The sequence below is a fragment of the Canis lupus genome, chromosome 35 (genome assembly GCF_003254725.2).
Source record: "Canis lupus dingo isolate Sandy chromosome 35, ASM325472v2, whole genome shotgun sequence".
NCBI classification, from domain to species: domain Eukaryota; kingdom Metazoa; phylum Chordata; class Mammalia; order Carnivora; family Canidae; genus Canis; species Canis lupus.
Window position 1 is genome coordinate 24,522,192 of NC_064277.1, and position 143,819 is coordinate 24,666,010.

A 143,819-nucleotide genomic window follows, 5' to 3' on the forward strand; every position below is an offset into this window, starting at 1 on the left:
TGAGATCAGATTTCTGTAATTCTCCATCATCATATCCCAGTGTAAACCCTTCTGTTCAGAATCCAATTGAGCCTTGGTGAATTCTATAGCCACATCCTTAAATGTCACTGTTTCCTTAAAAGCCAAACAAATCCAGGGATGCCTGGGTGGCTCAGGGGGTGATCCCAGATTAGGGATCGAGTCCCACATTGAGATCCCTGTGGGGAGCCTGCTTCTCCCTCTGCCTATGTCTGTATTTCTCTGTGTCTCTCATGAGTAAATAAATAAAATATAAAAAACGAACAAACAAACAAATCCAGAATAACCTGAGGGGCTACAAGCCCAGGGATGAATAGAGTGTAGAACAAAACAAAAACAAAGCAAAGCGAGATATAGTTATGACAGAATAAAATATTCTGAGTCAAGACAAGCCAAGTCTATTCATTCTTACTTTGTGTCTAGTACTGTGTTGGAGTCTATGCCAGATACAAAAACAAAGAATATCAGTCCACAAGAGATGGGAAATTTTACATGTGTAATAATTTCAAAATGATATAGCACATAAATTGTGAACTTCTCTCGTGTCAAATAAATAAAGTCTTAAAAAAAAAAAAAAGAAGTAGAGGTGCCTGCGTGGCTCAACTGGTTAAGCATCTGCCTTCAGCTCAGGTCCTGATCTCAGGGTCTCGATTCCTCACTCAATGGGGAGTCTGCTTCTCTCTCTCCCTCTGCTGCTCCCCCTGCTGTGCTCTCACTCTGTGTGTAAAATAAATAAAATCTTCAAAAAAAAAAAGGAGAGTTATTAAAAGAACAAAAAGACAAGCCATAGCCTGGGTGGAAAATTTACCAAAAAATCCACACATGATAAATGGTATCCAAAACAGGCAAAGAACTCTTAAAATCAACAGCAAGAAAATAATTTAAAAATGGGCAAAAGATCTGATTAGACACCTCATCAAAAGAGGTGTACAATGGCAAATAAGCACATGAAAAGATGCCCCACAGCCTATGTCATTAGGGAATTGCGAATTAAAATAACAATGAGATACTATTCCACACGTATTAAAATAGTTAAAATTCAAAACACAATAGCACCATGCTGGTGAGAATATGGCCCAAACGGTTCAACGAGAGCTCACGTCTGTCTCTGGTGGGAATGTACAATGGTACAGCTACTTTGGAAGAATGATGGTTTCTTACAAAGCTGAACATAGTCTTCCCATGCAATCTAGCAATTGGATTCCTTGGTATATACCCAGAGAAGTTGCTATGTCAACACAAAAACCTGCGCACAATGTTTCTTGCAGCTTTATTTGCCAAAACTTGGAGGCCACCGAGATGTCCCTCAACAGGTGAACAGATGAACTGTGGTGCATTTGGACAGTGGAATATTATTCAGCACTGAAACGAAGTGAGCTATCAAGCCATGAAAAGACATGGAAGAATCTTAATGCATAAGGCTATAGACCATAGGATTCCAACCCTATGGAATCTGGAAAGGTAAAACTGTGGAGACTGTAAAAACGTCAGTGGTTGCTAGAGGTTCAGAGTGGGAGGGAGGGATAAAAAGGTGAGGCACCAGGGGGTTTTTAGGGCCAAGTATCCTGTCTAAAGCAGTAATGGTGGACACACATTATCATGCATTCTCAAAACTCAAAGAATGTCCTAATGTAAACTACAGACTTAGGTTAATAATAATGAATTAATATTTGCTTACCAATTGTAATAAATGTGCTACTGATACAAGGTGTTATTTATAACAGGAGGAACTGTGTGCAGAGGGAGACGCAGTACATGAGAACTCTGTATATCTGATTCGGTTTTCTATGAACCTACAAATGCTCTAGACAAATCTTTTAATTTAAATCTATCAAATCAATTAGTCCTATTTTAAAAAAAAAAAAAAAAGAAGGACGTTCCTGATGGGCGTCAAAACAGGATCAAAGAGATGGCTCCTAAGCACTGTCGCCTGTTCTTGCACTCAGGACAGAGCTTTAGTCCTGGAGTGAGGACACAGTGGACACATCTGGAATTCTCCCAAAATGCCTTTTTGCTCTGCAAAGTATGATTCACCCTGACAGTAGCTTTAGTCTATGTTTTCATTCAGTGACACATTTTTACTATTCCCCTCCTGCTGTATAGGGTTATAGAAATCAAGCAGTTAAGTTCCAGAGAGGGACATAATGAGATAAAACATGTTTCCTGTTCTGTTATGTATGCAGAATTCATGTCTCATTTAATACATTTATTGGACTGTTCAGTTTCCTCAGGGATTTAATGGGAACATGACACCTGCCCAATTTCTAGAGCCTAGTTGCAAAATGGAAGCCTAGTAATCAGTATTCAACCACATTCTCGGTGGCACTGATTTATTTTACAGATTAAGAAAACAAAAAACAAAAAAAGGAGGGTTGAGAAGAAAAATGTCCAAGAGCAAAGGGTCTTTTTGCCACCAGATCTGGAGCATATATGGTAATTATTTCCTTCCCCTGGGTTTCTGACCCAGAGGTTTGCTGCACACTAGGGCTAGGAGACAGCTGGAGTTGATGTGATACACAAGATTCACAGACACATAATGAGAATGTTGACTGATTTTTTTTTTAACTAAGCCATCTACCGGATTGGTAAAGTTTGGTAAATATGGAATTGGCTCAAAGCTGCCCATCCTACCCTACACCTCACCCCTTTCCCTCTCCCACAGTTCACACCCTTCCCCTGAGGTCTTTGGAGGCTGTCTTCTCATGGGACATGTGAACCATCACTTCTGCTTTTTTTCCCAAAAGGATGGATCAAAAAAATCCTCTATATCTCCAGAAGCTCTAGGATCTGTTTCTGCTTATACATTTCTGGTTTCTTTCTGAGTCAATACCCACAGGGTTGCTAACTCTGTCCAGGACCGTAGCAGTAGCATCCAACTAACCAGTGGATGCATTCTTTGTGAGAAGTCCCATCAGAATCCACCAGCTGGACTCACAGCCTGTGGAGGGTGGGCAGTGGGGTGGAGTTGGGTCGATGCTGTCAACTCTGGCAAAATTCAAAGTGAAGAAATCACAGAATGCAAGGGATAATGTATTTTCGTGACTGACTGATTTAATTCCACTCATTTTACTGAAGAAGATAGGGACCAAAAACATCTTACTGTCATTGGCTTTGAAGTAGAAAAGCAAATAAGTAGAAGAGCAATAGTAACTGCCTGACTTCCTGAATCGATTTCAGTATTCTTTTCACAATGCACCACGTTTCACAGAGCTGCTCCCTGAGATCAGGCTTCATGGCTATTATGACTGTTGGCTTTTGCGTTTACCCCAACCTCCTATCATAATGTAAACTTAATAAACACATGAACTGTTCACTGATCTTTCTGCAGCATCTAGAAAAATGTCCAGCACTCAGTAAATATTTGTTAAATGAAAGAAGTTCTGTGACTGTGATAGACTACATTGGATCTGGTTAAAGCCCTGCGTGTTCAGGCAGACCCCCCATCAGATGCTTTTAGGCCGGGCCACAGCATGCTCCTGTTTCCAACGGGTGTGGAGTCACTTTAGATGTTACTCTACTCTACTACCAGGTTTTAATGTTCTTTGAAAGAAATCATAGTTCTTCATATATAAGAGTGCTTAACAAATGTCACTTCCTTTCCACCTCGCTTCCCTCTAAGAGAGGCTGCTCTCCCTGTAGCTGTTTCATTTCCTACAGCTAATACTTTAACTCCTAAAGTATCTAGTAAGATAGCAGATGTCCTGTTCAGAAAATCTCCACATGCAAACATCACGAGAGATGTATGCAAGAAACTATCCACTTCAGGCTGTAAGTTCAACCATAGGGAGCAGAGAGGCTGCGGCGCTCTGGCCCTCGGGTGGGAACTCCAACCAGAGGTTCTGAATATGAGATATGGGGCTTCCAGAATGGATTTTCCTAACCAGAAGCTCAGTTGGGTGATGCCTCCCTCCTCTGGGTTCTGCCTGGACAAACTCTGTATCACGATTAAGTTCTTTATTGGTATCTTATTTTAAAAGCATTTCATGTATATGTTTTATCTCCCCAATAAAAGGAAACTGTATACATCTTGAACATTGAGGAAAAATAAGAGAGAAAAAGAGGAGAACTACTGGAGACACAGAGTACCAGAGAATCCTTTCAGGGATGTTTACTGACATAAGAGACCTTTTTGGACACTCTAGGGATGTCAGGCTGGCTCAGCCAGTAGAACATGCTTGGGGTTGTGAGTTTGAGCTCCACAATGCGTGGGGAAATTACACAAAAATAAAATCTAAAAAAAATAAGAAAACTTTAGAAAGGAGAATCTAGTCGTCAGTTTAATTTCATAGGCAGAAACGTAAGAACTTCATTGCATCTGGGCCCTAGAAGCTACAGGAAGAACGGTTTTTAAAGTACATGGATTAAAAGGTGAAAACATCCCAAATTTCCATCCAGCAGAAGAGTAGATAAACAAAATGTGGTATATTCATACAGCAGAATATTATTCATCCTTAGAACACAATTCTGATATATGATGCCCAGGAATAAAGTTTGAAGACATGATGCTGAGTGAACCAAGCCAGACACAAAAGGACATGTATAGGATGATTCCACAATGTGAGGAAGCCACACGAGGCAAACTCATAGAGACAGAGATTAAGGTTTCCAGGGGCTGGGAGAGAGGCAATGAGAAGTGACTGTTGAATGGATTCAGTTTCTGTTTGGGATGAGGAAAAAGTTCTGGAAATTGATAGTGGTGATGGTTGTACAACATTGGGAATGTGCTTAAATGCTATTTGTGCACTTAAAAATGGTTAGAATGGTAAATTTGATGTTCTATTTTACCATCTTTAAAAAAAAAACATTTTCAATTTCAAAAATATGTTCACTATTAGATATTTAAGAAATAAACCTATAAACCAACAGAGATAATTGCTGTTACCATCTTAATGTGTATATTCCCAATGTTTTTCCTATATATGTCTGCATATATTAAAACGGAGTCATATAATACATACCATTGTATGACCTGCTTTTCAGTGCTGACAACATATCATGTAGATCCCTTAGTGCCAGACACGTACATTTTATGAATAACTGTGACAAGCACCCTTGTCTGTGTATTTTATCACAGTTTATTGCTTCCTAGTGGTAAATTTCTTAAAATAATTTAAGATCAAATCCCAAAGGATTTGAGTGTTGAGGAATACTAAAGAAGAAATTCCTTGGACACTGAGGGTAGATATAACTCTAGAATAGAGAAGAAAAATGATGAACAACTAAGACAAGCTGTTGGGTTTTGAATACCACAATCTGCCATGTAAATGTTCCATGGTTTATGGTATAGCTATGCTCTGAGAGTTGCCCAACTCCAGTAAAATAGTTGTATTCTTAATATTCTGCTCAGACTGTTTTCTCTGAATTTTAACATTTAAATAATGAAATGATACAAAATACATAAATTAGAAAATACAAATGTCCTCTATTTGTAACATTCATAAAAATACTATCAATATCCTCCTAGAATATTATTTTTCTTTGCATTTACAAACATACCATTTTTTACAATAATGTACATACTACTTTGCTACTCTTTACACAAATATATTTTGACATTTCATCAAATACATTCACCTTATTTAAATAGTTTATTTAACTCGACGTTTGTTTTTTGCTATATCATTATATCACAAGGTGGCTACAATAACTGTCCATATAGATACAGAGACACAGACTTTTATCAGTATATTTATGGAAACATCCTTAATCATTAAATTACTGAGGTAGTATATACATTACATATGAAAGCTACTGTTTTCTCCTAGTTTCCAATCTTTTCAGGCAAAAGTTTGTTACTCCAATAAGACTATATACAAGTATATCCACATATAAATATGAAATACTAGTAATGTATGAGTGTCAGTCTGTTCATGGAGTGTCAGCTTATAAACAGCAGAAATTTATTTCTTAAAAAAAAAGAAATTTATTTCTTACAATCTGGATTCTGGAAGTCCAAGATCAGGGTGCCAAAATGGTAGAGTTCTGTGAAGGCCCCCTTCCTGGTTCTGTTCAAGATGGCAGTCTTCTTGCTGTGTTTTCACATGGCCGAAGGGGCAAGAAGGCTCTCTAGGGTCTCTTATTCAAGGACACTAATCCCATTCGTGAGGGTTTCACCTTGTTGGCCTAATCACCTCCCAAAGGCCCCACCTCCGAATGCCACCACATTTGGGGATTGGGCTTTAAACCATAAGAGTTTTGGGGAGATGCAAACATTCAATCTATAGCATAGTGTCTATTTTTTCTAACTTCCACCTACATGGCTATTACAGTTTTTTACATCTTTGCTAATAGGAAACATTACCAAAAGAGTTGGATATTCAAAATAGTGGAAGTATTTTATATTACTAAGAATATTAATGTGACTCTCTTTCCAAGTGTATATTGGCCAGCTGTATTCCTTCAGTGAACTCCCTATTCACATCTTTTTCCATTTTCTTTTACTTATTGATTTGTAGATGCTCTTTTATAGCATGAATAGGAGCCCTTGTCTATGACATACAATAAATATACTTTCTTACCTGGCTGATTGTGTAATTAGGTAATATAAGTTTTTAGTTTTTACACCGTCACTTCTGGTAACTCTTGCATAATTTCTGGCACTGATACTATGTGAAGAAAGGCCTTCACAAGAAAGGACTGTTATTTTTTTTTTAATTTACCCTAACTTTATTTTGGTACAACCATGATCTTATATTTTACATTAAGAAAATATTTAATTTTTCCAATTAAACTTCTCCAGACTGTTTTTAGATTTGGTGTGGTAGGAATTTAATGCTATTTTCCCCAACCCTTAACGTCCCAAGAATATTTTAAAATAAACTACCCTTTCTCTATGATTTGAATACCAATTTGAAGATACATTGCTTCCTATAGAAATCACTGATCTGTTTCTGGACTAGTTATTCCACAGACTCTGGAGGAAATATAAGCCTGTAAGTATGGTAATAGAATTTTCTGAGTAGACAGAGAAGCTAGTTAGAAGACCTATGTGGAGCAGCCCCGATGCTTGTTTCTTTAGTTACCTAGGTCTCTTTCAAGACTCACTCTCTTTCTGGGATTTTGCTTCTTTATGTCTTCTCTTTAGTTCCTATAGAACCTGGAGGTTCGTACCTAATGAGGCAAACTCCCTTCAGTTTTCTCTCGAACTCTGAGGCTTATTTGTACACCAAGGAGGGAGACAGACAACAAGTCAAATGAAGGGACCTCTTTCCCCAATACATACACACCACCACCACTGCCACTCAGATCAGTCTTGGTGTGAGCTCTGAAGATTGCAAGACACTCAAACTCTAATATAAACATCAAGTTCCATGTATGCCTCAGATATAAAATGAAACGTGCCAGGATCCAGCCTTGGAGCACAGCACAGAAGGGACTTGCTCTAGTCCTGATTCCATCATAGGAACCTTGAAACTGTCTTTAATAAAGGCTTAGTTTCCTCACCATCTGAGAAATGGGGATAATCATTGTGATCCTGCCTGGGAGCTCTAATTGAGACAATATATCATAAAATAGCTGTAGAAGATGTAATTTACTATACAAATGTAAGGAATCACAATAGGCTTGCATTTATTTATTTATTTATTTATTTATTTATTTATTTATTTATTTACAATAGGCTTTTAAAGCTTGAGATGGCCTTAAATATTATACAGCAGTACAATTCCATAGAAATATAATGCAAGCCTCTGGGACACCTGGGGAGCTCAGTCTGTGGAGCCTCCAACTCTTGTTCTCAGCTTGATCTCAGCCTGATCTCAGGGTTCAGGCCCTGTGTTGGGCTCCATGCTGGGCACTGAACCTACTTAAAAAAAAAGAAAAAAGAAATATACTGCAAGTCTCATGTGCAATTTTAAATTTTTTAGTAGCCACATGAAAAGAAAAATGAGACAGGTGAAATTTGAGTAATAAATTTTATTTAACACAATATATATCAAAAGTACTATTTTAATATGCAATTGATATAAATTATTAAGGAGATATTTTACATTTTTTTGGTACTAAGTCCTCCAAATCCAGTGTGTATCTTACAGGTATATCTCAATTTAGACTAAAATTTTAAGTGTTCAATAGCCAGGAGCGGCTAGCTACCTAATAGTGCAATTATATGGTCCAAATGCTAATTTTATAGAGTGGAAAACTGAGGATCAGGGGTATTAAGGGACTTTTTTCAAGGTCATCTGGTTTTATCTTGGTAGAGTTTGGTTTAAAATTCCAATCTTTTAGCCTACCTGTACTTTATTTTTACGCTTCACGCGGCAGGGATGTACTTTTTTTTTTTCTCCCAAGCTTTTATCTGACTAATCTAACACCATTGAGTGAATCATGCCTTCTGCACTAATTTAAAATGACACTTTTTAAAATATAGTAAATTCCCATATAAAATGCAGCTCTGTGTCTGGACTTTGCATTCTGTCCTCTCTACCGCCTTCACAGGAACAGGAGCTTTTGATCGCTCGGGGTCTGCAGCGAGGACCATCTAGTTTACACCACTCAACAACCACGGCGAAGCAAGCGCAACATTCTACAGTTTCCATGTGGACACGTAACTGTAAAAGCACCTTTCATACTGCGGTTCTTAGTACAGAGCCGCTGCCAGGCCGGATCCGGATGCCCCCCACCCCCGCGGACGCGGGTGCTCCCTCGCACACGGGACTCAGCCCCGGACAGATTCCGGGAGCGGGCACCGAGGGGCCGGGGGAGGGCGAGCGCGAAAAGGAGGACAGAGACAGGGTGAAGACGCTAAGAGACGGCAGCGGAACGGCAAAGTGCACATCTTCTTGCGATTTGGTGCAGAGATCAGTGATCTTTGAGAGCATCTCAGTAGAAAACTGAGAGAAGGCAGAGGGTAGCACGATAGGTAGGAAATGAACTCTTAGAAATGGAAGCAGCATAGATTTTAAGCGGGTATATTCTGGAAGGGGAAAAAAGAAGAGAAAAAACTAGCATCTTAAGGGCAACCTAAACTTTTTTTACACAGGAAACGAAAGGATATCTCTATATATTTGAATACACGAGGAACAATCTCAATGAAGGAAATTAATTTAAAATTCTACAGAAAAAAAAAAGTGGAAGAAGGTTCCAGAGGTGGTTGTACCATGTGCTCAGCTTGTGAAAGGAATCAGGACATTTATTCTTGTGGGAGGAGAAAAGCAGGCTAGATAAAACGATTTGTTTTGCAGTGGTCAGGAAGGCTCTTTTTGGTATAGGTGATCCTGTGGGGGCGCTGAGAGGGAGCTGAAGAATGAGGGGAGTGTGGATTTAGCACATCAGCAGAGGTGACCAGCAGCGACTGTTCCATACAACTCCCTCATCAGTCCACTGCCCAGTCAGGAACTCAGCTGCCCAATGTAAACCACAGGCCCTGCTGCCCCTCAGTGCCTGCCCCAGGTCTCCCAGGACAGCTCTAACTTCCTCCACCTGTAAGGCCAGGCTCCCGTTAGAAGATCTGGATTCAATGAGAAAGGTCCACTTAGAATTTCATACAAAGGGCTTTTCCTAGTTTTCAGATATATTAATGCAACTGTCTGAGCCAGGAACTAAGGCACAGAATTGCAGATTTTGAAAATAGGCACAAAAGGTAATGGGAGCCTCTCCGGGAGTCCTTCCTTTCCCTCAGTGGACTGAGAGCACCAATTATTCCATGTTACCAGACACCACTCACAGTGCAGCCCCTACTGCTGTTTCCTTGGCCAGATAGGAGGAGCATTTCCTCTGCAAGAGTAGCTACCTTCAGCTTCTCTCACTTCCTAAAGGCCAAATCTCTGCTTGGGTAAAGTGACAACACAAGCTAATGTTGGGGTATCAAACAAGGAACTTTCAATTTCATTGCAAGCGTTTTGTTTTGCTCAAGGAGCAATGCAAAGAATGATTTCAAGAAACATCCGTGGCATATGTGTGTGTGTCAGGATGCATCTTTGCTTTTCTACTTCCCCAGAGACACCACTTCTCTTCTGGTTACTTGTAAGAGATGTGGCTGTTTTCCAGGTAATCTCTTACCCCCCCCCCCCCGCCCACCGGAGCGCAGGGCTGGAACAGTACTGTAAGGTGGTGGAGGGGGCACAGGAGCTTGCGGGCCTTGTTCCAGGTATTCCACTCCAGGCATCCCTCTCAAGTTCAGAAGGAAAACAAAAGGACATTGTGCTATGCTCCCTTCCCCTTTTCATCTACCCAGCTGTCATGCTTCCCCCTTATTCTTTTCTCACAATTAAAAAAAAAAAAAAAAAGCCACTTTGAAACCTGAGACCTATTCTAGTTGGCCGAGCAAACATACCAACAGGCAAATTTGCTAATGGGAGGAAAGTGGGCGCCACCGTTCTGACCCCGCCTCCTGAGCTGCACTCCAACCAAGGTGGGAAGACAGCACTGCAGCCCTATGCAGCTTCTAAGGAGGACTGCAAATTCAACATTTTTCTTGATTTTTGACGTTGGAGGTTACTCAAACAATAGATGATTTTGTTGTTACGGTCAGTTTAAGCTTTTACTCTCTCCTGTGCTATTTAGGTAATGCAGTGGGGAGGCTCCAAAAGGATCCAGTACCCACAGCAGAGCACAGACAATATTTCTTCCAGGTTTCCATTCACTGCTCTGCCTTAGCATCAAAAACTGGAACTCTGGAGACAGTTTTAACGACGATCACCCCTACCAGGTGGAAGGGTCACATGAATACCCACTTTATTTTTCTGCTGTTTCACTGAGGTATAGCTGACAAAACTGGAAGGTAAAGTGAACAAGCTAATGGTCTGACATATGTATACACTGTGAAAAGGTTCCTGAATACCTGCTTTATTCTTGTGCAAGTGTAGGGGAAGTGCTTGTTCTTAGTAGAGCAGAGACAAAAATGGAGTTTTTCAGAATAAATGTTTATTTAAGAATTTAAGGGAAAACAAAAACATTAAAGCATAGGAATACATAGACTGAATACAAGTGTCTTGTTTGGTCTGAAGTCTTGAAAAAGTTACTCTAACTACTTACCTGAGGTAGATTTAGGTTGGCACTGTCTCAAGAGAACCTCCATCCATCCCAGAAGTTACCTTCTAGTTCTGGTTACAGGCTCCCAGTGGTCCTCTCCAACCTCAGGTTATGCTTTACAAATAACACCAACCCCTCTCTCAATGGGTAAAAGCCCTCACCCTCAGACCTGTCTCATACCCTGCCTGTTTGCCGTTTGAGGGATGGTCCATCCTTAATTTATTTAAAGACAAGAGACAATTATCAGTAAGATTAGTTGAAAGAAGGGGCAAGTCACTGCCCTGCCAACAATACAAACTCTGTCCCCTTCTCTAAGCTGTAACGATTAACAAGTAGCCATGAGGAATAACTCTCATCACCACCATGCCATACACCCAATACTATTTTAAGCATTACAACCGTCAAACATATACTAGTGACAGGCATGATCTGCACCAAAGAGAAACAAATACATCTTGCGTGTTTAATCACACTGGGCAACTTTTCATGGTATAAGAGCTATTTATGAAAATTACTAAAACACAACAGATCAAAGAAACCCTCCAGTATTTGTTTTCTAAAACAAAACAAAACAAAAACCAAAAAAACCAAAGGAAAAAACAAGAAAACCCCACCCTAGAACCAGATTCCTTATTATTACTATACGCTATATCCACTGACTCTTAGATTATCAAGCTCATTAACCAGTTAATAGGACCAAAGCTTAGAGCCATACACAAGGTAACAGCTGGCCACCACCATGAGTCTGAATGCCAGCACTCTCCGATCATTCAGGGATTTGTTAAAATAAACCAGAGAACCCAGACTAGCAACAAAATATTTACTCACCAGTCTATAGTCCCAAATACTGTAGGAATCTTATTTATAGTAAATGTCTTTTAACTTGAGGGAAGAAAAAAAACCTCTGAATGGTCCATTTATAATCCCTGGATTAAGTACAGTATTTCTAGAGAATGTTAGAGATAATCATTAATTATCCTGTTAAATTGGAGATAAGTGCTTATCCTTAGGTCTCTGATGAATCTGTCAACTACTTTTGCCTCCTAGCATTCAGAATCCTACATTCCAAGCCAAACAGATACCTTATGTTGTGGTGACTGCAATCCTTTCCCTGGGAAAAAAAGTATTCTCTCTTTCCTTGGCAGAACTGAAATAAATGAAAGGCATATCATTATGGGGATTGATTTACTATCAACAGCAGGATGACAGAGTGAAAAACACCAGCTTTGAAGTCAGGATACTCAAAGTTTAGCTCCTTCATTAATAATGTATCATTATGTGTTTTTACTCTGTGTTCAGGCTTAAATCTTTCTTTTGGTTTCCCTTAATCATTTTACAAGGAGCTGAAGAGCATCTTTTCATCAAAAGAGATGTATTAAATAAAGTCACAAAAATACAGATGCTAGCAACATCATGACCATTATACTTAAATTTGCATTTCTGAGTTGAAAATAACTCTCTAAAGCTAAAATTTCAAATACCAGTGATAATCTCAAAGATGTTCGAGGGAAAGGAAACTTTTTGGGGGGATCCCTTAACTCACACAGGAAAAAGCTAAGTATTCTGCCTTTTTATGAGGTTGGCCCTCCAAAGAGGGCACTTTGGGGAGTGTTTTGATCTGGCTACTCCCTAGCTGTTCAGTTCTTTTCACTACCAGCAAAAGGTTCCCAGGCTATTGACAACATACTAGTCCCCATTCTTGCCAAGAATTAAAAAACTGACAGAGGCAAAGTCAGTATAATCTTTTCCCCCTGACAGTAACACATGCCACACCTTCTATCACAAGGTTACAGTCCTTTCCTTTATTGGATTTCCAAATTTTAACAAGTGAAAGTAAAGCAATCATTAAGTGGTTCAGATAAAAGTATCTTTACCTGAGTTACCCATCAGGCCACTTCTGACCTGCCTAGCTCCTCCCAGAACAAGGTTCCAGGCATCTAAGCAACTGTTTACATACTGACTCCATTAAAAATCATCTCTACCATATGGGTCAACTATTACCTAACATATGTACACAGTCCACAATGAGATCTCTCATTGGCGCAAAATTCTGTGCAGAGTACGTTCTTTGGGACCTGATAAGGTAGGAGTTTCTAGCAAGGCTTTTTTCAGACTCAAAGGAGGGTTCTTCCCTTATGGGAGTTCCCTGGTGTACCACAAGAGCTGCTCACTGACAGGAGTCTTTCTTACTCAGAGACTTTGTAAGGTCTTTCCTCAGATTGGGTTTCTTTGGTGCAAACCCAAGAAGGCTCTCAGCTAATGTTTTTGCCACATTCAAGACAAATACACGCATTTTCACCAGTATGGCTTCTCTGAAAAGTAAGAAAGTCATAGTTCTGTTAGAAGCTTTTTACGCACTTGCTGGGTTTCTCCCCACGATGGGCTTTCTGACATCCAATTCGACGTACATGCTGTTTGAAGCTCTATTGACAATGAGGGCATTTAAAAAGTCCTCTGGAGCGAATTCTCTTGGGATGAGGCGGGGTGACTGCTGCTAGAGAGCTCTCTTACACTCACTGCATTTGTAAAGTTTCCCACCTGTAGGAATCCCCTTGCGGGTGATCAGATATGAGCCTGGACTAACGGTTTGTCCAAACTCAAGGCATTTGTATGGTTTCTCATTGGAGTGGCTGATTAAGTGTTCTGTTAGGGTAGTTCTCTGGGCAAACCATTTCTCAACTTCCCACAGTTGCATTCTCTGGTCCCCACTGAAGTCTGAGCTCTGAGGAAAGTGTGAGATTTGCCTAGAGTTCTTTAATGAGTTCTCTCACAGGTAAATACATTTTTTATGGTATTGTAACTTCTTGTCTGATCAAGACATTTGTGAGGCTTCTGACGCATGGGGAGGGCTGAGCTCAAGACCTTTCTCGCCCATATTACAGATGTATGGTTTCTCACCGATATGGATTGTCTGATGTTGAAGAAGAGCTGAGCTCTGGTGGAAGCTTTTATCACATACACTGTATTTATAATGCAGCTCCTCAGTCTGAGTTCTCATTTTCTGTTGGGCAACAAAGTCCATCCCTAGGAGGAAGCCACTCTCGCATGTCGACCACTGATGTGGTTTCTCCTCCATGTGAATTCTCTGATGCACAATAAGGTCTGAGCTACAGCTGAAACTTTTCTCATATTCAAGGCATTTAAAAGTGTGAGTATGAGTTGCCTGATGTCTGATGAGGTTGGCACTCCGGGTAAAACTTCTCATACATTCCAAGCATTTATATGGTTTCTCACCCGTATGAACTCTCTGGTGTACAATGAGGTCTGATTTCTGGCCAAAGCATTTCTCACAGGCACCACACTTATAGGGCTTCTCCCCAGTATGAACTCTCTTATGAACAATGAAGGCTGAACGGTGTCGATAACTTTTCTCACACTTATTACATTTGTAGGGCCTTTCACCAGTATGAGTTCTCTGGTGGCTAATCAGATCTGATTTCCCACTAAAAGCTTTTTCACACTCCAGACACTTAAATGGTTTCTCACCTGTGTGAGTTCTTCGGTGCCTTATAAGGTTTGTACTTCGACTGAAGCATTTATCACACTCACTACACAGATATGGTTTCTCGCCTGTATGGCTTCGCTGGTGGACAAGCAGATCAGAGCTCTGACCGAAATTTTTGCCACAAATATCACATGTATAGAATTTTTTACCTGCATGTGTTCTCTGGTGTCCTGAAAGAGCTAAGTGGTGCCAAAAGCTCTTCTCACATTTGCTACATTTGTAAGGTTTCTCATAATTGTGGATCCTCTGGTGTGAAATAAGATCTGAGCTTTGGATGAAGGTTTTCTCACACATATCACATCTACAAGGTTTCTCCCCAGTATGGGATCTCTCACACATAATAAGAGCTAAGTTTTCACAGAAGTTTTGCTCACGTTCAAGGCACTGGTATATCTGATCATCTATTTGAGTAATCTCATGCACATGAATAAAAATCTTTTTACCCTTCTGAGGGCATACATGATATATTTTACTTTTCTGAGTTCTCTGATTATATCTCTCTTGTGAAGTGAACATTTTCTATGGCTCTCTCCTAGGGAGTCTTCCACTTGTCTTCCTGACCCATCATTTTTTTCATTGTTGTTTTCTTGATATGAACTTGAAAGATACATCTGTTGTAGGCCTTTCAGTCATGAGCAGCTCATCTCTACAAGCTTCCAGCATTATACACACTAATTCCTCACTTGGTATTTCCAACCCTGTGAAACAAAGAAGAAATATGATTTATATTCCTGTAACTAGGAAAAGAATGCACAAGGTTATTACTGCAGAAAAGATGGAACTGTTCCATCAGAGTTCATAAGTGCTCTAGTTTTTATAGGGCTTGCAATCTTTTCCTCTTTTCTAACATACAACTAGTCAGAGACACATATGGGGAAAAGTCCAGGAAGAGTTATTTCTGTCTTGAGCCTGGGTGATCTCAACACTAGGCTTCCTCCTCTTTCCCCTGCTTCAACTGAGTAATCACAACAGGCCTAACAGTTAGTGTGCTTGCTCAAGAGGAGAACAACTCCAAAGGGACTGGGAAGGTCTATGCAGTCCTCTCGGTAGCAAAGTTGGGAAGGAATCGGGAATGATCATTAGAATTGAACACACACGTACGTTAAGTAAGTAAATTAATCACTACGTATCTCACAGTAAGCACTCTGTGTTAGCTCTCACGCTCACTGTTATTAAGATGAAGATTCTGCTTTGCTATGAGCACAAACCCTGCTCAAAAAGAAAAATCCTGACTACAGATGAAAGCTTGGGCTTCAAGCCTGCTTTTTGTACCAGGCTCTTCCTTATACAATGAAGAGATACGGAAGAATTTCTTTCCTCTTTTGAGGGATGTGCAAGTATTAAAACAACTGAGGTTGAGCATCTTGAAGAAATAAGCCCTTATACAAAGAAACATCACAATTACATAACTCTCCTTTGTCACTTCACTGAAAAGGGCCCTCTGCTCAGGCTGCCAATGCTCCACTCTTCCTGGGTAAGGGATGCAGCCACATCTTCAAATGAGTAGGAGATTAAAAAGGAAGGAGAGGAGAGAAATGCGGAGGTCTTTCAACTAAGGACCTATTTTCCATGAAGCTATACTAGTAGATGAGTTAAAGATGCCATGGCCAACAGGAAATAACACAGACTAATGCTGTACACTGGGCTGATTCGAGAGAGAAGCACGGCGGGGGGGGGCGGGGGCGGGGGGCAATGAATTGGTCACTTAATCAACCACTCACAATATACCAAAGAAGAAACACAGGAGAAACAAGAAAGGGGAAAAACCATCACATTCCGTGTCCTTTACACTCTTTTCAGTGATCATTTCCATATTGAATCCTCCCCTCATACATTCTAAACCTTTCTCATCATCTAAGGAGTAAAAGCTGATGACTTTGCTTCCTATTTTTGAGAAAATTTAAGTAAGCCAAAAAAAACCCCACAATATAACACAATATACACTTATGCTCAAAACAAAAACATAAAAAACCACTTCTACATGCTCCCACCACATCAACTAACTTCTTGCCAGCACGGTCATGCGCTCCATCTTTCCTCTGTCCTTACGGATGACAAACTGCCTTTGCTCAGTCTAAGGACAGACAGCCCTTCCACTGGCGTACTGGATTCTATCCCTTTACTCCACAAGGACATCACTCCAGCAATTCAATCCTCCCTATCCTGCACCTGTTCTTTTTGTGTGGATCACACTAACCAGCAAGCTGGCTGTCCTGTTCTCCTAAAACAAAAGCACAACCAACATGAGAACTTCTCTTGACCACCTTGCCCTCAAGCTATCATCCCACTTCTGTTTCTTTTTCCTGCAAATTTCTTCAAAAGAAATCAATCTGTTTATTGCCTCCAAATCTTGTCTTCTAAGGTTTCTGGAACATCCTCCAATCTAACATTCGCCCTTATCGCTCTGCCAGACTGCTCTTGTTAGAAACCAACAAGCCCCTAAGAACTCTGCCTCCTGGTTACCACTCTGACTCTTCTCCTTGCTTTTCTTCTACTGTGCACATGTCACATTGTCTCTCTGCTGCTGTTCAAACTAGCAGGTCACCCCCACTTCAGGATCTGTGCTGTCTCCTCGCTAAAGTGCTATCCCCTCTAGATCTTCAAGGTTCCATCCCCCTCATCACCTTCAAATCTTTGCCTGGCCATCCTACTTTACATTGTAATACACCTGCATCCCAGCTGACCCACACATATAACACTCCTGATATACTGTTGTATTTTCCTCCATAGAATGTCAGCCCCTAAAGGACAGGGATTTTTTTCATTTCAATGCTGTTTCCCTAGTACCTGGCACATAGCAGGTGCTCAAAGCTAGAAAAGAAGTCCTTATCCAGCATCTATGGACTCCTAAATAACCACAAAAACTGTGAAACTGATTGCAAATGTTATTTGGTGTATGTACATACTTCTGGGGACAGGGTCCACCATTCATCAACTGTGACATATAGGACTAGAGCCTGTGTATGTGAGAGGAAACAATATGCAGGCCACCAGAATTCAGAGTAAACAATGAGGCGAAAGGATCCAGAAGATGGGGGACTTTCTGTTTCATCCATTTGCTAATTGGTTTCCCAATTTCCATTCAGCAATTTGCAAACTCTCCATGCGTAAGGCACAGAGATGGTTGTCATAATTAAAAAAAAAAAAGGTTATTTATAAATAGAAAAAGAAATACCAAGGCTTTAGGTGTCAACTCAAAACTGAACAGGGTGGAAGTAGAGCAGTTTCTTGAAGAAGCCAGAGAGAGGTCCACAGAAAGGTAGTGTTCAAACCACTACAGAGGAACAGTATGAGAGAAAACTGATGCATGGCTGAAAAGAGCGGTGATGTCCACAGCTCGGAGAAGGGAAGGAGGTGGGATACACACAAGAGATGGTGTGTTTATGCTAAATACAGTAACTCTACATCCTAGATTTCAAATATTCTATCATGTCACCGTGATCAACAAAACTGTCATAGAAATTACATTTTTTGGTCCAAATTACCTGTTCCAGGTGACCCTCATAGTTATCATACAAGAATTCCTTACACTCCAAGATCATTTCTCTCTGTTCATTCGATAATGGATCCTAGGAAATAAGTGTACACATCTGACCAGTCAAATGAACTCCTGCTACCCAATGAAGTATCTTAAAGATGAGTACATTTCTGTCCTGATGATACAAGAGAGTGAATACTACTCTATGTATTTACCAAGATGCTGAGTCTCTGAGTTCTAAGGGGCTGCAGGCAGCCACAGAACACATACCCTTGATTACTGATGAACCATGGGCCTCTTGAGAAAAAGTTATCTGAAAACTACTAACAAAACAAAACAAAACCCCCAAAGCTAAAACAAAACCAAAAACTACTAATAATAACATATTATTAGTTACTAAGTACCAGAGTGTATGCTGCAGCTTCCACAATCAACCCCCAAAGCCTAAAGTGTCACAAAAAACGTTTTCTGTTAATAGAATTTAGAACTCGATGTCCCGTATCTGATCTTGCCTTACTTAGTCAAAAAGCAGGCCAGCAGAGAAGCTGCACCGAGCTGAAATCCAGACCTACTCCACTACTCCTCCGCCTGATCCCAGTTCAGGGCAAATCTATCCTTTCCTGTCCTCAGGCCCAAACCCTGGAGTCATCCTGTAATCTTCTCTCTCACTCTCTACAATTGAGTCATCAACAAATTCATGGGCTCCATTCTCAAAACTAGAATGCAACCACTTCTCACTGTGTCTGCTGCTGCAACCTTGGTCCAAATCATGCTCATTTCTCATTTGGATGATGGTAAAAACCTCCTAACTGGTTCCTATCAATTAAGGGGTGAAAGGGGTGCTTCCCAGATTTGTATGTTGAAGCTCTAACCAACCCTACACCCCATTACCTTGGAATGTGGCTGTATTTGGAAACAGGATCTTTAGTTTACTTTTTATTTTTTTTTTTAAAGATTTTATTTATTTATTCAATGTACAATGATAGTCACACAGAGAGAGAGAGGGGCAGAGACACAGGCAGAGGGAGAAGCAGGCTCCATGCACCGGGAGCCCGACGTGGGATTCAATCCCGGGTCTCCAGGATCGCGCCCCGGGCCAAAGGCAGGCGCCAAACCGCTGCGCCACCCAGGGATCCCTAGTTTACTTTTTAAAAAGATTTTAAAGTAAACTCTACACCCAATATGAGGTTCACTTACAACCTTGAGATCAAGAGTTACTTGCTTTATGGACTAGGCCAGCCAGAGGCCCTGGAGACAGGACTTTTAAAGGGTAAAGTTAGGGACACCTGGGTAGCTCAGTGGTTAAGCATCTGCCTTTGGCTCAAGGCATGATCCTGGAGTCCTGGGATCGAGTCCCACATCGGGCTTCCTGAATGGAGCTTGCTTCTCCCTCTGTCTATGTCTCTCTCTGTGTGTCTCTCACAAATAAACAAACAAAATCTTAAAAAAAAAGGGGGGGGGTAAATTTAGGTGGGCCCTAATCCATTTTGACTGATGTCTTTATAAGAAAAGATTAGGACACAGAGATATTTGGGATGTGTGGGCAGGGGGAAGATCATATGAGGACCAAGAGAAGGTGGCCGTCTGTAAGCCATGGAGAGATCTCAGAAGAAACCAAACCTGACACTTTGATCTTGGACTTCTAGCCTCCAGACTGTGAGGCAACCAATTTGCTGTTTAAAGCACTCAGTCTGTGGCATTTCATCATGGTAGCCCCAGCAACTCCTGCCATCCTATCACTACCCTCCTTATACCCACAAGCCCTCAACCCTGCAACCAGTGAACTCCTGTTAAAACAACAGAACAGGAGTGCTTGGGGTGGGGCTCAGTCAGTGAAGATCTGCCCTCTGCTTGGGCTCTCTCTTCCTCTGCCCTTACCCCTGCTTTACGCTTGCACTCTGTCAAACAAATAAAAATCCAAACAAAATAAAAATAAAACAACAGAATCCATTCTTCTCTGCTCCCTTCAGAGGCCTCCCCTTTCCCCACCTCTTTCAGTCCCCACAATGGCCCTAGAGGCCTCAAAGGGGCTGCTTTGTGACCTTACCACTGCTTCTCTGACCTGCTCTCTGTTCTCCACATGATGTGCCCACAATGGCTTCCCAGCTGTTCTCACCCCAACTCCCTTTAGAGCCTCAGTCCTTCCCTGCTGGTTTCTCCAGCTTTCTTCCTTGTGGGTATGCACAGCTCTCTTAATTCCCTCAACTACTTCTTCAGCTGTCACTTCTTCAGGAGGCCTCCCGTGACCACCATATTCAGAGCTGTGGGCCATCCCCACGCCCAGTGTTCCCAAGACTGCTTTTCCGATTTTTCCACAACGCTGACCACTTTGGATATGCTACATAATTTGTTTTTTTATGGTCTAAAATATGGCAAGGATGTTTATGTGTCTTGTGTACTGCTCTTTCTTTAGGATACAGAGCAGTGCCAGGCACACAGCTGGTGCTTACTAAGCATCTGCTGAGTACGTGAATAAACCTCATTGTAATTCTTCGTGTCCCTATGGTAAAAGCAAAAGGCCGAGTTCCAGAAGACAGGGGGCCACTCTGACAGAGCACGATCTAGGAGAAGGTACATCCCTGAGGACCAGAGAAACTTAGCTTACCTAGAATCTAACTGGAAAGAAAGCAGCATTTACCTCCTGGTCCTAAGAATTTGATTTCTCAAGGAAGACAGCATTCTGTAAAACACAAGGATGAGAAAAGAATACACCATCATAAATGAGCAAATTTAGCACCAGATCATTTCACTCGAAGAACCTGAAAATGGGTAAACTGATTTCCTTAAAAGAGCAGATGGGTTTTCTTATACAATGCCTTAAATTCAATTCTGAGGTTAATCGGAATCCTACACCATCTCAGAGAACTCTACAGGAAAGGGACAAGGGAGAATCTGAAGACCACCTGCACAATCTACAGCTTCCTTGGGGATTCTAACAGCATCAAAGGAAAGGGCCCCTATCCCTAAATCTCAGTGGAAGACAACACATGCTAAGGCATCATCCTCCCAGCAGGAACTCGGGCTGCAGGAGGGACCTACAGAGCAGTAGGGAACACACACTATACCTGCATTCCCACGAAACCACTCCTTGACTATAGGCATCCTTCCTTCACTGGAGGGCATGACATCATCACACTTCTGGTTATCCAAAATTTACAGTGGCCTAAGGGGACTTGTATTTCAGCCACAAACAATTCGGAAGGTAGCCCATTACGGGCATAAAAGAAGTCAGAGAGCTCAGACTTGTCCACTGATTCCTTCCCTCGCAGCTTTAACCTGCCTATTTCAGGCCATGGAGGTTTCCGTTTCCTCAAGAACCTTTCTGCTCTGGAGGATCAGAAGCATGAAAGGAACTCCTGAGACCCAGACAACAAGTGGGCACATTTAGTTGAGGCTCTCTATGACATGGAGTCCCTACGTAGCTGCCAGTATAAAGATGACAAGTGTCATGATTCTGGTTCCAGGCTAAGATGGAGTAAACACATGCCATTTTTGTTCTCCCTCAGAATGCATTTCTGAAATCTGGACAGAATCCATGGGCTAGGCACTTAAGGCCTCTGAAAAGTAAACAGTGCGCAGGTTAAGGAAGACCAAACTTTCAAGCACAACCCAATGGGCAGTGAGTTGACTCTTCTGAATGCTGTTTCCTTCAGGGTGAACCCAATACAGCCTGAAACAAAGAAGTCAGGGAAACCATAAATTGTAGTTCAACTGGGATTTTTCAGAAAACCTATGAGCTTCTACAACAATGATTTAAAACTGACTTCAGTGGATAGAAAACCGACTTATGTATGGAAAAAGGACAAAATACCTCTGGGAGAACTCTACAGAACACAGTAATAAAGCAAAGTCAGGGTAATGGTGGCTGTAGGAAGCCCAATTTCCCGACACCTCCTTTAGAAGCTAAAGGAGCAAGAAGAAAAACAAACGCACAACACAAGCCCACATCTTCACCAAGTCACAGCTGGCCGGCTCTCAAGTGCAAGTTATGCATGCTGCCCATGAGAGCAAGGGTGGCCTGAGTATGTGGGGTGCAGACGAGGGCTCAGGGTACACAAAATCAACTGAGTTTCCTGCCAGAGAGAGAAAACCCACTCTAAGTACAAAACACATTTTGAAAGTTCTGATCAGAAAAGGGTATCAGAAAGGGACTTAACACCCACACCAGAGTAAAAGAGGCAGTCCTGGCAGGTGCTTCAGGAGAGAGTAAACAGGGAGGGAGAGGAACCAACCCTCTGGGCTGCATAGTGAAGGAGAAAAGAAAGAAAATTTAAGGGTCCTTCAAGATGAAGGGAAGATTTTTTTTTTTAGAAAAAAGGAAAATAAAAGAGACACACTCTATCTCCCCATTATCTTCAAAAAATGCCAACTCATTAAAAAAGACAAAAACCAAAAAAAAAACTTAAAAAAAAAAAGACAAAAACCCCACAAAACCTTACCACAATGACAAAAGTGCCAAAGTGTTACTAAATTAGCAGTCTTGTTAAACACTTTATGTTTCAATAAAACAGACATAATTCAACTAAAAGCTGAGAGAAGAAAAAGAAAGTGGCCTCACTAGTTAGTGCATTAATGGCAGACAGGAGGAAAGGGTTCCTACTAAAAACTGAAAAACCAGATAATTAAAGGCTCAATAAGAAAATGGGACTAACATCACAAAAGATCTATGCCATGATAACAAAAACCAAACATTCTAAAAACATTTTTAATGAAAGAGCAATGAAAACACAACAAGTAGCTGAAAAATTAGGACAAGTATAAACAATATGATCATGCGGAGACCAAATATATCAATCATCAATGCATGCGAAGGAGTTTGGCTCACCTCTTCAAATGTTTTTACCATGGTTCACAAAGCAAGATCCAACTACATGCCAACTACAACAGATGTTTAAAGACTCAAAAAGGCTGAAACTAAAGGGACAGAAAAAGGATCACAGGCAAAAAAAAAAAACAAAAAAACAAAAAAAAACCCACAGGTAAATAGAAAGAATAAAGGAAGGCCCTGAAAAAAAATAAAAATAAAAAAAAAAATAAAGGAAGGCCCTGTATCCAAGATATCAAGAAGAGAAGAACTCAGGCTGAAAAATATTAGACATGATGAATAACTTTTTAATGTTGAAAGCCGTAATTAAAATAGAGCTTGTAAGTTATAATTTTGAACCAAGTTACACAGCAGTCACCCTTACAAAGCAAAAACTACAAGAGATAACAAGAAATACAGATAAAAACATTAATAATAAAACAACATGCCACTATCAGTAAAGACTTACAAAGCAGAACAAAAATAAATAATGATGCAGAAGACCTAGATAATCTAATTATCAAGTAAATCTTAAGAATAGCTATGGAAACTTATGCCCTAATAATACGAAGTAAACTTTTTTCTCAGGCACATGTGACTCAGTCACAGAATCCTGTCATGTATTAGGTCACAGAGACAACATCAGTAAGTTCCATAAAGTGACATGAAACTAAAAATTTATTAAAATGCAAAATTTAAAAAGCCCCTCCTAAGTGGGGAAAATAAGCTATTAAGACAACTCTTCAGCAAATGGGGAGATGAAACGAAATTTCTTTTTTTTTAAATTTTATTTATTGAGAGAGAGCACGATAGGGGATGGGGAGAGAGAGAACCAGACTTCCCACTGAGCAGGGAGCCCCATGAGGAGTTCCATCCCAGAACCCCAAGATCATGACTTGACCCAAAGGCAGAAGGCAGGCACTTAACCAAATGAGCCACAGAGGCACCCCTGAAATAAAATTTCTAAATATTGATAATTAAAACTATTACAGATTATAATCTATAGAGTAAACTTAAAGCAGTGATCCAGGAATGTTCATAGTCTTACTTTTATATCAATAAAAAGATTAAATGAACAAACACTAAATTCTCAGATCAAAGAACTAAGAGAAAGGTAAATCAAAGGAAATTAAGGAAGAAAATAAAAATAAAAATGGAAATCAGTGAACTAAAGAGAAAAGCAACCTAATTATAAATCAAAATCCTACTTATTTGGAAAAACTTAAATGATTTAATGAAGACAAAGAAAATGTACATATTTATTAAAAAAGAAAAGGAATTAATAACAAGTAAAACAAAAAAACCCCACATACACAAAACATCACTTTGCAGACTTCTACACAAATAAATGGGATAACCTATGAAACACTGTTTCCTGGGAAAAACCTAATTTACCAAAGTCACACTTATCAGAGACAGAAAGTTTTAAAACACTAATATGCACAGAATAAACAGAAGATTATTAAGGAATTATCCCACAAAAAAGCACTAGATCGACATCATTTCTAAAGGGTATTCTAACAAACTTACCAAGACCAAATAAACTCAATGCTGCAAAAATGTTTTCCAGAATACCAAAAATTAAGAAATACTGCTAGTCTTTTGTGAAAATAGCTTAATGTTGACAACTAAATCTGATGAAAAGTATAAAAATGTTTATAGCCCAGTATTAGTGTGAAAAATACTAATAAAAATCTAAAACCATATTAAAAGTAACATCACAAGAAAGATGAACTTATTCAAATGTAAGATTTGTTCAAATATTAGGAAATCCATTAATATGATACCATATATTAACTGATCTATGGAGATAAATCATGACTATCATCATAGATGCTGAAGGAACTCACAACAGAAATCAACATCTATTCCTAATGAAAATACTCAAAGTAGGAATTGATGGACTTCCTTTTAAATAATAAATTATACATTCTTTGGTCTAACAGCTAGTATCTAAGTGAGAAAAACTAGTCATTTCCAGTAAGATCAGAACAAGTCAAGAACAATCACTATCTCTTCTGTTACTAAACACTAACTTGGAAGTATTAGCTAATGCAATAAGAAAATAAAAATCAATTAGAAGTATAATAATAGAAAAGAAATAAATTTATATCTGTTTGGAGATATAGGTTATAATTCAAAAACCCTAGAGAGAATCAACATTAAAATTGACTCAAAGGGGAGGGATACCTGGGTGGCTCAGTCAGTTGAGCATCTATCTGCCTTAGGCCTGGGACTTGATCACTGGGTCCTTGGATCTAGCTCCACCTCCAGCTCAGCAGGGAGTCTGCTTCTCACTCACCCTTCGCTCCCCTGCTCCTGCTCTCCTGTGCTCTATCTCAAATGAATACATAAATAAAATCTAAAAAAAAAACTGACTCAAAGGAATTCAGCAAGGCAGCAGGATATAATACACACAGAAATGAACAGCACTTTTTTGTACACAAATAACTAGAGTATACAATGATAGAGAATACTCTTTGTACAACAAAATATGAAATACTTAAAGATAAATTAAACAATAATTATGTAAAATGAAGAAGAGGAAAACTTTCAAACACTACTGAAAGACCCAAGAGTACACTTAAACAAATGGAAAGATATCTTTTTGGATAGATTAATTCAGTATGATGAAGATGTTAGTTCCTCCTAAAAAGACTTATAAACTAATACAATTCCAACAAAAATAATAAACTTCTTCATGGAACGAGACCAAAGGTGGGTAAACTATGGCCACAGGTAACTCTGGCCTGCAGCCTAGCCTTTTTATAAAGTTTTCCTGAAACAAGGTAACACTTATTCATGAATGTATTGCTCATGGCTTCTTTCACACAAGCAGAGTTAATTAGTTGAACAGAGACCATATGGCCCCCAAAGCCTAAAGTATATACTTTCTGAGACTTTACAAAAAAAATCAACAATGCCTGAGCTAGTTATTACTCAGATTCACTTGGAAAAACCAACATGCAAGAGTAGCTAAGAAACGATGAAAAGATTGAGAGGTGATTGATAATCCCAGGAGACATTAAAATATACCATAAAGCCTCTATATTTAAAAAAATGTCATTCTGGTACATAAATACATAAAAAGATAAGTGGAATAGAATAGAAAATCATATACAGAAATTTAGTATATAATAAAGATGATGTCTCAAATCACCAGGAAAATAATGCATTTTTAAATAAATGATTAAACGATTAGATTAAATAATTAGAACATCAGGATAGTCACATGGAAGTTGATACAATTGATCTATACCCCATACCACATACCAAAATCAACTCCACACTGATCAAAGATGTGAATTTACAAACTGAAATCATACACATACTGAACATACAGGTAATTTCAGTGTATAGAAAGGTTTTTGGCTTATGATACAAAATTGGCCATTTGAAAAAAATAAAAACATTTTTGCATGTAAAAAGAATTGCAATAAATGTACCACTCTGGGCTGAGATGTTGATAGCTGGGGAGGCTGGGGTCGGTGGGTGGAGGGTGGCAGAGGACATACAGCAACAATACGTACTCAACTCAATTTTGCTGTGAACCTCAAAGTACTCTAAAAAAAGTCTATTTTTAAAAAATGAAATAATTGAAAAGGGTATGGGAAATGCCCAATCAATTTGACATACACTAAAAAGTATGACAACCCATTTTGTTGTCAAAACCGTGGGGAAATAAGACACTTTCATATGTTGCTAGAGGTAACACCAATTGGTACAACCTCTGGAGGGGAATTTGACAATGTAACTAATAAAACTAAATGCATGTATGCTTCAAAGTATTGGTTATTTTATGATTTCTAATAAAACTAAATATGCATTTCTATCTGACTCAGAATTCCATTACTAGAACTTGACTCTGAAGATACACCTCCAACAATATAAAAATATACAAGCATAAGGTTAGTCACCGTAGCAATGTTTGTAACTTGAATATATTTAAAACAACTTAAATACCCATACGTAAGAAAGTGGTTGAACAAACTCAGTATAGGCACATATAATGGAGTACTATGAAGCTGTAAAAGAATGAAGAAAACCTTTATGAATTGACGTCGAGTGATTTTCAGGATATTCCATAAACTTTAAAAACAATGGTATAAAAAAGCATGCTACATTTTGTATAAGAATGAAGTAAAAATAAAAAAATACACGTGTATGTGTGGGCACCTGGGTAGCTTGCCTCTTGGTTTTGGCTCAGGTTATGATCTCAGGGTTGTGGGACCTAGTCCCCGTTTGGGCTCTGTGATGACCTTGGAGCCTGCTTGGGGGTTCTCTTTCTCCTTCTGCCCTCCCCCTGCTGATGCTCTCTCAAATAAATAAATAAATAAATAAATAAATAAATAAATAAATAAATAAATAAATAAATAAAACAACTATAAATCCTTTCATTTGGCCAAAAATAACTCTTTTTTTAAAGATTATTTATTTATTCATGATAGTCACAGAGAGAGGAGAGAGAGGCAGAGACACAGGCAGAGGGAGAAGCAGGCTCCACGCCGGGAGCCCGACGTGGGACTCGATCCCGTGACTCCGGGATCACGCCCTGGGCCAAAGGCAGGTGGTAAACCGGTGAGCCACCAGGGATCCCAGGCCAAAAGAACTTTGCAAAAGGTTAAAGAAACTAATGCATGTGCTTATCACCACAAGGTAGGTGAAATGGGATTAAAAGGACCAGCAAATGGCATCAGTGTCAATAGGTCAAGGACTATACATTTTTGTAACACACTCAACATTTTTACTTTTAGAACTGTTACATTTCACACATTCAATAAAACAGACAAGAGAGAAATGTTAAAATATAATACAAACAAAAACAAATGAGTCTGCTTTTCAAATGATTAAACACCCAGAAGGGAAAAAAACAACTCAAATAGCACTTTAATACAGTCTTAGGATTATATAAACTCAAGCTAAACATAAAAGAACTATAAACAATTACTAAATTCTCATTAGTGGGGCTTTTTTCTCTCCTGTGGTATAGATATATTACTTAGAGTATACCCTAGAACTGAACAAGTATATACTTTGGGTAAAATGGCACACAGATTCCTCTTTCAGAGAAGGGAATTATAAATATAGAAAAGGCAAAGGCAAGAATGAACTCTGTAGTGATTAAATGGAATTAGAAGTATCAGTATGAGGCCAAGGTTTTATAGTATATATGAAAACAAAGGTGTGTATGTGTCAAAGTATGTGTTTATTTTATTTTTCTAATGACGTCTGCTGAAAGGTTATATAAAGAATGAAATCCTAGTAGTAATGTGCATACTAAACACTCAGGTCTTGGTTTCTAAACACATTCTCCACTTAATGCTATCAGGGCTCCTGGAGTAATGGCTGATTCCCGGGCTTAGAAAGTATAAGATGAACCCAGAACATCTTATTGTGCCAGGTAAGAAGTGCTCAAATAGTGGTGACAATATGCCAAAAGGACCCAGGAGCCAGGCCGAAGGGGCTGCTACTGTACAAATCTGGAACAAACAGAACATCAAAATAAATATTGACTATGATAAGTTTTTTTTTTCCAAGATTTATTTATTTATTTTAGGATAGACATAGAGAGAGAGAGGCAAAGACACAGGAGGAGGGAGAAGCAGGCTCCATGCAGGGAGCCCAATGCGGGACTCAATCCGGGGACTCCAGGATCACGCCCTGGGCCAAAGGCAGGCGCCAAACCGCTGAGCCACCCAGGGATCCCCTGACTGTAATAAGTTAATAACACAATAAGAATCCATACAGATTCAAAAAAAGTGAAAATGGAGAAGGGAGTTTTTCTTATTTTAAAAAAGTCAATAAGTAAATGTAGAAGAAATGATGGAATTTTAAAAACCACCATGTCAAAAAAATAAATAAATAAAAATAAATAAAAATAAAAATAAAAACCACCATGTCCAATCAAAACTAGAGTATTTAATTGTTTCAGGTAGAAATCTAGTGGGTGAAAAGTTTATGAGATCAGGATATTTATACAATCTGAAAGTATCTCCCTACTAGATATTTAATAATTATGAGACAAGAGTACTTCACAGTACCGAAACTTACAGAAACCTGGAAGATACCACCTTAACCAAATGATCAAAGTTACTATTACCAGTAACACGATGTCCAAGTTACCCAACAGAAGGTAAAGAACAGAATAGGACATCACCTCTGTGCTATCTTGCCAAAAATGTATAACCTAAATATGCGGAAACATCAGACAAACCAAATTGAGGGAAATTCTACTAAATACATGACCTAACCTCTTAAAAAAAAAAAGCCAATGGGGCACTTGAGTGGTTCAGTCAGTTAAGCAGCTGCCTTCAGCTCAAGTCACAATCTCAGGGTCCTGGGATAGAACCCTGGGCATGGGGCACCCTGCTCAGTGGAGAGTCTGTTTCTCCCTCTCCCGCTTCCCCTGCTTCTGCTCTCTCTCTCTCCGTCTTGTTCTCAAATAAATAAATAAATAAGATCTTAAAAAAAAAAACAAAAGAAAAAAGTCAAGGTCTGAGGACATATATTCCATGATAAAGAAGACATGACAATTAAATGAAATGGGGAATGATGGACTGATCTTGGGCAACAAAAACTGGTTTCTTCCCTTTCCTGAAAAGGACACTAGTGGAACAATTGACTCAACTTGAATAAGATAATAGTGTTATATGAGTTTTAATTTCCTAGCTTTGATAGCTGTAATGGTAAGGAGAACAGCCTTGTTTTCAGGAAATAAACTGCTGCGTATTTAGGACAGGCATTCTCAACTGGGGTTCTAGGAAAGAATGAAGCTCTATAGGAAACAATTTGAGTATTTTTTCAATTCTCTCAAGAATGGCATGTAACTAGGAGCACTGGACATGCATAGGAGAGAAGTTAATTCACTACATACTTTTAGGGCTTAATTCTCTTAAGACTTTAGGGCTTAGCATGTCATAAGACTTTAGCGCTTAATACTCTCATAGTTTGAGGAGAATCATTATGTCTATAACCTAGTCTTAAAGGGTTCATATAGAGACACATAGAATCATAGAGTGAATACAGTAAAATGTTAACATTCAGGACCATGGACAAAAGGTATATAAGCATTCTTTGTACTACTCTGCAACTTTTTCTTACGTCCGAAATTATTTCAAAATGAGAAGGTATTTTAGTTTGTTTAAAAGAACATGAGAGCTGAGAGTTGATATATTGTACTAGTTAAAACTGAATGTTCAAGTTCTGGAATCAGATTTTGGTTCAAATTCCCACTATGCTTCTCTGTAGCTGCAAGAACTTGGGTAAATTACTTAACTTCCTTCAGCTTCAATTTCCCCTTTGATAAAATAGGAAAGATCCCATTACATGCCTCAAGAAGCTGCCATGAGAACTCAGACATCACCACGAAAGGACTCAGCTCAGTACCTATGTCTCTACAGATACTCAATAAATGACAGGTTCTATTATTTTCTTAATTTCATCTTCACACACACAAAAACCCTCTTTATCCAGTCCATCCTCTGCATCTGCCTCGTGTAAAGCTTTGCTCAGAATCCACTAAAAATTAACTAAATCATAAGTAATAAAATAACTCAGCCAGTTAACAATGAATATGGAGATTCTGCAAAAGCTAGAAAAACAGTAATGGATAAATATTAGGAGAAAAAAGAAAAATTCAGAATCAAAACCAAGTAAAGATATGCAGGCATATGGACAAATAGCTAGTAGAAGACAGTAGAGACTGTGGAAGCTTTGTCTTTTAAAATGTGTATTACTGCTCAGGTCAAAAGTACAGCAGAATGGAAATAAAGGATTCTGAGTTTGGCAATAGCCTGGTAAATGAAATCAGAGTCTTGCCTAAAGTTATCAGCCCAGGATATTGTATTTATCCTAAGTAGCCAATAAACTGTGGGACACCAAAAAGAAAAAAATTAAAAAATTAGGAAAATCATTTTCTCATTCCTATCTAAGTCTTTAGAAGCCAGCACCTAGAAAATAAAACACTCTGGTTTGTCAAAACTTAAAGTAGACCATGACACTTCCCTAGCTCAAGATATTATCATTTCCTATCACACTCAGAATAAAACCCAGTTCTCACTGTTCTACATAATGTGGCACCTCCAACTATCTTTACCCTCACGAACCATCTTGGAACTTCTGCACTTGTTCCCTCTGCCTGGGACATTCTTCCCCCAGGTAGCTTGCTTCTTTCTTTGATCCAAGTCTCTGCCTGAAAATTAATTCCTCAAAAGGAGGCACATCCTGACTACTTTATATAAAATAGCTATGTCCTCTTATTCTCTTTTATTTCTCTTCACAGCACTTTTCATTCTCCAACTTTATGGTACATATTTTATATCTGTTCATTTGTTTCTCTCTCCTAGTAGACTTTCATTAGGGTTAGGACTTAGTATTTCATTCACTGCACTATCCCTATACTCTAGAACACATTTGTTGAATGAATGAAAAATATGAATAAATACCAGAGCAACAAAAAGGACCGACCACCATAATTCTTAGGGCCCCCATAGCAATGCAACAGGCCAGGCTGGCAGTCCTGGCTGGTCCATCTGGCAATCTCAAACATATCCTGTGTGTCCTAGCTTCAGGGTGCCCTCCTCCAAGAGGTTTATCCTACCTCACCCTAGGGGGAGACTGGTTCTCTCTTCCATGGCTAGGGTCAGAGTGTGCACAATAAGCAGGCATGCAATAGAAGTCCAAACAGAGAATCTGAGTATTGAACTTCAAAGCTCAAGGTTATTCTTACAGTTGAAGGATATATGGGACAAGCAAAGTCGATAAGGCATTAATCTAAAAAACAGATAATGCTTATTGTATCAGGCCCGAGGCGATACATTTATCATTTATCTTTCATTGACTGCATGGATTATCTCATTTAATCTTCCCAAGAGCTTGGTAAAATAGGTATTAATACCAATATTTGCACTTAACAGAAAACCTTATGCGTAGGGCAATTAAATAATTACTCAAGAACTCATGGCTATTAGGTAGCATGGCAATGATTGAAATTTCAATCTTCTAACTAAGGAAGCTGCCTAAGCATTGGGCATACTGCCTTTTTTGGGCTGGAAATCAATCAAGAAGCAATTGCTACAAGCCTACTGCGAATACATATGTGGGAAAGAAGTAGAAAATACACTTAAGTTGGCAGAATAGGATCCAGTTTTAACACTATCTCAGGACCTAAGAAAGTATCAATCTCTTTTTCCTGTTATCTTCTTCCAATCCTTCTTGTCCTCCCCCACCTCCTGCTCCCAAATCCATATTTATAGAGAAACATGTAGTCTGGTATGCCACTTACCATTAACAAAGATTGAAGATGGCCTTCCTTTGGCTTCAAAAAGTCTCTAGTCTGTAAGTATTCACAATACTCAATGCTTCCCTCTCCTAGAGAAAAAACCAATAATGTAGAAATTTATAATTTTTTGGTGAAATTTATATATCTTTCTGGAGCTGGACGTCTAAATATTGGTCCCATTTACGCCCCAGTCTGGTCAACATCCTTCAATCACATCTAACTCTTCCCACAATTGCTTACATTCCGTTTCTCCTGCAAGAAATAGCTGCCACTGGTAGCCATCACTTCCTTCCCAAGCAGCCCTAGACAAAACATCAAGAATCCTTCTGGATAATGACTAACTTTCTTAGGAAAACTCTGAGTCTTGTTTTACTTGTCTAAAATATTTTTTTGCTCATTTTTCGTTTGCATTATCTCCACTTCTAAGGTCAAGGACCCATTCATTATTCGACCACAATACATCCCAAGACACACCAGTAAGTGTATATAATACACTTCTCCAAACATAGTTATGAATGGTTAAAAAACGGTATTCTTCTGCATATAGATTTGAGTACAACAGAACTAATCTCCGCCTTAAAAGACGGGGCGGGGGGGGGGGGGCTTCATTCAATGTCCTTGGGTTTTTCCCCAACGGGAGAGATACAGATCGCTCAGAAAAGTGCCCGGTAATGTTTATTGTTATCCTCTCCAGGAAGGACCGGACTGAGCTGCTCTTCTTTCAACTTTTCATTGACCGTCTTTCAGTCCGCTGTCTGGGCGGGGGCGAGGCGGGGGAGGGGATACGGACCCCGCTCGGCAGCCGGCTGCAGGGGCCCAGGGACCGTGGAGGGCGTGGGGTGGTCGGTCTCCGGTCCGGCCGCGACCCCCCCCCGCCCCTGGGCCCCGCGGCCGCGCCCCTCCCAGGCCCCACCGGCCCGGCTTACCCCGGCGGCCGCAGGCACCGCCCCTCCGCCTAGGACCGCACTTCCGGTTAGTCTTCGGACACTCGGGTTTGGGTTTCCCGGCAGCCGCAGGCTTCGCGGCGGCGGACCCCAGGGCCCACCTTCGGGAAGAGAAAGAAAGCAAACCTGGGGAGCCGACGAGAGCCAGAAGCAGCTTCCTTTGCGCGGCTCGGGAGGGGAGCCGAGGCCAGGCCGCCCAAGGAGCGCTTTAAGGGCCGACAAGGCCGGATCCGCGAGCCTTTTCAACCAGGCTGGGAAGCAGCCGGCGTAGCCCCGCCCCCTAGAGTCACATGACCACCCCTGCTCCGGAGGCTGGGGCGCCCCGCCCCCGGCCTCTGGGCCAATGGGAGATGAGCTTCTGTGAGGGGGCGGGGCCTCGGGGCGCCTGCGCTCCGGGCCGCCGGTGGTTCGGGGCGGGGCGGCCAACAGCCCGGGGCCTGCGAGACCCCTGGGGTGCTGGGTTGAGGGCGGGCTCCCTTACCGCTTTGAAGAGAAACGACGTAGTTTCTGTTCCAGTGTCTGCCTTCTGTGCTCTTTCCTGAAAAGCAATTAAAAGAGGACTCGAGCCAGAAGTAGCGTCACGGAGACGAGGGCCACCCTGAGAACACCCGGAAGGATCCGGGAGAGATGGAGGCTCCCGGAGCGCGGCGGAAGCGCTCAGCCACCCGAGATGGGGCTGGCGAAACGGAGGAAGTACTTTACCGGGGGTGCTGGTAGCAGCCGCGCGGAGGATGGGACCGCCCGGGATCACGGGGGTCCCCGGTCCTGCTGCTGGGCTGCAGTCAACGAAGACCAATCACTTTTGTTTGGGTTGGAGCAGAAATAAGATTGCCTGCACAGTGAGAAATCTGTGAAGGTCTGCTTTCCCTGTTCGATTGTTCAGGGAACAAAAGTTTTTAAAAGGCCCTCAGACAGCAAAGAGGGAGGATAAATACTAAGAAAATAAAGGAGGAAAGGCTGGGTGAGGTAGCCAGGGACCTGACCTGGATTGTGAGCTCAGTACTGGGGCTGGGGAGCGGTGAAAACATCAGTGTTTTACCAGTCACGCCTTCAGGAGTAGCCAGTCATGTTTCTAATCCTGGAATTCTCCAGAGGAGCTGCAGTTCATTTTAATTTCATATATATTTTTAAAGATTTATTTAGAGAGCGTACAAGTAGGGGAAGAGACAGAGGGACCGACTCTTGAGCAAACTCCGCACTGACAGGGGAGCCCAACACAGGGCTTGACCTCAGGACCCTGAGATCATGACCTGAGCTGAAATCAAGAGTGGGTCTCTTAACCTAGGAGTCATCCAGGCGCCCCTTTTTAATGAGAACTAAGGCCAAAATATTCTATCTATCCAGAGTCGTCTTAATATTTGAAATAACAACTTTTAAATTGATATATGTGGTGTGTTCCAGACACTGTTCTAAACACTGTATATGTGTTATCATATTAGCTTGTAACACAAATTCTGATATGTATTATTATTTTTATCTTAGAAGGGAACTGGTGCACGCAGAGATTAAGTGACTTGCCCAAGATCACACATTTAGTCACTGGTGAAGCTGAAAGATGAACAGTCTGATACCAGAGCCTGTGCTTGCACCCGCTCTATTTGTATGGCTACCTGGATAGTGGTGAGTGTATTCTGGGAAAGTACTGTAGTAAAAATCAAGCAAATGGTTCTGATCCCTGCACTCCATGTAGGAAGGATTCAGTACATGTTGAACTCTTCAGCCTTTTCTTTCAAGAGACATTGGCCCAATCAAAGTGCTCATCCTATTTATTGTTTCATTCACTCAACAGGTGTTTCTCAAGCACTGCCAATTCATGTGACTATATTGGATTTTAGGAATTTGTTTTTTATTTTTAAAAATATTTTATTTATTTATTCATGAAAGACACACACACACAGAGAGAGAGGGGGGTAGAGACACAGGCAGAGGGAGCAGCAGGCTCCACCTAACCCCGGGACTCCAGGATCATGCCCTGAGCCAAAGGAAGGCGCCAAACCGCTGAGCCACCCCTGGATCCCAGATCTTAGGAATTTAAAGATGAGTGAGACTCAGTCCCATTCCTCTAATGGCTCACATCCTAGCATGGAGACAGCAGGGGCCATAAGTGGTATGACAGAGGTAGAAGTTCCATAATATATTCTGGGAGCATAGATAAGGAGTACCTAAGATTTTTTTTTTAAGTACATAAGAATTTGAGAAAAGTTCAGAAAAGCCTCGGCTGGGGTGGGGGTGGGGGTGGGGGGAGGGACGAAATAGGAGGTGGAGCTTAAAAGAACAGAAGCAATGAGATGAGACTGGAATGAAAGATGGGAAAAAAGAGATACTTGAATGTGATTTCAATTAATGGATTTATCCATTAATTTCCATTAATTTAATGGAAGCTCTTCATGAGATAGCTTAATTATTTTCAAACTTAAAATCTTTAGAAATAATGGTTTTATTTTTATTAGTTATTTAGAAAGATGATTTTACTTTAAAATACAGAAGCAAAACAGGAAGCTGGGAGAAAAGGATAAAGAATAAGGAGTAGCCAGCAAATTATGAGGAAAATGAACAAACAAAAACGGGTCAGGACAACCAAGGGAGGAGAGTTTCAATTAAAAGTTTGACAACAGGGGCTCCTGGGTGGCTCAGTCAGTTATGTGTCGGCTTTCAGCTAGGGTCATGATCCCAGTATATCGGGCTCTTTACTCAGTGGGGAGCCTGCTTCTCCCTTTCTGTCTGCCTACTGCTTCCCCTGCTTGTGTTCTCTGTCAAATAAATAAAATATTTAAAAATAATAATAAAAGAATAAAACGTTGACAACAGTAATGTCATATGTTATAGAGATCAGTTGGGAATTCCTATATTCTAGGCATGTTATAAAGCTCCTTATACCTACTAACTCAATCATCCAAGAACCCTTTGCTGTTTAATCCTCACAAAAACCCCATCCTAGGGATGATGGAAATGGAAGTACGAGGAAGTTCAGTGTTTTGTGCAAAATCATGCTGCTGGTACGTGGCAGAATGGGGATGTAAACCCTGGCAGTCTGGCTTCCTGAGTCTGTGCTGGTTACCATTACCTTATACTCTCTCTCTCTGAAGAGGATCTATGGAATTTAGGATAACCAGGAGTCTTTTGTGTTTAATAGGGGCAGCTTGCGTGCAGTATGGTGGAAAGGGAAGAAGGGGACACAGGTTGTATCATTTCTTTCCAGAATCTTGGTTATAAAAATGAACGATGAAAGGCCATCTCTACTGCAGAACATAGGACTACTAGAGGGAGTAGGGCCTACAGCTTCAGGGTGAAAGAGATTTGAATATGTTGCTAAAGGGAAAATGGCAGTGGAGAGGATGGAGATTCGGGAAAGGAGTATCTGAGGCCACTCAGGAGATAGGAGAAGCTAGGTTCTAAAATATCAGGGGAATCAATCCTTTAACCGAGAAAGAGTCTGAGATCAGAGGAAGGAAAATACATCTGCACTGCTCGGGGCTTGTTCAGAAACACTTTTAGGATTTGGAGGGAGGAATCCTAACTAGCCACAGGTACCTTACTCATCAGGCATCCAATTTGTTATATTAGTCATTCACTAAAACCCTGATTCAGCAGAGTTATAGTCTCACAAAGGTGTCTTCTGTTTGATGTACTCCAAAGTCAACAACCAACAGCACATTTTAAAAAAATCACCATCTTGCTGGTTCAACAATTCCAAGAGGATAGCATCGCTGTCCTTCATGTTTTGATTTCCTAGGGCAGCTCAGATTTTCTCACTGAGGAACACCCAAGCAAGAGGAAAATGAGCAGACACCCCAAAGTGGCTTGTCACAGGTATCAAATTAATTTGAGGATCTCATTTTATCTTTTTGTTGTTAAGCCACAGCAATTGCTTCACTGTTAAAAGTATTTATTTTTAACTAAGTATTTTAGGTCACACAAAAGTTGGGAAGAGAAAGATGGATGTCAACTAGCCCATGTCCAAATCTGAGGACAAAGAGCTGCCTAAAGAAATGAGTAGCTGGAACAAACCACAGAGATCACAATGGCCACTGACCAGTGGAGTCAGCTTCCTGGGTGCACATTCACAAGCACCACTGGGGTGTAGTGAGGGCAGCAAAGCTGCTGGCCCCGGTCATTACAACTTTTTAGGAAAGGAGAAGCATGAGCTCCCTCTTCAGACACGGCCTTGATGCATTTGTGCTCCTTCCTGGCCCTCTCCCAATCCATGGCATTGAATTCCTCAGTGGCCATGCTCCACACACCACTCTCCTCCAGGCGGGCAGCATGTGGCAATTCCAAAACCTCCAGGGTGTGAGCAGGATATGTAAAAGCTCTGAATGCCACAGCTCTCACAGAAGTGTGATGAGAAAAAAAGTCTCGAAAGACCTCATACACAAGGGAAGCCATTTTAAATTTCTTTCTAAGTTAGCATGAGTACCTAAATGTGGTTCAAACCCAAAGCCTAATTTATGGCCCACCACACATGCGTTGTACATCTGCTTTGTAAATGAGTAGCCTGAAGGAAAATCAACTTATCTTTGAGCTGTCAATGTTCCTACCACTGGCATTCCTTTGCTATAAAACTCATTCCTGCCTATGTGCTAATCTATGATCTTCTAAGCTCCTACAAGATGTAAAAAAGTATATAACCCTGTAAAAACTGTTCATTCTCCAGAATATTTTCTAATCTGTGAACAGTGTGTTTCCCTGGCAGCTGGCCTAAGTTGGGCTCAAGTAAAACACTTTCTTACTTTTAGAGATTCTAAAAGGCTTGTTCATTTGGCATGGGCCAGTGTGCTAGGCTTTGTTGTGCTTTGAGTGTATATGTGGTTATGCCCTTAGCTCCCTTCAGGAGCTTGGTGAGAGAAGCCTGAGCAATGAAGTATCTGTTCTGCTGTTTCTTGCAGATACTGCAATTGCAATCAGAAAGGTACATGTCTGGAAGATGGCACCGAAGGCAAAGAAGGAAGCCCCTGCCCCTCCCAAAGCCGAAGCCAAAGCAAACACTTTGAAAGCTAAGAAAGCGGTGCTGAGAGGCGTGCACAGTCACAAAAAAAGAAGATCCATGTCACCTACATTCCAACGACCCAAGACTCTGCATCTCCGAAGGCAGCCCAAATATCTTTGAAAGAGTGCCCCCAGGAGAAACAAGCTTGATCACTATGCCATCATCAAGTTCCCCCTGACTACTGAGTCAGCCATGAAGAAAATAGAAGACAACAACACACTTGTGTTCATTGTGGATGTCAAGGCCAATAAGCACCAGATCAAACAGACTGTGAAGAAGCTCTATGACATTGATGTGGCCAAGGTTAACACCTTGATCAGGCCTGATGGAGAGAAGAAAGCATATGTTCGACTGGCTCCTGACTATGATGCTTTGGATGTTGCCAACAAAATTGGGATCATCTAAACTGAGTCTAGCCGGCTATAAATTTAAATATAAATTTTTTCACCATAAAAAAAAAGAAAGGTACAAGTCTGCTGAGACCCAAATGTTAAAGTGTCCTGCTCTGCATTGGCAGCCTCCTGAGTGTTATCCCAAGGCATCCTGCAGCAGCTCAGTGGCCCACTGGCAGGGTAGTGCCTGACAGCTCCTGGAAAGTCTTCCACTGGTCACCAGGAGAAGAGAGCTGCTGTCCAGGGCCACCTCCTGGGCCCAGTGACCACTATCTCCATTGCTGCTTGTTCTGTGGGTGCCTCACTGGCCACAGCTCCCACTCCCAGCTGGCCTGTGGAGTGCTATTTGTGGCTGGTGTTCAGGCCTTGGAGATCCAGCTGCTTCTGCCCCAGGTGGCTTGGTGGCCCTGCTGCTCCTTGCTGAGAGCATTAATTTAGGAGTCTCATTTTATCTTTAAAAGTCATGCAGTTTACATTCTACTCTATAATCTAGTTGGGCACTAGAGACAGAAAATAAGAGACTGGTTCCTTACTCTTTAGAAATCATATTTTATTTTTTTAAAGATTTTATTTATTTATTCATAGACACACACACACAGACACACACACACACGTGCGCACACACACAGGCAGAGATACAGGCAGAGGGAGAAGCAGGCTTCATACAAGGAGCCTGACATGGGACTCCATCCCAGGTCTCCAGGATCACGCCCTGGGCTGAAGGTGGTGCTAAACCACTGAGCCACCCAGGCTGCCCTAGAAATCATATTTTAAAATGAAATAGATGCATGCCTCACTCAGGTGGCAAACTATTAGTCTCCTTGCCATATTTAGGCAGGTAACACCAAGCAGTTGTGACTTTCTTTTCCACTCAACAAAAACTTGGACTCAGGTTCTTCCTCGATACAGTATTCACTCAGGTTCACCTCGATACAGTCCATCCACAGAATGGACTTTGATTTGGGAAATCTCTATGTATAAGAGACAAGTTTAATTCAATAAGCTATGCGTTGGAGGAAAGATCAGTGCAAAGTGCAGTAAGAGCACTGAAGGAAGGGGTTTTCTGCTTGGACGGATCTAAGGGAACTTTACAACAGGAGGTATTCAGTCTGTGACTTGCTCTGGCTTTGCTCTACAAAGTCTTCAGGGGTCCCAGTTCCTTCCAACTTATATTCCATCATCCCTTGTCCGGTAGGTAGATTTCTAGTCGTCACATTCAGATTTTAGATAGAAACATGGAGGAAGAGACAAGAAAAGGTGAAGGGTTGTGGGCCAGCTCTTATTAAAAGAAGTCTCCAAGAAGCCACAGCTCAGGCAGCCCGCCCTCATCTCCTTGGCCAGACCTTAGTCACATAGCCACACCTACATGTAAGTTCCATTCCTATAGAAGAAGATGCATATGGACATTACATGGGGCCAGGGTGGGGGATGGGAAGGAGGGGGAAAATGGTTGTTTTGTTAAGTAAATGTTGGAAATACTGGATTCTATTAAATGGTCTATTTTTATTTTCAGTGTGACTCTTGTATGCCCAACCCCTGACGTGTAATATATATGTCTTCTTCCATAGGAATAGAACCTCCTATAATTAAGAAAATGGACAGCAGAATAAGACTTAATTCCCTTACAGCAAGGGAGGATGAAGAGGGATATCCACTGAGTAAGAGGGATAAGAGAGGTTAAAACAACAACAACAAAACCTCAAAAAACTAGAGAGAATCAGCTTAGGGAAGCAACAAGAAATAAAGCTAGTAGTATGCGGGGTCCAGTACATAGGGAGGGAGTGGGTTATATGGGGAAGGCAGAACTTCTTTTTTTTTTTAAGATTTTATTTATTTATTCATAGACACAGAGAGAGGGGCAGAGACACAGACAGAGGGAGAAGCAGGCTCTATGCAGGGAGCCCGATGTGGGACTCGATTCTGGGTCTCCAGGATCACACCCCAGGCTGCAGGCGGCGCCAAACTGCTGTGCCACTGGGGCTGCCCAAGGCAGAACTTTGCGCAATCTGATAGAAAGCAACTGGAGATTTGGCCATATCCAAAATCTCCTTTCAAAAGAGCTCAAGTGGAAGGAGCTAGCTCAGGCCTGCCAGGGAGAAACAGCAGAGGGATGTTCCTAAGCATGTCTTGTCCTATGCCATCACTGGCTCCATTCCAATCTTCACCAGAACATGAATCTCTCCCAAGAAGAACCCAAGGAAGCAGGTCAAGTCTCTGTCTTGGCCCTCAACTTCATGGCCACCTTCTTGCTGAAATAGACTTATATCTCCTTATCCTGGGTCCCTGTCATGTTCCTTGACAAGCTGACATTCAGTAGTGTCTGGGATATCTGTTTGGAAGGTGATTTTTTACTTTCTCCTGGTGCAAAGGGACTAGGTGACAACTGTGAGGAGTGGTTACTTTTATTGTAGGCTAGGTCCCCTCTAAGGTAGGGTATTCCTGACCCAGACCTTATATTGTGTTAGGAAGACTTAAGAAATGCAGACCTCTGGGGTACCTGAGTGGCTCAGTTGATTTGGCATCTGCCTTTGGCTCAGATCATGATCCCAGGACCTGGGCCCCACATTGGGCTTCCTGTTCAGCTGGGGGTCTGCTTCTCCCTCTGGCCCTCCTCCCCATTTGTGTTCTCTCTTAAATAAAATCTTTAAAAAAAGAAAAGAAAAGGAATGCAGGCCTCCAGGTAGACTTTTACCTCTAGGTAAGTGCCAGCAGGCAAACAGGCTCAGACTGAGATCTCACCCTTCCTGAACTCCTCCATTTTCTCTATCTTCTCCATCTTCTCTGAGTCCTCCAGCATCCTGTCCCTGAGCTCACCTGTCCATCTTTGAGTTCTCTCTCAGTTCTTCTCCTCTGCTCTTGACAGTCTGTGAATATGAGTAGGGCAGGTGGGGAGGAGCATGTGAATTTAGAGGCTAACAGAATCAACTCCTGTCCCAAACTGGACTTCCCACTTCCTCCTCAGCATATTTGTGGCCGGTGTTTCATTGTCTTTGCCATTATACTCTCCTCCTCAAGCCTCATTTTGGTAGTATCCTTCCAGACCTTTCCTCTTTTTCCCTCAGAGTTATCTGTTTTTGCCGTCTGGGAATTCACTTTGGTTAAGGGATTCCCATCCAGTTGCTTTGGTACTGAAGAGCATCTGGGTTTAGGGATTGAGATGAAGGGGAAGAGACAACATTGTGAGTAGGATTGAATGGTTAGAAATTGTGATCTGCAACCCCTGGACAGGCACATTTCATCAGTCTGAGACCTTTTTCTAGGATGAGACACTAAAAAATGAGATGCCATATTGGTCCTAAGGGGAATGTATGGTATCTGGGGTTGCCAGATTTAGAATGAAAAAAAAAAAATACAGGGGGCCTACTTATATTTGAATTTTAGATAAATAATGTATTTTTAAGCTTTTTTTTTTACATGGGGCTACTTATACTAAAAAAAGAATGATTCGTTGTTTATTGAAATTCAAATTGAAATGGGCATCCTGTATTTTATTTGGCAGCCCTAGAAGTAGCCTTTGTGCGGAAGGAGAGACAGATTGTGTGAAAGGAATTCATTTCTAAGTAGGAGGATTCGTGTTAAATAAGGCAGAAAATTCCACACCTTCCTAGGATGCCTCTATTTGGGATGGTGAAGAGACAACCACACGAGTGAGATAGATCATGTGATTAAGATAATGAGATCTGATTATAGGAGGGATTGATATCTGTAGTTAGGGTGAAATATTTGGAAAGAATAAGAGTATGGCAATTTGGGAAAGGAGAAATTTAAGTTTGGGCTAATGGTAGGTAGGAAGACAAGGCATTGGACATGTGGGGGAGAGGACAGGATCAGGGGACAGCAGAGGTTTAGTGTGTGGGCCATATTTAGGTAGAAGGGTGAGTTTGGATGGAAAGTGATTTCAAATAGGTGGATGATAGATTTACATTGGTTGGACAAGCATGATTAGGCAAGCAGGTGGGCAGTACAGAGGTATGAGTTGTGCTTGGCTGTTTAAAGTGTGGAGAATTGATGAGTTGTAGAGGAAAGTGATCAATGAGCTTTTTTGAAGGATATGTTTTATAGATACATTGGAATGCCATTTAAAAAGGTTTTAAATCCTCCTTAAACACTATGCAGTCTTTTTTAAAAAAAAATCATTCTGCAAAACAACTTACACACTAAAGAAGCAGGCCTATTTTACCCGTATGACATGCACTAACACAGATGATCTTAGTGATGAGACATAATCAAGATCAAAGTGGAACTTCCTAGGACACTTTAAGGAAATAGCTGAGATCAGGGCTGAGGCTTTTCCTCCTCAAACCTAAGCTCACACCAATGGTGGACTCCAGAGAGCAGTACTTTTCTTACACATGGAGGATACATTTGTGATTACTGAGCTCCTGAAGCACGCACTGCCAATGACGACTTTCACAGGAGTCAGACCCCAAGTCACCTGTTAGTGTCCTCACTTTATACTTCATCGTGTCCCTGAGTTCTGGTGATTGTCCTCGCACCTGTAAATCCAGCCAGATTTTAACTTGGTCAAGGGAAAGGTTTTATGCCATGCCACCTCTTCTTAATTTACCTGTTCTCTCATTTGTTGAATTTATCTGGCTACCCATATGAAGACATCCATTTTCCTTCTCCTGAATACCACCTGACTGCCCTTCTTGACAGTATATGAATATGAGTGGGGCAGGTGGAGAGATGTCCAGCATTCCATATTCTCTGCTTTGCAACTCTCCATTGTGTCTTTCCATCTTGATTATTACAAGTTGATAATGCAACACCTCCTTCCCTGAGTTGTGGGAAGGTTGCAATTGTGGTAATTGGTGCAAAGAGACCAGCACAGTGGCTAGGGATGAAATAGGTACTCATTAAAATGATAGTTCTCTGAAGAGCACAAACCACGCCTTTGGTTTCTTTTGGCTCCAAACTGTTCTGAACCCAGCAAACACCAAACAGATACTGACAATTTGAGACGGCTTGTTAAAATCTGTTTCTCTTTTTGTCTCCACTTCTCAATGTTTTCATATCTCAATGGCTTTGTGAAATTTCTCTTTCTCCTTCTATTTCCCAGGATTCCTTTCTTTTAGTTCATTCAACCTGGAGGACTGGCCTTGAGGGATGAACACAACCTGAGGAAGTCTGAGCCTAAAGCATGTTCCTGGAATAGACTGAGGCCTTATGAGATAACCCTTGCAGTAGTGAGAGCACCTGAGTATTTGACTTGCATCTGCCAGCCTTCCTGTGCTTTACATTCTGTGCTCTAGGAGTCTCTCTCGTAGTTCATGGGTCGTTTGGTCAAATTCCCATTCATTCCTCCCATGGAATTAGATTCAGATTTAGACAAGAAGGTGGTTTAAAGAGATTCATTCTCAGCTCAGATGAGCAAGTGAAGCCTCTTGTACAAGCCTGTGTACACCTACACAACATTTCTAAGCTTAGGGACTCCCGTGATTCTGCCTCCCCTAGCTGAGTGCCTATACAGCACAGCTATTTCAGAAGGCAGACTGCGAAGAAGGTATAATGAGCCTAAGTTTAGCATACAGCTGGATCAGTGGGGTTGGGAGGGAAAAAACCTCAGACCACCACCCTCTCCTTTCTTGCCCTCATTTCAAGTGGATTATGCAAAAGCAGCTGGTTTTAAGTAATTTTCAGGCAATGACTTAGTCCGCCATTTGCTACTTCAGAGTTCCTGTTTTTCCAGTGTTGACTGATTTTGCATTGTTGGGGGATCATGTTAAAAAATCAAATTTTTGGAACGCCTGGGTGGCTCAGCAGTTGAGCGTCTGCCTTTCATTCAGGGCGTGATCCTGGAGTTCCAGGAATGAGTCCCACATCAGGCTCCCTGTAGGGAGCCTGCTTCTCCCTCTGCCTATGTGTCTGCCTCTCTGTGTCTTTAATGAATGAATGAATGAATGAATGAATGAATAAATAAATAAATAAATAAATAACTTTTTAAAAGATCAATTTTTTCTTTTTAAAAAATTGTATTGTGGTAAAATATATGGAGTGTAAAAGAAATGTAAGCATGCCACCTTTAACCACTTTTAAGTGTACAATTTGAAAACATTAACTAAATTTAGTGTTCTCCAACCATCACTACTATTTCCAAATCTTTATCTATCACCCAACTAGAAACTCAACCATTTTATACTTGTTTTCCTCCAACTCCTCATATTCTCAAATCCATGTTGTCTCTATGAATTTGCCCCTTCTAGGGCAGCCCCGGTGGTGCAGTGGTTTAGCACCACCTGCAGCCTGGGGTGTGATCCTGGAGACCCAGGATTGAGTCCCTGCATGGAGCCTGCTTCTCCCTCTGCCTGTGTCTCTGCCTTTCTCTCTGTGTGTGTCTCTATGAATAAATAAATAAAATTTAAAAAAAGAATTTGCCTCTTCTAGATATTTCCTATAAATGGATTCATATAATATTTATACTTTGGTGTCTGGCTTATTTCACTTAGCATAATGTTTTCAAGATTCATCCATGTTTTAGCATGTGTGAAGACTTCCATCTTATGGCTGAATAATACTCCATTGTGTACACACACACACACACACACACACTTGGTTTATCCATTCATCTGTTCATGGATGTTTGTGTCATTTCTACCTTTTGTCTATTGTGAACAATGCTACAATGGGCATTGGTGTGCAAGTATCTGTGTGGATCTTTGTTTTCAGTTACTTTGGGTGTATACCTAGGAGTAGAATTGCTAGCTGATAATGGTAATTCTATGTTTAGCTTTTGGAGGAAGTCAGCTGTTTTGCACAACAATTTACATTTTACATTCCCATTGGCATTATATGAGGGTCCCAAATTTCCTCACAACCTTGCCAACATTTATTTTCCTGTTCTTTTTAGTTATAGCCAACCTAGTAGGTATGAAGTGATATCTCATTGTAGTTTTAGCTTGCATTTTCCTGATGATTAATGATGAACATCTTTCCATGTACTTTTTGGCCATCTGTACATCTTTAGAGAAATTTCTCTTTGAATCCCTTGCCTATTTTACTTTTTAATTAATAAAAAATTTTAATTGAAGTATAGTGGACTCACAATATTACATAAGTTTCAGGGTACAACATAATGATTCAGCAACTGTATATGTTAGTCTACATTCACCCAAGTGTAGCCCCCATCTGTCACCATATAATGCTATTACAATACTATTGATTATCTTCTCATGTTTTCTGTACTTCCCACCCCTGTGATTTATTCATTCCATGACTGGAAGCCTGGACCTTCCACTCCCTTTCAACCATTTTACCCGTCCTCTTGACCTCTTCCTCTGTCAAACACAAGTTTGTGTTTTGTATTTAAGGATTTTTTTTCTGTTTTTGTGTATGTTCTTTTGTTTTTTAGATTCCACATATAAGTGAAATCATGTGGTATTTGTATTTTTCTATCTGACTTATTCCACTTAACATAATACCATCTAGGTCCATGCATGTTGTCACAAATGGCAAGATCTCATTCTTTTTTTATGACTAAGTAATGTTCCTATATCTGTTTCTATATACCACATCTTCTTTATCCATTCATCTATTGATGGACACTTGGGTTGTTTCCATATCTTTGCTGCTGTAAATATTGCAGTAAACATAAGGGGAGCATATATCTTCTCAAATTAGTGTTTTTGTTTTCTTTGCGTAAATACCCAGTGGTGAAATTACTGGATCATATAGTAGGTCTATTTTTAAGTTTTTGAGAACATCCATACTGTTTTCCAGAGTGTCTGTGCTAGTTTGCATTCCCACCAATAATGCACAGGGGTTCCTCTTTCTCCACATCCTTGGCTCCACTTGTTGTTTTTTGTCTTTTTGATTCTAGTCGTTCTGACAGGTGTGAGGTGTTACCTCATTGTGCTTTTGATTTGCATTTCCCTGATGATTAGTGATGTTGAGCATCTTTTCATGTGTTTGTTAGCCATCTGAATGTCTTCTTTGGAAAAATGTCTTTTCAGTTCCTCTCCCTGTTTTTTAATTGGATTATTATTGTTATATACATACAAGAATATTATGTATTATATACAACTTACAATATTATATATTATAAAATATATAATATTATTATATTGTTTAAGTTCTTTATATATTTTTGGATATTAACCCCTTCATGGATATATCATTTGCAAATATCTTTTCTCATTCAGTAGGTTGACTTTTCATTTTATTGATGGTTTCCTTCACTGTGCAAGTTCTTTTTGCTTTGGTAGAGGTGGCAGGAATGTAGGAGCCCACGCAGGATAAGGAAGACAAGTACAAAGACTTGGATTGTTTAACCCAAGCATAGTGCAGAGGGCATCCATTTAGGAATGGGCCCAAAGTATGGAGTTGGAGAAGAAGAGCGTGGGTCAGTATGAGATGTTCAAGCCTAATTAGTGCAAGGAAGGTGTCTGTCAGAGGCAGAAGCCCAGCCAATGATGTCAAACCCTGAGCAGGATGAGGAGAGCATCTCTGTAGTACAAGGCAGAGGCAATTGAAATAGAATTTGTGAAAAGGACTTTGGAGTGAGCTGTTGGTGAGCTATTATTTTTGTACATTGCCCACATACAAAAGTTCAGAATGAGTTGTCTCTTCTTTTTTACTAAATCTTCACAAGAGAGATGCCAACAAGGCCAGTCAATGGCACCAAAATATGGGGGACACAGTGGAGAGGCCATGGGTAATATTAAGGCAATGTTACCCAAATTAATTCTTTATTGAGATTAGTCTGCAGTTTCAGAGCTCTTTGGGGACAACCAGGCATGAACATTTCCCACACGTGTGGGAAACAGAATAGAAAGAGGATTGGCCCAGGAGCAACTTAAAGCCAGTTTAGGGATGCCTGGGTGGCTCAGTGGTTGAGTGTCTGCCTTTGGCTCAGGGCATGATCCCAGAGTCCTGGGATTGAGTCCCACATTGGGCTCCCTGCAGGGAGCCTGCTTCTCCCTCTGCCAATGTTTCTGCCTCTCTCTGTGTATCTTTCATGAATAAATAAACAAAATCTTTAAAAAAAAACAGCATAAATGGGCTGAATAGAGAAATGAAAGCAACTCAGAGAAAAAGAAGCAGGAGGAAAGAGAGAGGAAACATTTTCCCCAACAATTGTCAAGTAGCCGCCATTCAGCAGCTTCAGGGAGTGAAGGGAAAAGTTTGATATTTATGTCAAGTATGAGTTTGAATGTGACAGGGAGCTCAGCATTTTAATTTTGGGACTGAGACTGTATTACTCAGGATAAGTCATGAAACTACTTAGGTCTTCATATGGACATAGGGGAAAAAATGAGTCCCAGTGAATGGAAATAAAATGATAATGGAACACCTTCAAATATATGGTCTATATCATCATGTCCCAAACCCATAAGATAGTTATGGACAAGGAGTCACAGGGCTCAGGGAAAATAAGACAAGATCATATACGAATGAAAATAGCAAGAATGGGCCTTGAAGAATGAAGATGAGAAATCATGGATGAAAAGAAATAATGGATGTATGGATCAGGCATGAAGTTGGAATTCTTCTAATGACTTTTTTAATTGAGGAGGCTTTAACAAACACATAAAGGGAAGTAGTGACAGCAAAGGCTGAGCATTTTGAGCATGTTATGGGCTGAATTGTGTCCCTCCAAAATTTGTATGTTAAAACCCTAACCCTTGCTACCTCAGAATGTAGCTGCATTTAGAGATAGGGCCTTTAAAGACATAATCAAGTTAAATGAGTTAGAGTGGACCCTAATCCAATCTGACTGGTATCCTTTAAGAAGAGGAGATTAGGACAGAGAGAAACCAGACATGTACATACAAAGGAAAAACCATGTGAGGACACAGAAGGTCGCCATGCACAAGTCAAGGAGAGAGGCCTGAGGAGAAACCAAATCTGCCGACACCTTGATTTGAACTAGGATTTGATCTAGCCTCCAGGACCGTGAGAAGAATTTCTGTCGTTTAAACCATCCAGTTTGTGGTATTTTGTTGCAGCAGCCCTAGCTGAAGAATACAGAGCGGAAGGGTTATGTTATCAAAATGAAGTATTTCAGAGGATATATTTAATTGTAAGAATGAGGAAGTTTGAGAGTGTGGGAACTGGGCCTTTGTTTATCCGGCCAGCTCCTGAGGTTAAGGATTGTTCAGGTCTCTGTAAATCTCCAACCTCAGTATAATGCTTGGCACAGAATGTGTTCTCAATAATTATACGTAAAATGAATGATGGGATGAAAAGGAAGAGAGTTTTAAGAGAGGTTGTATAGAAATAATCTGTGGTGATTCTCAAGATTTCTGGTACCAGGACCATTTTTTAAAAATTTTATTTTTAAGTAATCTCTAAACCCAATGTAGGGTTTGAGCTTATGACATTTTTTTTTTTTTAAATTTATGATAGTCACACAGAGAGAGGGAGAGAGGCAGAGACACAGGCAGAGGGAGAAGCAGGCTCCAAGCACTGGGAGCCCGACGTGGGATTCGATCCCGGGTCCCCAGGATCGCGCCCTGGGCCAAAGGTAGGCGCTAAACCACTGCACCACCCAGGGATCCCTGAACTTATGACATTGAGATCAAGAGTTGCATGCTCTACTGACTGACTCAGGCTGGCACCCCAGGACTCTTCATACTCTTAAATATTATTGTGAAACCAAAGATCTTTCTGGATTATATCTATCAACATTTACTATGTTAAGATTTAAAACTGCAAATTTAAAAGCATTTACTTGTTGGGGTGCCTGGCTGGCTCAGTCTGCAGAGCATGAGTCTTGATTATGGGGTTGTGAGTTCAAGCCTCATGTTGGGTGTAGAGGTTACTTTAAAAACAATTTTTAAAATCTTGGAAAAATTGTTAATTTTTTCTAAAATAAAAACAATCAACTTATTAAATAACATTTTATGAAAAAATAACTATATATTTTTTCTTTAACTGTCCTTAATGACTGGCTATGTCGTATATGAACAAAGTTTGGCTTCATACAGATATGTTGTTAGAAAAGGAAAGAGTATTTTAATAGCTTTTTTAGTTAATTGTGGATATTCTTTTTTGATTTTATAACAAAACTTGACAGGTGGCATCTTCTTAGGGTTGATTGTAATGTGGAATCTGAAGCCTTATCATTAAGTTTGAATGGATCTTTTAACCCATGTGCGTTTGGTAAATAGGTTGGCATATTGGTCCATGGAGGTGTTCAGCTTTTCCAAATATTGAAACATTTCAGTATATAATGTCAAACAAACAGAAAAGAACATTCATTAATACCATCACCAATCTCATCAGAATATATCTCATCAGAAATATCTCTAAGTATTAGGGACACCTGGGTGGCTCTGTTGGGTGGGTGTTTGCCTTTGGCTAAGGTCATGATCCCAGGGTCCTGAGATTAAGTTGGCATGGGGCTCCCTGCTCAGTAGGGAGCCTGCTTCTCCCTCTCCTCCTGCTTGTGCTCTCTAGCTCACTCACTCTCAAATAAAAAAAAAAATTTTTTTTAAAAAGGAAATATCTCTAAGTATTGCAAAGCTGCAAGTTCATGAAGTCTCCTAACTGCTAATTTTCACTTGAAAGCTAATAATTCATCATTGTAAACAAATCCTCTCAATTATTTTCTTTGAATTGTTTTTTAGACAGATTTCTTGAGAAAAATCTCTGAGTATATCATAGTTTTGCCTATTTGTGCTTTCAAATAAAAATGATGTTCCATGAAAACAAAACATCTAGATCAGTTTGCAAGTCAAAAGTCATCCAAACACTTTTCTTAGACAATCATCCTATTTTTATACACAACTGAAGTGCTTTTTCTGCATTAACATTTATTCATATGGATTATTAAAAAGACATGTACTTAAGGGTAAGAGCTAATAAAGTGATTTTTTTTGTTACTGCATCATCAAGGATATTCTCAAATAAACCAACAACCACCCCCGCCCCAGCCCTATATGTGACCCCTATGAACACAATGAGAGCGAGTACCTCTTGATATACTGCCTTGATCCATAAAAGGAACCAGCAGTTTTATCTACTGTTTTTGCACCATCAGCCTTTTTCATAACAAATAAAAGCCTTGATATTATTATGAAAATAAGTTTGGCTTCACATACATTGAAAATGTCTCAGGATCTCCATGGATCTGTTCACCACACTTTGAGAACTGATGTTCTGAAGTATGGGGATTTGAAGGACAAGAGACCAAGCTTGCCTTGGAAGTTTAGAACTGAGTCCTCAAGCATATGGCAGGTTGCGAATTAATGTTGGTTGAATGGACTGGAGAATCCATAATTGTATAAATATTTGCTTAATTGAATGAATGCAGTGATGTGGATAAAAATGGTGGAGAAAGCATGCTTTTTGGAATCAGAATCTGCTTTAAAGGTCTGGCTTTGCCACTTAGCAGCTGTGGGGTTAATTCTGCAGAGCCTCACTTTTACCAGGATAATGATATATAGATTTATGACCAAGAAATTAAATTGGGACTAAATGAAATTATGTGTATAAAAGTCTTTTAACAAGTGCAATCTACCCCCTAACATGGTGTTTGAACTCAAAAATCTCAAGATAAAGGGTCACACACTCTACCCATAGAACCATCCAGGTTTCCTTATATGGATAAAGTCTTTAATAGAATTTTTGGTTGTATACAGGTAGAGAGAGCATGGAGACTTTAAAAATCAGTTTGTGATATTTCAAGGGTAATAACTCCGGAGACATCAGTGGGAATGTAGTCAAATTGACAGGTAGGTATGGACCATGGACATACTATTTAGTGAGTCTACTCCTCCAACAAAAGAGGCTGTGGACGGCAAAACATCGGCATCTCTGAAGAGAAGACGATCTAGATCAATAGGGAATGAAGAAAATACTGTCCACAGGTCAGTTTTTTAGTAGGTACACCAGGAATTCCAGAAATTCCATGATTCATTTAAAATCTAACCAGGGGTGAGTCCTCACCGCCTTCTTAGCGCAGTGGGCAGCGCGTCAGTCTCATAATCTGAAGGTCCTGAGTTCGAGCCTCAGAGAGGGCATGTTTTTGTCTCGAAGCTTGCTCACCTCACCTCATTTTCACAGTCGACGACAACCTCACTTTTAGAGACCGGGGGGCATCCTGAGGGCTGCGCTCACTGCGCCTGGGATGTGGTTGCTCCTGTCCCAAACCGAGAAGGTGACAATCCGTGAGATGCGGGGAGTTCCCGCAGCAGGTGTTGGGAGCCGCATTCCACCCGCGCTCTGCCTCCTGCCGGGGAAGCCGGGGACCTGCGGGTCGCGAGAAACCGGCGGGGAGGGGGGTGCGCGGGGGCGGGGGCGGGGGCGGGGGCGGGGGCGCGCCACCCGGTGCCGGGACAGCCAGGGGCGCCGGAGGAAATCCTCCACGCAGGCTGGGAGGAGCCGCAGGGGCCGCGCTAGTGCCTGGAGGTCGGGCCGCGCCTTCCCCGGCGGCCACCTGCCGAGCGCATCCCAGCGCCGCGTGCACCTCGGGGTCCTGCTTTTCCCGTCTGTTTTCAGTTTTAGGGGCACGTAGAAGACGGGGACATAGTGGATATCTTTGAAGCGTAGTGAACGGGCTCTTTCTGCCCTTTTTTCCTACGTTTCCGCCCACCTCGGCAGGCCCCGCGATATTCTGATCGACCCTCCTAACAGACCGCTTGTGTCCGACGAGGGGACACAGGGGAAGCGGGGTGGGGGTCCCCGCGGCCTCGGAAGGGCTCAGAGAGGGAGGAGGTCCGGGCCAGGAGGCGTCCTGGGGCGCCCGCAGTGCGCTGAGCTGGTGCAGTGGGCCAGGCGCCCCGCCCCCCTTCCCAGCAGCTGTGAGAAGTTCATTTTAGTGGTGACAGCACCTCTCCGCTCCCTGGATCTGGGATTTACATGCGGGATTAGCCTGGGGTAAAGGAAGCTAATGTCGTGGGCCTGGAGAAGCTGGACTATTTATAATATGCGGGGGCAAGGTCTCCAGGCAGATACTGGCTTGCAGAATGATGGAGTGCAAAGTGCCGGAGACTCAGGCAAAGGAAGGTTAGGACACCCAGTGGAATTTATAGAAACTGGATTCACGTGGAAAGAAAGGAAGGAAGAAAGTGTGGGGAGGTCTGTCAACTCAGTGCTAACCCACCTGCCCGGGACCCCATGGCCTCCCTATTTCAACTGTAAGACCAGTCCTGAACAATAGCTTCTGAAACCCTTCAAAATTAGAGATGGAGACAAAGAGGCCATTGTCTGTGCCATACACAGAACCCAGATAGTTTCCCCTCTTTTGTTTTAGAGGCTCCCGGAGATGGAAGCAAATGTGCAACAGCTTCCCAAGCAAAAAAGCAATTCCACCCCGACTGTTGTCAGAACTTACTGAGGTCTAGACAGTGGGAGGGAAGGGACTCACTCAGTGGTACTGGGCAGTGGGACACTCTCTGCCTTTGGGCTCTTTCTCACAACCTTTTCACGGCTTCAACATGAGCCCAACCCCCAAGATATCTGAGGATGATGCAGGCGGCATGAGGAGGTCCTGTGACAGGAATCACCCTTGGATAATAAGACATTATCATGGCTTTCAGATCCACAAATGCCATGTGCCCTTGACTTTTAAGGCCACCAAACTGGAGTGAGGATGGAATAACCGTCTACTATTCCAGAGGGTACCCAGGGTGGGAGCAGGAGGACCAGCCATGGCTCTGTTGTCTCCACAACAGTAAAGTTCCCAGGCCCATGGAAGGGAGCATGGTCCATCTGGGGAAGACCACACCAGGAACTGCCTGGCTAGTTAATACAGGTATTCCAGAATTTCCTTCCATATTTTTCAAAGTTATGATTGTCAGCTGACTGTTGTGGCTGACACTGTGGCTATCTGGTAGCTTTGGGGTAGGCCATTCTACACTCTCTGTTTGCACATCTGTTCCCAGCATGTCTAGTCCACGTGTAAGTGGAAAGATCATGTCTATGGGAAAAATTATCATTTATATGTAACTCAAGATAAACACTTTTTGTTTGTTTGTTTAAAATGCCAGTAAAAAAAAATAAAACGCCAGTTAAACATTCTCTCCTTAGACGTAAAAAGGAACCAGGTGGGTTTTTTGTCTTTTTTTTTTTTTTTTTTAAGTAGCTGAGCTTAATTGGTGGAAAGAAATCAAGGTTCATCTTTAATTTTTGTTGCTACAAGAGCCATTTGGAAACAGACAGGGACCATGCGGTGTCTGAAGACTGTCATTTAGGCTTCTGCTTCTCACTCTTCCCCCAACAGTACTGCTGGTCTGTTGTGCTTCACACTGTCCCTACTCCATCTCCTTCATAGGTAGACCATCAGCCCCCCTGGAGCAGCAGCAGCGGGCTTTCCCTGGAGATCTGGGGGCTGCATGCTGTTCCCTTGGCTCAGTTCTCAGTCACTCTGATGGATTCCAATTCTGAGTTTCACTACCCAGCAATCTCACTTTCACTGCATATTCCTGGCAACTAGAGATCTCATCCCACAAATTCCATACTAACTGAATGAATAAATACACTACTTATGTGACTTAAATAAAAGAGAGGTTGATTGATCTTTGAGGACTGGGACAGCCTGATAGAAACTTGATCAAAGGCCGGATCGATCTGCAGAATGTTTCTTGTGCAGGAGCAGAGACTGGGAGGAGACTTGAGTGCAGTATCTCTAGGGTGAATGGCAGCTGTTGGATTACCAGCTGATCTTCTTGCAGTTGCAGTCAGAGCAGCAGGGCTAAAGCCTCATCTCATTACAGTTCAGGGTCTGCAGGGGACATGACAGGGGCTGCATTCTGTTACCTCCCTTAGATCCCTATACCCCAGCAGGCCCTAGTTGATCTTTTCCCCACAGAGTGCCTGAGCAGCAGGGGAAGTAAATACTGGGCTTGAGGTTTCTGCCACCTGAACTTCTTTACTCCTGTGAGCATCTATCTGGCCCTCAAATTGCTAAAGCTTCATGGGTACCACTGAGGCTGCCTGCTTCAAATTTCCCCCTTCCCTCACAACTCCAGCCCAGTCTGATTCCTGCTCTCAGCCTTGGGCAGGTAAAAAAGTAAGACGTGCCATCGATGAGACTCAGGATCAAGATTACAATGACCCCATGATGCTTGTGTGGCCAAGTGGGTTAGTTCTTGACTCTTTATCTCAGGCTTGTGAGTTCAAAGCCTGTGTTGGGCTCCACCCTACTTAGAAAAAAAAAAAAAAAAGAATATGATGAATTTTTGCTTTTTCTTTTTAGCCTGTGTTGGGCTCCACCCTACTTAGAAAAAAAAAAAGAATATGATGAATATTTGCTTTTCTTTTTATCCTTTTGAAATAATAAACTAGTAGTGTAGAGACTATTGGGGCAGTTACCTTACTTTTAAATTTTATATTTTTTTTGAATAGATAACAATTTAACACAGTTCAATATTCAAGAGGTTTTCCAAAGGGTGACAATGTTCCTGGTGTTCAATTCTGTCCTCTGAAAGCAATCAAAGTTAGCAAATGCTTATGTATATTTCCAAAGATACTTAAGGAATGTACGAGAAGCTATCTGTGTAGCTAAGTGTAATTTTATTTATTTATTTATAAAAGATTTTTACTTTTTTATGAGAGACACACAGAGGCAGAGACATAAGCAGAGGGAGAAGCAGGCTCCTTGCCGGGAGCCCAGTGCAGGACCTAGGACCCCGGGATCACACCCCCAGCCGAAGGCAGACACTCAACTACGAAGCCACTCAGGTGTCCAGCTAAGTGTAATTTATGTATCTGGTCCCTTGCTACATGGTTTGTGAAAATCTGCTTTTAACAATAGACCTTGGATCTGTTTGTTTTTTACTTTATGCTCCTCTTTCCCCTTTCAATCCCATTAAAGATTCTATTTTATTCATTTACCATATTTGGTTTAACTGTTCTCCTATTGATGGGCCCTTAGGGGGTTTCTGGTCCCTTGATGTTACAAACAATGCTACGATTATTATATTATGCACATTTTTTGGCATATGTAAGGGGATCTGTAGCATGAATTCCTAGAAGTACAGTTGCTGGGTTAATTTTGAGAGATTTGGCCAAATTGTGCTCCAAAAAGTGTTGTACTAGATTTGGAGGGAATCACCGGTGAAGTAAACTAACCCTTTGTGGTCAGGGAGGAAAATAAATCAGGTTTCTCAGAGACTGATATTTATTTACAGGAATGACAATTCTCAGAGAAAGTGTCACTTGTTCAAATGGCCCAACATTTGTATGGGCACATTTTGGGGCAGGGAAGACGTACAGCTCCTTGCTGGTGGGACTTGTCAAGTCCCAGAAACATGTAGGTCCTGGGGTTATGGTAAGACAAAGAAAAAATATTCTGCCGGGGGAGGGGGGAGACCTGGGGTGAAGGCTGGTGGGGAGAGGAGGTTCTCAGTAAGAGCAGACAGAACCCCAGATGCTGACTGCATGAAAATTTCAGAGACACTTCAAAATGTAAGAGAAAGCAAAATAGAATTGAATACATATGAATAAAGGAATAAAATAAAATTGATTTGCTGTGTTCTCAGAGGTATGCTGTGAACACACACACTTTGCCTCATGGCCTTGGCCACAAGTCCACGGAGCCGGCGCCACGCAGTTAGAGGCCTCTGACTCTCTTTTCTGTCCCCTGTCCCTTAGAAGCTGGATTCCTGGAAGGAATGACTGGAAATTGAACATTGTTCTAATCAGAAAACTAAAAAAGAACATTTGTTCCTGTTCTTCCCTTTTCTTTCCTCTTCTTCTCAAGGTCACGCTTGTAATTACGTTTTATTGGCTACAGAGCCAAACAATTTAGAAATGGGCATTTTAAGCACAGGCAAGGTCCCAAAGGCATGAAGTCATCAGGAATGGAGGAGAACCAACAGGTGGCTAATGCATAGAAGGGAGAGCAGGGTGACATTCTCGAAGGTGAGAGGCTCTGAGCACTTTGTTGTCTGCTAAAGGCCCTGTTTCAGTGATTTTACACTGAACTGCAACATGGCCAAGTCTGTGTTTCTCAAAAGATAGCTGTGGTGCTGGCGCAAAGGGAAGAGTGGAAAGTTAAGTTCAAAGGTCAAGAGAAACATTAGGGCATCACTTTAGTGGACCTGGAAGAGATGTGGAATGGCTTTTCTGGCAGTCAGGGTAGGCTCATTTGTTCCTATGAGCCTTGGGAGTTCAGTCACCATCGGGGCAGACATCAGCCTCACACTGTTGTATGGGGAGATAAAAACAAAAACAAAATAATAAACTAGATAGTTTCAAGTGTGATGGAAGTAACAACTTGATGATTCAGGGGCAAGTGCTCTGAGGGGATGATTTTGAGGTGAGTCTAAATATGTGGAAAGTCAAGTATATGAAGACTCTTGAGCCTTGAAGCAGACGGAATAGTAATGCAAAGACCTTGAGACAAAATTCACTTGAGTTATCAAAAGGGAAAAATGAAAAGAAGCTAGTGTTTCTAATTTAGACAAAGAGGTAGAACTCATAGAATGTAGTGAACAACTGAATGCAGATGATGAGAAGGGACAGAAAGTCCTGGAGTCTCTTGCTTGGGGCATTGCATGGTTGGTGGTGCTTTTTCCAAGACTGGATATTCTTCACTAAAGCAGATTTGGAGAGAGAAATTATTAGGTTCTTGCCATGATCTATTAGTTCTGAAATATCATGGGATGATATTCAGAGATATCAGTGAGGGGTGGAGATATCAGTGAGGGGTTATAGATAAAGGTTGGAACTCAGGAGAGATGACCCTTCAGAATATAGATTGGGCTTGTAATGAAGCACAGAGAAATAAATTGTATAGGGCTGTACTACTCAATACAGTAGCCACTAATGATATGTGGCTATAAAGTATTTGAAATATGCTTTGAAATGGGATGTGCTATAAGTGTAAAATATATAGCATATTTCAAAAACTTAGTAAGAGAGAAAAAGAATGTAAAATACCTCATTAACAATTTTTATATTGATCACTGTTGAATTGATAATATTTTGGATATAGTGTTAGATAAAGCATGGTATTAATTTCCCTTGTTTCTGTTTGCTTTTTTAAAAAAAATGTTTTATTTACTTATTAATGAGAGACACAGAGAGAGTGGGGGCCGGGGGGGGGGGGGGCAGAAACACAGGCAGAGGGAGAAGCAGGCTCCATGCAGGGAGCCTGACGTGGGACTCGATCCTGGATCTCCAGGATCAGGCCCTGGGCTGAAGGCAGCGCTAAACCACTGAGCCACCCGGGCTGCCCTCTGCTTTTTTAATGTGACTGCTAGAACATTTAAAATTATGTGTATGATGCATATCTCTATTGGGTAGCACAGGTATAAGGCAATAGTTCTGAACCTCCTGGTGAGAAGGGGATCACATTTGCGGAACTCTTCACTTACAAGAATGGTCACAGATTCCTGCCCTCCCCCCAAATTAGCTTGAGATAAGAAGTGGCCCAAGGACAGAACCTCAAAGAATATTTATAGAGAAAGATAGAGAAAAAGTGGAGATACAAAAGCCCCTGAAGAGTTCAAGGAGAACTAGTTGGGGGAATCCCTGGGTAGCTCAGCGGTTTAGCACCTGCCTTTGGTGTGGGGCATGATCCTGGAGTTACAGGATCAAGTCCCACATCAGGCTCCCTGCATGGAGCTTGCTTCTCCCTAACTGCCTGTGTCTCTGCCTCTCTCTGTGTGCTTTTCATGAATAAATAAATAAAAAAAAATTTTTTTTAAAGGAGAACGAATTGGTGCTATCTAAATCCAAGGAAGAGATCTTACTCATGTGATAGGGGGAAGGCGGAGAGTATCGCAAAAACTACAACCCCAAGTAGGAAAAAATATAGACGTTCCCACTGGATTTTACAATTTCAAGGAGATCATAGTGGCCTGAAGGAAAGCAGTTTAAACAAAACCCACACTTTCTTTAGTGTTTTAAGTCTCTCTTCGTTCATAGATGATCCCTTGCTTTTCTTTTAAAATTGTCGTTAGTTAACTAATATACTTTATTTTTTAGAGCACTTTTAGATTTGAAGAAAAATCGAGCCAGTTACATAGTTCCCAGTAGACAAGGTCACCCTTCCTTCTGTATAGTTTCCCCTATTATTAATATTGTGTGTTAGTGTGGGACATTTGTTATAACAGGTGAATCAATATTGATACATTATTATCATTGACTGAAGTCCATAGTTAACATTAGGGTTCACTCTTTGTGTTATACATTCTATGGGTTCTGACAAATGTACAATAACATGTATCCACTATTCTAGGATCATACAGATTATTGGTTATGCCAACAGACTTGTTGAAGGGACTATATATTTTTTATCCTACATAATTTCCTACACTGTGGATTTATTCAATCTCATCTTCTTGGCATCCCTTGACATATTTTTCAATTTGCTCTACTTCTTGTAAACTGGTAGTTAGAGGTACAGGCTCACTTAATTTCAGTTTCAAATATTTCAACAGTAAAATTTGAGAGGCATTATGTGCATCACTTTACGAGGTACATAATATCTGAATTTCTCAATTTTAGTCGTCAGTGTTAACGTTCATCTGTGGGCTCGAATGTCATATACATAACATTTATATCATGTTAATCATATATTGATACATACAATTGACACACAAAATAAATTTAGACACTATTAAAAGAACAAACATAAGTGCAAACAAAATATTAATTCTCAAATGAACACCTTAGAGACAAATCAAAAGCATACTTTCAGACTCCTTAGATGATCAAAAAAAATGGGAATTTTGAATGACCTATTTCTTGGATTCTGCAGAAACTGCTCTCTAGTTTAAAACTCTATCCTTAAATACTCTTTAGTTATAGAGCATTATAATAAATCATCTGTGCATTTAATATAAGGAGTAAAAAACAGAAAGAGACTCTAAAGAAAGCCAGAAAAAAGAATGGTAAATGGAAAAACAGGGATTAGCCGGAATATAGCAAATCTAGTTCATCATTTGAAACAACAACAACAAAAAAAAACCCTAAAATTGCCAATTATCAGTCAAATGTAAGAAAAACAGGAAGATGAAGAAAGCACAAGAAAGAAGCAGAATGAGTTAGTGGATGTTATTTTAGATTTTAGAGATGTGGTGGGATAATTTTTTGAAGAATTAATCTGTTTGATTTTCCCGCACCACCAACTGCATCTGGGCAAGGCAGTGGCCATATGTCATAGAACCTTCACTCTAGATGCTGGGGGTACAGTAAGACTCAGTGGTCTGTACAGACTGTGCCTGGGCACTCAGGAAGCTCTAGGAAAGAGAAAAACAAACCAATAACTTTAAAAACAAACTTTCTGGAAGACATAACATTTGTGAAGAAGATAGGACAAGGAGTGAGAGACCGTGCAGGCGCCATTTTAGCTTTACTTGTCTGAAGAAGGAAAATTTGAGTTGGGACCAGAGTACTTAGAAGTGCCAAGCCTGGGGCAGGAGTAGGAAGGAAGGGACGCTGGATGGTGGACCAAGGCTCTCCATGAGGAACAGTAACAAAGTACAACAGAGGAGACAAAGTTTCTTGGATCTTTTCCCAGGGGAGAAGCTTCAGGTTTGTAAATAGGAGAGCAAGCAATATACAAACTAAGGAAGGGGGGTGGTTTAGAGCACCTCTAAACTAAGCCAGTGCTCTACCACTTGAGCTAATTCCTGTAGCCCACCCATGGGCAGACTGACCACACCCCACTCTCATTCCGAGTTCATTCCTTGTTGCTGGGGCTGCCCCAGCCAGGACCAGATTGAGGGTGGAGATGATCAGACATTGCCATGGGCAAATCTCTGAACCTCAAGTGTGAAGGATGGGGACTTCCTTGGAAAGCCTTGTCACATCTTCCCAGTTTCACTTTCTTGACCTCTTGGAAGTAAAGAGAACACATTCCAGATGTGGACACACCATGTCTATTCCAGCCTGCTCCCAAGCTGTGATCATTAATGTTCATTGCAGGCATGGCTGCCAGAGAGAAGTAATGGGGCAGCCTCTCCAAGTCCAGGGCCTCAAGCCATCTGTGTCACATCCCTGGGTCAGGCCACTGGAAAGCCCTACTCCCACTTCCTAGAGAAGCCCCAGAAAACCAAAAACCTAATTTCGTTCAACTTCCCAAAGGTGAAACTTGTCTGTAGCCCAGGATGGGGACAAGAGGAACGACTGGGAGAGAATTTTGAGGCCAGTAGGTCTAAGTGAAAACACAAGCTTTGTTAAGTTGGGTGGATTAATAGTTTCAAAGAAAGGCAGAGAAGGCAACCGCCAGCATCAGTCCCTTCCCAGAACTGAATATCTGTGGGGATAGTGACTCTGAAATAATAGTTTGCTGTTAGCCTGAGAGAATGACCACGTTTGCCTCTCTTCTCCTTTCTAAATGCAGTGGACACTCTTCCACTTTATTCTCCAATTCTGGATATGGAATCAACACACTTGACCTCAGTATTTTGTCTGTTGCAAGCTGCCCACCACAATCTGGGTATTCCATTAAAAGATCTTGATCTTCTTGCCTCCATTTCAACTTTGATCTGAGCCTCAATGTTCTCACAGTTATGCTAGTCTGTAGTGGAGATTTCTTAGATTTCTCAGAGAATACCCATTCCTGAGGCTGCACATGGCATTTTTCTCCTGTAGGGCTCAGGGAGCGATGATGAACCTCGAGGGGAGCCAGTATTGTATCTTGAGCATTTTACCCTTAATCTGTAGATTCATTGCTGAAGCACTTAGCACCAGGCCCAGAGGGTGAGACCAGTGACCTACTCAGAAACTGCAGCACTAGTATTAATTTATGGAGCAATTTCTGTGGTCTAGAACTGTTCTTGATGCTGTACATGTATTAATCCAGGTAACATACCTAGAGATAGCCTACAGTCTCCATTTCCATCTGAAAAAACTTATGAAAATTTCTTGCTGCAGACCTCAAGACTCTCATGGCCAAAAGGGAAAACAAATGGAAGTGATACATTGCTCTTTAGATTCTCCTTCCTCCATCCCTACCTCTCTCTCTCTGGTCCACTTGGCAACCACATCTTTCTTACTACTATCTAGACCTTCACTTCCACAGGCCAATAGAAGAGGGCTTTTCCCTTGTCATCTCAGTGGACCCTAAATTAGCTCGTGTCCCAGAGTGTAGAGGACTCCAAATTTGTTTTCCACCCAAGCAGAATTCTTGTTTAAGATAGAAACATAGGCATTTCCTCTAACTATCACTAATATCAAGTAGGGATTTTTGTTTAGTTAGTATTTGATGTGTGGAGAAATGATATACAAGTAATTAGAAGCCTTGAAGGAGAGAGTCATTTGAGATTCAGTAAAGACTGGATAGTGAATAAGAAGCTCGAGCCTTTCGGGAAGCCTGGGTGGTTCAGTCAGTTGAGCCTTTGACTCTTGGTCTTGGGTTAGGTCCAGATTTCAGGGTCTTGAGATCAAGTTCCACAACGGGCTCCACTTTCAGCAAGGAGTCTGCTAGAGATTCTCTCCCTCTGGCTCTCCCCCTGTTCTCTCTTTGTCTCGATCTCTAAAATAAATAATTTTTTTTTAAAGTCTTGAGCCTGACAAATCCACAAGAATTCCTATGTGTGAGAAGGAAATGTGGTTGGGGAAGATTAGGAGGGCATGATCCAAAGAGTGACTGGCAGGTACAGGCATGAGGCACTGACCTTCTGGAACTGCAGATGGTTTTGAGCAGCTTCAGGGCAGGGTCCTTCTTCATGGTCCCAGTTTATGAGGAGTGCACATCCTAAGAATGCGATTCTCATATGAGAAACAAATTCATCAACATGCATTATTATTTGTAACATTTATTGGCAAAATGTATAAACAAGGAAAGAGATAAGCACATCTAATAAATAAAAATGTTTTTCTACTTTGATCACTATCGGGCAATACTGAGAAGGATCATGTAGTGTCAAAGAGGGAGATATGGGAGGGGGAGAAGAGAAAGATGTTTGATGAAAGGGTAAAACATTGGCAGCAGCCCTAAGGACCCACAGGATCTCCCAAAATCCAGCACAGAGATCAATGCCCCCTTCAGCATGACTCTGCTAGGGCCAACTGAACTGAATGAGAACTTCATGCTGTTTCTAAGTAAAATGGAATAATGTTGCAATTTCAAAAATACATTTTTAAAAATGTGGTTCCTCTTGGTAGTTAAAGGAAAATCTGGAGCCCAATATATATTGAGCACATTTTCAGAAAATTCAGGGAGTTAAGCAAAACACTGGACCTTGCCTTCTTAGTGAAGGCATACCTGAAAGCAGAATTAATAGCTAGCTCACATCTTTTCCCATCGTCCTTCCAAATCCCTCTTTCCTTCTTTGTCTTCTTCTTAATACTTAGCCAACTCTCAGAGAACCTGATAGACAAATTTACATTAGCTACCATACCATGAGTTGTCACTGTGAATGAAATACTAAAGCGATATCATGATAAAAATAAAAAATAAAATTTATTGTTTATAAAGTGTAAGATGTATTTTATGAAAAAAAATTAAGATGTAATAAAATCCAGATTCTCCTATGTGTGCCTCCTGACACAATTCTCAGGCTGTTCCTCACACTTTGTACCCCAAAGGAGAAAGTTTGGTTTTCCTACCACATTTTTTATTAACTTTGAGCAGAGGCCCCAAAACCTGTGTTTGTAAAAGACATTTTGACCTATCTGTTCCTTTTTTGGTTTTGTATGTAACATTTTATGTTTTATTTTTTCTTTTTAAACCAGCACATAAGTGTTCAGGGGAGATGAGCTAAAGAGAAGTCTGCCTGGTGTACACCTCTCCAGATGCCCATGCAGCCCGGGAATTGGGGGAGCCTGACAGGGGTGCAAAAGCTGGAGAATGCAGGTGTCGATCCCGCTACCTCTCGCATGCTAAGCGAGCGCTCTACCACTTGAGCTAATTCCCCCTGATATCTTTGCTCTTCAGCCTATTTTTTATAATCTTGACACAAATTTCATTCCAGTGCAACTTCAGTTTCCAGGTAGTTCACACCCTCAGGAAACTTCACTACCAAGGGAGAGCTGGGACTGGAGCTGGTCAGAGACAGCCTGGGACCCGAAAGGCACACACCACCTCTGCGTGCAGAAGGGAGGGACAAAGCTGTGCAGCTAGCTCTGCTTCAGCTTCACTCTCCGGATTAGATGAGAGTGGGGGGAGGGGTCCTTCATTAGCAACTACTCGGAGTCATCTGGGAGTGCATTGCACTTGAATACCACCTTCTGTACTCCGTCTCCTAAATCTGGGAACAAACCCAAGCATCTTTCCACGTGTTGTTCCTTCAAATAATTCATCTTTTATCTGATATCTCTTAATAGTTTCTCCTTTAAGGGAGTTGGGATCTGCTGTTATCTATTTCCTCCTTGAGTCATGGGCTTATCTGTTGAATTATAGATCACTGGATCTAGCAATTCTTTTTTAAAGAAGTAACTGGATTGGGGAACTCAATTATGGTGGTTTATTTTACAGTGGTCCATATTGTGATGCCTATTTTAAAAATATCAACATGGTTGAAGCATAATGTATATACTGTGGAGGTCGAGAGAATTAGGGCTATTCAAGTTTAACATTGGCATGAGTACAACCATTGTAGCTTTGGCAGCCATCTCAGGCCCCTATGACCAGACCAGGCCACTGTGACCAGGAACTGAACTCTACCTTACCCTGGCTACAGGCAAAATCACAAAGCACGCCCTTATCGGAATAAGGAAGCAAGAGCTTGTGAGACCTCTTTACTGGAGATTCTCACACCCTTACCCTTACTGAAAAACCCCACCTTACCCCTAGACCAGCCCATAAAAAACCAGCTGTAACCCACCTCGGGGTCCAAGTCCCTGCTCCGCTGTGTTGGGTATACTTGGACCCAAGCTCGAGTTTGTTAATAAACCCTCATGTACTTGCATCAGTGTCGGTTCCTTGGTGGTTTTCTCAGATTTGCAATATTGGGCACAACAATACAACAAAATGCACACATTTCAATGAATTTTGACAAATGTACCCACACATGAAACCATCACCACAAAGAAGATATAGGACACTTTCACCCTAGGAGTTTCCTAGAGCTGCCGTAACAAAATACCCAAGGCTGGAAGGCTTAAAACAAACATTGATGGTCTTAGTTGTAGAGGCTAGATGTCTGAAGTCAAGGTTTCCCTTAGGCCATAGCTCCTGAGCAGAATCCTTCCTTGAATTGCGTTCTTGAATTTTGGATGGTTTTTCACTCAACATGTTTTGGAGATTTCGCACAACTTTGTTGTGTGCATCAGTTGTACATTCTTGTTACTGCTGGCTGTTTTTCCATAGTCACATCAGCTTGCCTTTGGTCTTAATCTTGAAACAGAGGGTCTGAACCAGCCAGTGTTAGGAAAATTGGAGCTTCGTTTGTGTCATTCAGCATAACTTGTAAACTTTTTCGGTGTTGTGAGTCATAGGGCTTTTGCAAATTCTCAATTTGTTAATTTCTCACTTTGTCCTCTTTCCTCCCACTAGGGCCACGCAGACCCAGTTACAGCCCAGTCGGGGAGGCCTTAGCTGCGAAAATCCTCAGCGAATCCGGAGAACGGTCTCCTTCTAGAAATATGAAAGCCGAGAAGTTAAAGGACTTCTCTAAGGACACATAAGCTAAAGAGGGAGAGGATCCCATACCGAGCTCGCTCGGTCTGTGGCCGTATCCCGACGGACGCGACCTTCTAGACAGCTGAGGGGATTGGGTGTGGGGAGGGGCGCGGGGCTCCGCGGACCTGGTGCTGCGTTCCCCGGGGGTCTGTGCCTGGTCTCGGGCGCCAGCAGGGCCCGGGGGCGGTAGCGATTGCCGGCCGCCTGTACCCCTGGGACCCAGCCCGGGAGCTGAGGGGTGGGCTGTGCGGGTGGGAAGAACGGAGTCCAGGCCGGAGAAGGGGAGCTGAGGCGCGGAGAGGCCTCTGTCCCGCTGCGCATCGGCTTTGCAGGCCTGCTCTGAGCGCGCTGGGACCGCACTGGTCGCTTCCCACCGACCGTGTTGCCAACTCCGGGCACTCTCCCGTCCCTCTCCAGCGGGCAAAGGGCTCGGGTCCCTGACAGCTTCTTTCTCTCTCCCTCAAGGCCCCCCTACAGATCTGAGAGAGTGGGGTGTCCCCTGATTGTCTAGGAATTCCGCAGGCACCCCAGGCTGGAGCGTGCTTGCTTGCTTGCTTTCTCTCCCACCCTCCCAGGCTGGGGATCTCTCCTCTCCTCTCCTCTCCTCTCCTCTCCTCTCCTCTCCTCTCCTCTCCTCTCCTCTCCTCTCCTCTCCTCTCCTCTCCTCTCCTCTTCCCCTTCCTTCCTCATCTTTCTTTTTTCCCTTTCTTCTTTCTTTCTTTCTTTCTTTCTTTCTTTCTTTCTTTCTTTCTTTCTTTTTTCTTCTTTCTTTCTTCCTCTCTCTCTCTCTCTCCCTCCATTCCTTCCCCTTCCTTCTTTTTCAGGAATATAATTGCTATTATTATTGAAGTACAGTTGGCACAGTGCTAATTTAGCTACCAGTGTACAACATAGTGATTTGACAATTCTATACACTAGTCAGTGCTCATCATGATAACTGTAGTCACCATAGCAAGTTATTACAAAATTATTTATTATATTCCCAATGTTGTGCTTTTTATCTCTGTGACTTATTTATTTTATAACCAGAAGTTTGTACCTCTTAATCCCTTTATTTCATACTCTCATCCCTCTGTCAACCACTAGTTTATTCTCTGTATTTATGAGTCTGTTTATTTTGTTTTTTTTTTGTTGTTGTCATTTGTTCTTCTTTATTTCTTGTTTTTCTTTTAGATTCCACATGGAAGTGAAATTATATGGTATTTGTCTTTCTCTGTCTGACTTATTTCAATTAACATAATCCCCTCTGGGCCCACTCATATTGATACAAATGGTAAAGTCTTATTCTTTTTTTTTATGGCTAATATTACATTACATATATGTACACACCTGTCGATAGACACTTCTATCCATTCATCTGTTGATAGACACTTAGGTTGCTTCCATATCTTGGCTATTGTCAATAGCGCTGCAATAAACAGAGGTGCATGTGTCTTTTCAATTAATGTTTTCATTTCTTTGGGTAATGGAATTACTGGATCATACAGTATTTCTATTTTTAATTTTTTTGGGGGGACCCTCGTACTGTTTGTCATGGTGGCCACATAGTTTGCAGGAGGGCTCCTTTCCTCCACATCCTGGTCCAGGTGCCTCATGTTTGTTTTTGTTTTTCTGACAACTTAAAGATACGTTTCAATTTTTTTTCAGGTTCCCAGGGGTTTGACCTGTGGGGGGTGGATTGGGGTGGGATGATCGCTGAGGTTGGTCATCAAGTTCAAAATTTGGAGGCAAGGAGAGGAAAAGCTTCTTTGTGTGTCCTGTTCTCTCCTGCGTGAAATTCGCAGGGAAATGATGACAAGAAAAGGCATCACAAGGCTGGGTTCTCTGCAGATCGTGGGACAGTCGTGGGACCGTGTCACACGGGAAAACATAGCGAGCTCAGGCTGAGTTCACCAAGCCCTCACAGAGACTGAGTACTACAGGGAACTGTAGCTCGTCGGGCTCCAGGGCGCGGGAGTGCTCCGCCCCAGGGCGCCACGACCTAGCCCATTCCCGGAGTGCTTATCTTTTCTGTCTTTTCCTTCCCCTTCTTGGGCGTCTGCTTTCCCGCCAGACAAAAGGCACAAAGAGGATGTGTTTCCTCAACTCCTTTTCTAGGAGCTTTTTATCCAGTTTCTTGTCCGCAGCCTCTCCCCCAGGCTGGGTGCCCAGGCGGTCTCCGGAGAGGAGGAGGAGGAGGAGGAGGAGGAGGAGGAGGAGGAGGAGGAGGAGGAGGAGGAGGAGGGGTAGGAAGGAGGAGGAGGGAGCCGAGGAAGACGCGGAGCCTCCACCCGCCAGCCGGGAGCACTTGCAGCAGGTGCAGGAGGCTGGGCCCCGGGTTTGCACTCTGCGGCGGTGCCTGGGCCTCAGGAAGCCGACCCGGGAAGACCCGCCAGCCCGAAAAAAGTGAGCTGGAGAGAGGTAAGCGTCAAGTCCAAAAGTCACGAGCAGTAACGGCACTAGAGCAAACGGTGAGAGGCCGCGCACCTGCTTGAGAAGCGGGCGGTGGGCGGAGACTCCCTCACTAGTTCAGACGCCCGGTGCGGGGCTCACGGTGCCGCGAGGTCCTGGCTGCTGCGGGGGTGCCTGCCCCCTCCCCGTGGCTCTGCGACGCTGCGGGCCGCCCACCCCACTTTACCTAAGATCCCAGACGTTTCCAAAAACGAATCGCACCAGATTCGTTTGGGGGAGAAATGGCTAGCCGGGCGGAAACCCGCGGGCGGAGGGGACGTCGGGGCTCCTATCCCAAGCGGAGCGGTCACCCTCGTCCCAGAGCGAGACCTGCGGAGCTCCCTGAGGTCCGCCTCTTGGAGCCCCAACTTGAAGGTGGGCGGCTGTTTGCACCCACGGCCTGAACGCGTTTCGAGAAACAATGCAGACACGAAGAATGCAATGGAACGTGTTTGTCTCAAGTGACTTTTGCAAATAGAACTATGGGAGTGCTTTCCCGAATTGGGTAAAAATAGGGAATAGGGGTAAAATTCTGCCTTTAAGGGAAAATGGGCGAAGAACCCAGTGGGGATGGTGCTAGAAGCCGCGTGTAGAGGAGCAGGTGGAGAGCCAGGGTCTCCAAATTCGACTCCCGCCAGTTACTCCGTGGGAGTGAGTTCGGGAAGCAAAGTAGAAAGGATGGAAGGAGCCGGGCCAGAGGAGGGATAAAGGGTAGTGAGATTGTCTTTCAGATGATTGTCGCGAAAACTCAAGGTCCTGAAACACCTGAGCAGGTGACATTTGAACTCTCCATGTGTAGTGCTGTATTTTAACTGAAATATCGGGCTTACAACGAACCGAAGATCGTGACTTCTCCCAAACTCCAAGGTGAATTTGAAGAAAAGACTTTCTTTCATAGTGATTGGAATAATATTGTTCTTCATTATGTGTCTAAGGTTAGAAAATGCCCAGCAGCGGTCGGCCGGTTAGCTCAGTTGGTTAGAGCGTGGTGCTAATAACGCCAAGGTCGTGGGTTCGATCCCCACACGGGCCAGTATGTCTTTTGTTCCCTTTTCCATTAAAAACTGCTGTGCTCTAAAAAAAAAAAAAAAACCAACAACAACACAAAAAAACAGAACCCTAAGAGATTAATAGAAGAACAGATTAACAGCTCCTTAATCTCAACAGGGTGGAGAGTGGTCAACTGTGGTTTTCTGTGTGGGATTTCCTGTTCTTGGAGGATCCGATGAGAAGGGAACTGAGAACAGAACGAAAAAGATGTGAGCCTCCAGAAGGGAAGTGAAATCGGTAGCAATGTGAAAACCAGAAACGCTGGGCTTTCCCATCTTTTTACATTTCCCAAGATGTTCAAAGATTCCTCAACCATTACTAGCTCCTCAGGTGAATTTTTCTAGTTATGATTCTGCTTACTTGCAGGGGGCTGTCCTTGGCCTGAGCAGGGTGAGTAAAGCCTTTCAGAGCAAGTCAGAGCAGAGCCCTGGCCTCTGCTCCAATCTTCACTCCTATTTCCTCTTTTTACCAGGACTTGACTCCAGGGGTGTTGGACTTAAGATGTTTCATACAGAATGCTCAAACTTTCATTGCTCTTTGCTTGTCAAGGTACTTGCTAGACCTGAAACCATCTTCCGGGAGGCGTCTTGTCTCTGATGTCTCTCCCAGTTTTCTGAGGTTGGATTGTGTTCCTTCCAAAACTCCTGGAGATCCAGGAAAACATCTATTTTGTGACATTTACCAAGTTATGAATGTCTGTTACTCAGCCATCTTCCCTATGAGATCGTAAGAGCCTTGTGGGCAGGATGCTTATAGCCTAGTGCTAAGTGCTTTTAAAAATCTGCATTAATGATAAAAGAATGAAAGAAATATGTGCAGGCCTGAAGGAAAGAGTGTGACAGGTGCTTCACATGGACCTTACAGGTCTGTGACATCATGCTGTCTGAACACAGTGCACTGAGGTCCATTGAGGGGTAGACTACAGTACATGGTGGTTGGACCCATTTCTCTGAATGTATCCCCAAGGCTCAATCAGAATGGCTGTGTCCACAGGATCAAGGTGGTGGTACCAGGATCAGGACAGAGCATGTCCAATAGATCCAAAGTCAGGGAAAGTCTAGAAGGTTGAACTAGGCTGAGGCTGGGAGATGGGAGAGAGGAATCTGACCACCTCAGACCCTAAAAGATGGAAGGATAAATATAGACAAGAAATGATCCCTTTTGGTTTCACCACTCGTAGTCTCACTGACATCTACCGACAACTCTAAAACATCAGTTTCATTACTATCACTCTTCTGCACTCTGACCACTCTTGATTTCCTCGTTTTGATATGATCTTGGTTTCCTCTCAACTCTGGCTTTTGTATCTGTCAGAGCAGGTAGTTAGTGAGACTTTCATGGGATGGCTGGAGGCCAGCAAGCGGGAGGCCATGGCCAGCCACAGGGAAGGTCCAGGCCTGTCCTGGCAGCCCTCACAAGAAGCTGAATCACCCCAGATGGGCCCCAGATGGCAATGCCACCACAGGAAACCCCTGAGCAAGTTAGGAAGAAACACTGAGAAACTTGCCTCTAACCTCAAGTTATAAATAGCCTGCCCCTATTAACAACCATCAATAAAAGATAGAAATCCAATCTCTAGGATGCACAGCTGTCTTTCTCTTTTTAAGACTTACTTATTTTAAAGAGAGAGCAGGGGCAGGAAGGGGCAGAAAGACACTTTAGCCCACTTTGCTTCCCAGAGCCTGGGGTGGCACTCAATCCCAGGGCCCTGAGACCATGGCCTGAGCCACAAGCAAGTCAGGTGCTTAGCGACTGAGCCAGCCAGGCTTCCCTCACCAGCCTTTAATCTTCCACCCTAACGTCTTTAACATGTGTGTAGTACATGTAGATACATCAATTTTGTGATTTTCACTTTCTATCATCAACCAGGCTTTAAAGAACTCAAAAGAGAATAACAGTGTATCATATCAACCCAGATGTTTCCTGTCTCTGTTCTTCTTCATTCATTCTTAGTATCTAAGATCCCTTCTGGTATCATTTTTCTTTTTTCTTTTTTTTTTTTTTGGTATCATTTTTCTTGTCTCACAATCTGTCTAACTCTTTTCTAGCACTTCCACTAATAATGGATTCTCTGTTTTACCTTTGAATGAGGATGTATTTCTTTCACCTTTATGTCCAAAGGATAGTTTTGCTCTACTTAGCCTTCTGGGGTTAATGGGTCTTTTCTTTCAACATTTAATAAATGGTGTGTCATTTCTTTATGGCCCTTGTGGTCTCTGATGAGAAATACATAATCATTCAGATTGTAGTTTCCCTTTTGTTTTTATCTTGACATGTTCAAAAAAATTTTTTTCTATTGTTTCCAGCAGTTTAATTGTGAGATGTCTGAGTGTGGATTTATTCAGCTTTATCCTGCTTGGGGTTTGCTGAACTTCTTGCATCTGATTTATGTCTATTGCCAAGTTTGGAAATTTTTCAACTATTAACAATTCAATTATTTTTCCTTTTTCTGGGACTTCTTTCTCCTCTTCTTCTGGGTCTCCAATATTGTGAATAGAATTTCTTTGTTATTTCCTGTTTGTCCCTGAGGCTCTGTCCATCTTTTAAAACCCACTTTTCTCTCTGTCATTTAGATTGGGTTGCTACTATTGTTCTATCTTCATATTCACTGAACTTCTCTCAGTTATCTCCTGATACAGAGACAACTCAGTGCTTTCATAATTTTGGTAAATACACTTTTCAGTTCTGAAGTTTATACCTGGATTTACATCTTCAGATGATTTGCTAAGATTTTCTAACATTCCATTCATTTCAAAGAATTCTTGCCCCTGATTCTCGGAGCATGTAATCATCACAGGTTTAAAGTGTTTGCCAGATGATTCCAACACCTGTGCCATCCCAGAATTGGTATCTGTCAATTCTCTCCTCCAAGTGATTTAGGACTTCTTGGTTCTTCATATAATCCATATAGTTTTGGATTATAACCATTTATATATTATAAGATGTTGTATCTTACTTAGATCTCAGGGAGAATAGCACCAGTTTTGTTTTCCTGGGTGCTTTGCCTTGTACCAAGTACTAACCAGACTTCTAAGTAAGTGTTGTGGTTTCAAGGTCCATTCCTTTTTCAAAGCCTTTACCATACTATTTGGAGATCTCTGGAGTGTGTGCAACCCCATGACCAGTGTGGACTTGGGCAGTGGGCTACCACTTTCTGCAGTTCTCAAAGTCTGTGCTGTGTTCTTTAGGGTCAGAGCCACTTATTCACAGCTGGAAAGTGCGTTCAAGAGTTCATAAATAACTTTATGAGTTTGCTTTCCATGTGTCTCCCCCAATATTTTTTGGTTCCCTGGGGTTCACTGTCTCAGTCCACTGACCAAAGAGTTGGGCTCTTATTTCCCTGGCTCTGCCCTGCACTTCCAGGACTGTGCTACATTTAAGGCCAAACTGCAGGAGAAATGGAGAAAGAGAGCAACTGGGCAAGTTTCTTGGGATCACAGCTTCTCTGAACACAAATTGTAAATTGATGGTAGATCTGCTTACCCAGGGGTAGGTGGACTCGGGAAAGCCAGCCTTAAACTTGCCCAGAGGTCATACATGATAGAAACATCCAAATTACTGCGTTCAAAGTGTCTAATATTTTCTCAGTGCAATAGGCTGAAAGATGTGGGGTTGGGAGCTGGAGATTTGGGTGGAAACAGTAAAATGTGGAGAATGTGGGCATCGATCCCACTCCCTCTCACATGCTAAATGCTAAGCGAGTGCTCTACCTCCTGAGCTAACTCCCCTACCCTATGTGTTTCTGTCTCCAGTCTTTGTTCTGGTCTCCACGTCATGGTCCACTATGCTGAGAGGCCCCCAAAAGACGGGGAAATGTCAAAGCCTTTCATATGAAACCAGGAATCACCTAAAGGGTGTCTTCTCAGATGACGCAGGGCCAGAGAGGGATGGATGGGCACCTATTCCTCCGCCAGAGAAAGGAAGAGAGCAGCTGTGGGGGAACTCTGGCGTCTGAACCAACCCATTGCGCAGTTCAGACTTTCCAGAAGTGGGACGGGATGCGGGGCGGTACCAGATAAGCGCGCGCCCCCGGGGTGCTTGGGAGGACTCATCCGGCACGCGCCCGCTAAGGTGGCACAGCTGTCTCTGGATGGTTGTTTCTTAAAGACAAAAACCAAAAACACAGCAACAAAAGGGGGATTATCACTGTTCTTTTCAGCTGGAATAGAAAGAGGCGGTGATTTCCTTTCCTCCCTTCTCCCGGGAGAGGGGCAAAAAGCAGACACTGTTTCCGCCCGGTTTCGAACCGGGGACCTCTCGCGTGTTAGGCGAGCGTGATGACCACTACACTACGGAAACCCACATCAACCCGCCCCTCCGAGATCAGTGTTCAATTCTTGCTAAGTCGTGCCGTGGAGCCGATCCATATCTACCCCAGGTGAGAGAGCAGAAAATAAACCCCAAAACCCAGACAGGAGAGCTATAGGAAATAGGAGGAGAAATCGCGTCAGAGCGAAGAAATAAAAAATGGACATGGAGGGATACAGATGAGGAGAGAACACAGGGTGGAAGGAACAAGCATGTAGGCCCGACTTCTTGTGTTAAGAGATATACCTGTTCAATTGGAGGTGTGTGTGTGTAAAATAGACACAGAGGAAAATGTGATTGAAAAGCCTGGACATAGAGAGATATATTGAGGAGAAGGGGTTGTCCAGGCTTAAGAACCTTTGAAAAATCCCGGGAAGGTGGTTTACACAATCAAAGTAACATTTTGGAAAAGGTTTTTTTATTTGGAATGACAAAGAGGTTGGAAATGGGGCAATTAGAATGGAAGAAAAAGGAAAGAAGTTATAGAGTAGGAAAGGGTTGGGGTTTATCCTGTTAATTCTTGAGATTATCAGTAGCAGGGGTCTTTCTGGGTCATCAGTGCCTGGTACACTGCCTGGCATAGAATACTTCCTTCACAAACATCATAAGATGGATGAAGGGAGAAGAAAGAAGGATTCTGGCGAGGTTGTGTAGGAAGGATTTACAGTATTCGTCAAGACACTGGGTATAGAGATCTGAGGGAGAGGAAGGAGTCAAAGGCACTTAGAAGTCTTGAAACAGGGTGGCCAATACAGAAGAGATTTTGATTAATGTCTGATGAATGGAAGAATAAATCCATTCATTTACAAGCACCTGTTATATGAATGAAAGAATGAATGGTCCTGCCAGATGGGTATGGGATCTCCTTAAAGAAGAACTACCTGAAGATCTTACTTATTTCTATTATTCTTTCATGCCTTTTCTCTAAAAATTTCCCTAGCTTCACAATTTTTTTTTTTTTTCTGACAGTCTGGGTCTGTATGATCCCTTCAGACCCGTGCTACTCAGAGACCTCAGACTCACAGATTCTTTATTACATCCTGTCTCTCTAGGTGACCCTCACCAGCCTTCTTTGCATCCCAAGGCTAAGTAACCCCCACAAATCTCAATTACAAAGTCACGGAGAGGTTTTCTTCTCACCAGGATCTCTTTGTCCAGAAAACAGGAGTAGGAGGTCCACCTTCCTACTAGCCAAAAAATTGTGAATCTTGAGTTGGAAATGCCCAGCACAGCCCAGTGCAGATGATGATCTCCACAGAGCTCTCTCCACAGCTTTTTTCAGGTTTTCTTTCTTTGTCTATAGCCCAATGACAGAGTATTGTCAAAGATTAAGCCTGAGATGCCTTGTGGGTGAAATAAGATAAGAATCAGATAAGATAAATTGATAAAGATAAGATAAATCTTAAAAAGATTCAATATTTCCTGCAGTTGAGTTCAGGAGAGAAGCTCTAGGGATCACAGGTGCCTATTAAGAAGGAATGAAGAGTCATAACAAGAAAACAGGTGCCTTTTCCTCTAGCTTTGAGTGCAAAGAAGGCATTCTAATATTTGACCTGATTCCCACACTCTAACCCTCTTTTTGACTAATGGTCATTCTAAGCATGTGCCCTAACTAATTTTATGGGTTTAACCTGGTACCAAAGGGTTGCTTCCCTGCCATCGAAGAGGACCTAACTAAGGGCAGGTCATCTCAAACATGATTTCAGCAACAGCAGAATGAAAAACAATGATTCTGTTAGAAAGTGTTGGCGGAAGGAGAATCCTACCATATGTCACCACAAGAATGATCTATCTCTGAAACAATTTCACATGATCTTGAATGACAGAGGGCCAATGAAAGGTCCCAACTGGGTGGGGTAGCTAGGTGAGATAACAGGGCTTTCCAGAGGTTGTGTATCTTACTATAAAAATAGGGTTGTGATTGTTACCTGGTTAGAAATATGGCCATCTAGGAGGAGAATTTGGGGCTGCCTCTCTGGTCCTCACATCTGCACCATTATCTCCTCCCATTGTGACCCAGGTCACTGGGTGGGGCCTGATCCTTTTCCCTAACTTCCAGAGAAAGATAAGACTGTCATAGGGGTCTTCCTGGGACAAAATAAGACAGGGGGAAGAGGAGGAGGAAAAGTTTTTAAGTGAACACCGAAACTGGTTTTACTAAGCATTTAATTTTAAAGAAACTTAAAGAAATTTAAAAATGGTCAGGAAAGATCAACAATAAAAACACTAATGCTCCAGGAGTCAGAATCTCTTTTCATTCTAATTATCTGTCAGAAATTTTGAGATTTTGAGCCAGAAATAATGGGAAAAGGCTTTTCTCCATTATGAAAGAAAACCTTACATTTGTTGTCTTCCTTTTTTTGCCTGAGCTCAAGAGATAAGAACTCTGGTGCATATGTCTTTCAAATTGTGAAATGAAATCAAAATTGCTTCTCTCCACCGTGGACTTTCTGGTCAGAGTCGCTGCTTACCATCCTGACCTCTTGAGCCCTCATCTGTGTACTGAGACCCTACTATGTGCTCAGATGACATCCTCCCACAGCTGGGCTTGCCGCTTTTCCCAGAGAACAATCGAAGCCCATTTGGAGCACTTTCCTTATCCAGGAACTATGGGAAAATTTAGAAGGGAAGCCTGTTCTGTCCAAGAAGAGAACCCTGGTGAATTCTAATCTTAATCTGCAAATCCATTCCTCAAGCATCTCTGGTGAGCATCTATTCCACAGGGAGAAGGCAACCAAAGTAGTAAATTGTCTACTGATCAATTCCTGACTCTGCTCCAAGAATCCCTTGCTTCTCATTCTCCATATGAAGAAACATGTTAAGGATCTATCAGGTACCACTATTTATCCAACTAAGCCCCTCTTATGGGCAAATAGCTCTCATATCCCCCAGTTTTCTTGATAGGTAAAGATGACTCTAGTGACAGTGTTAGCAAAACTTTGGTCACAAGGATCTCAGCAAGCAGGATGGAGAGACTGAAAAGTTTCTTCATGGTGACAACTCTCATCGCTCTTTTCTGGAAAGCTAACGGAGCCACCTCCACACTCTTGACTCCTTTGATTAGCTAATGATTACCCCCCCAGTAAACATTATCACTAGTTGATTATGCATTTTTCATATTTGCTTCTTGTTTGTTTCCCTTACACTCCCAACTGAGCTGTAGCTCCAGGAGGGAGGGAATTTTTGCCATGTTTTCACCCTTTAATACTGCATCCAGGACCATCCATTAATATGTGCTCAAGCAATATTTGTTGAGTGACAGAATAAGTGATTTGACACTTCTTTCACCTCCTAACTGTGGTGGGGCCAGTTCAGAGCAGGAAGTGGGAAGAGAAATTTTTCCTGTTTCTTCCATAAGACAGAAGGAAGACCAGAAATATAGTATAGCTTGTAGTTTCTGGTGCAATCTAAATTTCTTCACCTTTCATTTCCTGAAACTACCGGGAAGCTCAACGAACTATAAAACTGATGTAACCTTCCTCAGCAAATTCTCCATCAATGCTCAAAAATCCTTGTAGGAAATATCTGAGAATTTTTCCTTCCGTTCCTGTTTTTTAATCAAAGTAACTGACCTGGGGAAAAACCTAGTCTTGCCCTCTCTGAGACTCAAACTGAGGACCTTCAGATTATGAAATTGACACTCTGCCTACTGTGCCAAGAAGGCAATTGCCCATGATCTTTCACATTTAAAATAAAATAACAAATATTATTTTCCAAGCACCGCTGTTTTTTTTGTTTCCAGCATTTAAGAAATGCTACCAATGTGACTTGAAAATCACTCCATGTAAGCCAGTGCTGGACCCAAAGGATTTCACACCCAAGATGAGTGAAGTCCAAGCCTTTCCAGTATTCACCCAAGGATAGGTCCATCTGGGCTGTAAGACTGGGGGCAGTGATGCCTGTCTTTGCTGCTCTGCTGTTCTAATGATGTGGTTTGTCCTTCCCTCAGAGCTCTCTTACACCTCAGGAAGGTGTAAGGCGATCTTACACCTTCCTGGTCTCCTTTGTTGAAAATAAACATAGGAGGTGTTTATTTACTATTGGTTCGCTGATGGCCGACTAAAAGAATGAATGAGTGGGTGAATAAATAATCCTCATATTTGTCTACAGTTCAAACTTCTCTGTCTTGGTCTGTTTTATCTTCACTTACATCTACATGACTGGAGACATTCTCCCTACCAACCAGCAACAAAACAACAACTTAATAGAAATCTTGCTGTTCGCTTTGTTTTGTTTTGTCATGTACCATTAATTATACTGAGAGATCTATGGAGATTATCTCATATGGTCCAATTGGATTTTGGCAACAAAACTACTTATCAAAATCTACACTTTCAAGATATAATGGAAGTGCAAGTAAGTTAAGTATTGCTCCTACCATCCCGGAGCTTCTAAGTGGCAAAGCATGAGTCAAGAAGCATACTTCTAGATTCTATAATGTACGCCCTTTCTCTGCTCCAACTCAAGATGTCTCTGTTCTCCACAGTAGCTCATTCATTCATACATAAATATCTCACTTTCAGCCTCCTTTATGTTGGCCTTTTGGGCTTAGACCCCCCACATCAATATTGATTCGTTGTCCTCCTTCAAATCCCACATCCAGTGACTTGAAAATTACTGAGCACTGTTGTGCAATTTTTTTGAATCCATCACTTCTCTTCCATTCATTTAGTACATGTTCACTGGACAGCTGTCCTTTGCCAGGCACTGTACTGTGCTCAGGTATTCAGAAGGAAATCTGATGACTGCAGACCTCAAGAGATGGGAGGATAAATATGGACAAGAAACGATCCATTTCTAGTTTCACTGCTTTGTCTCTCTGGCATTTACAGATAAATAACTCATTCTAAAATATCAAGTTTAATAACATCACTCTATATTAATTTATCTTTGTGGTGGTTTTTTCTTTTTACTATATCCCTTTTTATAGTTTTTTCCCCTTTTTATAGTTATTTAGCAATTAATCTAGGTTGCTAATAGTAATTGGTACATGCATTACCATATACATACCTGATATTTTACAGTCTATTATAGAATCAGTGTTAGACCATTCAAGTCATATATAGAAACCTTATCATCATGTAGGTCCCTTTATTCTAACACCTTTGTGGTGTGTATATAGTATATTCAGATGATGTGTTATAATTTTTGCTTTCAGGCATCAAAAGCTTACTTTAAAAAATAGCAAAAGAGAGAGAGAGAGAGAGAGAGAGAGAACTTTAAAGGACTCCAGAGAATAACGCTCTATTGTCTCTACCCAGATATTTCCTATTCTGCTCTTGTTCCTTTGTTTCTGATGTTCCAAATTTCCTATCAATTCTCTTCAGTCTTAAATCTTTTTTTTTTAAGCCATTCTGTTATCAGTGAATTTTCTCAGTGTGCTTTCAAGAAAGAATGTGTTTATTTCACCTTTATGTCTGAAGGATATTTTTGCTACTTAGATAAAATTTCAGATGGACAATTATTTTCTTTCACCGTTTAAAAAATATTCCTTCTTTTCTCTCTAGCTCCTACGGTTTCTGATAAGAAGCCTTCACACACACAACACCTTTTCCTTGTCCTCTGGCAGCTTTCAATTTCTTTTCTTTAATTTCATTGTGATGTGTCTGGACCTGATTTTCTTTGAGTTCATTCTTCGTGAGCTTTCCTGAACTTCTTGAATCTGGCTTATGTGTTTTGCACTTTCCCGGACTGTGCTGAATGTCGGGCAAAGTTGCAGGGGACACATGGAGAAATACAGAAAATGTGTATGCCTCATCCTTCGGGGATCACACCTCCTCCGAAGAAACGGGACTTACTATAAACTGGCAGTCTACATACCTATGTCTTGGAGAGCCCTCACCAGCCCTGTCTTGTCCATTCCCATACGTCAAAATTCAAAGAAATACCCCCAAATACCCGCCACTTTCTCATTTTCTTGAGGCTTGAAATCACCCCCTGGAAAGCCAACGTCGGACAAAACTTGGAGAATGTGGGCATCGATCCCACTACCTCTCGCATGCTAAGCGAGCGCTCTACCACTTGAGCTAATTCCCCAAGCACGTCTTAGGGATCCTTCCAATTTTTCTTTCAGGAATAGAAGCGCCGGTTTCTGCTTATTATTCGCTGTTTCTGATGGCCAAGAGCAAGGGGCAGTCAAGGCCATTAATGCAGAACTGGAATTCAGCGAGGAGCGCCTCTTCTGCAGACTGCCCCCCGCTAGGGCGCGGGGAGGGCACCGGTTCCTCTGCGCGGAAAGGAGGGGGAGAAAGTCGCTAAGAGAAAAATCCGGTGTGGCCCAGATCTCCGGGTGCACATTCCCGGGAGAGGAGCGCGCCGTTTCCAGCGCGGTAGGATTCCGGGCAGCGAGGGTCGGGTTGCTCGGCTCCCCCGGGATGGGGACCACGCGCTCGGCGCCGCTGCAGCCTCAGGAAACGGGCGGTGGGGACCGTCCTGGGAGGTGGAGGCAAAAGGAGACGGTTGTTCCCGCCCAGTTTCGAACCGCAAGCCCCTAGTGTGTCAGGCGAGCGTGAGGACCCCTAAACTACGGAACCCGCTCGCCCCGCGGGGCTTTATCTTAATTTCTGAGATCGCGTTGACTGCAGGTGCAGCGCTCCGAGCGGCGGCCACCAGCGACCCAGCGCGCGAGCACAACGCGACCCACGAAGGGGGCTCGCGGGAGGCACCAAGAAGCACCGGCGCATCAGAGCGGAGAACCCGCAGCCGAACCTTGCCGGGTACAGAGGACGGGGGAGCACCAGGGGAAGCGAGCAGGCGCGGGCGTAGGAATTGCGGGGATGGGGGGAAGGCGGGGCGGAGGCGACGCCTGTTACATTGTTTGAGTTAAGAGCGCAGGGCTCGGGGAGGGCGGGGCCGCGGGAGCGCACGGCAGAGCGCACGCCCTCTACGCCGGAGAGGCTGCGCGCCCCCCCCGGGTGCCCGCCCGGCCCGTGCTCCCCGCTCCCGCCCACACTCCCCGTGCTGGTGCCAGGTGTCCCCCCGCCCCGCGTCCTTCCGCCAAACCCTTGACCCGCCTGGCGGCGCGATCCCCACCATCGATCACACGCCTGGACAGTAACTGATCTTGGATCTTTCTTTTTCTTGTAAGGGCGCACCCAGCACCGGGGCGGGGGCCAGGACTTCGCTTCCACCGCATGGGATGAGCTGTGCAAGGTGGAGGAAGGCGGCGCAGAGCCGGGGGACGAAGCCCGGACCGGACAGGAATCCCGGGGAGAAAGAAGGGGGCCCCAGCCTGGCCAGGAGGGGCATTTTTGTCAGAGGGGGTATTGGGGGAGTCCCTGAGCGCCGCGGGTTCCAGGGGGGCAGCGCGGACGCCCATTCCCTGTTCTCCCCCGAGAGAAGCCGTTCCCGTGGGGCAGGAAGGGCTCTCAGCTCTTTGAGATTGAGATTCACAGGAATCTAACAGGATTCACAGGAAGGGTTAGCCTGGGAAATGAGAAAGGGAATAGTAGCGGGCCCGGAGACGGCTGACGCAGGTAAGGATGTGTGGATCTGAGGCCTCTGTTCAGGGCAGCACTGAGAGATTACCTAAAAGCAGAGAGGGAGGGACTAGAAGGTACTGACACGATCCAGGCTCTGAGGCAGATCAGGGACAAGGTGTGGGGCAACAGGCACTAGGATGTGGTCATCCCTGGCTGCCTGGGCCTCACCATTTCTGTAGTGCATCCATTGTTTCATGACACCCAGAACAAATTCCTCCGGATCACCAAAGAAATTATTAACAGAACCAATGAAGACCTTTCCCAAGGCCATACCTGTGCCCCAAGACAGATTTTTCTCTAGGGACTCAGTCAGCTGCAGATTGACCCAACATGCTGTCCGTGCCCAGCAGGAAATGCTATAAGGTCATTCCTTTCCCAGCAGTGGACAGAATCTTGTGAGAGTTTGAGCAAGGGTGTGAGGTCAGGGAGGTCATGACCCATAGTGGGCTGAGCAGTGGGACAGTCCTTGCATCCATCCCACTTACAGACACCAAGGGTCCAACATGAGGTTCTGGGAATGGAGTGGCTGGGGTCTTAAGAGGTGCAAGGCTGCTTTGGGACTGTGAGGTACAGTCTGGAGAACTGAGGAAAAGACAAATCTCATATGTGGCTGTGCTGAGGAACTGTCTTCTTGCCGTTCAGGGAGGCCCCTGCCCTAGCTGTCAGCCTCTCAATTCTTCCACTCTTGCTCCAGACCCGATAGAGTTGACTCTTTCATCACTGAGGCCGTTACTCCAATGTCACTGCCTTAGAGGACACTTTACTGGCCTTTCTAGCTGAATCAGTACCCTACCTGTCCCTCTCTTCATCATCTTTATAAAACTCTGTCCTGAAAAGGATACTAAATTATTGTCTTATTTTCCATATTTCCTCTAGAGTATAATAAGCTTCTTGACAGGTTGGCAGTATAGATCCTCTCAGGGTCTAGAGTTAGGATGATGCTATTCTTAGCTATTGGCTATTCAGACATTAGTGACTTGGAGAGGAAGAGCTTTTCTCTGTGTTGTGTTCTTTCATAGGGTAAATTCAGGAAGAGACCTTTCTTAAACTGAGGCAACATGCCAGCTGAGAGGCCCTTTGATTTTCTGCAATGGACAAGATAAATGGGCACAGCTGAAAGGAAACAAGATTATTCCACTTGTCATTTTTGAATATGCATTTCTGTTTTGCAAGCATATAGTACGTCTCTTGGAGCTCTTACTGACTTCATGGTAAGGCAATTGCCATGATTAATTTGTAAGAAATAGAAGTAATCTGATTTTCTTAGTGCCCTGCATGATCATATATAGTGGTTAGTACTCTTGTTGTGACTGTAGTGGGGATCTGAGTATGGCAGTCTGGAATCTACTGCTTTCATTCCCTCCACTCCAAAACTGAACCTAAGGCTTTGATTGGAAGCTAAGTTTTGTTCCATTCAGAAGAAATATATAAAGAAAACCTTCTGTGCTTCTTTTTGGGCACTGTTGGTCAAATCAGGAGGGGAAAGAGTATCTGAGTTTTCTCAATTTATTGTTCTCTTTCTCTTTCCACCTCCATTCAAGGCAGTGCTCACTTTAAAAAAAAAAAAAAGATTTATTTGAGAGAGAGCACCAGTTGGGGGGAGGGGGAGCGGGCAGAAGGAGAGGGAGACAGAATTTCATCTCAAGCAGATTCCATACTGAGCTCATTGAGTAAGGAGCCCCCATGGGGCCCAGGGCTCAACCACATGACCATGACATTATGACTCTGAGATCTTGACCATGAGATCACAACCTGAGCAGAAACCAAAAGTCAGATGGTTAACCCACTGCACCACCCAGGCATCCTCAAATTATGTTTTAAGGATGAGAGGCCATACAGCTGCTTTACCCAAGGGAATTTGCAAAGTCTCAGAAAAATGAAAGAACAGGTTTGTTTGTTTTTTTTTTTTTTTTTTGAAAGAGCAGGTTTTGAAGGTAAATAAGAATGACTTATTTTTTCCTAGAGTCGCATGGGAGAAAACTTCAGGAGTGAAGCTGTTAGGCAGGCCAACCCTCTTCATGAATGGCTTTGGATGCCAGGTAAAGTATTTGGACAGTCTCTCTAGCTAAGTTTGCTGGTGAATGAATTTAGTCTGGACTGTAACTGAATTTGCACCTCAACACCGCTCCCACAAAGGCCAGAACTTAGAGCTACGTGCAAAGGCCAGGAGGAGGGTCAGAGCATCATCAGAGTGGTCCAGGCAGAGAAACTGATACAGTAACTTTGGTGGAGTTACGACACCTTTATTCATTCCACAAATCATTTGAGCGCCTACTGCTGTTCCTAGGCTGTGTGCGTGTGTGTGTGTGTGTGTGTGTGTGTGTGTGTGTGTGTATGGGGGGGGGCGGGAATCACAGTGCCTCCTAGGATTCAAGGATAGCTGCTAGGTGGTAGTGACCCCTGGCCCTTGGGTGAGAAACTCTTTTGAAGTCTGCTCTCATATTGAATTTTCTGGGGAGGTGCTGAGGAACACTGCTCTGCACGTGGAGGAATGGCATTCCCTAAGGCAGCATGGTGCATGAGAGGAGCAATCAGTTCTTGATTTTGAAGTTGGATGCAACAACCCTAACCAGAAGGGTGATTGGTGGGACTTTCCTCTTCCAGAGTCTGAAGATCCCAGCGCAGGAGTTCAAAGTGAGTTTATTTTCCTGTGTACAAAATATCAATCGACTTATCTGTGTCAAGAATAAAATGAATCCTGAATCCAACCAACAGAGACGTTAAGAAAACATATACTCCCACAGTTCCTTTTACAAATAGCAGGTTTAGGACTGCAATCAGAAGTTGATGCAAATTTCAGGAGAATAAAAATGCATCCCTTTTGGGAAAATAGGTGGAGTGCAGAGTGGGAGCTGGGCAAGAATCTAGGAGCAAAGGGGCAGAAAGTGCATTTTTGTCTGCATTGGTCAACTTGACAGTCTGGGAGAGAAAGAAGGAAAACGTTTGTGTTCAGTCAGATTCTAAGGGTCATCCAGGTGCTGTGAAGACAAATCAGGCAGGAAGTAGGTCAGGCTATGGGGTAACAGGGTAGGTTGGTAACTGGGGTCATCACACTAGGCAGATGACATTTGAACCTTCTCTCTTTCTTTATTTTTTAAAGAATTTATTTATTTATTTATTTATTTATTTATTTATTTATTTATTTATTTATGATACAGAGAGAGGCAGAGACATAGGTAGAGGGAGAAGCAGGCTCCCTGTGGAGAGCCAGCTGTGGAATTCTATCCTGGACAGTGTGGAACTCAATCTCAAAACTCCAGCATCAATCCTAGAGCCAAGGGCAGCTGCTCAACTGCTGAGCTAGTCAGGTGTCCCTCCACTTCAGAGTTTCAAGGTGACTGATGTTTTAGGCTAAAAATTAAAAAGAGTGATATAGTCTTTTAGGCTTCTAAATGAATTTGAAGGGGGGGGATTGAGTTACTCTAGAACAGTATTATTCACCATTCAGGGGAATGCTTGAGATATCTGATTAAGGCTTTAGTTTTCTTAAAGTTCTACTGGTTACAGCGCGTTGCTAATGTCCATCACTTGCTAATGATCTGGGTAATCTAGATAGCCTTTACCTTGCTAGGAATTTCCAAAGCAGAACCAAGCATAAGTACACCCAGAGGTCTAGTACCAATGAGTCTGTAAGTAGGAAGGCGCTGCCAATGCAAATCCCAACATAGGTTTGTACTGCAGGGAACACACCAGAGCTATTACTAGTAGTTGTCACTAGCAGTGGTGGTGGCATCTGAGTTTTGAATCCAGGGATGTATTTCCTCTTCCAAACTTTATTTTTTTTTTCCAAAAGCACTGTTTTTATTTATACAGAGTCCTAACCACTTCACAGTGGCAGGAGGAGTGGGAGCGGTTCCTTTTTCAATCCCGGGGCCTCCACGATATTGGTGTGTTGTTACCAAACACAGGCAAGTGGTGTCATGGATTTGGCAAACTAACTACAATGTTTAGTCTCTCTCTGTTAGAGCAACAAGGTGAGCATCAATCTCTGCTTCTGAAAGAATTCTGAATTTAAGATTTTCAACTGTAACTACTCCAACTTCTATTTCTGAAGGTTTAAAATCAATTGATAGAACAGTTGATAGGCATGTAATTGCAGTTTCCACTGTTTGTTCAAATGTCTGATCAAATTTCTTCTTCACTTTTTTTTTTCAAGGAAGCTGGTTGACTCTGTTTGTTTAACTCCTGCTGCAGTGGCTTTAAACCCACAGTAGTAACCTGCAGGATCACACTTGTACACCCGAGGGCCTTGTTCTTCATCTATACCAATTAAAATCATACAACAACCGAGAGGCCTCATTTCAGCATTCTGTGTGTAGACCTGAGAAATATCAGCAATTCTTTTGCATAGCATGTCCACAGGAGTCTCATAGCCATACTTGTATTTCCAATTAGCTGCCTCATAGCGTAACCTCTGCACCTGGGATCTGCTGTCAGCTGTCATTCCTGTCATCACACAGCCAATGTTTTCAGTTATCTTGAATGAGTGAGTCACTATGCTGGAATCCAATAATTTGTCAGGTACTTTCTTCTGTGTGACAATTACTGCACAGTCTTTCCCTCTAACAGCTACTGATGTAAGGGCATCCTGGTTAATAGCCTTAAAAGCATATTCTACTTGGTAGAGCCAGCCCTCAGGTGAAAAAATGCTAATGTGACGGTCAAACCCAGCGCTGGAACCCCGGGACATGTTGGTGAACCCACTACTTCAAGCATTGTCTCTGAGCCCCGTCTTCAAACTTTAAAAGGAAAAGTTTGGGCTACATTATCCTACCAGGCCACAGCACAGCCAGGATGGAAGGAGCCCCTGACTCCAGACCCTTCTTTTCTCTTTTCTGACGCTCAAATTCTTTCGGCCTCCTCCCGCACTCTCCCAGCCGTGGTCTTAAAGGAGGATAGAAAAATTCATCCTTTACTGGCCAGGATCTGTTCTCTGTCCTTCTTCTGCCAGCTGGCCTGCCCTCGTGTGCATCTGTGACCCCCCTCCCCCCCCCCCGGGGGGAGATGAATGCTGGCAGGACCCAGGGACCTGTCACTTTGGGGCGGTCAAGCATGGAGGTGGGTGGGGTGGCTGTTCTGCAGGCACCGGCCAGCGAGCTCCATCGCATTTTATGCAGCCACCCCGTCCTAGCTGAGCCCAGTTCCGCACCCTAGTCACCTGGTAGATACAAACTCCAGGTCTTCCCTGTCACCGTGTGAAGGGCTCCCCACCTGCGGGCTGCTTCTCACTACAGCAGGTTCTTACTCCTGACCCGAGATCCCCCTGTGTCCTGCCCTCATCCTTCGGCAGCTTCTCTCTTCTGTTGGTTATGAAATCACTGTCGATTGTTTCCGGATAGACCTGAGCAGCTGAACACTGGAGGAAATTAAGCGGGATTCTCTGAGAATTCTGTTAATTCTCAAGAGAGCATTAACAAAGAGGCAAATGTTCTCAAAGGGGAGACTTTTTCATGCACAATGGGCAGGTATAGAAGATATTATGAGTTGATTTATGCCAGATTCTTGTCTTACTCTTTTGTATGTCTTTTCCCACTCCTCTCATCTTCCCTCAATCTTTCTCAAGGATGTGGTGATGGAACAAGAGTTATAATGCAACTTTTATGAGGACCTCTTTATAATAAGACCGCTTCAGAAGGATTATTGGGTGCACGTTGGGTATAAATAACACAGCATACCACTCCCATTCCCTCACCAAAAGGAAAGAAGCTGCTGAGCCAGCCAGGAGTCGAACCTGGAATCTTCTGATCCGTAGTCAGACGCGTTATCCATTGCGCCACTGGCCCTGCTGGCAATGGTATCTTCTAAAGCATTGTTAATTAGTCTTCATGAAGTGCCTGGATTTTTATACCACCCAGTCTCTGGATGTGGCTCTTGGGCACTGGGCCCCCTTCCGCTTTTCTCTGCTCTTCAGTTCCCTGGATGAGAGAATGTAAAGCTTTGCAGTCTATTGTGAAGACTCACTATCCTGCCAACCTCAGGACGTTAACCTCACGGTGACAGACAGACCTGCAAGCTCCCAATGATGGCGTTTAAGGCTTAGCTGTTGGAAACTGGAAATCAGGGGCCAAGGCCAATGTGAAGGAACAGAATGAAGAAACACTCTTACAAACCTAATGGGATGAATTCTTACCCAGTTTGGGTTTTGTTCTTTCCTGTATTCCCAGGTAGAGAGCATACACAATTGTGGCATTGTGATGTCAGCTGCTGTTTGCTCAGCGATCTTTCTTACCAAATTTTATATTCTTTGAGGGCAGCTCCCATAGTGTCTACAATAACTAATTTTTCATTAAAAGTCTGTGTGCATGGATAAAGAATTGAGAGCATAAAAAGGCATAGCTGGTGGTATATGTAGGTAGGCATTCCGTGTCTGTATTCCGTGCTCTCCTAACCCTGATATTTAAATGGAAGAACAGGGAAGGAGTATGTACAGCTATGGTGTTCTCATTTCCTGAACATAGCTTGGGGGCTCACAAATGGTTTCCTTGCTTCGGAGCTGGGGCTGGGCAGGTCCATTGTCTAAAGCTAGGGACAGACAGTAGGGCTGGGCAGGAGCTAGTGACTGAGAATTAGGGCTCCTCCTAAGTGAATAGACATCTACTCTGATGATATGAAAGAAAAAGATTTGGATGCCTGGGTGGCTCAGCAGTTGAGTGCCTGCCTTCAGCCCAGGGCGTGATCCTGGGGTCCCGGCATCGGGCTCCCTGCTTGGTGCCTGCTTCTCTCTCTGTCTCTCTTCATGAATAAATAAAATTTTTTTAAAAGAAAGCTTAGTGAACCAAATGCACACCAGATTGACATTTTTCATATCATTTAGGTGGTTGGTTTTGAGTTTTTCCTAATGCCAGTGATCAGAAGGATTTAGAACATAATGCTTATGCAAAAACTCACTACAAAACTTACATATCTACCCCTAAAGAGCACTCCTCAGTAACAGGAAACTTTCAGCAACAGATCCAGAACAATTGAAAATACAACATTCGATGGCTTAAACAAAGTGATTTATTATCACACATAGTCCAGAGGGTAGGAAAGCTATATGTCAGGTTAATTCAGTGGCTTCATGATGTCATCAGGACTCAGATTTAAAAAAAAAAAAAATTGCACACTGTCCTTTTCAACCTGTGGCTCTCATACTCCAGCTGGTTTCCATGCAGTTCCTCAAACTCAAACAAAAAGCAGGCCTCTTTCTGGTATCTCTTGTTGAGGACAACTTCTCCTATACACTCCTAGTAGATCTTCTCCCACACTGGCCAGATTTGCATCACACACTTACCTAACCCAATTATCTCCCAGAGTAGGATCACTGTCATTTAGTAGATCAATCATCATTCTTTGTTTGGAGCTGAGAATGGAGTCCATCTCCTCCAAAGCCAAGGAATACAGAAAGTTATGTGAATAAAAATATTTTTCTGTTGGAAAGGAGGACTGAGGGCAGTGGTGCAGGGGACTGGTGGTGGTGTAGCCAAGCAGTATTAGCTGCTATACTCAGCTCCAGCCCCATATTTGAAATAAAATGAAATAAGTATTTTTAAAGCATTTTTGAGGGCTGAGAGCTTACATTAACCTTCACTGGTTCTATAGCTAGATTTCCAGGTCCTTCCAGAGCCTCAAAGAAGGATTTTGACCTATGGTGTGTGTTCAATACTGTGTTCAGTGCAAGTACATTACTTGCATATGACATTAATTGTACATGATTACATATTGATTCTGATATTGCAATTATATAATTGTGGCTATTAGTAATGCCATACATCACAGATCTTTGTAACTGTCCAGTTAAACGATCCCACAGTTTCTAGATTTGAAGCATCAGAGGGTGATGTGCACAACACAGAGCAGAGCACTGGAGTTCAACCTGAAATGGTTGCCTCCATCTGCTTCTCCAGGATGGAGCAGGAGTCTTACATTATTAATTCCAGAATCAGTAATTTATGCCATCTATATTTGTCTATAACAAATATATATCTCTCAGTGGTTCCCACACTTATTTTTGCAGTGCCTGTATAACTGTTGATATTTTTAATTTGTTTTATCATCATGGTCTGCTCATCTCCAGCATTACTGTAGCTTAACACTTTCTGTATTAAATTTACTCCCTATTCTTATCATTATTCATTAGAAGAAACTTGATGTGGAAAGAAAGCAAGTGTAGAGAGAAACCCAGATTAAAATCTTGACTCTGCCTTTGATTAGCTATGTGAAATTTGGACAATGTAAGTTTTCAGTCACTGCATTACTTTATCTGAAATAGGAGGACTATAGTCACTTTGCAGATTTGTTGTAAGATTAAATAACATAACACAGGTAAAGACCTGGCAGGTATTTCAACTGTCAATAAAATACAGTCATCATTGATAGCAATGTCCAGTTCCTGTCCTGTCTTCTAAAATTTAATCTCAATATGTCAAAAGGCATTTACTGCATATTCATTTGCCAAGCAAAATGTGAACCCCTAAGGATTTACATATAAAGCTTAATCCTCCTTTCTCAAGGAACTAACATCTAGTCAGGGAAACCAATTTAAACTCGTCATTACAATAAAACAGGAGAAGTGCTACCCCAGAAATAAAGAAGAAAATGTGTTAGCAACATGGAAGTAAATCAGTGAACTCTGGAGAGGCAGCCAGGGAAGGCTCTCAGGGAAGGCTCTCTCAGACCAGATGTCAGTGAAGCTTAATTTTTATTTTATTTATTTGAGAGAGAGAGAGAGAGCAAGAGCAAGCACACACAGAGAGAGTATGAGTGAGAAAGAGCACATTCCTCACTGAGTGGAGAGCCTGCTTCAGGATTCAAACCCAGGACCCTGAAATCAGGACCCTGAGGTCAGGACCTGAGCCAAAGGCAGACACAGTCAAATGAGCCACCCAGGTGCCCCAAGTGAAGCTTAATCTTGAAGGAGAAGCAAATTTGACCTTGTGAAGAAGGAACTAAAGGGCGACAGGGCTCAGGATGTGCAAGATTAAAAGTTGCAGAAGGTGCCTGGCATAGTTGAGGAAAGTGGTTTCATGTAGTAGAACTATGGTTTGAATTGGCCTGGAGAAAGGAAACTGGAGAAGAGGCTGGAAAGGCAGCTTGCGGAACACACTAGACTTCAAATATACTAACAATAGTTTTTTCTAGATTTTGTAGGTTCGTTTCTTATACATTTTAACTTCTTTTGCATGTATGACATGCACTACAATAAAAAAATTAAAATATTTTGAAAGATAGGTTGGTGCCAACTTGTAAATAACTTTATCAAGATAAGGCATTTATCCTGAGGGCAGGAAGAAGGTAAAATAGGTTTTTAAAGAGAACATTTTCAGTTCTATATCTTAGGAAGATTGAATTAGGCTCTACTAGAGGGCACCTGCAGTGGGGGAGGAGCCAGATTTCTAGACCCCCATAGTCTGAGCAGGAATGGCAAGAATTGCTCTGGCTACTGAGTGTGAGGAGGGCTCAGAGAGGGGAACAGAGATCTGGTTGTGGTGGAAAGGTTAGGTTTTGGTGATTCAGCCAAAGTGGTAAGCAAGGAGAACTTAGGATAATGCTTATATTTATGGATCAGGAAATTCCATTGATCTTCATTGAATATTAAAAATAAAAAGTATCCTGAAGGAAATGAGTTCCACATTTTAGTTTCCAAACTCTCTTTTGTAGCCCTAATTATACCAGAACTTTCTTTGAGTCTATGAACTACCCCTATATCGTTCCAATAAATTCAACCTTGTTACTATGCTTTTCTGGGGTGTCTGGCTGTCCTGTCTCACCACCTGGCCTGGAAGTCCTTGGAGGACAGTAGCCCTGACTTAACCTCCCTGGTATCACACTTTGCCCCGTGCTTTACATGAGGGAGGATCTCAGCAATAATTGTTAACAGAACAGAAAAAAAAAAAAAAATGGCAGAACCCAAATCCATTCCTTGGTGATGTCAAGAGAAGTAAAGTGTTTTCTTTGTTGTTGTTGTTGTTGTTGTTTTCCTGATGCTCAACATTCCCTGAAGTCATAGCCCTTACCTCCCCTCCCCTATGGCTAATGATCCTGGTTTACCTTTTATTCTTTTAATCTTTCTGTTTCAGCTTTTGATTACACTGTTTTCTACAGAGGACCTTTTTACATTGAGGTCATCCTAACCTTCTCTTCAAGAGTAGAACCTTGTGGTCCTTTCCTGTGTCCCCATTGGTAGGAACATTCAGTGACATCATAAGGATGTGAACTTTGCCTTCCAACAAAAAGGTGAAATCCTACCCTGATGCTCCTGTTTAAATACACATACACACACACACACACACACACACACACACTTCTCAGGGGTGCCTGTCTGACTGAGCCAGTGGAGTTTGTGACTCTTGATCTCAGGGTTGTGAGTTCAAACCTCATGTTGAGTGTAGAGATTACTTTAAAAAATGAGGGGCAACTGGGTGGCAAGTTAATTAAGTGTATCACTCTTGATTTCAACTCAGGCCATAATCTCAGGGTTGTGAGGTTGAGCCCCGTGTTGGGCTCTGCACTTAGCACAGAGTCTACTTGAGTGTCTCTCTCTACCCTCTCACTCATGCTTTCTTTCTCAAATAAATCTTTAAAAAATTAATAAAAAACTTATCACTTCCCATATTTCTCCACCCACCAATGTCTGTCTTTATGGCTTATGCCCTTAGTTCTAACTTCTAATACTGAATAGGCAGGAGTATTGTATTCCTGTACAAGGCTGAAGGGCACTTGAGAGAGAATACAGGGTAATCAGGAAAATACCTGGGAAGACATTAGGTGGAAAACAGTTTTGTGTTAAGGGTGCAATGGGTCATACTACACTCTTCACCCCCTTCATCAGAATGATGTTAAGATATGTAATGCCTCCGACACCACCTTTATTGTCTAGCACACCGCTTGGCCAGTGGTGGGTACCCTGCATGTTTGCTGTGGAAGAAATTAATGAGTAAGTGAATAAATAAAAATGATGAAAGGACAAAGCAGAGGGTTGCTAAGAACCTTTCTTTAGAAGTTTTAAAAATGTAAATTCTGGGAAGGCTGGAATTATCTTTGTCTATTCTATTCACTTCTGTGTTCTGAGCTCCCAACATTGTCTGGCACAAGGCAGGTACTAAATAAATCTTTTTGGAATGAATCAATGAACAGGAACAAAAGGCTCATCCTCAGGGTGGAGGGTTGTCCATTTCTGTTGGGTATATACTATGCTAAAATATTTATCAAATTAAGTAGGATGTTAGAGTGTGCAACAGTAATACATTTCTAGCTCGGAACTATATAGCTTTTTGTGTCAGTCAGTTGTACTATTAAAAGAGGATAGCCTGATAATGCCATTGGCTGGGGAAAGAAGGGATATTCATGGCAGGAAATCAGAGGTAATTCAACAGGGTAAAAGATTGCTTTTGACAATCACATGCACCTGGAAACCCAATCCTGAGACTTAGGAAGAATAGATGTTCCAAGGGAATATTTTTAAGTTTCAACGTTGGTGGAAGCCCCATTGAGAAGAGCATCATATTTTCTTAGCTCCATGGCTCCAGAGAGTGTGATTCTTGAGCATAGTTTGGGACTGGTGGGATGGGGTCCGCAAGACAGATTCCAAACCTTTCTCGATAGAGGATCTACAGCTGAGCTACAGAAAAACAGATTCTCACATAAGCCACTATCTTCTCAAAGGGTGGTACATGACCAGTTCCATTCGAGATGCCTCGGAGAGGTTAATTCATTACCTGTGGTGGATACCCCTTAGGGCATTAGGACACCTTAGGCTACGTCTGAGGATGGACAGATGCTGAGCCCCCTACACATTTTCCACGTGAGAAAAGCTTAGGATTTTCTCAGGGTCTATGTATCTATAAAAAATTCAGTACACTTTTCCTCTGGTGCCCAAATCCCCTTTATCCCCGGTGTTGAAGGCAGTGGGACATTGCTTAGTGCTCTTATCTTCGGTGGTAATCTTTTATCTGAGTTGCAAGACAATCTACCTTTAAGGTCAAATATTATACATAAACTTCAAGAAGACTTCAGGGGCTCTTTTTCCTCTTTTGAACTTTAGATACACAGTATCTTTCACTTGACTCCACATTTTTTTTTTTTATCTTACCTCACAGCTTTTGTTTTGATGTATCATATGCACGTGAAAAATGGTAACTTTTTTTTTCTTAAGGAAAAGAAAAACAAGAAAATGCTTGGGATGGAAATGCCAGCTAATTCAACGTATTTAATGCCAGTTAATTCAACGTAACCTCTCCTCCGCCTCGCCATCCACAACAAAGACCCCAACACTCCGGGGCAACACGCACACACGCGCACGCACCGGGGATAGCTCCTTGTCCCATCCTCCCATCTCAAAACTCTCCTAAGTATGGGGTCTTAAAAAACAAAACAAAACAAAACAACAAACCCTAGTTCAACGTAGCCTAGAGGCAGCCGGCACTCCAGAGACTCAGCCTTGGGCCTGTTTCGGTCGTTTCCCCTATAGTTTGCAGTCCCCGGAGAGGAACGCCCGCGGGCGGGGAGCTCCAGGCTCCATTTCAGGGGCTGTTTCTCAGACCGCGTCATCGCAGCCAACAGCCTCGGGCACACTTTGGTTTCTAACCTGCTTGTCGGGAGAGGACTGGAGAGAGGCGGGGGCACCTGTCTCCCACCTCCGCCCCCGCACCCCGGGTGGCGGGGAAGTGGCCGCCGCGTTCCCGCCGGCACAGCGCCCTCAGGGCCCCGGAGTGGGTGGCAGCCTCGTGCTCAAGAGGCGGCCCCGGGAGCTCGGGGAGACCCGGGGCAGGAGGAGAGCGGCAGCGCCCTGGCCTTGCCCCCAGCGGAGACCTAGGACCGGTCTCCGTAGGCCGTGTAGCAAGTGACCGGAAGCGGGGAGCAGGTGCTCCAGTGGCGCAATCGGTTAGCGCGCGGTACTTATACAGCAGTATGTGTGCGGGTGATGCCGAGGTTGTGAGTTCGAGCCTCACCTGGAGCATCATTTTCCAGCCAGAGCGTGCAAGAGCCTTTCCTCTTTGTATTCCCACGTCCTCTGGACCATGTCGCGCCACCTTTGATATGTTTGATGGGTTCTCTAGCAGGTCTCTTCACCCTTCTCCTTGGCGCTTTTGCAATGGAACAACGTCAAGCGTTTACAGACGGAATCCGTGATGCTGCAGTGAGTTAACTTCTCTTTATCCGCCCCGTGTTCTGCAAGCGTTCTCCCATGAACATCTCCTGACACCCCGTCTTCCCACTTTGCCCTAATGTTTGGTGATGGATACTCAGGGAGCCCCGGCACGTACTTAGAAAGTGCTAAGTAACTTCCCTGCAGCGATAAGTGTGGAACTCCAGTAGAGGGAACTCAAAAATGAGAAATAGTGTGCCGTCCCAGCCCTATTAAAGTTCCAGCTTGGGGGAACAATGAAATACTGATTTCTGAAGGTCACCCCTAGTATTTACCCCTCCCCCCACTTGAGTCTACCCTGATGAACCAACAATCAGAGACCATAGAGCAGCTTTTGCCACCTGAGAAACAGAGCCTGGCATCTGCTGATAATCCAACAGCCTAGGACTGGAAGAAGATGTGTGATAAAGAGACCTAGAGACCAGAAATCTGTAGAACAACATCACAGGAATAAGCATACTGTTGTTCCTGAGGTAGGTAGGAAGTAGGGAGTGATTTTGACTTTTGACTCCCTTAACCCATTTTACCTGCCCCTCCCCCTTACCTCTGACAACCACCCGCCTGTTCACTGTATCTATGAGCTGGGTTACCCCCTCACCAAAAACAAAACAAAACAAAACAACTTTTCATGAAGCCTGAGGCAGATGCAACAATTTTTCAGAGGCGGGATTCAGCCAAACTTTTATCAGAGTCAGGAAAACCAGCAGCAGGACACAGGACCACTGAAGGCTCCAGCCTCAGGCACTGTCTTTCATGTTAAAGACTGCAGAGCTCATTTGATTCTTCTATCTCTGGACAGAATCTCTTACATATCTAATTCACAATTCTCGAGCATAACTTGTTGACCCAGTAAGACCACATTTCCAATATCCTAATTAATTAACAAGGGTAAATTTCACTAAAGAAAACCAATTTCATTATGTTAATTAGCAGAGCCTCTGGCATTTATCAAAAATAAACAGAAGTTTTTTAGTGAACACTTCTGCATTGTGGTTTCTATGATGCCAACTGACCATCCTCCAGATTGTGATATCTGCACAATGTCCTGACCCTAGAATCATTTAAAATCATTTTATACACACATTTATATTATGCTGTACAGTTGATTAATTTATTGGTCCCTCTCTGTATCCATACCAAGATTGTGGTAGAGTGTATGTCTTCATCCACAGTAGACTATATTTGTGAAATAGCTCTCATTCTTTTCTGAATGTGACCTTGGAACTGCCTCACCTATAATTGGACTCTGTTTCTCTTCCCCGTGAAGTTGGACTGGATTTCTAACTCCTTGGAGCAATGGAATGCAGTAAAAGTAATATTCTGGGGCTTGTGAACTCAGGCATTAAGAAAATATGTCAGCTTTCAATTTGCCTTTATTTTTTATTTTTTTTAAGGATTTTATTTATTTATTCTTGAGAGACACAGAGAGAGGGAGAAAGAAAGAGAGAGAGGCAGAGACACAGGCAGAGGGAGAAGCAGGCTCCATGCAGGGAGTCCGATGTGGGACTCAATCCCAGGTCTCCAGGACCACACTCTGGGCGGAGGGCAGGCATTAAATGAATAAATGAATCTAATAACATTTCTGCCACTGCTTTAATGAAGATACTCATTATCTCTGCCTGGACCATTATGAAGGTCCTAACCCTGTTCCTGACCTTCAGAATTTACCCTGTATGAAGACATTCCTGCCTTTCTCTAATGCAAATTCAGTCATGTGACATTTGTCAGTTGATAACAAACTGTTACCAGAAAGAGATGTCCAAAATCCTTAGCAAACTTTTTTTTTTTTTTTTGAGGAGAGCCAGCTAGTCTTCCAACTCCTGAAATTTTGTCCATTGTGCCCTTTCTGCATGCTACCATAGACTGCTTCTTCCTCATACCATCTTTGTTCATTTTTCCAGGTTTTCTAGTCCATTCCCAAAATGCCATTCTGTAAGGCAGCTAGATCCTTCTCAGTCCTTAGGTGAAACTGTAGGCATAGATTTAAGCAGAGGTGGAAAAAGAACTGGGAAGGCAGATGGAAGAAAACACACCAGGGAGACTCACTTCACTGGTCTGAGAGCAGCTCCTGGAGAGAATGAGATGCAGAAGAAAGGTTTTCTTTTAATTTTCTGATTGAATCAAGGCCATAATTCCAAGTTTCAGTATTAGATTCAGTTTCCAAAAGAGGCCTTCAGGAACACAGATGTTTCACAGGATCTTTGATTCCAAAGTAAAATTGAAGAAAGCCGGAGAGGTTCAAAATGTGTTCGCCAACCTAACAGCAGTGCCTCTCATTCAAACACACACTGTCTGTGACCACAACTCGGCACTGCCTGGAAGTCAGTATCACTGGGTTGTTCTTATGCTCCGTGACCTATTGTAATTTACTCAGATGCTGCTCAGAAAGCACCTGGGATCAAAAAGTTGTACAAGTGTTCCCTCTGCTAAATGCCCAGGGTTCTTTCTGCTGTCAGCTGTGAAAGGACTGTTCGCTTCAGTTCCAAACACCTTTTACTCATTCGTCTCATTTCCATCCTGCAGACAAACTTAAAAGAGAGAAAATGTTTACAGCCATCACCTCCAGGTCCTTCTGAGATTCCACATGGCAGAGACTAGGGCCTATCAGGGCCTGCTTTTCTCTGCACACTTATTTCTGCCTTGAGCAGTCCTCACGTTCAACACCCCACCCTCTGCTCAGGCAGATCAGTGTCCCTTCTAGTCAGACAGGAGGTGCCACTGAGCCAGGCGGAGGGCCTGGAGATCAACTCTTCCAACCCTGTGTGGGGCCTTAGGTAGAATCTGAGCCTGATGAGCTAAGGGGCCAGACACAAAAGTTGGTGGTCCTGCCCTTATCAGGCTTCTGAGGACACAAGGTGCAGTGAAGGGCAAATGGGGCCCCAAGATGGGCCTGGGGGTCAGAGAGGCGACCAGGAGAGACTTGTCCCAGCCTGGCAATGGCGTGACAGGAGCAGGAAGGGCTGCGGGTGGTGAGGGGAGGGGAGGGTCTGGCGAGGACTGGCTACCAACTGCACATATCCTTTCAGTGCACATTTTCCAGGGCATTCATTTCCTCCCATCTTCAAATTAATTGGGATGAGAATGTTTCAGGCCAGAACGATAAGCATTTTATCTAATCTTCCTACCCAGATTAAAATCGCTGTTTTTTTGTTTTTTGTTTTTTTGTTGTTGTTTAAATTTGCAACAGATTCAAAACGTTTATGTCAAGATTCTTTGGGGACGAAAGCAGACTATGAGCTCCGAAGTTTGGAAATTCCCACTGTCGCTCCAGAACTCCCAGAGAGCCCAGGAGGTACCCTACTTCCTGAGCAACCTTTTGATGCCTCTGGTTTTCCCCTGATGGAAGAACATCTGAGCCAGGCCAGCCGGATACTCTTCGGTCCCTTCTGTTCAACGTCTGCGCTGGCCAGACCAAGGGGCCAGGCAGCCAGAACGGTAGAGGTCTGTGCTTTTCGGGCGGCGGCCGGAAGATGCGCTCTGGGAGCAGGCAGAACCACCGAGGCAGGGTGCGCAGGGTGGGGAGGCCCGCGACGCCCCCCACGCCACCCCCCCACCCCCACCCCAGGGGACCAGCAGGCCATTTTCTGAACGAGATCTGTAAGTTCGTTTTCTTAGGGCGCTGTTAGCAAAGGGCAAGTTCCCACCGGGGCACCAGCTTCCTGCCCAGGGAAGCGGGCCTGCTCCCTGACCGGCAGACTTTGGCGGCACAACAGCGGAGGAATGGGCGGCCAGGGAGCTAGGCCTCTGAGCGCCCGCAGCTTCTCTTCCACTGATTGCTTCCTGGTTCACCTGTGAGGAAAGCCCAGCCTTCCCTAAGGCGTCCTGAGCACAGGCTTTGCTTTGCAGGAGGACCTGGATCGAAGATGAGCAAAAACCCTGATGCTGGATGTACTGAGGAGTCCTTGACCCTGTTGGTACCCGAGGTGGCCCCCAGGCTCTTGGTCTCCTCACAGGAGAGAATCCAAGGGCAGGCACAAGTCGGATGAGCCATACAAGTAGGAAATTTGAAAGCAAAAGTGCACTCCCAACATCCCAGGATGTGAGAGGGGTGAGCTGAGGAGGGAGAGAGTGGCACGACCTGGGGCTGGGTTTCTCTCTATTACTGACAGTTGTTAACTAGGGGGCAGAATGTTTATTACTTGGGCCTGGAAGCAGGGTTTCCCACTGTTTTTTCTTCCTAACCTGCTCAGCGATTTCCATTTCCGGTGGTGGCTCCACCATCTGGGGCCCCTGTGGTGTGATCCTGCTCCTTGTGGAGTGCTGCCAGGACCTTCCTCACCACTGGCCACTGCCTCCTCCTTGCTGGCCTCCGGGCATCCCATGAGAGCCTCACTGCCTGCCTCCAAAAACCTGAGGTTTGTGAGAGTTTCCTTTCCCCATGCCACACATTGAGCCAGAGGCAAAGCCTGACCTAACACCTGGGTTCTCTGACCTTTGCACTCAGCACCGTATCAGAGCTGTTTTATATATTTTTTATATTTTAATGGGAGACTGCATTTATGTTCATTCTGTGCTGACAAACAGTAATCACAGATGTCAGACACGGGTCCTCTTTAGCCTGCCCAACCTTGGACACATCATTTGACTCCTGTGACTCCTCAGGTTCCCTATCTGTTGTTCCAAATGACATAGGGCCTTTTGGCTTCAGTGCCCTTTAGCTGGAGCCACAGTAATGATCTGAAATTTAGAATCTTGGGAGAAGTACAAGTCCTGGCCCCTATGCTTCAGTGCGGCCTCTACAATGATCGGTGCTTAATTAAATAAAGGAATGGCATTCCCAGGGTGTCCCGCTGTATAAAATGGATAAGTCCCCAAATCTACAGCTAAATAGTTCAGCACCACAGTCTGGACTCAAGGGAGAAAGTAGCTTGCAAGTCTCAAGGCTTCATGAAGTGGAGATCACAGAGCCTGTGTGGTCTGTATGGTTTATAACAACAGATGAGGTGCATTCATTGTTGAAGGGACAGCAGATGAGAAGTATTACTTTTGTATATGTCTCATTCATGGGGAGAGGTAAAGAAAGTGAAGCAAACTAAAAACACAGAGAAACCGAAGAGGGTTTAGAAGGCATTCTTCAGTGCTGTCTGTGGTCTCTTTTCTCACTGCCTCCACAGTAAACTCTCCTGCCATAACCACCCTGGGTTTCCCATAGCTCTATTTATTTCTTTTATAACCATTGTTTTTTTTTTTAAGCACAATATATATTTTAATGTGTATCATTCCAGTTTTTTAAAATGTACACAGATACAATTATACACCTATAAAATACATTAAAATAGAGTTGTAGGGGATCCCTGGGTGGCTCAGCAGTTTAGTACCTGCCTTTGGCCCGAGGCGTGATACTGGAGTCCTGGGGTCGAGTCCCACGTCGGGCTCCTTGCATGGAGCCTACTTCTCCCTGTGCCTGTGTCTCTGCCTCTCTCTCTCTCTCTCTGGGTCTCTCATTAATAAATAAATAAAATCTTTAAAAAATTAAAAAATAAAATAGAGTTGTACTGCATGGACTGTTTTGCAACTTACTGTTTTTCATGTAACCACATATTTTATTTTATTAAAAATATTTTTAAACTTAAATTCAATTAACATATACTGTATTACGAGTTTTAGACATAGAGGTCAGTGATTTATTAGTTGCATATAACACCTAGAGCTCATCACATCACGTCCCCTCCTTCATGCCCATCACCCAGTTACCCCATCCCCCACTTCTCTCCCCTCCAGCAACCCTGTTTGTTTCCTATGATTAAGTCTCTTACAGTTTGTCTCCCTTTCTGATTTCATCTTGTCTTATTTTTTTTCTTTGCTTCCTCTATGATCCCATGTTTTGTTTCCTAAATTCCACATATGAGTGAGATTATATAATTATCTTTCTCTGATTGGCTTATTTCACTTAGCATAATACCCTCTAGTTCCACCCATGTCATTGCAAATGCTAAGATTTCATTTTTTGATGGTTGAGTAATATTCCATTGAGTAATATTCCATTATTCCACACACATCTTCCATATCCGTTCATCTGTTGATGAACATATGGGCTTTCCACAGTTTGGCTATTGTGGACATTGCTGCTATAAGCATTGGGGTGCAGGTGCCCCTTTGGATCACTACATTTGTATCTTTGGGGTAAATACCCACTAGTGCAATTGCTGGGCTGTAGGGTAGCTCTATTTTAAAATTTTGAAGAACCTCCATACTGTTTTCCAGAGTGACTGCCCCAGCTTGCATTCCCACCAACAGTGCAAGAGGAACTCTGCATCCTCGCAAAGATCTGTTGTATCTTGGGTTGTTAATTTTAGCCATTCTCACTGGTGTGAGGTGGGATCTCATTGTGGTTTTGATTTCTATTTGCCTGGTGCCGAGTGATGTTGAGCATTTCTTCATGTGCTTATTGGCCAACCTATGTCATCTTTGGAGAAATGTCTGTTCATGTCTTCAGCTCATTTCTTGATAGAATTATTTGTTTTTTGGGTGTCTAGTTCGATAAATCCTTTGAAGATTTTGAATACTAACCCTTTATCTGATATGGCATTTGTATTTTTAAAAAGTCTTCCAGTCTCACCCCTTTTTCTTCAGTCTTAGGAATTGAGGGTGATAAGAGTTCTTGAAGAGATTACAAGCCTTTTGAGATAAATAGGGGAGGTTTTGGGATTGGTGGAAGTGAATGGGTAGAATTTGGCCTGCCTCTAGAGCTGCATTTGTTTTCTCATTTTACAAGTTGTAAGATAGAGGGGCTCTCAATTTCTCAGAGAATAAGGTTGTAACTTAATGACATGATAGATCCATCTCTCCAACTTCATTATCCTCCATTTGCCTCTTTTTTTTTTATGTGTACAAAGTTCTAATTTTAATGTGGGGCAGGGGGAAAGGCTTTGAACAATTCCTACCGGACTCCCAATGTCGGGTTCCAATCTGGCCAACTTTTGATTACAGAATTACTTAAAACAGAATTATTTTAAATGTCTTATCATTTTCCAGCTAGAACAAATAGTACATATTTCTAATGGTATTGAAAACCCCCTTTGGGTATAAGAGTCAACCCCAAAAGGGGGGATAGGGTGCTACCTTACCAAGATCCAGATCATCTGCAAAAGGGGGAATAGGATGCTACCTTACCAAGATCCAGTCATCCCCAAAAGGGGGGATAGGGTGCTACCTTACCAAGATCCAGAGCCACTCCCAAAGACAGCCAAATACAAAAACCAACAACCTGCATGTCTCAAGCAGAAAGGCAAGCCAAGTTCATAGGACATAAAATCAGATCACAGAGATCTTCATAATTGACTAGTTGATTATGGTTTTGTTTAACTGCTGTATATAAGAATCTACTAAAGTCTCACTTGGTCTGGAAAAGGAGAAACATTCCAGGCCGTGTGAATATACACCCGACTTGAATCACTCAAGCACCATGGATAATTGTGGATCCTTAAACATCCCCAGACACGACCTGGTTCTGTGACCCAGAGAACCTTGAATGATGGGAAAGATAGATCCCCATGGAGAAACTCTACTACATTGCCAAGAACATAACAGTGATAATCTTCCCGCAGCCATCCCCGGAGGGACCCGCAGTCACTTATTATGGAGACTGTGTAGTGGACAAAGGGACATAATCAGTCTTCTCAGAGACTCACGGTCATTGGCTCTGAGCTGACAATAATTCCTGGAGACCCAAAGTCACACTATGCATCACCAGTCAGACTAGGAACTTATTAGGTTAAGTTAGATGATCAATAAAGTTTTATCTCAGGTCCATGGTTTCTTCCAAGAAATCCACTATCATTTAAGAATTGTAGATAACTTGTCGTTTAACTCTGGCTGCTTTTAAGATATTTTGCTTTCATTTTTACAGACTGGTCTGGATATAAACATTTTTGAGTCTATGCTGCTTAGAATTCTCTGAGCTTTTGAAGCTACTAGTTTGAATTTCACCAAATCTGAGACATTTTCAGTTATCATTACTTCAAAACTTCTGTAAGATTTCACAGGCAAAATTGATACAGAGTTCACCTTCCTACTCTATTTTACTCATAACAGAACTATAAATGAGAGGCAAGAGGTAGTTGGTGGGGGTTACCAGCCATGTCAGGGTGTTCTAAATTTCAATATTCTCGGTTTCTCCTTCCTCCCTCCCTCCCGCTCTCCTATATGGGTAACAATTTAGTCATGTGTTTCTCACTTTAAGTTACTTTCTGCTGAAGATTCTAGATTCAATTTAAATTTCTCAACTCCATCCTAACTTTTCCAAGGGAATCACAGAAGAACACTTACTTTGAGAATCCAAATTCCAGGCTCTCTGTAATCACTAATTTTGCGTGTCAACTTAACTGATCTAAGGGATGCCCACATAGCTGGAAAAACTGACTTTGTCTCTGAGGGTGTTTCTGGAAGAGAATAGCCTTTGCTCAATAGACTGAGTAGGGATGCCCTGTCACCAATCTGCTAGGGGCCCTCCTGGAACAAAAAGGCAAAGGAAGGCTGAATTCCTTCTCTCTTCTTGAGCTGGCAAGTGAATCCGCTCCAGCTTTCCATCCTGGCAGCTCCTGGTTCTCAGGCCCTCAGACTTGGGTACGTAAACAAGGAACCCCTTGGTTGTCAGGCCTTTGGACTCCTACCGGACACTACCACTGGCTTTCCTGGTTCTCTAGCTTGCAGACAGCAGACTGTGGGACTTCCCTGCCTCCAGAACGGAGTGAGCTAAGTCCAATCATTTCTCTCTCTCTCTCTCTCTCTTCAGAGAGACAGATACAGATACATAGATATAGATATTTCCTGTTGATTCTCTTTCTCTGGAGGACCCTGACTAACACACTATCCTAACCATTTTTGTTACCAAGCACACATCTCCGTATCCATCTGGATACTTTCTATTTTAATGCTCATTAAGTCTCTTCTTTATAATTAATTTTAAAATGCTATTCTTAACTTCATTTCCAAGCTCTTACATCCCTTCCTTTGGGGTCCGTTACCCATGACCAGTTCAGGGAGTGCTTATTTTGTCTTGTTCTCCATGATAGAAAAAGATGTCATAGGGAAGTTACAAAACTAAGATAAATAGCATAATCTTGGCCTTCCAACACCCACAGTTATATAAAGGAGTTAAGCTCCTAAACATATTACAATATAGCATAATAACACAGATAAGTTATTTAAAACTGTGTTGACATGGTCCAACAAAACCAAAGGGAAGTTTAGTAGGGAAGTAAGAGACTCAAATGTATACAAGGGTGACAAAACAAGTATGATACAGGCATTCATAAAAATGGGATGGAAAATGCCTATATGAATTCTAAGATTTGCATCATAAAATATGTGAAATCAGTAAAACAGCATCAGGTAATTTTCAAAACAGCTTGAGGACATATCTTATTGCCAGAATGATGACTTCTACTCAAATACCTATTTGGGTTCCAATTTAAGAAAAATATAAACCAAATTTATTATTTAAATTAGTGTAGAGGGCAGCCCTGGTGGCTCAGCGGTTTAGCGTCGCCTTCGGCCCAGGGCGTGATCCTGGAGACCTAGGATGGAGTCCTATATCGGGCTCCCTGCGTGGAGCCTGCTGCTTTTCCCTCTGCCTGGATCTCTGCCTCTCTCTCAATCTCTGTGTCTCTGAATGAATGAATGAATAAATAAATAAATAAATATAAATATAAATAAATATAAATAAATAAATAAATAAACAAATAAATAAATAAATAAATTAGTGTAGAAACCAAATTATTTTGTAGCTCTTTGATGGCACACCAATGTGAGACTGATATTATTGTGGCAGTGTCAGAGCACTAACAAATGTGTTTTGAAACAAGCCACGCACTATTTTCAAACTAATTTTTTTTTTTAATTTTTTATGGTCACACACAAAGAGAGAGAGAAGCAGGCTCCATGCACCGGGAGCCCGACGTGGGATTCGATCCCGCGTCTCCAGGACCCCGCCCTGGGCCAAAAGCAGATGCCAAACCACTGCGCCACCCAGGGATTCCCTTCAGAACTTATTCTTTATTCATCTTTATAAAGATATATTCAAAGATTTAAAGACTCAGAAGATAGGGGGTCCCTGGGTGGCTCAGCGGTTGGCGCCTGCTTTTGGTCCAGGGCTGCGCGATCCGGGGGGCCCGCGATGGAGTCCCGCGTCGGGCTCCCGGCATGGGGCCTGCTTCTCCCTCTGCCTCTCTCTCTCTCTCTCTCTCTCTCTCTCTCTCTCTGTCTATCATGAATGAATAAAATCTTTTTTAAAAAAGACTCAGAAAATAGAGAGAGATATAAAAGGAAATTCTACTGATTTGTTTCACATACCTAGGTTCTCTGAAACCAGATCATACTGTTTTAAGGTTCCTTTGCACTCTTGCAAAAGAGAGGGATCGGATGGAGTTGAAATGTTACATTCCATTTTTGAATACCATTGCTCTTGAGTTACTATCTTTTATTAATTACAGATACATCTTGCTCATCATTCCATAGCAATACATTTTGAACTCACCCATTCTTTCATAAGCTCAATAGCATCCTCTTGTATGGCAGAACCCTCTAGAATATTTTCACAAAGCCAGCAAAAAATAGTCTATTTGCTGGATACTAGTTCATGATTTTTCAAAATCGCCACGATGTGTAGTAATTTTTATACTGCAATTCTCATATGAGCAATCCTCCTAGAAGTGACACAAGTCAAAGAGAAAATACAGTAGCGTTTTGAAAGAATTTGCCAAATTTTTCTCCTTCCTATAGGAAGCTTGGTAGTAATAGAGGCATCTTATAAGCAGGAAAGCTGGAATTGGCTTCTTCCCGAGGGTGGCAGGATGGACAGGAGAAGAAGGCAAAGTCCCCAGAGGGCACCCAGAAGTTATTATGATCTCCTTCCTCTGTCAGCTCAGGGCTACTGGTCAACAGCTTTGCTGTATAACATCATAATTTAATTTGTTGAGGCTACTCTTCATTGTTGTTGTTGTTGTTTTTTGTTTTACACGCAGCCATTACATGTCTTATTTCAAACTTGCTACCCAAGGGATCAATGAAACAGTCATTTTCCTCAAGTCTTAATGAATGTGCCAACATTTAGCCAGATGTCCATCTCTGTGAGTCAGCACAAATGGGCTGAGAAATGAATAACTAAGGCTTAGTTATTCAGATTTCTAAAACGCTTAGCTTTATGAAATTATTCTCAAGGAAAGAATTTAAATATAAAGAAATAATAGAATCTGTCCAAGAAAAGAAAAGAAAACAAAGCATCAGAAGGAGAACACTGTGAACGGCTCTTACCTCAGGGGGGTTCTGGTAGAGAACCTTGGATCTCCGCAGGTAGTGGGCATGCTTGTGGTGCTTGTGGAGAACATGTACCATGTAGACAGTGGCCCAGCCCATGAGACTCAGAAACAGGAAATCTCGCAGGGCCATGAGAATGAGAAAAATCCACTTCATTGTCTGGCTTGCTGGTAGGAAACAAGAGCCATCACTTGCACCAGTTCGTGATCTGTTTAGGCTGTTGATGTTTCTGATGTAATAGAGTAAGTTCACGCTGACCAAGGAACTGAGTATCCAAAAGAAGAGGAAAAAGGGAAGGATACGCCATGTGGATGCTGGCTTGAAAATGGTGCACGGGGGGGCTCTGGGGCTGATGGTGGCTGCCTGGACCACAGTGAGGAAGCTGCTGATGGAGGTCGAGAGGCCTCGATCATCTGGGAAAGGTATCAACCCAAAAGTTTGTATTGTTTTTAGCATGAGCTTGGAAAAAAGAATTAGGATATTTGTAAAAGCCAAGTGGATGAGAATTACATGTATAGATTTCTTTTTAGTGTCTCCAAAGAAAATGCACACGTAAGTCACAGAGACAAAGATGTTCCCCACAATGCCAGATCCAGTGAGTAAGAGAAACATTGGTCCCTTGATATTGTTTGAAACCATTTCTTACTTCATGGGCAGAAAAATTTGAATCCAGCAAGCACCTTTTGAAGAAAGCAACGGTATGATGTATCTTCAAAGAATGATTCGTACCAAAGGGTTTTTCTAATGTATAAAGGACAGTTAGGATATATGTAATGGAGCATATTTTTGTACAAATAACTCTTTTCCTTTCCCTGGAAGCACTCTATGTAGACAATTCTATGTGGCTTCAAATGTAATATTGGTAATAAGAATACAAAAATCTAAATTTGCAACCTAGATTTTTTTTCTGGCTCCATGCCAGCAAAGACAATCTATGTGCTCAATAGCTTGTGTATCCCAGCTATTTTCAATCTTGGCATGTGCCAAATTGAACTAAAAGAGACCCCACCCGATGTCACCCTGTGTTTTTCTACTTCTTCATTTTGATATTACCATGAGCCAACTCCAGAAGATCTCTACCTCCCCACATTCCACAACACAGACTTAAATACTCTTCTTGCCCCACATATTTCATAGTTCATGAATTTAGCCTGTCTCATTGTTCATACTGCCCCTTCTTATGTTTACATCCATCACATACGGCATTTTTTTAAAGATTTTATTTATTTATTCATGAGAAACACAGAGACACAGGCGGAAGGAGAAGCAGGCTCCACGCAGAGGGCCCGATGTGGGACTGGATCCTGTGACTATATGATCACGCCCTGGGCCGAAGGCAGACTCCCAACCGCTGGGCCAACCAGGGATCCCCACATACGGCATTTTGATTAGTATATCAATCTCCTGGTTTGTCTCTTAGATTCTGGTCTTTATATCTCTGACACATACACTTAATATTTCCTGACTTCTCTTTTAATGCCCAAAATGATTTTGTGAGTTCATCGCTTATAAGATTTCAATGGGTTTTCCTAATTGTCAACATCAAATCAAACTGCATAACCTTTTGAGACAGGACTCCAACTCTTAAAGCCTCATCGGCCAAAGACCTCTAGAAACAGTTTGTGGGCTGCACAAGCTCAGACCAGACTTGATGCAGCCTGGGCAAGAGTCCGGGGCAACCTTGGAATGCTGCCCTGCAAGGGTCTTTATAGGAGGTCTGAGTCCCACGGAGGAATCTGAGGAGACCCTAAGGGAAGCCTGGATGTGTTCAGGATATGTTACTATTTCCCGGGGTGGGAGTTGGGGTGGGGGGTGCTGGTGGTTAAAAAAGAAAGCCAGTTAACAAGGAATTGGGGGTTGTCAGGAGAAGAGTGCGGTTTATGACTTAGAGATCCCTAATAATGGTAAAGTGCAGCAAAGTGGGGTGGGGTATGTTTGGTAAGAAAAGAGAAATCACTCAAACAAAGGTTTGTAACGGCCTTTCACAGTTTCTGAATAATCCTGGGATAAACAAGCTTTCCAGGTAGTTTAGCAATTAGCTTTTACCAACTTCTGTTTTCCCAACCTGGGCAACAACAGAACTGACTGAATTGTCACCAGTCCAAACCGATTGTCAACCTTTCAGGCCCGGGTAAAACTTGGCTCTTTCATCAATAGCTTCTCCAATCTAATTTTTCACCTAGAAATTGATATAAAACTGCTGACAATTCCCCCCAAACAAAATAGACCAAGATGTTTGATTTAACTCCCAGGGGTTCCATAGATTCTATATACTTTGGAAGCCTTTCCACAGCCTTCACCCCGTTCCATATCCTACCAGGGTTGTAAAAATTTAATTACCTATATTCAGTACTTTCCTATACAAAATGTTTTACCATTTTTCCAGCCTTCTTTCTATCTTCCCCAAATCTCAAAGTTCTGAATCAGGATGGGGACTGCTTTCCGTGTCAGCTGGTAAACCACTCGTCTTTCTTTGTGACTGAAATATAGGAACAATGTCAGAGGAGGGAGGGATGGGACTGTCCCAGATTACTTTTTTGGAAATGTTAAAATAAACTATCTTTTTAAATTTTTTATTTATTTACTTGAGAGAAAGAGAGAGAGAGAGAGAGAGAGAGAGAGAACAAGCAGGGGGAGAAGTAGGGCCAGAGGGAGAAGCAGGCTCCTCGCTGAGCAGGGAAGCAGATGTGGGGCTGCATCCCAGGACCCTGAGATCATGATCTGAGCCGAAGGCAGACACTTGACCAACTGAGCCATCCAGGTGCCCCTTTAAAGTAAGCTATTTTAAGAGACATGCTTTACATTCAGGTAGTCCTGAATGCAAGCCCACAAGCCCATTCTGGATCTAACACTCACTGCCTTAGCCAAGTAAGTGCATCCCTCTCAGCTCCTTTTCTCAACTAAAAAGTGAGAGGAGTGCTTTCTGCTACGTGAGACGACAGTAGAGGTAAAGCGGACTGCCTCAGGTTATTCACAACCTGGCTGTAAAAGTAAGACTCGGCCAACAGCCCCTGTCATTTTCATCCTAATGCTGCTAAGAGGTGCCTCCGTCAAGCTGGCGTGTAGTGGCCGAAGCTGACTTACACATACGGTGCCATTATTAGTGTTAGGATGGGGAGGCTAAGGACAGGTGAGGGAAGAAGACCTTCAAATTCCACACAAACACTTGGAGAATTTTCAAGACACCTGGGAAGACCAAGCTGGCTCATATGCAAAACCCAGGAATGCCCCCAGTGAGAGCCACAAACTCCATCCCTGCTAGTGTTGCTGACAGAGCAGGATGCAGGGGGCAGCGAGGCAGAGGGAAACACAGCTGCTCCTGGAGACTGCAGGCACTCTGATGCTTCGCGGATTTCCTGAGAAAAGAAAGCGGTACCTTGTCTACAGCGCGCCCCAGAGCTCTCTCGTGGTACCGATCCTGAACCCAGGGACACCTGCTCAAACGTGTCTGGAGGCACATTTGCTGAAACCGGTCCCCGTCATCTTTCTGGCCCCGGGGAAATGTACCTTTGCAGGATCAGGAGTCCAGGTGCTCAGGCTCACAGACCCTCTCAGGAACTGCCTCACTTAGTCAAAGACAGGAGCAAGGTCCCTGCATCTGAGGGACGGTTTCTGTGGCACAGGGAGTAATAAAAGACTTGGTCAGCTGTGCTCCCCTGGCAGCTGCTGTGCAGCCGTGCTCTTTGTTGGTCCTTCGGGCAGGTGAACCCTCCACCGAGACATCCTTTACCTTCTGGATTTGAAGAGCTCTTGGCTAACCTCAACTGGAACCAAGACTTGGCTTTTCAAGGTTGTCAGCCTGTCAGGGAAGAGAACACTTTGGTCAGAATCTCAGTCCCTGAAGTACAGCTTTCCCTGTCCCTCCAAATTACAATGTGTGTTTTAAAGTTATATTAAAATGTTTTTTTTTTAAAGAAGATTTCAGAAAAAATATTTTTAGTAAAGTATCTTAAAAATAATAGTTTTTAAAAATTTTATTCGTTTTTTATCAGATACATGGAGAGAGAGGTAAGAGACATAGGCAGTGGAGAAGCAGGATCCCTGCAGGGATCCCCATGTGGGACTTGATCCCAGGACCCTGGATGACGCCTTGAATTGAAGGCAGTTTCTCAACCACTGAGCCACCCAGGTGTCCCTAAAGATAATAGTCTTTAAACAGAAGGAAATGTAATTGTAAAAACTAGTTGAACATTGAGGATGGGAAATTCCAGTCATGTTCCTAAGTGGATAGAACTAAACATCTATCTATCTAAAACCTGTATTCCATTGTTATATAAATATAAAATAGTAAAATAATTTTGAAACCAAATTTCCATTGTACTGGAGAATTTGGCTTATTCAAGTATCTGTGGCAACACTGTAAAATGAAACAAAAATTTGGGAACTAGTCAACTTAGAGATTGGTCGATTGCTAAAAAGATTCATAGAGTTCAGGCCTTGACCAATTAATTCTCCAAATTATGAATTGGTTTTAAAAAAAAAAAGCCCTTCAAGGAGTATGGTACATGTCCAGGGAATACATTACATTGGGTCAAACTGAGGAATAATCTGCAAAATCTGCTATAAAGAAATTAATGTCACAAACACAGGAATACTACCCAAAGGAAGGCAGACATAATGGTACAGGTTGTATAATCAGTAAAGATGAAGTTAAACTTCAGGTGAAACTCAGGACACTAAACTGATTTTCTTTTTCTAAGGTTAATTTATTTGAGTAATCTCTACACCAAAGTGGGTCTGGAACCCATGACTCCGAAATCAAGAGCCACATGCTCCATCCACTGAGCCAAGCCAGCCATCCAACTGAACGGATATTTGAAAGGAGCTTATCCCAACCTGGAAACGCCAGGAGACCTTTGAAAATATTCCTACAGCTTTCACACCAAAAGGTACACGACCGACGAAGGTGGGACTTGAACCCACGCGTGCAGAGCACAATGGATTAGCAGTCCATCGCCTTAACCACTCGGCCACTTCGTCTCTATACCATGCCGTTTGGGGTACTTTCTTCCAGAATTTACACTTGGGAACTCATTGGATGGAAGGACGGTCAGGAGACGTCCAGGAGACGTGGGGCCGGCGGGCTCCGCACAGAGCGGCCGCGGAGCGCGGGGGACCCTCGCGCTGGGGCAGGGGCGGGGGCAGCTCTCGCCCGAGGCCCGACCGCGCCCGCAGCGCCACAGGCCCCGCCGGGGTCCGGGCTGCAGGGCCGCGTGCGCGCAGGAAGCCCTCTGAGCCCGCCGCGGGCAGGGGCCCCCAGAGTCGGGCCGCCAGAGCCCACCCCAGGGCCCCTGGCGAGTCCGGACCCCGAATTCCTGGCGGCTGAGACAGCCTGGGCGACCGAAGCACGGGGCCGAGTGAGGCGGTGCTGCCTCTCTCACCGCCTAACGCTGCGGGGTGGGGTTGCAGAGGTGACCCTGTACCGGGGTGGGGCGAGAGCCCCTTTGCCGCGCATCCGCCCGGGGGAACCCTGAGTTCTCAGCACCCCCCCCCCCCCCATATCCGTGCCTCTGGGTGATTTTCTAGGGGACGGGTTCTCAGCTTCTGTCCGATTTTACAAGGCATGTGGTGCTAGGGATGTCAAAAGACTCACTCCTAGCGAGGAAATTATTTGGGGAAAGGATGGGGGTGAGGGAGAGTTTTCAGCTTCTTCGTAGTTTCTAAGAATGAATGCAAAGCACAGATGAATAAGCGAAATAAGTAGGAGTGAATTCTGACTAATCAGAATGAATTTAAATGCATGGGAAAGGAAAATAATACTGAAAATTAGGGTGTTTTCCCCAAAATTTTAAGTTAAATTCCAGTTGGTTAACCTACGGTGTAATAATAGTTTCAGATGTAAAATGTAATGATCCAGCGTTTATAAACAACACCCAGTGCTCATCACAAGTGCCCTCCTAAACCACCATCACCTATGTCACCCATCCCCTCACCCACCTTCCCTCTGGTGACCATCAATTTGTTCTCTAGAGTTACGAGTCTGTTTCTTGGTTTTCCTCTCTTTTTCCTCCCTTTGTTAATTTGTCTTGTTTTTTAAATTTGACATTAGTGAGATCATATGGTATTTGGCTTTCTCTGACCTATTTTGGCTTAGCATTATACTCTCTGGCTCTATCCAGATGGTTGCAAATGGGCAGGATTTCATTCTTTTTCATGGCTCAGTAATATTCCCTTGTGTATATATACCACATCGTCTTAATCCATTCATCAGTCGATGGACACTTGGGCTATTACCATAATTTGGCTATTGTAAATAATGCTCCCGTAAACATCAGAGTGCATGTATCCCTTCAGATCAATATTTTTGTATCATTTGGGTAGATACCTAGTAGTGCAATTACTGGATTGCTCAAGCGTAACCTTCAGAAAACAGAACTGCCCTATGAAGGTTAGTCTGAGCAAGTTTTCTAGAGATGGCTGAGAGAGAAAGTGTGTCCCAGACTGAGGAAAGGGTCTGAGCAAAGGTAATCATGTAATTATGTGGGGCTTTTTTCCTCCTTAAAACTATTAATTTGATGTGACATTAATAGGTCTCCTAATACTCAATCATTATTCCATTTCTAGTATATACCCTGTTTGTTCATGGTAGGTTAATATTGGCTAACATTTTGTTTAAGATTTTGCATTGGTTTTCAGAACATGTTGGTCTGAAATTATCTTTTTGTGCATATGCTAACTTTATCAGGTTTGGGTATTATTATACCTATTCATTAAAAGAACTTGGAAGTTTTCTTTTGTTTCCTATCAACTGAAACAATTACATAATATTGGGGCTGTTTGTACTCTAACAGTTTTGTGGAAGGCTCTAGTGAAACCAATTGAGGTTTTTGTTTTGTTTTGTTTTGTTCCTATGGTATTTTCTTGATTACTCTTTCTCTTCTATGGAAGTTTGGGATTGTTTTCTTCAAAAGGCATGTTTTTGAAAATTTCTCAAACTTCCTGTATGTCAAACAGTGTTTGGAAGGAACTATGTTTATCAGAAACTATTTGTTTTGCAGGGAGAGGCACCCCCAGCATATCTGGTTGATCGTATTGCCCCTCTCTGCCTCCTCCTTATGCTCTCTAATCTGAAACTAGAATATTTAGGTTGAAATTTTGACTGTCTTTTGTCCTTTGTTGCTTGCCCATTAGTAGGTTGGCCATAGGACAGAGTCTGGCTTTTGTGGAGAAAACGGACTCTCATGAATAAATAAAATCTTTTTAAAAATAAAGTGTATTCAACTGATTATCTAGAGTTTACCATTTGACCTCTACGTTATATAGATATCCAAGCCAAACTATTTGTAGTCTCCAAGGCACTTGGCAATCAGTAATAAATAAATACTTGAAATCTATCTTCTTTTCTAGACAAACAAGGTTATTTTTCTTATTCACTTGCGTACCTACCAATTACAGCAGATTTTATTCTCAGTGAAGGCTGTTTCATGAGATTTCCTCCTGAATTGCTGCCAAGCCTTGCACCTCCAGGTGGCTGTCCACCTTCCTTAGGGTCACCGCCCTTCCCAGCTAGCATGCCCTAATCTTGAGGCCAGTGGCGCAATGCAGCCTCTACACTGAGATGGGGAGAAGAACTGTCATCTATAAATACACACAATTTCTCCAGCACTGTGTCTGAGGAGTTCATCGAGCAGGTGCATTAGCTCTGGAATTCGGTCAGCTGTCCTGCTGGACACCCTCCCTACACCACAGACCCCAGCTGTGTAATATATCACCCATCATCCTGCATGATGAGCTCCTAATCCCCTTCCAGATACTGGCAAGCCCAGAGATAAAGGTGTTTGACCCTCAGCAACTGCAAGTTGGTCAAGCACTTCTTGTGAGATGCAACCTCTTGAGGCCTTCGTTTCAGGTGTACAACACATTGATTCAACAATTCTATGTATTACTCCTTGCTGACCACAATTGTGTCATAATCTCTTTGCTGGTGGAGAGTCTTGCTTTGATGTTGATGGCTGGTGGTGGTTGCTCAAGGTTAGGGTGGCTGTGGCAATTTCTTAAAATAAGACCACAAGTTTGCCACATCCTCCTTTCACAAATGATTTCTCTGTAGCATGTGATACTGTTTGATCACATTTTACTCACAGTAAACTTCTTGCAGAATTGGTGTCAATCATTGTAAACCCTGCCACTGCTTTATCAGCTAAGTTATTCTGAATCCCTTGTTGTCATCTCGACAATCTTCACAGCACTTCTCCAGGAGTAGGTTCCATCTTACTTTCTTTTACTCATCCATAAGAAGCAACTTCTCATCTGATAAAGTTTTATCATGAGATTGCAGCCATGCAGCCACATATTCAAGTCTCACTTCTCATTCTAGTTTCCTCACCATTTCCACCACCACTGAAGTCTTGAGCCACTCAAAATCATCCATTAGGTGGAATTAAGTTCTTCTAAACTTCTATGGATGTCAGTATTTTGACCTCTTCCCATGAAACTCAAATGTCTTGAATGGCTTCTAGAATGGTGAATCTTTTCCAGAAAGTTTTCAATTTACTTTGCCCAGGGCCATCAGAGGAATCACTATCTATGGCAGCTATAGCCTTTCAAAATGTTGTTCTAAAATAATAAGATTTGAAAGTCAAACTTATTTCTTGATCTATGGGTTGCAGAATGGATGTTGTATCAGCAGGCATGAAAACAACCTTAATCTCATACATCTTCATCAGCACTCTTGGGTGACCAGGTACATTGTCAGTGAACAGTAATATTTTTTAAACTCTTTTTTTAAAAGATTTTATTTATTCTTTCATGAGAGACACAGAGAGAGGCAGAGACACAGGAGGAGGGAGAAGCAGGCTCCATGTCGGGAGCCCGACACAAGACTTGATCATGGGACTCCAGGATCACGCCCTGGGCCAAAGACAAGCGCCAAACCGCTGAGCCACCCAGGGATCCCCTGAAGAGTAATATTTTGAAAGGATTTGTTTTTCTGAGCAGTAGGTGTCAACAGTGGGCTTAAAATAGTCAGTAAACCATTTTGTAAAAAGATGTGCTGCCATGCAGGCTTTGTTCTTCTTATAAAGCATAGACAGAGTAGATTTAGCATAGTTTTTAAGGGCCCTAGAATTCTCAGTATTGTAAATGAGCATTGGCTTCAACTTAAAGTAACTGGCTGCATTAGCCCCCAACAAGAGAGTCAGCCTATGTTTTGAAGCTTTAAGTCTAATGCATTGACTTCTACTGTCTGGGTGTGAAAATCCTAAATGGCCTCTTCTTCCAAAAGAAGGCTGTTTGGTCTACATTGAAAATCTGTTGTTTAGTGTAGCCACCTTCAGCTAGATCCTCCTGATGACTTGACATCAGCACCTGCTGCTTCACCTTGCACTTTATGTTATGGAAATGGCTTCTTTCCTTGACCTGATAAACCAACTGTTGCTAGTTTCAACCTTTTCTCCCACAGCTTCCTCACCTTTCTCAGTCTTCACAGAATAGAAGACACTTGAAATCTTGCTCTAGCTGAGGCTTTGACTTAAGGGAATATTGATCTTCTATCCAGACCACTCAAACTTTCTCTGTGTCAGCAATGGGACTGTTTCACTTCCTTATCATCCATGTGTTTGCTGGAGTAGCACTTTTCATTTTCTTCAAGAAGTTTTCCTTCTCATTCACAACTTAGCCAACTGTTTGGCACAGGAGGCCAATCTTTTGGCTTATTTTGGCTGTAGACATGCCTTCCTCATTATGTTACACCATTTCTAGCTTTTGATTTAAAATGAAGGATGTTAGGGCATCCCTGGGTGGCTCAGCGGCTCAGCGGTTTAGCGCCTGCCTTTGGCCCAGGGTGGAATCCTGGAGTCCTGGGATTGAGTCCTGCATCGGGCTCCCGGCATGGAGCCTGCTTCTTCCTCTGCCTGTGTCTCTGCCTCTCTCTCTATGTCTATCATAAATAAATAAATAAATAAATCTTTTAAAAAAAATGAAGGATGTATAATTCTCAGAACACTTGAAAACTTTGAGGCCAGTGTAGGGTTATTAATTGGCCTAATTTCAATATTGTTGTGTCTCAGGGAATAGGAAGGCTAGACAGAGAAGAAAAAACGTGGGGGAAAGTCCAGTCATTGGAGCAATCAGCACACACACAACATTTATTAAGTTCACCATTTTATATGGGTGCAGTTCCTGGTACCCCAAAGCAATTACAGAGGTAACATCACTGATCACAAATCACAGTAACAGATTGAATGATGAAAAAGTTTAAATTATTGTGGGAATTACCAATATGTGACACAGAGATAGAAGTGAACAAATGTTAGAAAAATGGCACCAACAGACTTGATATACAAAGGACTGCCACATGGGCAGCCCTGGTGGCTCAGCAGTTTAGCGCTGCCTTCAGCCTCTGGCGTGATCCTGGAGACCCAGAATCGAGTCCCACATCGGGCTCCTTGCATGGAACCTGCTTCTCCCTTCCAGGCATGGAGCCTGCTTCTCCTTCTGCCTGTGTCTCTCATAAATAAATAAAATCTTAAGAAAAAGAAAAAAAAAAAAGGACGGCTACAAGTCTGCAATTTGTAAGAAATGCTGTATCTGTGTAGTGCAACAAAGTGAAACTCAAAAAGCAAGGTGTGCCTGCAAGTAGGACAGCTCCATAATATTGAATGTCAAGCATATGTAGTTGTTTTTAGTTACCTCCCCTTTTCATCATAAATATATGGTATTTGTTTTGACTAGTGAGGATCTTGCAATTCTAAGAGAGTTTAGCTGTGAAAGACATATTAAGCTCATTTTAATTCTCACTTAGTACAGCAAGGATACAAAAATCAACACACAAAAATCAGATGTTTCTATATACTAACAATAAACAATACAAAAAAGGAATTTAAAAACAATTGCACTTAAAACAGCATCAAAAAGATAAAAATACTTAAAAATAACCTTAGCCAAAGAGACAAAAAGCTCATACACTGAACACTGTAAATAATGCTGAAAGAAATTAAAGAAGACATAAATAAACGGAAAGAGATCCCATGTGTATGGATTGGAAGCCTTAATATTGTTAAGAGGTCAATACTACCCCAAACCATCTACAGATTTAATGCAAACTGTATCAAAACTTCAATGATATTTTTCACAAAAACAGAAAAGTATGATCTAAATTTCATATGGAATACAAAGGACTCCAATTGGTCAAAAACCACTTTAAAAAAAAGAGAAGAACAGAGTTAGAGATCCCACACTTCCTGATTTCAAAACTCACTACAAAGCTATGGTGATCAAACAATATGGTACTGGCACAAAGACAGACATATAGACCAATGGAATAGAATAGGGATCCCAAAAATGCACTTTCACATCTTTAGTCAAATGATTTTCAATTGGAGTACCAACATCATTCAATGGGAAAAGGCATTTTTTTTTAGCAAGTAGCATTGGGAACACTGGATGTGCAAAAGAATAAAGTGAGACTCTTATCTCACACTATAAACAAAAATTAACTCAAAGTGGACCGAGACCTGACTTTATAGTTTTAACTATAAAACTCTTACCAAAAAAATAAGACAAAAATATTAATGGCATTAGACTTTGCATTGACTTATTGGAAATGCCTCAAAACATAGGCAGCAAAGTAAAAGTAGAAAAGATGGATTTCAATCAAATGTAAAACTTTGGTGCATCAAAGGACACTATCAACACAGTGAAAGGGCAGTCGTTAAAATGGGAGAAATTATTAGTAAATTATGTGTCTGTTAAGTGATACATATAGAATGTACAAGAACAAAAGACAACTCAGTTACCAATGGGCAAAGGAGTTGAATGGACATTTCTCTAGAGAAGAAACAGGAAAGGCCAATAAGCACATGAAAAGATACTCAACATCACTCATCATCAGGGAAGAATAAATCAAAACCACCATAACATATCATCTCACACTCAGTAGGATGACTATTATTAGAAAAAAAAATGAAAAGAGAAAATAGTAAGCATTTACAATCAAAGCTGGGTTTGGGCTACGATGCAGGACATGAGTTTCCAGGGCCACTGACACTGTTTGGCAGTACACTTATGAAAGAAGTGAACATACTAAGAACAATAGAAATCATAAGTGACCACCTAAGTGGTCACTTAGGTGACCATATGAACTGGTTCATATGCATATAGCCAGCACCCAGAAGTCCCCCTTTCATGCTTTTCTAGACACTGTCTCTCATGGGGAGTCAGTATTCTGACTCTACTGCTCAATGATCTTTTATTATCAGTGTATAGTTTAAAAATATTCAGAAAGTGACCACTTGTGATTCTCAAGTGTTTCTTCTTGAGCTTTGGTGGTGGCTGTGGGTGTGTGGGAGATGGCAGGAGGTCCTAATACAATCAAGGAGACCAGAGCTTCTCTGAGACATGTGCTGTGCTGAGGGCTCATCCTTGCAGTGCTTCCTATTCATTATTGCACATTTACTATAATTGGGATCAGAGTGTTTCTGGGCTCAGCAAATGACAGAGGGTCAGGGGAGACGTGTGCCTCAGGGATCTATATGGTGCAGAAGTTGCCCTATACCCCTAGCTGAGAGCCAGAACTTGTGACATTGATATGGTTACATCAGTAAGTTAGCCATGACCACAAGGGCTCAGAAAAGTATAAACAGGGCCTGGCTGGTGCTGCTTTGCCACAGCACCTCTCCTGTCCCAGAGCAGAGCTGAACAGAGCTGCCAAGGTGAGTACACCTGACAGCCATGGATAGGGGCTGCCTTTGGCTCTGCAAGGAGGCTATCTGGGGCAGAATGGGGAGGGGCAGGCAGAAGACAGCAGTCGGAGCTCCCCTGTGCCTTGTGCAGGACCCAAAGCTGTGAGAAGACAGCTGATCACTTCCCAGGCCCTGCAAAGACATCTGTTCCTTTCTGGTCTGTGAGGAGGCTGTTGTGCAGCAGCAGACTTGATGTGCTGTGCCTGAGGATGCCCCTGTGTAGCAAGGAGGGACGTGTAGGAGACATCACATGCCAGGACATCTCCCCCAGGTCTATGGGAGTGCACATCCTCTGTGGTCTCCTCAGTGCCTGGGCCTTTTAACTCCCAGACTTGGGGCTTTGTACTTAAGCTTGTATGTTATCTTTGGTGTCCTTCTGTCTCTTCAATATGGGGCATGCTTGCCTGTTTTACTAAGATTTTATTTATTCTGATGTTTTCCTTCTCTAGCTACCCAAAATGACACAGTACACTATTATAGAGAATTTTTTTAAGGTGTGGGGACACACAGTAACATGAATAGTTGTTTTTAGAAAATTATTCTTTTGTGCTTTCCAGGCACTGACATAGCACTACATATATCACTTCATTTAATCCTCAAGACAGACCTCCAAAGTGCAAAGTTGTCACCCCTATTTTACAGATGAGAACACTGGGCCTGGGAGAAGCCAAATAATACACCCAGAGTCACCCAGACAGAAATTGGGAAGGCAGTATTTAAACTCCAGAACGTGCTTGTGAACATTGTTATACTTCTCAGATCTAATGATACTGCACAAGCATCTGGAATGCATTGACTCACGCAGACTGCATTTGTTCATCCTTAAATTATGGAAGTAAGAAGCTTTGAAAGCTTCTTAAAATCTATATAAACTCTCTTTCCAACATCCTCCAGATCATATAGACATGTGTAGCTTTTACACATCTGAGGAAACACTCAAGTCCCTTGTGAATGCGACATTCACTGTGAATTGTCTTCTCCAACTCATTCAGTTGTGACATTTGTAAAGAAACACAAATCAACTCAAATCTCTCTCCAAACTAGCTCACAGACTTATCTCTGATTAACAGGCAGTTTTACAACCATAACCATATGTCTCATTTAATAACATTTTCATAAACAACTCCCTGAGCAGTTAATAGCAAGCGCTGTAACGTGAAATGTAGGTACAGGATGGACAGAGAACACCTCTCAGGTGCTCCACAACTGAATGAAGGAAGGAGACATGTAAACAAACCAGGGCAGCAGAGCCCAGAGAATCCAGGGAAAGACACCAGACAATAAAATCCTAAGCTGATGTGTGATAGATGAACAGCAGTTAGCTGCGTGAAGGGGCAGCTGAGGGCAGGAGCATCTCAGCATCTGGAGTTCATGTACATTTGTTGGCAGGGGAGCTGACAGTAATTCAGAAATAAATTTGGCAAGAAGGAGAGGAGGCCCAATTGTGAAGGACAAACTTGTTTAGGCATAAGGTTAACATGTGAAGCCATCTATGGTTTGTAGGCCATTGAAGCAAAAGGAACAGATTCATGTTTCAAAAGCTCTTTTTAGTCTGACATAATATAGAAAGAGAATAAAAAGAAAGAGGGATGCCATTTATAAGGTGGTTATATAAATCACAACATGGAATACTGAGGACACTTGGCCTTCAGGGTGAGGCATTTCTGACTGTAAGAGTGTCACTAAATTTGAAAAGGGGAAGAGAGTGTGTCAGTAAGATGTGTGTCTTTGATTGCATTTCCATGAGATCTCTATGGAGCCAGAGCTCTTCCTCTGTTGGGGGAACATCCTCAGGAGAGGTGGAGCATGCAAAGAGCACAGACAAGAGAAAAAAAATCTGCTCCAGTCTGACAACACTCAGGTGGAAAATTAGGAACACACATGTGACCAGAGTTAGTCCCCCTTGAGGCAAGGGGGCTGGGACTCCCCTTCTGCACTTGGAGAGAGACAAGTAAGCCAAATAGTGTTCCCTGAGAAACCACTCTCATTGAGCCAAATACAGTTCTTTGGGGCAACTACAACTGTGTTAGCCCAGTATTCACAGTATCTGAGGGTTAGGTAAGTCTAGGCTGCTAAAGTGGACCAGGAAGAGCCTAGCACAGTTCTCTACAGTGAGATCATGTACTGGGTATGAGCAGTGAAGGAGGAGGTGTCAAAAATGATGTTCAGCAGTAGAGCTTAGAAATGGACTGTAGCAGGTTCCTGGGTGGCTCAGCAGTTTGGCGCCTGCCTTTGGCCCAGGGTGTGACCCTGGAGTCCCGGGATTGAGTCCCACATCAAGCTCACTGCGTGGAGCCTGCTTCTCCCTCTGTCTGTGTCTCTGCCTCTCTCTCTGTCTCCACCAGTTCTTTTCACTGGAACAGACACGGACCTAAAATATGTCATCTTTACTTATTTGTGTCTGTCCAAAGTTTTTCCTGCTTTTGTGCATGATGTCAGAAGATAATTTGGAGTAAACTCATCCAGGGAATAATCTTGCTTTCTGTTATTGGACTTGAAATTGTGGGGAACTTCTTCATACTTGTGAGACATGTATATACTTTGCTCATGGGGCCTGAAAAAAAAAACAAACAAACAAACCCCATAGGCCTTATCCTCAACCATTTGGCTTTTGCAAATACAATTATTTGTACCAATGAGAGCAAAGATATAACCGTATTTTTTCATCTCAGAAATTTCCTAGGCAATGCTGGTTGTAAGACTGTGCTTTACCTGGGGAGAGTGGCCGGTGGTCTTTCAATCTGCACCACCTGCCACCTCAGCGTGGTCCAGGCCATCAGCATCAGTCCCAGGACCACCTCATGGAGGAAGCTGAAACCACAGACTACATGGCAAGTTCTTCCATATCTCCTCCTCTTCTGGATCTTCAATTTCCTGATAACCTCCAACTTGCTCTACTGCATCACAGCAGTCAGTAGCATGAACAGATCTGGGATTACAGCATTTGGGACTACAGTTATATGCTACCACCTGGGCAACTTATTAGGTGGCTTTTTCCTACTCTCATGGCTCTGCAGGATGTTGTCTTTCAGAGTCTCATGGGCTGGAGCAGTGGGTACATGGCTCTCCATCTTTATAGGCATCACCAGAGTGTACTCTCTCTCCAGAGTTCCAGGCTTCAGAGAAAATCCAGCCCAGGGATCAGAGTTACTCATAGTGCTCTCATTCTCATGACCTGTTTTCTTCTCTTTTATTGGGCATATTTCATTGTCTCCTTCACCACAGGCTCCTTCCTGACAAATAATTACACAATATTAAATATTAAAACACTTATAACATTTGGTTATGCCAGTGTCAGCCTCTATGTGCTGATCAGCAGGGATGCCCAACCGGCATAATGCTGGGGTGCTCACTGAGAAATTGGGAAAACTGCTTTCTCTAGTGATTCCATTAGTAGCTAAAGGTACATCATTCAGTGATGGTTTGGGCCCAGCAAAAATTCCATCCAGCATAAATTAGAAGTATATTATAAAAAAAGTCCACTAGTCTGGGTCTTCTGAGAAGCAAACACCAGGACAAGGTTAAATATTCAGAGAAGTTGTCAGGGCAAATGCCTGAAAGAAAATGAGGAGGGAGCCAGGAAGGCTGAAGAGCCAGCTGATGGAGATGTAAGTGTGATGCTGAGGAAAGGGCAGACAGTAGAAGGTTGGGTGGAAGCATCCTAGGCCAACTTCCAGCCTAAATAGAGTTGAGCAAGGGAATTCTGGAGTAAATTTAGCCATGAGTAGAACTCTTGGAACATCTCCAAACTCATTTAAGAGACTAGCATAACTTTGATACCAAAATCTGAATGAGGACGTTGCAAGATAAAATAACTCACAGGCTAATATTGCTCATGAATGTAGATGCAAAATTAGAAACAAAATATTAGCAGATGGAACCAAACACTATATAAAAAGGATAATATTTATTCCAGAAATGCCAGAAGGGCTTAATATTCAATAAATAAGGGAATATCATGAGTCTCATAAAGACCACAAAGGGAAAAAATGCGTACATTTTAATAGAGTCCTGAATACACTTGGTAAAAATTGACACCCAGTCTTTAAAAATATAAATAAAACTTCTCAGAGAAAATTATATTAGAGAAAATTATAACTTCATTTGATAGAGATTAACTACAGGAAAACCACAGTTAACATCATATCCAATGCAGAAATTTTAAATGTTTAATTCTGAGGTTAGAAATGAGACAAATATTAATCATCATCATTTCTACTCAGCATTTTTCTGAAGATTCTAGATATTATGGGAAGGTAAAAAAAGAAAGAAAGAAGGAAAATGGATTGAAATAAGTGAAATAGTTCTTAGTCACTCACCATTAATAAAATTATGTGTGTAGAAAACTTGAAAGAGTAAAAAAGAAATAAAATTAGCAAATCCCACAGATGGAAGGTCAATATAAAAATAATGGCCTACTACATATTAACAATAAATAATTGATTAATTTGCTTAAAATATAAAAATCAAATATATAAGAAAAAACAAAACGCTTACACTTTCTCCAGTGAAAACTAGAAAACATTGGGTTATACATTAAAGCTAAATAAATGTATAAGAATCCCATGTTCAGGGAAAGAAAAACTCACTATGTTTAAGGTGTCCATTGTCTCCAAAGTACTCTTTTTTGAAATTGAAGTATATTTCAACTTATGAATCACTGAACTCTACCTCTGAAATTAATAATATGCTAGATGTAATTTAATTGAATGTATATAAAATAAAATTGAATGAAAAAATGGAAATATAATTGACACACACTATTACATTAGTTTCAGGTGTACAACACAGTGATTGGACAACTGCATATGATATGCTGCACTCACCACGAATGGAGCTGCCATCTGTCGCCATACAACACTATTACAATACCATTGACTATATTTCCTATGTTGTAGCTTTTATTCCTGGGACTCATTCATTTCCTAACTGGAAGCGTGTATCTCCTACTCTCCTTCACCCATTTTGCCCAACCTCCCATCCCGCTCTTCTCTGGCAACCATCAGTTTGTTCTCTGTGTTTCTGGATCTGTTTCTGTTTTTTGTTTGTTTGTTTATTCATTTGTTTTGTCTTTTAGGTTCCACTTCTAAAGGAAATCATATGCTATTTGTCTTTCTTTATCTGATATAATTCACTTAGCATAATATCCTCAAGAGGACCATCTATGTTGTCACAAATGTCAAGATTTCATTATTTTTTTAATGGCTAAGTAATATTCCATTGTGTGTGTGTGTGTGTCTTCTTTCTCCATTCATCTATGGATGGACACTTAGGTTGCTCCCATACCCTGGCTATTGTAAATATTGCTGTAATAAAAAATAGGGGTGCACATAGCTTCCCCAAATCATTCTTTTTTTCCCCCAAATCATTCTTAAGTTGCAGTGCAATTTGGATTAATATCCCAAAGTGTGTGTGTGTGTGTGTGTGTGTGTGTGTATAAACTAGTAAGCTTATGCTAAGTTTATGTGAAAATATAAAGGACCCACTCTAGGCAGATAACAGATGCACTACCAGATATCAATCCCGATTATAAATCTATAGTAATAAAGCAGTATACTTTTGTTCCAAGAGTAGGTAAACTGATCAATGGAACAAGATATTGAATTCAGGCTACATATTTGTAATAATCTGATTCATAACAAGGGCAGCCTTACTACAGTGGGTAAAAAAATGGTCTTTAAATGAATTAGGTTGGGTCTGTAAAATAGCCACCTGGAGAAATGTACCTGATCTCCTAACCTACAAAATACAATCAGTTAGAGATGGATTGGAGAGTTTAAGAAAGAAAGCAATAAAGCTCTTAAAAGAAAACATAAGAGAATGTCTTTATGACTACATAGTAGACAAAGATATTTTTTTTAACAATTCAGGATGTCAAACCAGCTAACCATAAAAAAATTATAATTTGGAAAATATTAAAATTAAGAATTTCTGTTCATCAACAGTCATACTAAGAAACTGAGTCAAGAAACCACGGATTGGGAGAAGATGTGCACAATACACATAACTGACAAAAGACTCAAATCTAAAATACATGCAGACTCTTATTACACATAAATAAAGGAAATTAACAACCCAGTAAAAATGGGCAAAGACTTGAAGCCACTTCCATGAAATGATAGTGTCCAGTAAGCATAGGAAAAGCTGCACAGCATCATTAGTCATCAAGGAACAGTAAATCAAAATGGTAAAGAATTCTCACTACCCATACAGCAGGGGGCATAAAACTAATACATCAACAAGACAAAGTGTTGGCATATGTATTTTGTTCATTAGATTTGTTAATTTTTAAAACATTTCATAACATTGAATCCAATAGTGGAAACTTAAACAGAATTTGAAAACCACTGGCCAGGAACCTATCACTATTCTTATTCATCTTCTAAAAGACCCCTAGAGACACTACTGTTACTGCTGATTATCTGAATGCTGGTAAGTCAGTTCTGGAACTACCTGATGAAGGCAATGAAGACTTGACAAGAAAGAAGGAAAGCAAGCAAGCAAGCAAGGGGGACCTGAAGACACAGTGGGAGGAATGAGAGATGGAAGGAAATTCCATTAAGAAGTAGAACTAGAATCTCACAAGGTCTTTTTTTTTTTTTTTTTTTTTTTTAGAATCTCATAAGGTCTTGAACCAAAAGCTCTCACTTAACAGATAAACAAGCTGAACAACAAAACTACACTGCCTTTACTATTATTTGAAATATGTAATATAGAAAACATTGACTAGCACTAACTATATACATTTTTGTGAGAAATTACATGGCCTTGAGAAAGGAAGCATCTCTTACCGGCCCAAACCAGGGAGAACCGCTTGATACAAGGCCTAGGCAGAGGAGGCCACCCTTTGTGGAAATTGCCAGCAAAGGGGACAAAGTGTCCCCCTTCTAATTCATCTTTTTTTGTGTCTTTCCCCTAGTCTTTCTAATCTCCATGGCTCTAAGAAAGCTGTTCTAAGCTCTGATATTCAAGTTAACTCAGCTGTTCTCACTCCATCCAGCTCAATTCAACAAATACTGTAGGTGTCTGCAGGCCAAGTGTTGGCGTTGTGGTCACTGCCCTGGAAAAGATGGAGTATTGAGAAAGGAGGTCACGTGAGCACACTAGGTAACAAAACACCTTCACCTTCGGGAAGATACAGCCTGAGGGGCTCCTGGTACAGGAGTACATATGGCCTGGGATTTCTCAGCCCAGCAGTGAGCCAACCACCTGCCAGGGACTTACCAATGGGAAGGGCGCCACCATGGTGACAAACATTCCATGGAAGGTGTGATCACTGACCATTTGAGTTCTATATTTGTATGTGTTTATTTGTGTTTGTATAAAGAAATTCCAGGTGGGTACACAGGATAAAAGTGAAATCTTGATGTTGATGGGGGACTGGGGCGGCTTGGGACTGGGGTGAGAATAGGATTCATTTCTTTATAGATGCAATTATTTAACCCTAGCAATGCCATGCTTATTCAAGACTACAAAACAATATTACATATGTATGTATGTGTGTAAATATACATATATAGAGAGTGCCATACACTAAATGACCTCAGAGATTTTTTTCGGTCAGCATAATGCCCTTGAGATCTAACTAAACTGTTGCATACATCAATAGTTAGTTCATTAGGGGTGACTCAGTCTGTTGAGCATCTGCTTTGGGCTCAGGTCAAGATCCTAGATCTTCAAGTCCCCGCATCAGGCTCTCTGCTTAGTGGGAAGTCTGCTTTGCCCCCCCTCTCTCTCTGCCCTCCCCCCACTCGTGTGCTCTCTCTCTCCTATCAAATAATCTTCCCACCAGCAATAGATAAATATCCAGCATCCTTGCCAACATTTTGTATTGTCACTATTTTTCATTTTTGCTGTTCTCATAGATATGCAGTAGTACCTCATCTTAATTTGTATGTATCTGGAAACCAGTGATATTGCACATCTTGTCACATGTTAGCTTTCCGTCTGTATGTCCTCTTCACTGAAGTATTTCACATCTATCGCACATTTTCTAGTTGGATTATTCATCTTTCCACTCTTGAGTTTTGAGTATTATTTCTACATCTAGAATGGTCCTTTGTTGAATATGTTTGTCAAGATTCCTCAAGTCAGAAGTTTGCCTTTTAATCTTCTCAGCACTCTTTCACAGAGCAAAAGTCTTTATTTTTTTGATGGTCAATTCAATTCATCAATCCTCTTTCATAGATGGTGGTTTTGGTATCATGTCTAAGAGCTCCTTACCAAGTCCTAGGACCTGAAGATCTTCTCCTCAAGTTTTATATTCCTAGGTTTACTTTTGTTGAGGGAGGAGTTCACTGTTTGTCTTGTACTCTTGTTACTGGGCCTCCAAGGCCAGGTTCTTGAGTCTCGATGTCATGGAAATGAACGTTAACCTTGAGACAAAGAAAACAGGTGGAGTTCATTAGAGATAGCTTGTGTACCAGGGAGCTGACAAGAAAGAGAAATGTCACTCCCTGAAGGGATAGTGTATTTTCCCGAAGAGTGAGGAGCTGGGAGTGGAGAAACATCCTTCAGTTCCATGGTCATTATCTTGCGATGGTTACTTTTTTTTTCTTTGGGTTGCTTTTCTTTTCTTTCTTTTCTTTTCTTTCTTTCTTTCCTTTCTTTTTCTTTTTCTTTTTTAGTACGGTTGGCACAAATGTTACACTAGTTTCAGGTGTACACTTGAGTGATTTGATAAGTCGAACATAGCATTATGCTATGTGCACCTAATGTAGCTGCCATATGTCCCAGTACATGGTTATTGCAATATCACTCACTGTATTCTTTATGCTCTGCTCTTTATTCCGCTGACTTGCTCCATAACTGGAGGCCTGTATCTCCCTCCCACTTCTCCCATTTTGCCCAGCCCCTACCCCTCCCCTCTGGCCACCACCAGTTTCTTCTTTATTCATTTTTAAAGATCCTATCTATAAATGAAATCATATAACATTTGTATTTCTTGGTCGAACTATTTCACTTAGCATAATATCCTCTAGATCCATTCACATAGTTGCAAATGAAAAATTATACACCAACAAACCAGACAACCTAGAAGAAATGGATAAACTCCTGGAAACATCCAATATTCCAAACCTGAACCTGGGAGAGATAGAAAATCATAATAGATCTACTCCAAGTAAAGAAATGAGTACAAATGTACCATATTCAATGTCCTTACTCATTACAGTATTCTCTTATAATCTTTTGCATGGGTATGGGTTGTTACTTCTCTCATTATTCTTCCTGTTGGAGCACATTCCTGTGTCTCCCTTTTTTGCTTTACTTTCAGTATTAGATTCTATGAATTAGGTGAAATGGCTACTTCTCCTAAAGTTGAAGCAGGGGTCTTGTGTATGGTGACTCCCGTGCAGACCATGTATGCTTGCTGACTTTTGCTGGCTGGCTAGAGTTGTGGCCCCAAGTGCTCAGTTTCTTTCTTCTTTCTTTCTTCCTTTCTTTCTTTCTTTCTTTCTTTTCTTTCTTTCTTTCTTTCTTTCTTTCTTTCTTTCTTTCTTTCTTTCTTTCTTCTTCTTCTTCTTCTTCTTCTTCTTCTTCTTCTTTCTTTCTTTCTTTCTTTCTTCTTTTTCTTTCTTTTAATTAATCAATTTTGACTTATTTATTTGAGAGAGAGAGAGAGCGAACACTGGACCTGGATAGAAATAATTTGTGCCAGTCAAGGGAAAGATGATAAGAAGAATAAAGACAAGGTTTATACATCACCAACCAGTGATGCCTAATCAGGATGTATCATAGATAAACCTGTAGACAGAGAATACAACTCTGAGTTCTGTGCTGACCTAAAGCTATCCCTGGCATTATAGGAGTCAGACTGTGTACACAGAGCAGGGGACAAGGCGGAAGCAGAGAAGGAACTCATTTTCACTTTTAAACAAAGCTTAACAGAGTTTGTTAGCAAATGCCTGTTTTTAAACAGTATTTTGTCTTAACATTACAAAGAGCAATAAAAGAAAAGGAGGTATTCCTTGGAGACATTGGACTTGTTAATTACTTGTAGAACTAGTGAATGTCAGAGAAGTACAAAGCTTTCATGCTTTTATCAGGTATGCCATCCAGATCGTGTTGACCCAGACCTGCCCTAGGGATGAGCTAGAGATTCTAAGTCACACAGCTCCATGCCAAGAAATGCACATGTGGTCCATTGGTATAAGCCACTCTGTCCTGTTATTTCCTTAAGACTGGGAAAGATTTTTCTTTTATTCACACAGAACATACATAGGCAATATTTCTTGACTGTCTTTCTAGAAAGACTGTCTTTCCTGAAAGCCCACAAATACTCTCTGAGGTAGGTCTTTTCATTGTCATTTTACATAAGAGAAAGGATAGCAATAGAAGCCCAGTAACTCATTAACTGTCTACCATCACTTGTGACTTAGTCAGCATGAGGGCCAAGGACAGGTTGCCCCAAGGTATGCAATTTTGGTATACTGATTGTTTTAAATAAAAGTTACTTAAGAGACAGCTTGTGTAACCAGGACACTCAGACCTTTCACCATTCCCCTGAAAGCAGGAAATAAATCTGCCAGAAAGGCATCCTCGCTGTACCAGGAGGTAAAGACACATCCATATCCACCAGAAATAGGAAATTTTGAGATAAGAAGCTATATAAACACCCCTTATCACTCTCTATTCATTACTACCCAAGCCTAAATTGTTTAGAATTCCTTATTAATTGAAGATCCCAAAGTTAAGTTTTCTTTGTAATGTCAAATCCTTACAGATTTATTGTCTCATTGTCTCAAAAGTATAAAAACCACCTGCCTTGGTCATTTCTTTGGGTCTCAGTTTCATTATTACACCTCAGGGCGCATATAATAAAACATGTATTTTCTTCTCCCGTTAATCTGTCTCCTGTCAATTTAATTCATAAACCATCTGGAAGAATTTGAAGGGTTGAAGGAAATACTTCCCTTTCCCTACCGTGGGAATCAGTGGAATCCACATGAAACTCCAGAGCTGCCACTAATGGTAGAAAGGAGAAGTTGAGGGACACACATCTAGATGCAGAGGGAAAGATGTGGGCAGAGGCTAGAGGACTTGGCAGTGGTGCTGAGGAAGAACACACTGAAAGAGAGAATGACCAGAAGGACATATGTCAAATGGGAAGGGAGTGATGGTTGGCAGTGAGATTGTGTCAGATTCTCTGGGTTCAACCCTTGATTCAAGTCTTCCTCCTCTATGTGTGTTGGAAAATGATAATTAGAAACAAAATGTCCTGCCAACCCACAAGACTCTCTATAAAAGCAAAAGAGAAGGAAAACAATTTTATTATTGAAAAGGCATTAAAACATAATGTGATGAGCATCACAGCCAATCCACTAAAGAGATTGCAAGAACAGAAAAAAAGCTCATTTTTTTATACAGCCAAGCAGATGGAATCCATTACATACATGTTCTCATGATAAATGATAGTTTGCTCTCAATAAGAAGTCTTCACAGTACTATGTATTTGTCACACATAGAACCTCCAAAATTCATCTGATCTGGGGGTCACTGTGTAAATGAATTGGTTGTATTTAAAAGATAAATTTCTTCATCTTCATGACAGAATAGAGTTTTGCCTTTTGGAATCAGGTCCTCCTGGAGTTGGGCTTTTAATCTCCCATAGAAACTGGGAGAAAAGAGCACTCTTTTCAGGGTGATGTTGCAAAAGGTGACAACTGGCAAGAGCTTTATTTAGGTTTTTAAAAAACTTACACACATCTCAAAGGGGCCAAGGAAAAATTTACAAGTTATTTTGTTGTTGTACTTTTTATAGAAAACACTCTAAGGAAAGGGAGGGTGGAAAGTATGTCTTTTGCACCAGGGAAGATAATTGTCTTTTCCTTTTGCCTTTTTTTTTTAAATTTTTATTTATTTATGATAGTCACACACACAGAGAGAGAAAGAGAGAGAGAGAGGGTGGGGGGCAGAGGGAGAAGCAGGCTCCATGCACCGGGAGCCCGATGTGGGATTTGATCCTGGGTCTCCAGGATCGCGCCCTGGGCCAAAGGCAGGCGCTAAACCGCTGCGCCACCCAGGGATCCCGTCCTTTTGCCTTTAGATGTCTCATTGGCACCTCAGGCAATCTGTCTGTGCCTGCATGTCCTTGTTCAAAATTGGGGATTGAAAACAGTACTTAACTCAAAGAGATTCTTCTGAAGTGTTCCTTAAGTATTTTTAGCAAGTTCCCAGTACACCTGTAGCTAATGTTAGAGAAGAAAATATTCACTGATGCTTGTTCAAGGTGGTGAGGCAGACTTTATTCAGGACCACTGTGGATGGTATAGGGAAACCCTGCCCTGGGATTTTACAATGACGCAAGGAGACACTGACCTCAATTCAGAATACAGCACGGGCAAGGAGAACTCAGAGCCAAGAGGCACGAGGGGGCTCAGTAGAGGATTAAAAATTACTAAGAGAACACATCAAGGGTAAGGGCTTGTGGCTTTATCGACCTCTCAGGATTCTTGCTGCAGACAGGCCAGGGTGCTTGGGTATCACCTGGGAGGTGACAGGTATGAAGCCCCCAAATAGATAAGGGAGTAGATACAGGGTTCTTGCTACAACTAGATTTTGCAAGAGAGCACACATAAGCTTCTAGGAGAAGGTTGAGGAGCCTGATTAATTGTTGGCCAAATAAAGAATGTTTGACCATAATGAAAATACAGCCCCACAGAAAATGAGGGGAAATCTGGCCTTTTCAGACTCTTTGATGCTTTCATTTCTTGAAAAATAATTCTAACCTCACCTCTCATCTCAACCTTTTGCTCAATTTTGTTTCTATTCCTTTGCATCAGTGATGGGAAAGTTCATTCTTGGGGGAGAAAGTTATCTAGATGATAGAAGTTCCTGTTCATGAAGCTTTGTAGGCCACGAGGGATTAGGAACAAAAGGGGCATCCTTCCAGATTTCTAGTTCCATTTCTTTTTAATAGACAAGAAATTTAAAAATAATAACTTGCAGGGCACCCGGGGGGCTCAGTCTGTTAGGTGGCTGTCCTGGGCTCCCTGCCCAGTGGGGAGCCTGCTGTTCCTGCTCTCTCTCTCTCAAATAAACAGAAAATATGTCATCTATTTATTTGAGAGAAAGAGTGAGAGAGTGAGAGAGAGTGAGAGTGAGCATGAGCAGGGGGACAGGGAGAAGCAGACCCCGGAATGAGTGGAGAGCTCGACCCAGCACTCCATTCCAGGACCCCAGGATCATGACCTGAGCTGAAGGCAAACACTTAATGGACTGGGCCACCCAGGTGTCCCAACAGAATCTTGTAAGAAAACAAAAACGAACAATCACTTGAAGAAAAGATCTCCAACCCCCTGCTACTCCAAACTATGTTGGTTTGTATATTGATTAGGTAGAGCCATAGGCACTTGGAAAATAGGAGAGCAAGGAGAGGTGTCCTTAAAACTCTCCTAATCTGCTAAAGACAGATTCTCAGCTGTCATAAGTTACCTCCCTGGGAGTTTCATTAACCAGAGAAATTTGGTTCCTATCACAGGAGAGAAGCTTAGAAGTGGACACCATACACAGGCAAACTTTGCCACAAATTATCAGACCTCCCAAGTATGCATGTAAGGGCACATTTATCTTTCTTAAAAATCATTTACTTTCTCCAAAAAGACCTACGCCCCCAATACCCTTTCTCTATTACAATGGCATTTAGACCAAATTCCAGCCACCTCAGAGACTTGCTTGTTTTTCTCTGGATATCTTCATGTGTGTATGAGATATATGTGATAGTAAATGCCTGCTTGTTTTTCTCTTGTGGGTCTATCTTTTATTACAGAGGTCCCAGCTTGAAACTCAGAGGGGAAGGAGGAAAATCATTTCCCCACTAAAACCCTGAGTGCATGGTGATACTTGTACTCTCCATATCCATGGTTATGATGAGCTCACAAACCAGAATCTCCAGCCATCTTTGCAATAACCCTGAGCATAAAGAAAACCTACAGAGAAAAAGGAAAACACTCAGATGTGTCTGGGAGCAGGTCCCCATTCTGATTCAAGGTCTGGAACTCAGGGAAGAGGAGGAGGGGCCAGAATAATGTGAAATGCTGGATACAGAACCTAACTAACTACTTGTTCATTTTCTCACCACACATCCTTCCTATTCCTATAATTAAAATTAATTAAGACCAAGAACATTTCTGAGCCAAACACTCATTGTAATTTGGAGGGACAGGGAAAGCTGTACTTCAGGGACTGAGATTCTGACCAAAGTGTTCTCTTCCCCGACAGGCTGACAACCTTGAAAAGCCAAGTCTTGGTTCCAGTTGAGGTTAGCCAAGAGCTCTTCAAATCCAGAAGGTAAAGGATGTCTCGGTGGAGGGTTCACCTGCCCGAAGGACCAACAAAGAGCACGGCTGCACAGCAGCTGCCAGGGGAGCACAGCTGACCAAGTCTTTTATTACTCCCTGTGCCACAGAAACCGTCCCTCAGATGCAGGGACCTTGCTCCTGTCTTTGACTAAGTGAGGCAGTTCCTGAGAGGGTCTGTGAGCCTGAGCACCTGGACTCCTGATCCTGCAAAGGTACATTTCCCCGGGGCCAGAAAGATGACGGGGACCGGTTTCAGCAAATGTGCCTCCAGACACGTTTGAGCAGGTGTCCCTGGGTTCAGGATCGGTACCACGAGAGAGCTCTGGGGCGCGCTGTAGACAAGGTACCGCTTTCTTTTCTCAGGAAATCCGCGAAGCATCAGAGTGCCTGCAGTCTCCAGGAGCAGCTGTGTTTCCCTCTGCCTCGCTGCCCCCTGCATCCTGCTCTGTCAGCAACACTAGCAGGGATGGAGTTTGTGGCTCTCACTGGGGGCATTCCTGGGTTTTGCATATGAGCCAGCTTGGTCTTCCCAGGTGTCTTGAAAATTCTCCAAGTGTTTGTGTGGAATTTGAAGGTCTTCTTCCCTCACCTGTCCTTAGCCTCCCCATCCTAACACTAATAATGGCACCGTATGTGTAAGTCAGCTTCGGCCACTACACGCCAGCTTGACGGAGGCACCTCTTAGCAGCATTAGGATGAAAATGACAGGGGCTGTTGGCCGAGTCTTACTTTTACAGCCAGGTTGTGAATAACCTGAGGCAGTCCGCTTTACCTCTACTGTCGTCTCACGTAGCAGAAAGCACTCCTCTCACTTTTTAGTTGAGAAAAGGAGCTGAGAGGGATGCACTTACTTGGCTAAGGCAGTGAGTGTTAGATCCAGAATGGGCTTGTGGGCTTGCATTCAGGACTACCTGAATGTAAAGCATGTCTCTTAAAATAGCTTACTTTAAAGGGGCACCTGGATGGCTCAGTTGGTCAAGTGTCTGCCTTCGGCTCAGATCATGATCTCAGGGTCCTGGGATGCAGCCCCACATCTGCTTCCCTGCTCAGCGAGGAGCCTGCTTCTCCCTCTGGCCCTACTTCTCCCCCTGCTTGTTCTCTCTCTCTCTCTCTCTCTCTCTCTCTTTCTCTCAAGTAAATAAATAAAAAATTTAAAAAGATAGTTTATTTTAACATTTCCAAAAAAGTAATCTGGGACAGTCCCATCCCTCCCTCCTCTGACATTGTTCCTATATTTCAGTCACAAAGAAAGACGAGTGGTTTACCAGCTGACACGGAAAGCAGTCCCCATCCTGATTCAGAGCTTTGAGATTTGGGGAAGATAGAAAGAAGGCTGGAAAAATGGTAAAACATTTTGTATAGGAAAGTACTGAATATAGGTAATTAAATTTTTACAACCCTGGTAGGATATGGAACGGGGTGAAGGCTGTGGAAAGGCTTCCAAAGTATATAGAATCTATGGAACCCCTGGGAGTTAAATCAAACATCTTGGTCTATTTTGTTTGGGGGGAATTGTCAGCAGTTTTATATCAATTTCTAGGTGAAAAATTAGATTGGAGAAGCTATTGATGAAAGAGCCAAGTTTTACCCGGGCCTGAAAGGTTGACAATCGGTTTGGACTGGTGACAATTCAGTCAGTTCTGTTGTTGCCCAGGTTGGGAAAACAGAAGTTGGTAAAAGCTAATTGCTAAACTACCTGGAAAGCTTGTTTATCCCAGGATTATTCAGAAACTGTGAAAGGCCGTTACAAACCTTTGTTTGAGTGATTTCTCTTTTCTTACCAAACATACCCCACCCCACTTTGCTGCACTTTACCATTATTAGGGATCTCTAAGTCATAAACCGCACTCTTCTCCTGACAACCCCCAATTCCTTGTTAACTGGCTTTCTTTTTTAACCACCAGCACCCCCCACCCCAACTCCCACCCCGGGAAATAGTAACACATCCTGAACACATCCAGGCTTCCCTTAGGATCTCCTCAGATTCCTCCGTGGGACTCAGACCTCCTATAAAGACCCTTGCAGGGCAGCATTCCAAGGTTGCTCCGGACTCTTGCCCAGGCTGCATCAAGTCTGGTCTGAGCTTGTGCAGCCCACAAACTGTTTCTAGAGGTCTTTGGCCGATGAGGCTTTAAGAGTTGGAGTCCTGTCTCAAAAGGTTATGCAGTTTGATTTGATGTTGACAATTAGGAAAACCCATTGAAATCTTATAAGCGATGAACTCACAAAATCATTTTGGGCATTAAAAGAGAAGTCAGGAAATATTAAGTGTATGTGTCAGAGATATAAAGACCAGAATCTAAGAGACAAACCAGGAGATTGATATACTAATCAAAATGCCGTATGTGGGGATCCCTGGGTGGCTCAGCGGTTGGGAGTCTGCCTTCGGCCCAGGGCGTGATCATATAGTCACAGGATCCAGTCCCACATCGGGCCCTCTGCGTGGAGCCTGCTTCTCCCTCCGCCTGTGTCTCTGTGTTTCTCATGAATAAATAAATAAAATCTTAAAAAAAATGCCGTATGTGATGGATGTAAACATAAGAAGGGGCAGTATGAACAATGAGACAGGCTAAATTCATGAACTGTGAAATATGTGGGGCAAGAAGAGTATTTAAGTCTGTGTTGTGGAATGTGGGGAGGTAGAGATCTTCTGGAGTTGGCTCATGGTAATATCAAAATGAAGAAGTAGAAAAACACAGGGTGACATCGGGTGGGGTCTCTTTTAGTTCAATTTGGCACATGCCAAGATTGAAAGTAGCTGGGATATACAAGCTATTGAGCACATAGATTGTCTTTGCTGGCATGGAGCCAGAAAAAAAATCTAGGTTGCAAATTTAGATTTTTGTATTCTTATTACCAATATTACATTTGAAGCCACATAGAATTGTCTACAAAGAGTGCTTCCAGGGAAAGGAAAAGAGTTATTTGTACAAAAATATGCTCCATTACATATATCCTAACTGTCCTTTATACATTAGAAAAACCCTTTGGTACGAATCATTCTTTGAAGATACATCATACAGTTGCTTTCTTCAAAAGGTGCTTGCTGGATTCAAATTTTTCTGCCCATGAAGTAAGAAATGGTTTCAAACAATATCAAGGGACCAATGTTTCTCTTACTCACTGGATCTGGCATTGTGGGGAACATCTTTGTCTCTGTGAATTACGTGTGCATTTTCTTTGGAGACACTAAAAAGAAATCTATACATGTAATTCTCATCCACTTGGCTTTTACAAATATCCTAATTCTTTTTTCCAAGCTCATGCTAAAAACAATACAAACTTTTGGGTTGATACCTTTCCCAGATGATCGAGGCCTCTGGATCTCCATCAGCAGCTTCCTCACTGTGGTCCAGGCAGCCACCATCAGCCCCAGAGCCCCCCCGTGCACCATTTTCAAGCCAGCATCCACATGGCGTATCCTTCCCTTTTTCCTCTTCTTTTGGATACTCAGTTCCTTGGTCAGCGTGAACTTACTCTATTACATCAGAAACATCAACAGCCTAAACAGATCACGAACTGGTGCAAGTGATGGCTCTTGTTTCCTACCAGCAAGCCAGACAATGAAGTGGATTTTTCTCATTCTCATGGCCCTGCGAGATTTCCTGTTTCTGAGTCTCATGGGCTGGGCCACTGTCTACATGGTACATGTTCTCCACAAGCACCACAAGCATGCCCACTACCTGCGGAGATCCAAGGTTCTCTACCAGAACCCCCCTGAGGTAAGAGCCGTTCACAGTGTTCTCCTTCTGATGCTTTGTTTTCTTTTCTTTTCTTGGACAGATTCTATTATTTCTTTATATTTAAATTCTTTCCTTGAGAATAATTTCATAAAGCTAAGCGTTTTAGAAATCATAAGCCTTAGTTATTCATTTCTCAGCCCATTTGTGCTGACTCACAGAGATGGACATCTGGCTAAATGTTGGCACATTCATTAAGACTTGAGGAAAATGACTGTTTCATTGATCCCTTGGGTAGCAAGTTTGAAATAAGACATGTAATGGCTGCGTGTAAAACAAAAAACAACAACAACAACAATGAAGAGTAGCCTCAACAAATTAAATTATGATGTTATACAGCAAAGCTGTTGACCAGTAGCCCTGAGCTGACAGAGGAAGGAGATCATAATAACTTCTGGGTGCCCTCTGGGGACTTTGCCTTCTTCTCCTGTCCATCCTGCCACCCTCGGGAAGAAGCCAATTCCAGCTTTCCTGCTTATAAGATGCCTCTATTACTACCAAGGTTCCTATAGGAAGGAGAAAAATTTGGCAAATTCTTTCAAAACGCTACTGTATTTTCTCTTTGACTTGTGTCACTTCTAGGAGGATTGCTCATATGAGAATTGCAGTATAAAAATTACTACACATCGTGGCGATTTTGAAAAATCATGAACTAGTATCCAGCAAATAGACTATTTTTTGCTGGCTTTGTGAAAATATTCTAGAGGGTTCTGCCATACAAGAGGATGCTATTGAGCTTATGAAAGAATGGGTGAGTTCAAAATGTATTGCTATGGAATGATGAGCAAGATGTATCTGTAATTAATAAAAGATAGTAACTCAAGAGCAATGGTATTCAAAAATGGAATGTAATATTTCAACTCCATCCGATCCCTCTCTTTTGCAAGAGTGCAAAGGAACCTTAAAACAGTTTGACCTGGTTTCAGAGAACCTAGGTATGTGACACAAATCAGTAGAATTTCCTTTTATATCTCTCTCTATTTTCTGAGTCTTTTTTAAAAAAGATTTTATTCATTCATGATAGAGAGAGAGAGAGAGAGAGAGAGAGAGGCAGAGGGAGAAGCAGGCCCCATGCCGGGAGCCCGACGCGGGACTCCATCGCGGGCCCCCTGGATCGCGCAGCCCTGGACCAAAAGCAGGCGCCAACCGCTGAGCCACCCAGGGACCCCCTATCTTCTGAGTCTTTAAATCTTTGAATACATCTTTATAAAGATGAATAAAGAACAAGTTATGAAGGGGGTCCCTGGTCGAATCCCACGTCGGGCTCCGGGTGCATGGAGCCTGCTTCTCTCTCTCTTTGTGTGTGACCATAAAAAATTAAAAAAAAAATTAGTTTGAAAATAGTGCGTGGCTTGTTTCAAAACCCATTTGTTAGTGCTCTGACACTGCCACAATAATATCAGTCTCACATTGGTGTGCCATCAAAGAGCTACAAAATAATTTGGTTTCTACACTAATTTATTTATTTATTTATTTATTTATTTATTTATTTATTTATTTATTCATTCAGAGACACAGAGATTGAAGGAGAGACAGAGATACAGGCAGAGGGAAAAGCAGCAGGCTCCACGCAGGGAGCCCGATATAGGACTCCATCCTAGGTCTCCAGGATCTCGCCCTGGGCCGAAGGCGACGCTAAACCGCTGAGCCACCAGGGCTGCCCTCTACACTAATTTAAATAATAAATTTGGTTTATATTTTTCTTAAATTGGAAGCCAAATAGGTATTTGAGTAGAAGTCATCATTCTGGCAATAAGATATGTCCTCAAGCTATTTTGAAAATTACCTGATGCTGTTTTACTGATTTCACATATTTTATGATGCAAATCTTAGAATTCATATAGGCATTTTCCATCCCATTTTTATGAATGCCTGTATCATACTTGTTTTGTCACCCTTGTATACATTTGAGTCTCTTACTTCCCTACTAAACTTCCCTTTGGTTTTGTTGGACCATGTCAACACAGTTTTAAATAACTTATCTGTGTTATTATGCTATATTGTAATATGTTTAGGAGCTTAACTCCTTTATATAACTGTGGGTGTTGGAAGGCCAAGATTATGCTATTTATCTTAGTTTTGTAACTTCTCTATGACATCTTTTTCTATCATGGAGAACAAGACAAAATAAGCACTCCCTGAACTGGTCATGGGTAATGGACCCCAAAGGAAGGGATGTAAGAGCTTGGAAATGAAGTTAAGAATAGCATTTTAAAATTAATTATAAAGAAGAGACTTAATGAGCATTAAAATAGAAAGTATCCAGATGGATACGGAGATGTGTGGTTGGTAACAAAAATGGTTAGGATAGTGTGTTAGTCAGGGTCCTCCAGAGAAAGAGAATCAACAGGAAATATCTATATCTATGTATCTGTATCTGTCTCTCTGAAGAGAGAGAGAGAGAGAGAGAGAGAAATGATTGGACTTAGCTCACTCCATTCTGGAGGCAGGGAAGTCCCACAGTCTGCTGTCTGCAAGCTAGAGAACCAGGAAAGCCAGTGGTAGTGTCCGGTACGAGTCCAAAGGCCTGACAACCAAGGGGTTCCTTATTTACATACCCAAGTCTGAGGGCCTGAGAACCAGGAGCTGCCAGGATGGAGAGCTGGAGCGGATTCACTTGCCAGCTCAAGAAGAGAGAAGAAATTCAGCCTTCCTTTGCCTTTTTGTTCCAGGAGGGCCCCTAGCAGATTGGTGACAGGGCATCCCTACTCAGTCTATTGAGCAAAGGCTATTCTCTTCCAGAAACACCCTCAGAGACAAAGTCAGTTTTTCCAGCTATGTGGGCATCCCTTAGATCAGTTAAGTTGACACACAAAATTAGTGATTACAGAGAGCCTGGAATTTGGATTCTCAAAGTAAGTGTTCTTCTGTGCTTCCCTTGGAAAAGTTAGGATGGAGTTGAGAAATTTAAATTGAATCTAGAATCTTAAGCAGAAAGTAACTTAAAATGAGAAGCACATGACTAAATTGTTACCCATATAGGAGAGCGGGAGGGAGGGAGGAAGGAGAAACCGAGAATATTGAATTTTAGAACACCCTGACATGGCTGGTAACCCCCACCAACTACCTCTTGCCTCTCATTTATAGTTCTGTTATGAGTAAAATAGAGTAGGAAGGTGAACTCTGTATCAGTTTTGCCTGTGAAATCTTACAGAAGTTTTGAAGTAATGATAACTGAAAATGTCTCAGATTTGGTGAAATTCAAACTAGTAGCTTCAAAAGCTCAGAGAATTCTAAGCAGCATAGACTCAAAAATGTTTATATCCAGACCAGTCTGTAAAAATGAAAGCAAAATATCTTAAAAGCAGCCAGAGTTAAACGACAAGTTATCTACAATTCTTAAATGATAGTGGATTTCTTGGAAGAAACCATGGACCTGAGATAAAACTTTATTGATCATCTAACTTAACCTAATAAGTTCCTAGTCTGACTGGTGATGCATAGTGCGACTTTGGGTCTCCAGGAATTATTGTCAGCTCAGAGCCAATGACCGTGAGTCTCTGAGAAGACTGATTATGTCCCTTTGTCCACTACACAGTCTCCATAATAAGTGACTGCGGGTCCCTCCGGGGATGGCTGCGGGAAGATTATCACTGTTATGTTCTTGGCAATGTAGTAGAGTTTCTCCATGGGGATCTATCTTTCCCATCATTCAAGGTTCTCTGGGTCACAGAACCAGGTCGTGTCTGGGGATGTTTAAGGATCCACAATTATCCATGGTGCTTGAGTGATTCAAGTCGGGTGTATATTCACACGGCCTGGAATGTTTCTCCTTTTCCAGACCAAGTGAGACTTTAGTAGATTCTTATATACAGCAGTTAAACAAAACCATAACCAACTAGCCAATGCTGAAGATCTCTGTGAGTCAGACTGTTTGATAAGTGTTCATTAAGGCAATCCTGCCCCGCTTAGTTGGTGATTAAGTGTCATCACTTGGCACCTGTCATTCAAGTTATTCCCACTGTACTGAGGCCTTCCAGTTCAACAGTAGTAACTCCTGATGCAATTTTTTATTTGTAGGCAAGAACTCCAACAGAGCTGTGTTAGGATGCTGGGCTATACTCATGAATTTATTTGTCAAAGCTATAGTGAAAGGCTTGTGTTGTAGAACACTTCTGGTTGGCATGGGCTGATCCTACATAGTAAATACTTTAGAATTCCCACAATCTCCAAGATTTCATAACTGCCTCTATAGCATACTGAGGATTTCTTGACATTTCAACCTCATTTAGTATAGGAACTACATTTAGTGTAGGAACCCACGTTTGGGTCATCCAACCTCTGAAACTGTTTGAGCCATTCCTGCACTTAACAGAGAAATTGAATTCATAATCTCAGCTGAGTGGGTCCATCACAATACATCTGGCCTTATCTCTCCTTACACTCTTTTTAGCTTGATCCTACATCATTAAGATCCATTTCCATATACACATCTCTTGCTTGGACTACAAAATATCCTGGGACAGCTTCTGAAATACAGATGAAGTATTTTCTGAAATACATGTGACTTTGCTCTAAAATCTGTCCTGGTCTAAAATCTATTCCAGGATTTTCATCTCTTCAGACAGGTTTCAAAGTGCCTTAGTCAATATCTCCTTACTTAGATCATCTATAGCATCTGTCCCTAATGGAAAGGCTGCCCTTCATGTTTGCACCTGTCTAATAGTAACATGTCATACTAAATTTAATGAAGGCTTATAAATGTAGTTAACGAATTGTCAAGAATAGGGGGTGATAATGGCATGGTTAATGACAGCATAGAAATGGGTAAACTTCAGAAGTGAAAAGTTCTAAATGTCCGGCTTTCCTGAGATAATAAATGAAAAAAAAGAAAACCTTGTTTTCCAGTGATAACTAATGAGACTCTTAGATATTTGAAAAGAACACAGGTAGGATCTTACTGGGATCTTCTTTACTTACTTTTATCCCATCTTATTTTCTTAAGCAACTAAATTTCCTAATTATTAAACAAATGTGTAAATAAATGAATGTCAAATTATGAAACAAGGTGTAGCAAGTAAGTGGGGAAAATGATTCTTGCCCATAATGCTCATTGTATCAACTGTAAGGAAATGCAAGTAATATACATGCATTAAGAGAAGAGAGGAAAGTAGCACTGGATGTGAAATTGCAAGAAGGATTTGGAAAGTAAGAAATTCTCTCCTTCTCCCCCTCCTCCCCCTCTTTCCCCTCCTCCTCTTCCACCTTCCCCTTCCCCTCTTCCTTCTTCTTCCCCCTCTCCTCCTCCTCCTCCTCCATACCCAGCATAATGCCCAACCCAGGGCTTGAACTCACAACCTGAGACCAAGACCTGAGGTGAGATCAAGAGTTGTATGCTTAACCAAGTGATAGAAATTTTTAATTGAGAGCTGTGGGCCACTTTGGTCAGATTGCCAAGAACAAACATTTAAGTGTCCACGACACTTAAAAACTAATATTTGACAACTGGTTAAACTGATTGAACCACCATAATAAACCACTCTTCATTTCCCCACTTTTTGTTGATACTGGAGATATTAAGAGCATCACAGTGCATAATGATGATTCTTTCTCCTAAAGGGAAAAAAATATCTACTTGAATAACTTTCAGTCAAGAAAATACCACATCCACGTAGTCTGGTATATTAGTGTTCTATTGCTACATAAGAAACTACCACACATTTAATGACTTAAGATAACATAAATTTATTATCTCATAGTTTCAACGGGTCAGGAATGCGGCTTAACTGTATTTTCTGCTGCGTGTCTCAGTAGACTAAATTCACAACATCAGCTAAGGCTGCAATTTCATCTGAAGCTCTTCCTGGCCCACTTGATTGTTGGCAAACCTCAGCCTTGTTGTTTTAGAACCCAGACCCCAGGTTCCTAGAGGACACCTCTGCCACAGGACCTTCTTCATAAGCCATTCACATCATAGCTGTTTATTTTCTCCAAAGTCAGCAGGAGAGCCCCACTTACTCTGAATATGTCCCTTGTCCAAAGTGCTCACCTGATTATCAGACGCATCCAGGATTATCTGTCACCCTCTTTGTCATTGTTATTGTTTAGGTTTTATTTCATAATCATAAACCTAACTCTGCATGCAACCCAGCTAGACTTGGAGGGGAAAGGAAAATATGGAGACCATAAAAATGCAATGAGAGTGCAATGGTTATAGTATATTTCAAGCAGATGGAGATGAAGGGGTGCTCTCTTGAGTACAGAAGGAATAGTCTGGTGGTTAAGATAAAACACAAGTCAAATTTATTAGGTTTGTCCACAGTCAGCAACAGTGATCTTCTTGTTGGTCTTGCTATTCCTGGACCCAAAGTGTTCCACGGCTTTCACAATGTTCCTTCCCTCTCTCACGTTGCCAAAAACCACACACTTGCCATCACATTCAGTCTTGGCAATGCAGATGAAAAACTGGCAACCTTTCATGTTGGGTCCAGCATCTCTGATGGACGAGATACCAGGACCATAGGTTTCAGGATGAAATTCTCATCATTAAACTTCTCCCCACAGATGGAGTTGCTGCCAGTGCCATTGTGGTGTATGAATTCACCACTGTGGCAAAATAATCCTTTGAAAGCAGGAATATTTATAACCAAATCCTTTCTCCCCAGTGCTCAGAGTGCAAAAGTTCTCTGCTGTCTTTGGAATTTTGTCTGCAAACAGCTTGAAAGAGACTTGGCCCAAGGGCTTTCTGGCCAGGGTAATGTTGAAGAACACAGTGGGGTTGACCATGGCTGGGCCACACAGGTGGCTCCGAGGCAGCAGTATCTGTAAGACCTAATCTTTCTCTTTTTTATTAATAACTCAAGGCCCATTGATTAGGAACCTTAATTATATCCGAAAAATCCCCTCTACTTTGTTATATAATGTAATCTAATCAGGGCAGTGTAGGGGCCAAGGGCAGGTTGTCCCAAAATGTACCACAATCACATGCTGATTATTTTGAATTGAAGCTATTAGGGGAACAGCTAGTGCACGGACCGCAGACCCTCTACTGTCTCCCTGAAAGCAAGGAATGAATCGTATGAAAGATACCCTCTACTAAGAAGTAAAAGGAAATTCTTATCACAAGAGATGGAAAATTTAAGAGCGAGAAGTCTATATAAACAACCCTGTTATGTTTTTACTAATCTCAATCCAAATTCCACATAGAATTCCTTTAAGTAAAGCTCCCAAACATCTGTTTTCTTTATTCTGTCAATTCCTCAAGAAGTTATTGTTTCTTCGTCTAAAAAGTATAAAAACTGCCTGCCTTGGTCATTTCTTTAGTTCTTGATTTGGTCCTCCAGGCACATATAATAAACTTTGGAGGGCACATGATGAGATGAGCACTGGGTGTTATACTTTATGTTGGCAAATTGAATTTAAATAAATTTTTTTTTAAACTTTGGTGTTTTTTTTTCTTCTTACTCATCTGTCTCACATCAATTTAACTCTTAAGACAGCTGGAAGAACTTGAAAGGTAGAGGAAGGATTTTTCCTTCCCCATTGTAGTGCAATTCCACCATATTCAGAGGTCCTCCTCATATTCAAGGAGGGAAGATCATACAGGTTTACACACCAGAGAAGACGGAATCGTGGGGGTCATCATAGAATTTTGCCTATATCCCTTATGATAGTACCCCTTTCTCTAGTTGTTTTCAAATCTAGTCATCTAACTCTCAAAATGTATTTTGGTGGCAGTGTTGGAAGAATGAGAGATCTGAAAGCAGTGCTGCTTGTATATTTTCCCACTGAAAGAAGTTAGATGGGAGGTTGGCTGGAAGAGAGGAAGAGCAAGAGTGATTAGGCAGTGGATGGAGAAGCTAATCTGTGCTGTTCAGTCAGGACAGTCAGTATTCTGGCACAGTAAGTAGGATGGAGAAATGGGAGATACTCTTGGCTTACCACAGGTAATGTTTCAGTCTTTCATCAGGAGTGTGATTTTATATGTATAGTTTGCAGAGATTCACTGAGCTGTATGTGTCAGGTATATGTGGGTTTCTTTATGTATGGTTTACCTCCGTGAAAATAAGGCCTCAAATACCTAGGCCGTGGAAATTCTTTCTGAGCGTTTAAATGCCTGAAGACTATTGCTGCTGATGGAAGACACTATGGATCATGTAAATGTGTTTTTGTCAAAATAACAAAATTCTGCCTTCTTTTTAATGTTACTTTTTCCTCAGTGCATTATAACTTGTAACAGGCTGTTACAAAGACCTGAGTGGTACAATATAGCCAAGCTGCCAGTAAAAACACTAGATATCAGAAACCTGAAGAGTGGGTTTGGGAATAGCAACCTCATGACCTTTATAAAGGATAACAAGAGGAATATACCAGAACACATGGTTCACTGCCCAGTGCCCTGGAATCACTTACTAATTTTACAGAAATGAATAAAGACCATTCCATGATTTACTAATTAGAACTCTAGACCTCGAATCTGACGAGATCAAGGGCGAACCTTTATGTCTCTAATTAGGTGGATTCTTCCCAAATGTTGGGCAGATGATTGAGAGGAGGTGGTCACTGGCTGACTTGTGAGCAGGACCCTGGCAACAAGAGGTCCTCCCTCTTTCCCTTGTCTTTGGGATATGGCTGTTAACCTTCCCTGTTTCCAGAAGCTGCCCCA

The 143,819-nt window shown here is 42.2% G+C and overlaps 3 protein-coding genes, 4 long non-coding RNA genes, 7 other non-coding genes and 3 pseudogenes across 23 annotated transcripts; 7 read left to right on the forward strand and 10 right to left on the reverse strand.

Moving 5' to 3' along the window:
* Positions 1-10,859: 10,859 nt before the first annotated feature.
* Positions 10,860-33,276, reverse strand: ZNF322 (zinc finger protein 322). Of its 9 annotated transcripts, none has more exons than XM_025470822.3 (4): positions 33,127-33,276; positions 32,060-32,145; positions 20,578-20,652; positions 10,860-15,192 (listed from the first exon to the last, which is right to left on the reverse strand). In XM_025470822.3, exon 4 carries the CDS (start codon positions 15,008-15,010, stop codon positions 13,802-13,804), a length of 1,209 nt encoding a protein of 402 aa, XP_025326607.1. In that variant the 5' UTR covers positions 15,011-15,192; positions 20,578-20,652; positions 32,060-32,145; positions 33,127-33,276; the 3' UTR covers positions 10,860-13,801. The 9 variants fall into 9 exon arrangements, with proteins under 9 accessions (XP_025326607.1, XP_025326608.1, XP_025326606.1 ...); XM_025470823.3 differs by having other exon boundaries at positions 20,611-20,652; positions 32,983-33,270; XM_025470821.3 differs by having other exon boundaries at positions 32,983-33,270.
* Positions 33,277-33,284: 8 nt separating this feature from the next.
* On the forward strand, positions 33,285-45,069 carry LOC112674377 (60S ribosomal protein L23a-like; annotated as a pseudogene).
* A 6,202-nt stretch (positions 45,070-51,271) lies between these two features.
* On the forward strand, positions 51,272-51,344 carry TRNAM-CAU (transfer RNA methionine (anticodon CAU)). The gene has a single exon. It is a non-coding gene; the product is annotated as a tRNA-Met (tRNA).
* A 2,068-nt stretch (positions 51,345-53,412) lies between these two features.
* Positions 53,413-74,638, reverse strand: LOC112674414 (uncharacterized). The gene is made up of 3 exons (XR_003145415.3): positions 74,560-74,638; positions 61,896-61,975; positions 53,413-54,464 (listed from the first exon to the last, which is right to left on the reverse strand). It is a non-coding gene; the product is annotated as an uncharacterized LOC112674414 (long non-coding RNA).
* On the forward strand, positions 68,233-68,306 carry TRNAI-AAU (transfer RNA isoleucine (anticodon AAU)). The gene has a single exon. It is a non-coding gene; the product is annotated as a tRNA-Ile (tRNA).
* On the reverse strand, positions 72,550-72,622 carry TRNAV-AAC (transfer RNA valine (anticodon AAC)). The gene has a single exon. It is a non-coding gene; the product is annotated as a tRNA-Val (tRNA).
* A 3,956-nt stretch (positions 74,639-78,594) lies between the features above and the next one.
* TRNAA-AGC (transfer RNA alanine (anticodon AGC)) lies at positions 78,595-78,667 on the reverse strand. Its single transcript has one exon. It is a non-coding gene; the product is annotated as a tRNA-Ala (tRNA).
* Positions 78,668-83,884: 5,217 nt separating this feature from the next.
* Positions 83,885-84,873, reverse strand: LOC112674371 (proteasome subunit alpha type-6-like; annotated as a pseudogene).
* Positions 84,874-85,822: 949 nt separating this feature from the next.
* Positions 85,823-85,895, reverse strand: TRNAR-ACG (transfer RNA arginine (anticodon ACG)). Its single transcript has one exon. It is a non-coding gene; the product is annotated as a tRNA-Arg (tRNA).
* Positions 85,896-92,955: 7,060 nt separating this feature from the next.
* Positions 92,956-93,049, forward strand: TRNAI-UAU (transfer RNA isoleucine (anticodon UAU)). Its single transcript has 2 exons — positions 92,956-92,993; positions 93,014-93,049. It is a non-coding gene; the product is annotated as a tRNA-Ile (tRNA).
* Positions 93,050-93,269: 220 nt separating this feature from the next.
* LOC112674406 (uncharacterized) lies at positions 93,270-98,728 on the forward strand. 2 transcript variants are annotated; one of them, XR_007408349.1, is made up of 3 exons: positions 93,270-93,711; positions 96,426-96,835; positions 97,085-98,728. It is a non-coding gene; the product is annotated as an uncharacterized LOC112674406 (long non-coding RNA). The 2 variants fall into 2 exon arrangements; XR_003145404.3 differs by having other exon boundaries at positions 93,283-93,711; positions 96,426-96,744.
* Positions 98,729-104,356: 5,628 nt separating this feature from the next.
* On the reverse strand, positions 104,357-105,133 carry LOC112674370 (putative vomeronasal receptor-like protein 4). The gene has a single exon (XM_025470844.3). It carries the CDS (start codon positions 105,131-105,133, stop codon positions 104,357-104,359), a length of 777 nt encoding a protein of 258 aa, XP_025326629.3.
* A 1,954-nt stretch (positions 105,134-107,087) lies between these two features.
* Positions 107,088-112,291, reverse strand: LOC112674412 (uncharacterized). The gene is made up of 4 exons (XR_003145413.2): positions 111,881-112,291; positions 108,225-108,293; positions 108,002-108,106; positions 107,088-107,850 (listed from the first exon to the last, which is right to left on the reverse strand). It is a non-coding gene; the product is annotated as an uncharacterized LOC112674412 (long non-coding RNA).
* On the reverse strand, positions 109,393-109,474 carry TRNAS-GCU (transfer RNA serine (anticodon GCU)). The gene has a single exon. It is a non-coding gene; the product is annotated as a tRNA-Ser (tRNA).
* Positions 112,292-131,387: 19,096 nt separating the features above from the next.
* On the forward strand, positions 131,388-133,890 carry LOC112674415 (uncharacterized). The gene is made up of 3 exons (XR_003145416.2): positions 131,388-131,463; positions 131,582-131,686; positions 131,838-133,890. It is a non-coding gene; the product is annotated as an uncharacterized LOC112674415 (long non-coding RNA).
* A 600-nt stretch (positions 133,891-134,490) lies between these two features.
* On the forward strand, positions 134,491-135,412 carry LOC112674425 (putative vomeronasal receptor-like protein 4). The gene has a single exon (XM_025470892.3). The coding sequence runs from the start codon at positions 134,555-134,557 to the stop codon at positions 135,410-135,412; it is 858 nt and encodes a 285-aa protein (XP_025326677.3). The 5' UTR covers positions 134,491-134,554.
* Positions 135,413-141,460: 6,048 nt separating this feature from the next.
* Positions 141,461-141,940, reverse strand: LOC112674426 (peptidyl-prolyl cis-trans isomerase A-like; annotated as a pseudogene).
* Between the last annotated feature and the right edge of the window lie 1,879 nt (positions 141,941-143,819).

What these genes read in the sequence shown, in the direction of transcription:
- ZNF322 (XM_025470822.3), bottom strand. Translation starts at nt 15,010, where the DNA reads ATGTTCACTTCACAAGAGAGATATAATCAGAGAACTCAGAAAAGTAAA.
- LOC112674370 (XM_025470844.3), bottom strand. Translation starts at nt 105,133, where the DNA reads ATGGTTTCAAACAATATCAAGGGACCAATGTTTCTCTTACTCACTGGA.
- LOC112674425 (XM_025470892.3), top strand. Translation starts at nt 134,555, where the DNA reads ATGGTTTCAAACAATATCAAGGGACCAATGTTTCTCTTACTCACTGGA.